At 40.8% G+C, this 144,179-nt stretch overlaps 6 protein-coding genes across 10 annotated transcripts in view; 5 read left to right on the plus strand and 1 right to left on the minus strand.

Moving 5' to 3' along the window:
• Positions 1–434: 434 nt before the first annotated feature.
• Positions 435–31,266, minus strand: etv6 (ETS variant transcription factor 6). 2 transcript variants are annotated; one of them, XM_014407310.3, is made up of 8 exons: positions 30,861–31,266; positions 27,024–27,150; positions 9,291–9,455; positions 6,190–6,324; positions 2,979–3,602; positions 2,699–2,841; positions 1,179–1,279; positions 435–1,052 (listed from the first exon to the last, which is right to left on the minus strand). In XM_014407310.3, exons 1-8 carry the CDS (start codon positions 30,888–30,890, stop codon positions 950–952), a joined length of 1,428 nt encoding a protein of 475 aa, XP_014262796.1. In that variant the 5' UTR covers positions 30,891–31,266; the 3' UTR covers positions 435–949. The 2 variants fall into 2 exon arrangements, with proteins under 2 accessions (XP_014262796.1, XP_004553927.1); XM_004553870.5 differs by having other exon boundaries at positions 27,024–27,153.
• A 3,699-nt stretch (positions 31,267–34,965) lies between these two features.
• Positions 34,966–50,926, plus strand: si:ch73-252i11.1 (protein mono-ADP-ribosyltransferase PARP12). The gene is made up of 12 exons (XM_012919803.3): positions 34,966–35,404; positions 36,273–36,408; positions 36,919–37,402; positions 37,487–37,537; positions 37,625–37,751; positions 38,455–38,614; positions 43,964–44,084; positions 44,182–44,278; positions 44,702–44,777; positions 46,804–46,934; positions 48,846–48,997; positions 49,256–50,926. The coding sequence occupies exons 1-12, from the start codon at positions 35,130–35,132 to the stop codon at positions 49,594–49,596; spliced, it is 2,151 nt and encodes a 716-aa protein (XP_012775257.3). The 5' UTR covers positions 34,966–35,129; the 3' UTR covers positions 49,597–50,926.
• Positions 50,927–56,965: 6,039 nt separating this feature from the next.
• On the plus strand, positions 56,966–69,646 carry LOC101480887 (protein mono-ADP-ribosyltransferase PARP12). Of its 3 annotated transcripts, none has more exons than XM_014407325.4 (13): positions 56,966–57,061; positions 57,186–57,661; positions 58,918–59,053; positions 61,803–62,397; positions 62,487–62,537; positions 62,625–62,751; positions 63,145–63,310; positions 64,077–64,197; positions 64,305–64,401; positions 66,022–66,097; positions 66,313–66,443; positions 68,029–68,180; positions 68,325–69,646. In XM_014407325.4, exons 2-13 carry the CDS (start codon positions 57,384–57,386, stop codon positions 68,921–68,923), a joined length of 2,529 nt encoding a protein of 842 aa, XP_014262811.3. In that variant the 5' UTR covers positions 56,966–57,061; positions 57,186–57,383; the 3' UTR covers positions 68,924–69,646. The 3 variants fall into 3 exon arrangements, with proteins under 3 accessions (XP_014262811.3, XP_076732044.1, XP_076732043.1); XM_076875929.1 differs by having other exon boundaries at positions 63,148–63,310; XM_076875928.1 differs by having other exon boundaries at positions 57,018–57,661.
• Positions 69,647–70,693: 1,047 nt separating this feature from the next.
• On the plus strand, positions 70,694–87,667 carry LOC106674480 (protein mono-ADP-ribosyltransferase PARP12). The gene is made up of 12 exons (XM_014407326.4): positions 70,694–71,112; positions 71,446–71,581; positions 73,091–73,793; positions 73,883–73,933; positions 74,021–74,147; positions 76,707–76,872; positions 79,871–79,991; positions 80,107–80,203; positions 80,912–80,987; positions 81,611–81,741; positions 82,677–82,819; positions 83,056–87,667. Exons 1-12 carry the CDS (start codon positions 70,835–70,837, stop codon positions 83,307–83,309), a joined length of 2,283 nt encoding a protein of 760 aa, XP_014262812.3. The 5' UTR covers positions 70,694–70,834; the 3' UTR covers positions 83,310–87,667.
• A 572-nt stretch (positions 87,668–88,239) lies between these two features.
• LOC101482325 (protein mono-ADP-ribosyltransferase PARP12) lies at positions 88,240–103,310 on the plus strand. Its single transcript, XM_014407327.4, has 12 exons — positions 88,240–89,290; positions 89,993–90,128; positions 90,896–91,577; positions 91,667–91,717; positions 91,805–91,931; positions 93,985–94,150; positions 95,450–95,570; positions 95,671–95,767; positions 97,685–97,760; positions 100,194–100,324; positions 100,563–100,714; positions 100,901–103,310. The coding sequence occupies exons 1-12, from the start codon at positions 89,013–89,015 to the stop codon at positions 101,551–101,553; spliced, it is 2,670 nt and encodes an 889-aa protein (XP_014262813.3). The 5' UTR covers positions 88,240–89,012; the 3' UTR covers positions 101,554–103,310.
• A 7,676-nt stretch (positions 103,311–110,986) lies between these two features.
• The window catches only part of syn3 (synapsin III), a 136,755-nt gene continuing 103,562 nt past the window's right edge, over positions 110,987–144,179 (plus strand). Inside the window, exons 1-3 of one of the 2 annotated variants that reach the window (XM_076875720.1) lie at positions 110,987–111,129; positions 130,041–130,510; positions 143,459–143,516. In XM_076875720.1, coding sequence (XP_076731835.1) covers positions 130,098–130,510; positions 143,459–143,516 — 471 coding nt within the window. In that variant the 5' untranslated portion in view covers positions 110,987–111,129; positions 130,041–130,097. The remainder of the gene's footprint in view (positions 111,130–130,040; positions 130,511–143,458; positions 143,517–144,179) is intronic. The other variant, XM_024805808.2, reaches the window with a different exon arrangement.

A 144,179-nucleotide genomic window follows, 5' to 3' on the forward strand; every position in this document is an offset into this window, starting at 1 on the left:
GTGTTTCATAATTCATAAAGGCGAGGCTCAAAGCTGCTGCAATTATATGTTAGGAGACAGAAAGCGAGAAGAATGTGAGAGTGTGATCCAAAAGTAGTTCAAGGAGTGAAGCAGAAACTATAAATGATGACTAATCAGGGATTGGTTGCTTTCGTTACTACACACCCGGGCCAGGTCATCAATAACGCCAATGAAAAGCTAGAGATTCTCAGGCACGTGCCACCTGTCCGTCCCCTATTTAACCTTGTGCACTTAAAAACACAGAAAACAGCCTTCGGGCGTCTGTTCCACTCACTGAAGTGTTGATCTGCTGCAGACATCCATCCACATGCCGAGGCTTCCGCCAGCAAAAGTTGTCCACTACTGCCATCATGTGGATATGTGATGCACTCCACTTACAAACACACCCCGAGAGAAATCACATAGAGCACATCTCTGATCAAAAAGTTGTTTATTCCATGGTGAAAACATTCCGGTCACACACACACACACACACACACTCACACACAAATTTCTTTCTTTCATTCTTTTTTTTCTTTTTGTTTTTTAGAAACAGCAAAATTCCTTTGTATAATGCATGTGAGGAGACAAAAACGATCAAACAGTGACATAAGCACAAAGTGATTGGCTTTTGCAGCTCGGAAAGAGAAGGAAACACTTAAAAGAGAGACCTTTCAGTTCAGTCCGTCCGAAAGATCCGAAAACACCCGATGCTGTTTTTTTTTTTTTTCTTTTTTCCCCAGGTTAATATCATCCTAAGGCCATGTCAGGAAAGACTGCATTTCATGCCTCTCCCTGTAGGAATGACACCACTGAACACCTGTGCACGCTTTAATTTCAATGTTGATTTTTCGAGCTGCTTCTGAAAGGCATCAGCGGCTGTAGTAGTAGTAATAGTAGAAGTAGTAGTAGTAGTAAGCAGTTTATGGACTCGCTTTCCCAGAGTTCCTCAGCATTCCTCCTTGATGTAGATTTGTTCGTCTGTGTCGGACTCCAGGTGCTCCAGCCTGTCCGTCTGTCCGTTCATTATCTCGTCAGGGGTTTTCATGAATCTGTGGCACAGACGAGGCAAGTTCAGCAAATTATTCAAAATCCTGTTTTCTTTTGTTTTATTGATGACTCAAAAAGTAAATAACGGTTTGGAGCAGCGAGACAAGTTTGAAAAGAAGATGATGTACCTGAACAGAAGCCTTTGGCCAGGCTCTTTCCTGATAATGTTCAGTTTGTAGTAGTGTCTCAGTGCTCGCGACATCTTCTCGTACGTCATATTGGTCCTGTTCTGTAAGAGTTAAAACAGCAGGAGCGTCATGAGCAACGCTGTCAGTGTGACAGTGAGGGGACCTGACCTTAATTTAAGAGCAACATTTATTTTGGCCACTTGGTGTCAGTAAAAGTCCACAAAAGCTGAAAAGACCTATACAGCAAGATCCTGTTTGCTGTATAGCGTGCTTAATGTTTCAGCAAATAATTATTAATTTACACAACCAGCAGGCAGGAGGAGGTAGGAGATACACAACCAAACAAGAGGCCAAACAAACAACATACACCTGAGGGGCACTGGAATCCCCATCATCCAGAAAATCAAGCCATCAAAAGGTCTTTTTTGTATGCACAAAACCTTTGACGCTTCACGTAGTTGTGGTTTCAGTGTCAGAGCTCAAAATGTTTTTGGAACATTTTCAGTCACCATGTTTGTCTTTGTGCGACGGCACCTGCTCTTTGGAGCTAACATTTAGACACGTGTTGCTAACCGGTCTTCCATTAGCTAAAAGCTTGTCCTGCACTGCAGAGCTGGGGCGCTCTACAGCAGGATCACATCTGCTAAAGCACAAATTCATCTTAATTGTTGGCCAAAATTAACAAAACTAAAGTAGTGTTTTATCACAAATACTGGTGTTATTCTTCTAATGTTGTGTTTTCACTCAGCACATAAAAGCACAAGCTGCACGACTCTAGCGCTGCGTCTGCATCACTTACTGTGGTGAAGAGACAGTTGAGCGTGAAAGGGAAGTTGTTGAGTTACAGGTTGAGCTACATTACTGCCACTCTGACTGGAAGAAGATCACAGAGGAAATGATCTTTCTCGGACTAGTTCCTCTACTCCTCCCCTTCGAAGGGAGCCAGCTGAGGTGGTTCCTGAACACTTCCAGGTGGGGTGTTTAAGACATGTCCTACTAGGAGGACACCATAGATGAGATCCAGGACACCGTGGAGAGATTGGCTCTCTCGGCATAACTCGACCGAATCACTGACACTGACATCACCGATTTAATTCATCACAAAGCCTGGCTAACACACAGGTAGTGTCCTTACAGCTAAGACAGATGAAACACTAAATCCATCAGTGTGTCTGTGTTTACACTGAGCTGCTGTATTTCACTCAACTTTACATCCTATCAGCATTTCTACCAGAGTGATGAAAAGAAGCATCTGTTGTGCCAGGAAACATTTGTTAGGACTATAAAACTGAAACAAGTCGACAAAATTGTCGGAAAAAACCCCAAAAAACAAAAGTTCACTATTCAGTGATTAAGGTGCTTAGTTAATCAAGTCTCTGTCCTGATGTTTTATAAGAATAAATGAGTTAGTGCAGCTTTATGGTTGTAGGAATGACGATAAAAAGTCCCTTCTGTTGTGCTGCTCTTTTATATGCACTGCACATAACCACTGAACACCTAGAGCCCGTGTGTGTATGTACCTTGTGATTCCCCCAGAGCCTGGCCAGGCCGTTGGGGTCCATGATGCGGAAGACTTTGCTCTCCGGATCCTCCCAGCGGATGTAGTTCTCGTACCTGCTGTCTGAAAGGAGCTGGTAGACGTAGTCCCACAGCAGCCTGCAGTCTGCCAGAACCCAACAGGGAAAAGACAGAGTGAGCCGCTATCAGCAGATTCTCTGAAAAAGTTCCCATGCAAGGTTTCTGCCACAGATGCCGCCTCACGCAGCTTTGATGCTCGGCTCCGTCGCCGCTAAATCTTACCTGCTATCCGCCCGATGGGCATCTGCTGCTCCTCTGGAGGAGACACAGGCATGATGACGTGGTTCCTGTAGAGCGCCTCCTCCTGCTGCTGCTGTAGTAACTGCTGCTGTTGTTGCTGCTGATGCTGCTGTTGGTGCTGCTGGGCTAGCTGATGATGGTGTCCGTGGACTTTCCCCTCACGGCCGTTCTCCAGCGTCACCTGAGACAGGGGTCCCCCGCGGTTGTGCCTGAAGTCCATGCCAGCAGCCCCGCCACTCCTGCTTGGACTGAGGAGCAAAGGGTTCATGATGGCGCTGGGCATGAGTTGGATAACGCGAGGAGGGCCTGCCTCCTGGCCCCCAGGGCTGCCTGGACAGGGGGCTTCTCTGGGTGTAGCGCAGCGCCCGTTGGGTGCAGCCGGGGACACCGACAACGGGTACATTTCCTCCGGCAGGTGGTGATTGCTGTCGGGCAGCTGGGAGAAGGTTTGCAGGGAGTCCTCATTGGCGGGGCGAGGGTGGTTCGGCTCGGTGGGTGATCGTCGCGGGGCCGGGTGGTGCGGCGAGCGGGAGCGGTGCCGCAGTTCGATGGTTGGTGGATGCTGGGGGATGGGTTCTGTACCACGTGGTCCCCGTCGTACCGTTTCTGAGAGCACAGTTTACAGAGTGTAATAAATGTGTAAACCCAGAACAGTCTCCTAGAACGTAAGCTGGAAATTGATCAGCATACGGCAGGAAATTCTATTTTGGATATTCTACATGTTGCTCGATTAATTTACACAAAGAAGAACAATCAAGAATCTGAATCTCAACACCAAATCTTTCATTTCCCTAGAGCCAGCAGGTTTATATGACTCCCAGTGTTTACCTTACAGGTGTGCCAGCACCAAACTAAACACTGCTCTTTATTTGAGGCCAGCAGTCACTGAGCAGAGACATACAACACAGAAGGTGACACTTGGACTAAATCTGGTCTCAAAGACGACAGCATCCCTCTCAGAGTCTCAACTCACTATCAATATTAAAATCTTTCATAACTTGTACTGACTTAAGGGCCGTGATGTTGGCTTATATTAAAATGTGAATGTTCTGATGCTACTGTTCGTGTGCATGCCCAGCTTGGCTTTCACCGGAAACAAACAGCAGTATGAAGAGAACGTTTAGATTGCAAAGCACGAAATTCTTTTCATATTTTTATAGTCATGTAACTTGTTTCCTGCTGCTGTGATTTATCACCACAGCGAGCCAGCTACAAGGTGCTGATCACGAGCGTCACACAAGTCCGAAAACAAAAACACTAGGTGTCACTAATATTCTACTTTTTGGATGAGCATGCCTAGTGTTTTTATTTTTGAGGCATTTTGGGCAAAAAATTGCCACAACTCATACTCCTGTTGTTCTTTGAATTTTGCTCTGATTTTCAAATGTCTGCGGTGGAACCTGAGACAAGGAAGGCAGCTGCAGAAAGCAGTCTGCCTGTAGCGTTCGGTGTGCTTTATTGTTTAAATAAAGCTGCATTTCCTTGTAGAGCAGGTTTTACTGTCAACATTTGAAGTTACGGCTCCATCTCATTGTTGGTGTGTCACATTTCCTCAGATCAGAGCCAGAAAACAGTCTCAGGTATCCACTCGAACATGATTATTACTTCCTTGTTTTCAACAAAGCAGGGTGTCGAGTAAAAGCGCCGGTGCGTCATAGAGGACAACGGCAGACGTAATCTGTAGCAGAATAATTCTAAGATATTTTCATTCAGATTCAGTCTTGTTTTGTTCGGTTTCACAGTGTTGCCTTTTTAAGGAAAAAACTTTTTGCAATAATTGTGTTATTGGTCTAATGACGTGGGTTTATGTAGCCTGATACACAGAAATATGATTTATTATGGAGACAAAGATGCATTACTTATAATAATGTCAGCGCTGTTTCCAACAAACTGTTACTATTTTAAGATAATATGCACTTTATTTCTTAAAAAGTCAAACAATGGCACAACGATCTTTGTTTGACTCTCATGAGCAGCTTCATTCGAAACTTCGAAAGTGGTTGTTGCTGTTAAAGAAGGTCTTATCTCAGTTACTTGGTTTAAGAGTTCATCTGCTCTATCCAGCCCACACGGAGTGATTACTCAGTGTCAACGAAGATGTGAAAAGTACAACTGTTAGTTCAGTTTATGTTTGATTCGTTATCACAGCAAAACAAATGAGTTACAATCACAGTTTCATTGTAACTATTCGTTCTTATTGTGGCAGCTAAGTCTACGAAGCCACCTTTTCCTAAATTAGTGTAAAGACAATTTTATATTAACATATATTATTTCAGCCTTTATCGGGATAAACATCATTTAAAAATCTCAGCTTGTAGTTGTGTTAAGAGTTTGTTAAGATGCTGTTGTGACAAATTGGGCTCGCATTAACTACAGTGGTAATGTAGCTGCTGTGGATCGCAACGTTTTTGTGTTATTACCCAAACATGAAACAAAGTGTCTGACAGGGGACAGAAATTTTTGGGAACAGTTTAAACATTAGTTGTCATATTTATTGTACGGTGTAATTGTTAATAGTATCGGCACTATTTTAAGCTTTAAAGAGCAAATGAATGAGTATATTTATGTTTCTCTCTGGGTATTAGACATGCATGTTAGAGTGACTGTGATTCTAAACTTTTCACAGGTGTGAATGTGAGCATGAATATTCTCTCTGCGTTAGACCTGCTACAGACTGGCAAGAGCGCACACCAGCGCTCAGACAAGCAGGATAGTCCAGCCGCACCACAACTCTGAATTGGATAAGAGTTTATACTTCTACTCGTGACACTGACAATGACTGTAAGGGTGCTCGGAAATCATTTATTTATATAAAACATGTACATAAATTGTACATGCATGAATTGTTTTAAGTTAATTGGACATTTCAGCAGCTAGTTATTTATGCATTCCATCATATTTTCTAATTTTTCATATCACATGACCGTTTGGGCACAAGCATCACCATCTATCATGACATCTGACATCTTTATACAATAAAACTCTGAAAATGCAGCACACCAGCTCCGTATTGGAATTATGTTATTTAAGCGCACTCTAAATAAATTTGCTTACTATTAGCAAAAAAAAAAAAAAAGGTAATGCAGACAAGCTGCTGTAATGAGAATGCATTATTGTTTTGGTTTTTTTTAACTTTTCAAATGCATGTGATGTATGCATGAACAGGGGGCGGGGGAGTGTTTACTGGACTGACCTTCGAGCTTCAGGTGCTGCACAGCGCTTTCAGGCAGCGAATGGAAGGAGTTCCCAGGGAAGTAAGCAGACGGATAAAACACATGAGACTTCCTCTGCTTCAGGATATGTTGCAGCAGCTCGTACAGGACATCCCCTGCAGAGATGCAAAGGTCAGAGGTTACCATGCGTCTCCTGGTAGCCGTTTTACCCCTGCATAATAGGCCAAATTAGCATTGGCATCACAGACTCAAGTTCCACTTCTTCTTCTCCTCTCTGCTTTCCAGGGAGTGTGGAACTTGAGCAATAATGGAATAAATTTAGAGAGGTGCTTCTACGATACAGCAGCCTAGCACTTTGTTTGTTCCTAGAAAAAGTTTTCCTCGATATTCAACACCGTACCCCGATGACCCAGAGGGTATAGAATTGTAAGTTCCCTATCGGGTGACCCTACCCAGTCAGTTTCCTCTTACAGAAGTATTTTTTCTTCCACAGTGCAGATAAAACATTACAATGCAGTTATTAGCTTAGTCAAATGAGAAGCACATTTAGTTTCACAAGAGAAACTCTCTGGGAGCAGTTTGGATTTGTTAAACAAGAAAATGCGCTCGACAAATCCAAATACCTACAGTGCTTAAAGCGTCAGGACATCTAGGAGATAACGACAACTACCGTATGTGTTGACAAAAGTAAATGAGCCATGAGTCTATATGACCCCGGTGTCCTCCTTTAAGTGGTTATATTGCAGTGGCGACACCAGGCACAAAGCTCGAGCAGGAAGTTCACTGAATGATTTACAGCTGTTTTTCTTGTCCGAACACCGACGGCAACAGCTCCGCTCCCAAAATATTTACACTGTTAACAAATGAGCACAGGTACAGTGGATGTGATTCTAGCAGAGGACTGCCTCCACACACACACACTATCTCAAAGGCTTTGAGAACGAGGAAATGATTCTCATAAAGGAAGTGATGGCAAACACACATGCACAAACAAACACACACACACACCCCTTTCAGTTCTCACTTTCTGGTTCTGTGGCACCGACTTACACCGTGGGGAAAATTCCTGCTTCCTGGTGTTTGCTTTGATTCTGTATTTAATATGCTGCTTTAAAACCACAGCTTTGGATTCTGTCTGAAAACTACAAACTGTACACGATGAATGACAAATACCAGCAAACTAAAGAAACTGCAAAAAGTGTTAGGGGTACGTGATGACATTTGGTACCATTACAACTGGTGATTGCACATATTTCTGCAGAGATGTGCGAGGAAATCGCCTATTTGTGGTTTAAACTGCATAAAAGGCAGTTCATTAAACCATTAAAATAACAAAATCATCCCAAAAAGCCAACTAGAAATTGCCCAACTGTCTTGCCATCTTACATTGGAATCCTGGAGAACTATCTTTACTGTTTCAGGTTTCCCAATAGGTGTTTTCAAGTCCAAACATGTCACTGCAATCGTAACAGGTTCTAACATTCCAGGAAAAAAAACTCAGGCTATTATTTTAATGTTCTATTCTTAGAGCGTCTACAAAAGAGAAATACGCAGAGAGCAGGGACTGATGGGAACAGCACCCTTATAGTCACGCGAAGGAGGAAATGGATACTTCACTAGCCAAAAAATGTGCTCTGTTCCCTAAACTGACGTTTACAGTGAGAGCACGACTGAACAACCACTTGTACAGAAATATGATCAGTCTTATCGCTGTGTGTGTGTGTGTGTGTAGCTCCTGAAACCATCCGACACCACAATCACAGCGTCACATAAGAAAAGGAAGAAAAAAAATGCAAAACCTGTAATGATGATGAATCTTATTTTCCACGTATTTCCCAGACCTCGATTTCTCGACAGGATGTGAACATTTTGCATAGTGCTGAAACATCCTGATACGAGCCCGACAGCACCTGTCAGCTGGTTCTCATCCCTCTATAACCAGAGCCACTGACAACATTCAGTATCCTTTAAAAGGAAAAGGGGGATGTATATATTCTGAACAGAGCAACTGTTACTTAAACCAGCTTATTTAGACGTGACTCAGCTGATCAATATATAATTTATACAGAGTGGACCAAACCCACTGATATACAGATCCCCAAAAAACCCAAGGGAAAGAAAAAATGTAGAAAAAGAACAAACTAAATTAAAATTAATAAATGAATCTTTTATATTTGTCCACATAAATTACCTAATTAAGTATTTATTAATGTAACGAATGAATTACTTTAAATATTATCCACAATATCTTTTGCATTGCAAGCCTGCTCATCATCCTGACCCAAATCACACATCCCGTACTTCATCCTTGAGCGATTGAGTAAAATCTCCAACTCTGTCAGGGGAAAACACTTACTGTTGTTTTATTTTTATGCGCCTGGCCGCTGGCGTTGCCGGGGTGACAGTTGAGGTTGCCTTGTACTTCCTGATCAACCGTCTCCTACTTCCTCCCCCTTCAGCAGCTTTGCTGTAACAGCTGCCTCCCTCCACTGTCACCTCGCCCTGCTACCATTCATCCCCTGCTCCAGCTGACTTTATTCCTCTGCCAACACGAGAGCTTTGTTTGTCTGCGTGTTTGTCGCCAGGATTACGCAAAAACTAGCAGGCTGAATTTCGTGAACCCTGGAGGAGATGTGGAACAACCCTCTTCTACTTCCCTGTGTGAAATAGGGCATCGACCTTGGCAGAGGACGTGCTCTCAAAGCGTCCTCTTAGGTGATTTTCTTAAAAGGATGTAATGATCTATGCAGTAGCATCACTTTTCATATACAATTATCTTTACTGCCGGTTTGAATGGCAAACCAGGGTCAGTCGAGCCAAACACTGCAAAACTACACTTCAGCATGTTCATTGACTGCTTGTTTGTAGTCATTTTTCCTATTTTGTGTCAGTATTTTTGTCTAACGAAAGAATAGTCTCATGTTTTTCGTCTAAGATCGCTCTTTCTTCCCAATCCCTGTTTCCAGAGTGAGTCCTGCTCTAGTTGGAGCACACAAATATCTAATGGAATCCATCTAAGTGACTCATTTGTTAAACATTTCACTGATGTTTCCAGTTTTCCGAGCTTAGACTGCACCTCAAAACGGAAAAAAGAAATAAAAGCGTGTAGAAAGAGAGGTACCAGAGGGAGGGGATCGGTAGCGGAAGTCCTCCTTGGTAAGCAGCAGCAGGGCTTTGCCATTCATCTGGAAAGAACCGCTGGTGATCGGGCGCAGGGCAAACTCCTTCTCAGCCCATCGTAGCCACTGGGCCACGTCGTCCCTGCTCCAAAAGACTGGCTGCAGACCTGGAGGTGGAAAGAAAAAGAAAGGATTAGGTAAAGAAGAAATAAAATGGACGGAAGAAAACAAAGATGAGTTCAGTGAAGAAGCAGCATAAGGATGTGGGTGGTGATGGTGCTGGTGGTGGTGAGGGTGGGGGGAAGAAAGTAGGAAAGGCAGGAAGGAAAGGAGGGGGGAAGGGGAGACAGGGTTAGGGAGGAAAGGAGGAGGGGAAGGAGGGGGATAGGAAGGAAGGAGGCAGAGGCACTAAAAAGGATATTGAGGAAGTGGAGATAAAAGCCAAAAGGAGGGAGTGATTACGGGAACGGCAGTAGAGATAAAGAAAAAAAGATGAAGGAGGAGACCATCAGAAAGGGAGAGGAGGTTAGAATAAAAGATTAGAAGATGATAGGTTAAGGGGGAGAATACAGAATGACTCAGGGATGGGAAAAAAGGTAGGAAGGGAAGAGCAGAAAGACTGTCAGACTTATTTTATTTGATCTGTTCTGATCTGTCCTGCTCTTTGCTCTCCGAACTCCAGACAGGCGCATCAGAGGACAGACAGTTTATTAGTTTGTGTATAAAAGGACAAGGGCACATGGAGGGAAAAGAGCAGGCGAAACAGGAACGGCAGTATCTGTTTTTCTTCCTCCTCGCTTGCAAATGTTTCTTTCACTGCTGGGGGAAGAGGAGGAAAACATCTGCATCTTTACCGATGAAGAAAGATGAGAGAAGACTGCAAAAATGTAAAATATCTGACCGAAAGCTCGGCCTCACTTGAAAGCCGTACAGAGTTATTTGATTTTTAACATCATAGCTGCTGCAGAGGTAGCGCTAACTTTACTGGAGCTAAACATCTGCTGGGAGCTTTTCTTGTGGTTGAAACTTAGCCTTTAGATCGCTAAACAAAGAATCCCGATGAAAATAAAGGTGAGACTATACAGAAAGGATGAATATTTCTGTAGTTTGTGATGTTGTAGGACTTACTTCGCTTACCTAGAATGCAATACAGATGTATGCTTCCAGCTACAAGCAGAAACTACCATTGCTAAATTCAAAGCTAAGGATGATACATTAACTCAAAGCATAGCGATCTTCAAAAAGCTCAAGAAGAGACTGAATTAAAAAGCAAACCGCCTCTTGCTCAAATGTTTTCATTAAGTCTGAATTTTACTGTAAGAATTAAATTATATGGAAATTTGCTTTTTTTAAACCACCTAAGTAAGGATAATACGCTGGCTAGCGAAATGATAAAACAAATATATACTGAAATTGAACTATTTCATGTTATAGGTTACTTAATGCTTTTACAAATGTTTGTCAGTACTGCTAACTTCCACCGCTAAGCCTCATAAATTCTCTCGCTGCCCATTCCTTCCTTGTTTGCTTCAAGGGCATTTGGACCCAGAAATGGCTCATGACATCACCCTTAAGAAGCGGATCAGTTTAACTTAAACGACTACCAACCACTGCAGCTGAAGCATGAGAAACTATTTTAGAAGCTGTTCCTCTAACAGTCTTAGGAAAATCCAGACTCGAGATATTAGAAATATTTCTAGAAAATACACCGATTGACCAAATTCCCATAAATATAATCTACATAGGCAAACAACACACAGGTTTTGTAGCTTATGCCAATACGCTTTGCTGTGTTATTGAGATTCGATCAAGTGTTATCACAGTAAATTAACACCAGTTTCTGAGTACTGAGGCTGATTTAGCCTCTGTGATTATTTTTAAGACACATAACAGGACGCACACAAACTGACCCATATTTATTTCAGTGGACACAGATCCTGCCACCTCATATCATTTTCTACTGTTGGTGTAACCCAATGAGTTACTGTATGACTCAGGCTCGCCTCTTCTCTTTCACAAGGATAGAAACACATAAACACAGACTTTCAACACTGTCCGATCAGAACATCCACGACACCCACACAGAGCAGAACTACTCATTTCTTACATCACACTTATCACCCAGCCTCAAACACTTCCTCTGGGAGTTGGACAGCTGTTATCTTGGGCCGCCAATGTCATTGTCACACAAGTAATAGGAACCTAGTGCTCACTTTCAGCCAGCCACCCCCACCCCACTTTAGCTCCCCCCCCGCCTGTCAAACAAAGGAAGTTTTCACAGAGAGCAATCAATATAAAATGAAACCCTGTCTAGATTGTCAGCTTCCTATTTCTTGCCTTCCCTTCTAGACCTCTGTATTCAGATAAGGCCCGGGAAGCCCTAGGTTATCTGAAGCACTGCACACAGCCTGTCAAGCTCTGACCCTCAGCTTGTCAACGGGCATCCCACAAAAGTGTCAGGGAATGTGATACAGGTGTTTCACCAACACAGGAGCTAGTGGTGGGCAGATAAGAAACTGTATTTCTTATGCTTGCTTACTTGGTCTCTGCGTTTTTCATAGGAGCTGCTTCTTGGCTCACAGCAGAAATCTTAGCGAGGCTACATTTCCTGTTGCCTGAAGTATGTGTGACAATGAATATGTCACTTTCGTCCTTTGAAGCTGATGTAAAATGCTATCATATCTTCCCACTGTAAATTATTGTTAGTAATGGATAACATAGCAGAGATGGAGCTAGAATCCACTAAAATACTATGTCATGGACTTCGTATCAATAATGAAGCAGACTGCCATCCGCATTGCATACACCAGCTGTAAGTTTGTCCCTCGTGGCTGGCTTGTGAGAGGAGTGAAGCTGAGGCGGGCAGCAGTGCAGCCAAGGTCACGAGGTCATGGCTGTGGTATGCTCTCTCCAGGGCCGGAGAGAGGTGCTGCTCTGCCAAAACCCCTCCGAGATCCGGTCTGCCGGCCTCAGCCATCTGCACAGAGCCCAAAGGAGGAAGCAGCAAAGGGAGCAGAAGGGAGGAGAAGACGGAAGAAGGGGGCCCAAATACACGCATCCCACAACGCACTTTGCCAGGAAGCAATCCAGCGTGGGCTCTGTTTCAGCACAGGAAACTTCCTGCGGTAAGGTTAGAGAGCAATGCCGGGAGGCTTATTAACAGACAGCAGCAGCATGGAGAAAAAAAAGGGAGAGTGGAAACAGAAAGCAAAGAGCAGAGAGAACAGCAGTGGATTGTGTGTGAAAAGGTGACGAGGAAAAAAAAAAAACATAAGGCAGATAAAACTACAAAAACAAGAGGACTAAACAAAGACATAAGAGAAGAAGGCCAAGCAAACAGGAAACAGATACGATGCAGTTAATGAGAAGGAGCTCCCAGAGCCGGACATCATAGTCAGTCCTAAAGTCATATGCATGCTCTGCGTTGCTCTGTACTGATCTCTGAGGATGTACGGTCATGGTGAGACTAAAAAGGTCCTTACAACAAGTCGGTGACAAGCTTTAAACTGTGTAACATGGTGCTCCATCCTGCTGTAAAATGCACAAAGCAAAAGCAATCAGCAAGTAGCTCAGAGATGATCCAACTAACATTTGGGTACACGGCCAGGAAGCTCCCCGAGATCCAAATTGGACTAACGATCTATAACCAATCCCTAAAGAGCAAAGGATGAGCAGAAGCCTACAAACTGATCAGCTTACAACACAAAAAAAGCAAAAATCCAGAATGCCACAGAGTTTGAGAAGCTATGAAGAAGGAGTCTCCACACCATATATACTGGATACATAGGTTTATTTGCCAATAAAGGTCTTTGACACCAATCAACCTATATCATAAAAATGTATAAGAAATAATACAAACTAAAGCAGCAAAGTGTATGAAACACCAAATATGTGCCACCAAAATGAAGTAAATCAAACAAGCTACAGCCAGTCTGTGTCAAACAGCATTCCCTCACTGCAACATACATCTAAAGCTGCAACGCCATCTCTTCAGCAAGCTGACTGTGAAAGGTTCTCCACCCTTTGGGGATGAAGCCAAAGCCTAGATGTCAAGTACTACTGGTTCCACATTTACATATTATTTCTGAGGTCATCACTTCCTATTTAGATGCCCATTAGGTTTTATGGGGGATATTATCCATGTCATAGAGTCAGGATTTCATTCAACACAAGTTATTTGATTCTGATGGATTACACAAATGGGACCAGGTAACTAATGAAAGCTGTTGTTAATTCACAGTAAGACTTATGTATATCAAAGAGAAGGCAAGAAGTATCATAGCAGTATTAAACAGAGCAGTACAGGCTGAGCCAAAATGACTTTATAAGAAAATTGGGACATGAATGAAAGGTGGTCCTGCCAAATTAATGCTCACATAACCAAAGCAGGGATTTTATATGAGCCAAACAATTCATTAATCGAGTCTTACTGGAGATGTTTTTAACTGTACCAGTTTCTGGTTTAGTTTTCCAAAGCTTCTCCGAGCTGCAGATCATTCACAGTCATCATTGTCTCTCATGTTTCTGTCTTCTATGCTTATTGAATTGACAAAAGAACACTTTGATGTTTTTTCAACATGGATAATTTCTGAGTCACATTCAAGTTTCATTTTCAGGATCTTGTTGTGCATCTCATATCCGTGTAATGTAGACAGGAACTGATTCTAAACAGGACAGGAAACGCTAAGACACAAGCATCCTTCGCTTACTTAGAGGTGGAAAGGAAAATGGATGGCAATGGAGAGAGCTGCTTTGAACCTGAAATTCTGTTCCTTCGATACTTTCACGCGCTATCTGGAGACGATAAATTTGTCCTTTTTGGTTGTTTTCTGTCAGAGAATCTTTAACAGATTTGTTGCGGGAAGAAAATCAATTCCAGCCCCCCTTGTCGCTGGCCTGCCTTTGCCGACTGCATCTCAGGTTAACAGTCTTCATGAGAGCGTATGCTTGCGTTTACACTGAGTAAAACCCTCAAGCACGACAGCAGCAGGATCTCAAACCCTCGACTAAACCGTGGGCTCCTAATCCTCTCTGATGACACATAATTTTCACTCAGTGGTTTCTCAGGCCCCCGCTAATGTTCACTACGCACACATACACACACGGAGCTCACAAGTTGCCAAGGCAACTCACGAGCGCTTGGGATGAATGAAGGGAAGAGGAGGATGAGATCACTGGTATCTTGTTTCGTTGTTGCGGTACAGAAGCCCTCAGCTTCCCCTCTCAGCCAGACGAGTTAATGAGGTCCGTCCTGCTGCGAAGCTAAAAGGTCCCGTCCAGAATCACAGATCAGCTGTGTGCGTCTCACCATCGCTCACATTTCTGCCTCTCCTGCTTATGGATTTCTCACCTGGCTAAAAACTTTGACAACAGTCTCTTTTTTTCTTCTTGACTAGCTAAAAAGAAAAAGCTTCAGATTGTTACCCCTGTCCCACAGCTGTGCCACTTAAGCTGTCTTTTAAAGGATTATCATTTTGTCATTAATGGCTGTTGTTTTGTTAGCAAGCTTTCTCAAGCACCATGACTTCAACATAACTACTATTTACTTATAGTGTAAAACCTCTGAATAGTAGCGTACCACTATTAACTTTCTGCGACTGACTGTAAATACAACCGTGCTGTTGCCCGGAGTTAAGGGTGTTGCCACTGTGAAGAGTTCTACTTAAAATTTGAATTTAACTTTGTCAAACTTAATGCTACAGCTTTATAGTACTGGCCCAAAGCCTACTGAGGAGAAGTACTGTGTTAGAGCACCAGATCAGCGAGAGCTAGCTTTACTTTGTTTCAATCTACCACTGCAAGAGAAATTAATGAGCTTATTGCAATTTTTTTTGTAACATTGTAAAACATTACAATGTTACAACTTATGCCAAATAGGACACAAATTCCAATACCATTCACACACAAACATGCTGTAGTTAAATTCATGGTATGACTGTATAGAACAGAACAACAACACATTTACGAAAATCCATTGCATAAGTTTAGCATTTTCAAGCACTTTCTGTTATTATATTTGGACAATTAAATTCAATTTGGAGCATTATTGTGTTACATTTTGTGTTCCCCGTTTCTAGTTTGGTTGCTAGATACAAGTCTCTGTATGAGAATGCCAGAATCAGTTTCACTTAAAATTTCCATTAGAGGAAAAATAAAAGAGAATAGAAAAGAAAAAAAAAACTGTTGCTATTTATTGATCCAAGGTTTTCTAAAAAGTTTTATGCATTCATTCCAAACAATTAACAAACAGCTGCTGACTGAATGTGTTTAGTCATGTTCGAGCGTCATCACATTTTGGAGGGACCTGTTTCCTTTCTCTTCATTTGTAAAACTGGAACCAAATTGCTTACATGCTATATTTTGAGTCATAGTAGGATCTGAAAGTCAGGTCAGATATTATTTTCTGTCAGAAACTCCAGACTTTCAACAGTCTAGATATATACAAAAATACACACCTGATACACACACTTCTCAGACTGAGAATTTCAGCTTGGCCTGACCTGGATGAACTATAACTAAATAAACAACAAAAGAACGTACAACCGCATCAGTAAGGCTGGGACTTTGCTCTTAAACTCAGAGCTCCTTAGTCACTCAGTTCTTCAGTAAATGTTTGTCTTTTCTCTCAAAGCAGAAGTAGGCGGATATTGGTTTTGCTATCTCAATGGAGGAAAGGTTTTCTTTCTCCAGACAGTGGAGGAGGAGGAAGGAGGAAGGAGGAGGCGGGTTAGTTGTGACCTCCTGACACCCTGACTCAGGGACATGTGGATAGAAGTGACACGTTTTCTCAGTTACTCCTCTCTCTCTCTCACACACACACACACACACACACACTGCATCACCCCCTCACTTTCTGCACCGTACATCAATTCCCTGTCAGGTGGGTGCGGCAGGGAAAAATCCACCTCCAAACGAACACACACACACACACACACACACACACACACACACACACACACACACACTTTTACTTTTCAGCCAGGAGAACCAACCCCCACCACCTCTCATATTCATCCTCTGCTTCCTCCTCCGGCATGCACAAGCCTGTCCCCGTCCAGCAAAACTGGACTTCATCCAGTCAAAACAAACATAAAACAGATCATCAATCACACTTAAACTTTTTATGGCCAGGAAGTAGCACGGCCTGTTTTTGATAGTTTGTTGTTAAGCACAGGAGCAAGCCGGCTCTTGTAGGCTAGTTCCTGAATTCAGCGTCAACTGCCACTCTTCCTTTTGTTCAGAAGCCAATTTTTTCCCTCCCCTCTCCCTTCTTTTCTTTTCTTTTTTTTTTGAAAATGCAGGAGCTTCAAAGACGTTTGTTAACTAAATCAAAAGGCTCATGCTTGTCTGAAACACATACACACCCTGTAAGCACACTACTCCTGTTCTTCTTTGCATGTGGAGAATGGGAGGGCAGGATTTATCCGTGTCATCATATCTAATGCAAAGTGCATACCTTCTTCTTTTAAAATGAGACAGTGTCTATTTGTGAAACCTCAGAGTCGTTTGCATCAAGCCTGTCGCTCCTGAAAGCAGTTTCAGTAATGACAGAGGGTTAAAGCTCAAACTACACAGGGCCAGTCACAGATTACATTTTGTGTGACCGTTAATGTTGACTGATTTAATCTGGAGCAATTTGTCTTTTTCCACACTGCAAAGCTTAATGAGTTTTAGTGACAGTTGAAGTCTGTCGAATCATTAGGGTTTATTGCTGCTTCCATCCTCCGCTGTGGTTTTTTTTTTTTGTAAGTACTGGTAAAACACAAAAAGCAGGAAACCTGTGCCAACACTACACAAAGGTGGGGGAAAGCGTTTATTGTCCTCAAGCAAGGTGCATATATGTCCACGCGGGTGTTCCCTGGTAGGTGTGTGCATGCTTTTCTTCTTTGTGACAAACATAACCGAGCAACGGCTGCCTTTCCAAGTAGGCTCTCATTCCACTGATGAACTCACTGCATAGTCTTAGAGACTCACCAACAGTAGTCCTTGCTACCTAGGTGAGTTTCTAGGAGCCTGGTTATGTTTATAGGGGCCAACTCACTACATGAGGGGCCATTATAAGACTCAATACTGTAGCCTTGGAGTCTGCTCAACCCCAGGGACAAGGTCCTCTCTGAAGTGTTAAGAGCTAGAAAAGAAGGCCAATGGAAGTTTTTTGGAGACAGCTCACCTCTTAGCCTTTTTGCTGAGACATGAAATGTCAACTCCAAAAAAAGTGTATTAAGACTACCATGATAACTGAGAACCTATACAGACATATGCCCTCTCTGAACAAGCATGTGAATCAGGGATCGCAAACCTGCGTCTCTTTTGCACAACTTTGCTGCATCTCCGCTGGATCCCTGCGGCTTCGACCAAACAGCAACGAGATGACGGAGTTATTTTCAATAAAAGTTGCAAGAAGTCTTTGCAGACCCATCATGTGTAGGTGTATAATCACGCCTCAAAATCACATTTTGAGCCAAGAAAACCCTGGAATTGTTCCAGGAATTGTTTGGTTTATTTTTTTTAATCGACAGTTTCCATTACTTTTGTTCCAAAATTTAATAATTCCAAAGTTTAAGTACAAAATTCTTATAAACACCTTGCCCCAGTCTAGTCACATGTGGTAAAAGATTTTAACTATTTTCACCTATTAGTAATACTTAGATGCTAATAATACAAGGGTCGAATACATTTTGGGTCAAAAATGACTCCAAAATTGTTCTTCTGACAGTAAGAAACCTGCTCCTTGAACTTAATGGTATCAAAAACCAGCATTGCTCAGCAAGCCAGCTGTTAGGGAAGAGCTGACGGGATGAAATGCCACTAAGGTGCAGTATAATAAAATTGGGATCCAGGTGAATAAAGGAAATAAGCTAAACTAGTCTGTATTCGAAAAAATTCTTCTTTTTTTTTTTTAAATATCAACTCTGCAAAGTTTCCTTTTAAAAATCATAAGTCATCAAGGTCAATAGGTCATGGCCATGCTCAACATTTCAAAAGAGCCCAATCACGTCCTGTTTGGCAGGAAGTATCTCCCAAACACAGCGTTAATAAAAGCACATGGAAGGAATTTCATTAACTGGACATTTATCCAGAGGAAATGCATTCGAGTCACGTGGGCTATTTGCAGCTGAGATTAACACACAATCGGTGTGTAAAACGTGTGTGTTCGTGATGTTTCGAGTAAAGAAAGCCCACCACCACCATTGCCTTGTTAGAAACGCCATGTGGAGTGTGTCGCAGACAGGAAGAGCAGGGGGCTGCGCTCAGCTCACTCGCTGGCATGTGAAAACAGTTTCCCTTTCAGAAAAGAAAAGAGAGGAGTTAAAACACGCACATAGACACACACACACACACACACACCATCAACAACAACATTTATTCAGGAAGCGCCGTCTGCCCACTCAGGAAATTCCTGAGGACAAGAGCTGCTTCCAGGGGCAGGAAATTTCCCCTCAGAAAGACCAAACACACATGCACACACACGCAGACACACACACACACACACACACACACACACACACACTTTGTGACACCAATTTCCCCACAGCAGTAAAATGGGTAATATACCACAAAGTGAGAGAGAGACCAAAGGAAGCTTGTGGGGGATTGCAGTCATGCATGGTAACACACACAAACACATACACTTAGTCATACACACACGTCCCCCCTCACACACACACAGTATACACCTACACTACCTCTGGCAAGCTTTGCACAAAGACACAAGATTCACTCACACTCATCCACCCACTCTTCAAGCACGCATAGTGCAAACCCAGCTGTGAGCACGAACACACACACACACACACACACACACACACACACACACACCAAGGAAACCAGCCAGTCTTGTTTCCATGGACATAGAGGGTTTTTTTAATCATCGGGGAAGATATTTCTACTGTCGCAGCCAGAGTTCTTTTGTATTTAGTGTTTGTTGTAAAAAATAAAATAAATAAATAAAAATAATCGGCGTGTGTCACAGACCTTTAAATAATTCACTGTTATCTCAGTGACTAGACCTTCATTTGCGTCATTCTCAGAGTATGTAGGCGCCATGTTGGCCAATACTGCCTGGGTTGCGATTGAATTAAAAACCAAACAAATTTAGTTCATCAGTTAGCATCTGCATGGATTCATTATGTGTGTGTGTGTGTGTGTGTGTGTGTGTGTGTGTGTGTGTGTGTGTGTGTGTGTGTGTGCGTGCGCGCTCTTTTACAACTTGTCTTGCCTTTCACACAAACTAAAGAAAACAAAAGGACATGGATGGTTGACGGCACTCCTCCGCTAGCTGTTTAAAGCTGCACATTTGTCTACTGACAGACTAATACTGCTGCATTATTCCTTTAATGGCTTGTTTTAAAGCCAAAAAAGAATCGAGTCAATTTATGTCTTCTCAAAGCAAAGTCCAAGCATTTAATTGACACATGCTCCAACAAAGCATGTCTCTTTCAACCATTTACTGAAAAACTGTAGCAGGGTTTCAACCAACGCAAACGTGTTTCCGTGCAGTACTGAGCGTTGTTCAGTGATGTTATGCACTGGTCAAATGCTGATTGGACGACAATTTGGAATAGACATAGGGAGCAACGGCAAAGATCACCAGGAATGGAAGAATTATGAAAAATACATCAAAGACCAGGAAGTACAACTCAAAAAGCATAGAACTTTGTGTTCGTATGTTATAACTTCACTGTTAATTATTCAAGCTTTAGCTGGGCTTTTGATAAACAAATTCACCCAGTTTTTTCCATAAAAGCAAAGACTAGAGATAAGATTTGAAATGTACACAATATAACTTTTTTCCTTATAACTAATGCCACTATATAGGATATGCGATATGGGTAAAAGTATTGGGTCACACCTCATAATCTTTAAAATCCAGATGTTTTAGTCCCTTGTCCACAGGTGTACAAAATCAAGCACCTAGCGAATCAATCTGCCTTTACTAATATTAGTGAAAGGGTGCGTCATGAATTTCAGCATGGCATTGTAATAAGATACCCCGCTGTAACAAGTCAGTTCATGAAACTTCTCCCCTCCTAGATATTCCAGGAGCAGGTGAAAGTGGTACTGCAGCGTTATAGTGGATTTAGCAACCACAGCAATAAGGTACCAGACCAAAGTTATACACCTGGGTCACTGGATACTGAAGCACATGGTGCATAAAAGTTGTCAATGCTTTGCTAATTAAATAACTACAGAGCTCCAAACTTCCTCTGAAATGAACATCAGCACAAACAATGTGCACTGGGAGCTTCATGGCATGGGTTTCAAAATCTAAGCAGCTCCTGTAGGCGTAATGTGTTGTTGTATGTAAAGTCTTCAAAAATAAAATAAAAAACTCACAAACACCACAAAAGGAATATTGTAACGGTTTTATGGTTTGAGAATCACACACTTTGTACTGGTATAATTCTCATGTCCGTGTGGCATTTTCAAAGCTAAAGGTAGAAGATTATCTTAACATAGCATAAAAACTCGAAATATGGGGGAAACAGCTAGCTTAATTTTGTCCGTGGCAACAAAAACACCTACCAGCTCAGTCACATCCTTGTTCGCAAAAACACAGGTTGGAGTTTTATTGGCAGCTAGGTGGGTATAATAACTTCCAGAAATCATGTTGCCAACAAGTGGTTACCAGGCAACCTTTGCATAAATCAGGAAGCTACTACCACAAACAAGATGGAGCGTGTTGATTAGCGAGGTTTAGAGTTGCTGATAGATTTTGTTAACTTTGAGATCTAAACAAACTACTTTTCCTGTGTTTACAGCGTTAAGTTAAGCTAATTAGCTCCTAGCTAAAGTTGTATATTGAAAAGATGGACATGAGAGGTCTGATTTTCCCATCTAATTATCAGCAAGAAAACCAATGAAAAGCACCTTTAAGCTTGGTCAAAGACTATGTGTGTGTATCACTAAGGCTCTGTTGTCTCAATGGCAGTTATTCTAAAGGTCACTTGAGACTGGCTTCAAATAAGAGTCAGTGTTTGTACAGCACCAATTGAAATACACAAAATTAAGAGAGTAAATAATTCAATAATAATAATGTCTATGGCTTAATATAAAAAATTTAGGGGTTTTTTTGTCTCCATGAGTAATCTTCTTTCACTTCTTTTAAATGAAATATATGATATCACACAGCTTGCTGTGCAATACCAGCAGCCGGTCCAAAAACTTTGTGTTTTAGTTTTAATGAGTGGATTTATTTATTGGAGTGACTTTTAGCATTAATTAGCCTATGACTTGCTAATTAAGCTTACTAGCATTAGATAATAGCAGTACTGCAGGCTTTTATCTATATATGGTCACTCAAGGGTGCAAAAAAGACTATTTAAGTTTCAAAGTAGTGGTTCAAATAACAAGGAATGACATCATGATAGCCACATCTATCTTTTATATACAAGCTATGATTAGGTCAAACCTGCCAACTGAAGGAAGCTTCAAAGTGTTTTGACTTTAAATATTTTCAAATATTTTATTTTCATAGTTTTTATTTTCTACATTTAAATTCTGCTTATTCACATATTTTATCACATCAAACCTGTTAGCATTTCAAAACTAAACCTGACTGCTTTGTATGATGTCACAAAACATGTCATTAAACATGTTGTGCAGACTTTAAAATCCAAACATGAGTGCATCTTCAGTAAATATTAATTGCTTTTTTTTTTTTAAATCCCTTTATTTAGTTCGTTTTACTCCAGATGTGTGTTGTGTCTTTACATAAATTTCTTTTTATATTATGCCAGCATATAGTTACAACTTGACGTTTTTTGGCCCAAAAATGTCTTCATAATGAATAAAATTCATTCACTGACATAGACGATGTTTTAACATACTGCATTTGGTAACGATTTAAACACACTGTGTTAGAGTTTACAGTGTACTGCAGTGATGTCTGACAGAAAGGGTTAAAAATTGAGCCTAGTAGCATTCTTTAGTGTGAGGAGCAGGCTGCAACTCTCCCCGATCTAATCCACTTCCTCCCCAGGAAATGGAGAAGGCGGATTTCTGCCCACACTGCAATTTCCTCCCTCATTCTTTTTCTTTCTGTCTTTTTTTCCCCTCTCCTCCTCCGCTCTCTCCTCCTCCTCCTCCTCCTTCTTCTTCTTCTCGCTCTTCCTTCCCTCTTCACCCCTCCTCCCCCCACCGTCAGAATAAATCTCCCTCTGAGTGCGGGGGTTAATGGATGACTTGTTTTCCAGCACGTGTGTTTATATAGCAAGGAAGAGAAAGGACGAGCAGAGGTGTTTTAGACCTTGTGAGCCGTGACAAAGACGTGTGGCTGGCTGTCTGAGAGAGGAGAGTGGATCCCCTTTAGCAGCAGACATAAACTAAACACTGCAGAAGAAAAAAATGAAAGACGACCTGCAGATGTCTGAGTCTGCGTGAGCAACTGTGCTTGACATCTGATTAAAACAGAGTTCGACTTCCACATGTCTGCGGATGTGAAGTGACCCATCAGTTTACTCGACAGGAAACCCAATGCGGACCTGTTGAGCGTTCTTCCTTTTTCTGCAACAATACAAAAGAGGAAGTGGGCTGAGGGAATTTCCTGTGCATCTCATCCAGCTTCAGCCTGACACCCAGCCTAACGCCCCGCCAAGAGTCCTGAACTTCACACCGGCTAGAGAAAAACTAACTGGTTAAATATTGACATGTGCACCAATGAAGCAATTCAGGGTTAGTCTTTGAACTGTTAGCCTATCTCTTGGCACAGCTCCAACCCCGCCCCCTCTATGATTGGGTAAGCAATGAATGAGCAGATGCAACCAAACTCTAGTCCAGTAAAACTGTGAATGTCACCCAGTTGCTTCACCAAGTTGTTCCCAAATATATTTCATCAGACTTTCTCCTTTGCTGGTTCAACTAAAGCCGGCTAGTCACTTTCACCTTGCCCTTCACGTCACGGCTCTGGAAAGACTAGGCTGCGTCAATGCTGACCATGAAAGGTAGATGGAAGCTCTTCAACTGGTTTCAACTGATACGAACAGAGAAGGAAAGACACCCAAATGATTTTTTAAAAATTAATGCTTCCACAAAAAAGCCACCTGACTCATATCTCACAAATGTGTTCACATTCAGTCTACTTTACATTTAAAGCATCACAATAAATGCAAAGTCTTACAATCAGAAAAAAACTGAAGAGAAAAACTTTTTTTCAAATAACAGAATCCTGCTTTTCCTGTTTTGAATTGTGACTGAGTCATCCACGATACTGCACGACATGTCCATGTCAAAATGTTCTGATATCCGTTTTCTATTTGTGTCAAAATAACCTTTCCTCACCATTCAGTGATACAGTGATACAGTGGGGCAAAAAAGTATTTAGTCAGCCACCGATTGTGCAAGTTCCCCCACTTAAAATGATGACAGAGGTCAGTAATTTGCACCAGAGGTACACTTCAACTGTGAGAGACAGAATGTGAAAAAAAAATCCATGAATCCACATGGTAGGATTTGTAAAGAATTTATTCGTAAATCAGGGTGGAAAATAAGTATTTGGTCACCTCAAACAAGGAAAATCTCTGGCTCTCACAGACCTGTAACGTCTTCTGTAAGAAGCTTTTCTGTCCCCCACTCGTTACCTGTATGAATGGCACCTGTTTGAACCCATCATCTGTATAAAAGACACCTGTCCACAGCCTCAGACAGTCAGACTCCAAACTCCGCCATGGCCAAGACCAAAGAGCTTTCGAAGGACACCAGGAAAAGTATTGTAGACCTGCACCAGACTGGGAAGAGTGAATCTACAATAGGCAAGCAGCTTGGTGTGAAAAAAATCAACTGTGGGAGCAATCATCAGAAAATGGAAGACATACAAGACCACTGATAATCTCCCTCGATCTGGGGCTCCACGCAAGATCTCATCCCGTGGGGTCAAAATGATCATGAGAACGGTGAGCAAAGATCCCAGAACCACACGGGGGGACCTGGTGAAAGACCTGCAGAGAGCTGGGACCAAAGTAACAAAGGTCACCATCAGTAACACACTACAACGGCAGGGAATCAAATCCCGCAGTGCCAGACGTGTTCCGCTGCTGAAGCCAGTGCATGTCCAGGCCCGTCTGAAGTTTGCCAGAGAGCACATGGATGATACAGCAGAGGATTGGGAGAATGTCATGTGGTCAGATGAAACCAAAGTAGAACTTTTTGGTATAAACTCAACTCGTCGTGTTTGGAGGAAGAAGAATACTGAGTTGCATCCCAAGAACACCATACCTACTGTGAAGCATGGGGGTGGAAACATCATGCTATGGGGCTGTTTTTCTGCCAAGGGGACAGGACGACTGATCCGTGTTAAGGACAGAATGAATGGGGCCATGTATCGTGAGATTTTGAGCCAAAACCTCCTTCCATCAGTGAGAACTTTGAAGATGAAACAAGGCTGGGTCTTCCAACATGACAATGATCCAAAACACACCGCCTGGGCAACAAAGGAGTGGCTCCGTAAGAAGCATTTGAAAGTCCTGGAGTGGCCTAGCCAGTCTCCAGACCTCAACCCCATAGAAAATCTGTGGCGGGAGTTGAAAGTCCGTGTTGCTCGGCGACAGCCCCAAAACATCACTGCTCTCGAGAAGATCTGCATGGAGGAATGGGCCAAAATACCAGCTACTGTGTGTGCAAACCTGGTAAAGACCTATAGTAAACGTTTGACCTCTGTAACATAACCTTTGTTGGCAATAACAAAGTATTGAGTTGTATTTTTGTTATTGACCAAATACTTATTTTCCACCCTGATTTACCAATAAATTCTTTACAAATCCTACCATGTGGATTCATGGATTTTTTTTTCACATTCTGTCTCTCACAGTTGAAGTGTACCTCTGGTGCAAATTACTGACCTCTGTCATCATTTTAAGTGGGGGAACTTGCACAATCGGTGGCTGACTAAATACTTTTTTGCCCCACTGTAAATGCTGATAAAGGGTGTCCAGAGACCACGAGAGCCATCTGCAGTGGCTGTCAGCATGTTAGTACTGTGGCTCAAACCGGACCCACCGTCACCTCAGAAACACACCTTTAGAGTTTCAGGACTGTATCCTGCATACTTGCAGTCTGGAAGCTTAATTGCTACAACCGAATGATGTAGTCCAAGTTATTCTTTTTAGATTAGTTCCCAGTCTGCTCTGAAGGACACGTGTTTAACAGTGACCCCGGGCTACAGCCAGTGTTTCAGGGCTTACTGTTTAACTCATATTCAGACTAAGACTTACAATTTTGTGACAAGAAACTGTTTATATTCTACGATGAGATAAATGATGATCAGATTAAAGAAACTGTTTTTTTAGATTAGCATTTCTGCCTTTGCAGCCAAAGCACACTCTGATACGGCTGATCAATACTGCTGGATACAAACAGAAGCAGAAACAGAATGTTCTGGTACCAAAAACCTTCTATGCTGCCTATTTTGATTAGCAATAATCAAAATTATAAGAAATGCAAGTTTGCCAACATTACACACAACAAGTTTCAGGGTATAGAAACATAACATAACCATAGAGCTAGCAAAGTTAAGTTACAGAAGTTTTCTTTCAACAACCTCATTTTAAGTTATTGAATGACACCTTTTGCACACGTGCTCATACACTGCGGGAGAACTAGCATCGGCCAAATCAATAATGATAACATCATTATTAATAACTGAACATTGTGTATCTTGTACAACTCAGAGATCGGCTAAGTATTGGCATAAATGCAACAAAGCTAACTTGAACGTGAAAGACTAGCTGGCTAACTGCCCCCTGTGATATAATGTTAGCTAGTGTTACTTATCTTACTTGCTAACACAGGAAAACTTCCTGATATCCAGCATACCATCTATAAAGCTAGCTAACCAAAGGTTTGTAATCCCTTTATAGAGATGTCTTATATGTCTAATCTCCTCATTTTAAAGTAGTAGATTGGCCACCTGTAAGCGTGCACAGTTTTTTAAGATAATTAAATAACTAAATGTTTTCATATTAGTAAACACTTTATCCTTAAGCCACTTGGTGACCAAGGACTTATTTGGATGTTGCGTTTAAAGATGTTTAAGAAATCATCTAATTGAATGATCGGGGAACATGTAAAGTAAGGATCTTGTGTATTGAACAGACTTAATTTAAACATGGTTCCTTGTATTGTATGTTCTCTGGTCCATATTGTCTGTAGCTGTTATTGCAGTGCAGAAGGTCAGTCAGCTGTGCTCCAGTGGAAGCATGTGTTATTAAAAGCCTGACCCCAGATCTGCTTCAACGCCTCCCAGCTAAGAGACACAGCATGACCAGCTCAGCACTCATGCAGTGATAATAGCGAGTGTGCTGCCCTGACTGGATGTGATGAGTTTTAACTATTTTTATTTATTCATGTCCTCACTTTGATAGTCCATTACTTCTGCTTGCTGACCTAAACTCTCCGATGCCATCACCTCCAGAAGTTAAAACTGTGTCAGCAGGAGAGAGAGAGAGAAAAAAGCTCACCTTGACAAGGGATTTTTGAACAAATTATGAGGACAACTTCAGATCTGGTTTCCCAGATCATCACTTAGGACCAAGCGGAAACATTTCCAGAGCAAGATACCAAAAACACTGACAAAAATCAATCTGTCCTGTTCAAATGACCGGCTGATCGATGCATGTGGGAGTGACTGGTCATCCTTTTGTGTGTGTGTGTGTGTGTGTGTGTGTGTGTGTGTGTGTGTGTGTGTGTGTGTGTGTGTGTGTGTGTGTGTGTGTGTGTGTAAGCAAGAGAGTGTGACTCACGCAGGTGCGCAGGCAGCCTGGCAGGCTCGTCCTCCATTCGGCTGGCTGGCCTCGCGGCGGGAGCATGGACGGGGGAGGAAGTAGAGTTTGGCAGCGGGTTCGCGGAAGGACTGAAAGAGCTCCTCTCCTGCTATGAATAGACACAGAGACACAAAGCATGGCTCACAAAGCTCTGCGATGCACCGGCCCTGAACCCAAACAGCACCACGCCGACTCGCCTCACCTCGCCGTGCACCCACACTAACGGCTAGCCTCGGTACACAGAGGAGACTGTGCGCCTGATAAACTGATGCTCTGGCCAGTTGAGCTGTGAAGTCACTTTCTGGACATCCAAATACCCAGAATGCCATGCATGCTTTAGGACATGTGTTGCACTGGACTGAGTTATGGTCCTAAACTAAGCAATACACTGACGGACAAGATGTTGACCACAGACTCTCCTGCTCTTGGTTGTCAACGACCACAGTGGATTTACATCAGAAATCATGTTTTCTGTTTAAAGACAAACTGACTAATCTATGTGGTTTTTCATGGATTAAAGATTCAGAAACAGTTAAAAATGGCACATATTTGAACAATGACAGCTTTTTGGATTTTAAAAGCATCATCTTGAAATTGTCCAGTATAAACAGCATTTCTGGTTTTCATTTTTACTTCATGAGTCAAAATGCGAGCATTACTTTCATTGCTGGACTAATCTAGAAAAGAATGAATCATATCAACACGGTAGAGCAATAAAGTTATGTTGAAATGCATGACTTTAACATCATGCATTTGGAGTTTTCGCTGTTTGCAAGGAAACAATCCTTTTCAGTGATTTCTGGGAATTTAGACACTCTACACATAAATATCTTTAGATAATAATCAGGACATAATTAACACAATTGTTAGTCAGCGTCCTTGTATGGACGTGCAAGCAAATTCTGTGTATTTGCTTTGTTTTCTTTCAGATGGTTCACTGTGGTTTGCAAAAGCTTTAAAATGACATAATAACAAAATGATGTCTTATTTCCTTTCAACACAAAAATCCTTTTCATGGTTAGTCAGTACATGGGTGAGACTTTCAAAGATCTGAATAACATGAACTATCGCCTAAGAATTTCTCAGTCAATAGTCAGGCAACAATGGGAGTTTTTCACTGGTTTCTGCTGCTTGAATGTAAAGATTTTGTGCATTTTTATGAGAAATCTACAAGGTTTGAACTCTGTAAATCACACTGCTTTGATTGTATTAATACCACTGTGCAACATTAAACGGTTAAAGCAGCTGTATTCTCCACGATGCTCTGACGTTTTAAGACACTCAGCCCTGCTACTGTTTATGGCGTGCATCGAACGCAGGCTAAAAGTATGAGGTTTTCCAGTTAACTGTAATTTTCTGTTGACTGGTTTCCTTTCCTGCAAAGCATGATTCCACCTTGGTTTCTTGAGGAAATGAAGCTCAGGGTTTTTTTTTTAGTTAGTTTTTTTTTTGTTTTTGTTTTTCTTGCCGTTTCACCTTCCAACCTGTTGTCACCACCCAGCTACTTCGAGACCTGCACAACAACTACATGTACCAGGAATTTCCTGTGGAACCCCAGCAATAATCTTCCAGTCTTCTATTTCCTCGTCTCAGAGGCAGAAGGCCTTTCTCTTGACATTCAACTGTCTAAAAATTCAGCTGCCTGCGTCTTCACACAGCTTTGCCTGGGTCTGTGAAAACGCGACCTCTGGGACCAACGGAAAGTGATTTGCGACAGAGCCGAAGGTGAGGGGGAGTCGTCCTCTCTCGCTCTGACGGTAAAAGTTCTCAGAGGGAAGTTCTGATCATTCCTCAGCAATCGTGCCCTGACATCAGACTCAGTAATGAGCAGACATCCCTCACAAACAAAACATTGTTTTTCGTTTTCAGTTACTGGACAGTGCGCATTGCTTTGAGCTATTTCAGTCTGACCTTGGCACCTCAAATAATATTTCTATTATTACATGTCCCAGTTACAGTGATAGACTTGGATTTTTGACTAATGTCCAAAAATAAAAGCACAAAGCCAGTTTTAGTGTGACAAAAACAATAATCGGATCAAAAAATTGTTGCAGGTTAATCAGCTATTTTTAGCATTCAGTCTCTGCTGATCAATATTGTCTCCTTGTCTTCATGCTGCAACCGTGTATCATCTTCATTAATGATTAATCGATGGATCACACAGATCACAACATGCTCTTGGAAAGCACAAAGTGGGTTTAAGCTGTTTACACCTAGTATGACCACCGGCTACAAAAGCCAAAATATTAGAGACGCACTGATATATCAGCTGATATTGGCCGCATTCACCAAAACTGATGGCAGTCAATGATATTTACTTTTATTATCAGTTTTACATTATTATGCTGTCGTCAGACATTTAGCCAAAGTCTTTATAGTTCCCTTATTTCTTTTGAATCAATAGCGATATTTGGCGATTTAAAGATTTTTAAAAATGCAGTGTGCCCTCTAGAGGTCACACTACGAAATGTCAACACTCACAACACGTTTCTCATCTTTAAGCTGTGTACAAGCTGTGGGTATTCAAAGTGCAGAATGAATATAAGCTCAACTTTTAGGCGACCAGTAAAAGTAACCATCAGTGAGAACACAGAATACCACGAGTGACTTATAACCTGGTAGTGAATGCATTAAACGCTTACCTAGAAAACTGGAGCCTGGAATGTCCACAAGTAACCAAACGCCAGCTTTAAAGCTATGCGCAATAAGCAAATCACTTCCAGTGCGGACACAACTTCAATTTTTCTTTTAAATCAGCTGCTTTTAATGCGAATTCCAATAGACCAGCAAATAGCTAACTTAGCCCAGTATAGGCCAACAGATAATTCGGTTGGTATCTAATTTTTTCAGACAATAATTTTATTCCTTTAATTTTATATCCTTTTAAAAAGGATAAATAAAAACAACACAAAACACACAAACAAAAACAGAGTAAACACTGGCCTAGCATCAGTATCGGTTTGTTGTTTGCAGTTAGCTAGCTGTGTGTTTGTCGATAAAATAACTGTTCCAAATTTGTGCGAAGGCCTTTAAGACATATAAGTCGCTTTTTATAAATATGTCTCTTCTTATCCCAGGGAATAAAAAACACCTTTTCAATAAATATATAAAATATCGGTATTGGTATCTGTATCTGTCTAAAATGTCACAACTGGTGCACTTTATTAAATGCCTGCATTTGCCTGCAAACAGTTGCTATCAGAAAAAACATTTATTTGCATTGAATCATGTTGCATAATGATGCATGCACCTCTAATGCAGCCTTTGCCTTTTTTATGTATCTGTTTTTGATTAATTCCTCGTCGTTGAAAAAGGGAGGAAAAATCAACCATTCCCCCTCCACCGTACACTGTCTTTAGATGAATAGTTCAGTTCAGCTCTAGAACAAGCGTTTGCTTATCCATTAAATCCTGCTTCAGATGCAGTCCTAACACCCACCTTCAGCTCATATAGTTAAAGGGGGGAAAGCTTTTTTTTTTACTGATGCTACAGATACATGCAGGTTGCAACTCGTTCGCCCCCCGATCTCTGCTTACTTTTTTTTTGGGGGGGGGGGTCGTCGGTAAGTCACACAGTCACACAGTCACGACTTCTTCCAATCATGAGCAGAGTGGAGGCGAACTCAGAGCGTGGAGCCGCGAGCAACAGATGACTAGCAAAACAAACTGAATGGCGCTGTACAGCAGTCTGCGGGAGGTGATACAACCCTGGCGGCTCTATCACACGCAGCGGAGACTCAAACCAAACAGTTGAAATTGTCTCCTGAAGACAAACGAGGGAGCGCGTTAAAAGGGGAGGGTGAGCGGACGGTGTTACCTTGTTCGCAGCGGAGGAGGATTCAGACATTATCTCCAGTCAACTTCTCTCCACTTTTCCGTCGCGCGCTGTTCTTTATCTTCTTTCCTTTCTTATAGAAACCCGCACAGCTGCAGCGCGAGCGGCAGCCCGACTGCTCGGCTTGTGTTTGTGGGAGAAGTTGTTTTTTTCATGTAGCCCGCTTCTTTTCCTTTTTTTTCTTCCTCCTCCTTCCTTTATTTGCTGGCCGGGTCCATAGCGTGGTCGTCGGCGTGAAAACTTCTTTTGTCTGCGTGTGTTTTCCCTTCACATGTCGGCAGCGCGCTGGTTAATAATCCCTTCCTGGAAGAGCGAGACCGAAGAGAGAGAGAGCTCGGCGGACACCACTCTCTCTCTCTCTCGCTTTCTCTCACTCTCTCTCTCTCATTGATCTGGACGTGTGTAAAACGGCGAAATGACGTGAATTCCCAGCATTGAGCCTTGCCCCCTTTTAAAGGGAAACCCAAAGCAGGAAATCGCAGGCAGGTCGCGTTGCTACACACACAACTGCAGGCGAAGAGGCTAAAAAGACAGACTTCTTTTTTTTTAATTTGCCTTTTCTTTTAAATCAAAGCTTAAGGCAAATGCGGTTACACAAAATGCTAAAGCCTCACGCTTTAATTAGGCAGACGCAAAAATGCGAGTGAGCGTAGAAGGAATACATGGATTTAATATGAGATGAATTAGTTCACATTTACTGTAAAATCACTTCTGCTTAACTCATACTTTTTAAATCCCTTGTACGAAAGGTGTTACTGTAGTAATACTATAAGAAACAAACATAAGACTAAAAAGAATTTTAAAGTATTTGTTGTCAAGTGATTCAAAGAACTAGGCCACACCTCACTGGGCTGTTTTGGGGTTTTTTTACGTTTGCTTTTTTAGCTTTATGAGAAAAAGCATATAGACTGTATGTTGAACACAGACTGTATGTTGAAAATGGACACAGCTACCTCAGAGCTCTGTGTTTGGAAAAAGAGATGAAAAACAGGATTTGTTTGGTTCTAAGCCAAAACAGCATTCTGCCTCTTTTATTTTTGCCTAAAATCATCCCTGCATTCAGTGAGTCACAAATACACAACATTGGTAGCACAGATTAAAAGATTTACGGTTTCGCTACCATTTAAGCTCAGTGCTAACTCAGGTTAACTGGAGATTGCTGGTGCTACTCTGACTTGAGGGGGGCTTTCCATATTGAACTCAGAATTTCTAATGTTTTCGGACTACACCATGACCTTAGAACTGAAGAAGCTTCTCGGATGAGAGGTGAAACGTCTTCAAGCAACTTAAAGAAGTCCAGACGCATTTCTTTGCAAGCTCCTTTGACTACGATGACCTGGATGACTGAGAATCTTCACAGACACACCATGATATGTTACGTGGACCGTGTGTTCTACTTGCATTCTTTCCAATGGCCAGCAGGGGGCTACTCCTCTGAACGGATATTTAGAGATTTAAAAATCTAATATGGGTTATGACAATGCAGTTTGAAAACAATCTTGTTTTAGTGTCGTAACTTATTGTGGCTTACTCTTTTACACTCTACTCCCTTGGTTGCAAATTCATACCATTTAGCTCTGAAATCAGATATTGGAGGGGGTGTGATGTAACACTGAGTTAAGAGCAGTAATAAAGTCAAAAAAGCAAGGAAATGTGTGGCTTATTTAGCAAGTCACAAATGCCTAAGATTAGTGGTGCACTCTTCAAGTATTCCAGCGTTATTAAAGCTTACGTGCACTCCTGTGATCTTCTTTTATTAAGTAGGCATTGATGCTGCTTTAACTTTCCTAGATGGAAGTCCGGCTTGAGTGAGCATTCCAGCTGAATGATTCTGTTTTTCAAATGGGACGCACCAACAGAGATCCCCTGCACCGTGACGTCAGTAAACACATTTTTCTGATGCCTTTATGACATTCATTCTGTAAACTATAGTCATTGTTAGAGTCATTAGAGATTCATAGATTTACATTGAAAGGAAGCATAAGTCTAAATCAGTTATCAGGCAGTATCTCTTGCCATTTTCTACACATCTTCCTGCTGAACCCCTATTGGTATAACCGGTTTGTGAGTTTTTTCTACAAATTCTTGGCTGTTGCTCAGTGAAATCTGATGGCGACAAAGAAGTCAAAAAGTGAGTATTGAACCAAACACCTCCATGTGATCGTGAGTCGATTGACTTGGCACCCACTCGCCAACTAGCTGAGTGGTAGTAAAGCTTGAAAAATGCAACACAAACTGGAAACAGAGGATGTGTGCATTCAAAATGTGCAACTTTTACTTAGATGGCAAATGGTCTCCATTTCTGGTTTGTCTTGCACTTTTCAGTTTCACCACCAACGAAAGATTTGACTAGAGCCAGACTGATAGAGGATTTTTAAGACCAATACTGATATTTAGCGCTTTAAAAATCTGACATATCACTCACTGTTTTTTCTTTGACAAAGACACACATATAGTTTCCTAACATTCGTTATGTCTTGTTGTTTATGAGTTTTTACAAATATAGAGTGACAGTGAAAAATAATCTTCTTTTATTTATTTATTATTATTTATTTTAATATCGGCCAATTAACATCCACGATTGATATAGCCTCCCCTACCAATATATCGGTAGGGGAGGCTATATATGTTCTACTGGCAAGTGTTTGCTTATAAGTTGGTGTCTTCCATTCAAACTGTGGGTTCCAACATTTTCCTAGCAAACAAAACAAGACCAAAAAGGGTTTTCGCCTGCTGGTCGGGTAATACACTTCCATTCAAAATGGAAGGCAAGAGTGGTTACCGATCATATCACTGGTGGTCAAACCTCAGGGCACAAACTGGGTATGTGTAATGTGAAGTAATGACAAATACACTGGTAATTAACACCACTCTGCAGTTCTCCTCAGCCACATAAAATGCTCAGCCTCTTTTTTAGCCAAGTCAAGTGTTTTGATTTCATTTGGTTCTTGAATATTTGGGTTAGCAGTCCAAAATACTAGATTGAACTACTGGATTTACTACAGTTGGTCATTGTTATTAGTCATCTGTAAGCACTAATAGCTTGTTTTTCTGCCCCCCGATAATCAAAATTCAGTTGATATTGAAGAAGGAAACCGATCGATTATATAGGATATAGTTACTGTAAAATAAGTTCTTTGAACCAGGTAATGTCCTCCGAAATAATTTGATTTAAACATCTTAATCAAGTAAGGTGCTATGCATCTTAGACTGTTGACCAAATGACTATATAGTAGGCTACTTAACCTGGTCATTGTGATCCTCTTGGTCAGATTTGTCTGTATTCCTTTATGATACTAAAGAAAATGTTGCTTTTTCAGAGTAACAAGCATAATAGTTTCTGGTGGCAGCAGATGGTGGAAGAAGTGACAGGCAATAAAAAAGGAGGGGGGGGGGGGGGGGGGAGGAATGGAAAAATCACTTCCAACATGTTTATACTCCTCGGAGTAAGGGAGGGGAACAGGAAGCAATGAAGCTGGTGGGGAATGTGCTGCACGTTAACAAGAAAATGCAGATGAGTGATGCCAGGGAACTTTAAATGTTCCTCCTGCAGCTGGAGGCGAAGACCTGGTGAGCTGGTTTCCAGTGCTAATGAAACATATCCGTTATAATGTGCTGGAAGTTCATCTAAATGAGAAAATCAATTTAAAAGTCGACAGTAAATTTTTACATGAATTTCCGGTTAAAATACAGCACATATTGATTATAATAGGCAATAAGCCCAATCCTTCTTTTTGCATGTTTGAGGTGGAAACAAACTGCAGGCAGCAGCCGTTCTGCTGCATGTTTCAAGCTGGTGGGACTAACAGATGGCAATAATGGGATTACAATAATCGGATTTTTAAAAGTGGCATATGTAATCTTAAACACCTACTGTAAAAACACAGTAATCTGATTAGAGACTCTTTGAAGAGAAGAATGCAGAAAGCATTTAGATAAAATTAATGAGACTTGATTTTGTTATAGCATTACTGGAAATCTCTTCACTCTGTTCAGCTGTGAAGCGGAAGAAAGCCTTCTTTCTTCCCCTGTTCAGTCGAGGTGTGGGATGCATTAGGAGATCATACAGCGCGGTGACGCCCCCAAGTGGACATCAGCAGCATTACAGCATCAGTTCAAGATAAAAAATAGTTCAGTTTCGCTTTCCAATCATCAGAAATGATACCGAAGTTTTCCTCCTCACATGAAGCTGTAGTCAGGCTGCGCTTTGGTCTCACAGGTGGAAGTTAACGCAGGCAGAGCTCGGAAACGATGGAGACGGAAATACTGAGAATGATCTGCGCCGGCCAAGGAGCAGTCAACACGGAGGATTTAGTGTATAATCTGTTTTCCGGCGATCCCACGAAGGTGTCGGAGATCATTTCTAACCGAGAGAAATTTGCTCGGTGTTGTCCAAACGGACAGGAGAAGGTGGTGGCCAGGACCCGCCTGAGACTTTGCAGAGGCAAAGACTGCCCGGGGACGTGCAGGGGTCTGCACCTGTGCAAAAACTTCCTCTTCGGATTCTGTGAGTTCAGCCAGCTCAGGTAAATATACTGGACTTAAAGTAAATTATAGAGTTTATTGCATTGGAGTATTATTATTTCTGCACACTGTATCTGTATACAGAAAGCTGCATCTGACAGCTCAGGTGGAGGCAGGATTTCAAACTCTTTTATCGTGTAAACCTGATATCTGCATCGGTTGCTACTGACAACAAACAAGGTTTTGACACAATGGACTGAACCATGTTGTAATTGGGAGGAACACTATGCAATATTTGCCTTGGACATTGCCATACACCTGCCACATATATTGTAATAACTCAAATAACAGGAATAGAAATGAAGACACAAACAGATAAACAAGAGGAGCCTACAGAGAATTTATAGAGCTGTTCTTGAAAAAGCAAAACCAAAATCCCTTAGACATATTTTCTCTGATGTTTTTTTTTTATGTGCAGCTACAACATCAGCTTAGCTTAGCAGTTAGAAAAAAGAGTGGAAGTGAAAGGAAAATGGCTTTACAGTGTGTTTGGTTGAATTTTTTGTCTCAATTTTAAATGTTAAAGGGATTCTAGTTCTACCCAGCTATATATAAAAAGCTGGTATTGGACTAATCCCATTAAAACGTATGTCCCAAAACCTAAGTTTGACATTTATGTAATATTACTACCATGATTTATTAGGCTGTCATTTGATATAACCCTTTGGTTTTAAGCACTAACAGCCTCAAAAACAGCTGACTTTGTTCCAGACAGATAAGCTTTCATAATCATCCCACAGTGAGAGACATCAGCTCATTTAAATGTATTACACTGTTTTTATTTTTGGTTTGGGTTTTTTCTTCTTAACTGAGCAAATGGATGCTAGCACTCACAGTCATAAATCAGCTGTGTGGATTCTGTTATAACAGGAGGGGCTGCAGCTTCTCCCATGAGCTGACGTCTGAGCATAACCAAAGACTTCTGAGGGAGCATGAGCTGGAGAGCCTGAGCCGAGAGGAGCTGTGCACCCTGCTGCTGCAGAGTGACCACACACTCCTTCCTGCTGTGAGTCTTACTACCGAGCACTCTTAAGTTGAATTTCAATCAATACTGGATCTGCTGATCAAGCAGCCTTTCTTTAGACACATTTTCTTGTCATGCTGATATCCAGCTCAACCTTCCCACCAACTTCACAAAATACAACAATATTAAAAAGCTTGAGAGAGTTTTTCTGTTGCAAACAAGTTAATAAGAAAATGATCCCACATTGACCGATGACCTCAGTAAAAATATTCCCAATACGTCTAGGATCTTGGGCACCAGTTTCACATTTTATTTATTTAGATAGCATTTTGCTAACTTTAATTTATCGAGCTTTTATTGCTGTGATAAAGCAAAGTATGGTTTTGGGTTATACCTACTTACATGTGGGTGCTACATGTCCTCAGTTGCTCAGTCAGATCCGCCTCTTGCTTATAGCTAGTTAACATAAATAATGGATATAACATTGGCCATATCCATCTTTTATATACAGGCTATGATTGTAACCATCTTTTCTTTTCTTCTCTCCATCAGATATGCTACAACTACAACAATGGTGATGGAGAGTTCAGCAGGTGTCGGGATGGTCATGGTTGCAGGAGGCTCCACATCTGTGAGAACTACATCAGCCGTGAATGCAGCTGCTGGAAGAACCACGATTTTAATGCTCCACAGCCATTCAAAGCTTTGAAAGTTAGAAGGGTACCTGACACACTCTTTCAGTCCTTGAAGGCTGCTTATGCAAATAAACAGGCTTTGAGACTGGCTGGAACCAACAGGGAAGATAGAGTCCACAGAGGAAACTGCTCCAGTGGTGAAGTCTCTGCTAATGACAACAACACTGATGAAAACAGTCTTTTTGGTAAGAGCAAAAAGCGGCCACGCCATTGGGATAGAGGGAAACACGGTAACCCGGTCAACCGAGAAAACGCCCGTTTCTCAAGTGACATTCATGCAGCTGACGATGAAGCTGCAAAAGCCAACAAAGGGCACAACAAGAGACAGAGGACCATTAGAGGTAAATCTGGAAACACTTCTATGGGGAGATGAACTAAAACTGCTGTCTAAACAAGGTGTGTGAAATATCTCCTGTTTCTTTCAGATAAAACAGGGATCTGCATGTACTTCATTAAAGGTCACTGCAAACATGATGGTGAGAAAGTCATGGTTAGTAAGTGTTTGAGGCGTTAATGTAGTTCTTTCTTGACTTTGACCAGCTGTCTTTCTTCTTTCTCCTTAGATCGATGTTATAAAGCTCATGACAAGATGCCGTACCGATGGCAGGTCCAAGATGGAGTCCAGTGGACTGATTTGCCCGACAATGAGACAATTGAGAGAGACTACTGTGACCCCAGTAACTCATACAGGTACTCACACAATTGAACTTCTTCAGAGATTTATTTTACACAATCTGTTACGGTTTGGAGGAGGACTCAAGCGCAGGACTCCGGGCTCAGATGCACAGAAGAAAGATTTATTTACAATTCACCAGGTGTGTATACAAGAAGGTGCGGGGGGGGTCCAGGGGAAAAGCACGCATTCTTAAATACAACGCACAAAGGAAACACACTTAACCCGACTTGCAGTAGCTTGGCTTCACTAATGCGTGGTAGACAACGATCCAGCGAGGAGCAGCAGTCACCTCCTGGCTTAAATGCTGATCATCTTCATGAGACCCAGGTGTCTCATCTCCCGAGGGCGTGAACCCACGGTGAGTCCGCCCCGGCGAGAGAGAAGAGGAGAGAGAGAGGAAGAGAGACAGTGCAGCTGATCCGCCTGGCCGTGACACAATCATCTCAATGTTTTTAGATAAAGTGGAACTATTAAGCTTTTCCATATTTTCTTTCATATATACACTGATAAAATAACAGATGCTCATTTTAAACTTTGACAAAGTTTAAAAAAATAATAATAATAATTTGAAACTTTAACATAATTGTAAAACAAAGAGAAAATATGAGGTGAGACAAGATTTTCTGTTGCTACAGGAAAATCCTTTCATTGAGTGTTTCAATGCACAAAGGTTTTGGTAGAACTGATGTTAATACTTTCTTGATTGTTTTTTTGCAGTAGTACCAGCCCGGCCGTGCACTTTGACACGATGACGTTTGGACAGAACAAAGTGCGTCGACTCTCGACAGAAAACTCGGTGATCGAGCCGACCTTCATCCACACCACCGAGTGGCTTTGGTACTGGCAGGATGGGAGTTGGAACATGTTTGCATCCGCTGTGAGTAACTACAGAGTGTTGACAGAAATTTTGGCAGATTGCTAAAAATTAACCCATAAGGACCCACAACATTTTTTTTTTCAGGACAATTATGAGTGATGTCAATCATACAAAATGGACCACCTTTAACACACTTCTGAAGCTTTTTAAATAATAGCTCCAGAAAACTGTTTCTGGTTGTTAGTGATGATGTATGAACCCTGCTTTTGGGTCCAAACTTCTACTGTGTTCATTACATGTTTTAATGCTTCTCATCTTGTTCTGTTTAATCTGAACAAGCCCTTAAAAATACTCAGTGATCACTGTCGACCTCTCTGCATTTTTATTAGCACTGTTCATATGCAGCATGTTTTAAACGTGTGTGTATGTGAGAATGCGTGTGTCATGGGGGTGCATTTGTGTGACCTCCTGCTCACCAAAATGATCATAAAGCTGGAAGCTTACAACACAAGAAACAGATCTTTCATATAGGATGTATCTACAATAAAACCTCTCCCAGCACAGAGTGGCTGGAGAGGTGGTGAGACAAAGGAATGTCTTTGATCACACAGTTTGAATCAATGTAGAGATGGGAAGCATAAAAATGACAACATTTAACAATTCACTTTAACATTTCCCTCCTGTTTTGTTATTTTTATGCTCCAGATTATTCCTGTGTAGTATTTTCTCACTCCTTGTTTTTGACAGTGTCAGTGTAGATTTAGATGTCACACAGCTCCTGCCGTCATTCACCTCCTATTGCAGCAAAGGTTCACCATTAATACATGTTCTAAACTACTATGTTCTTCCATCTCATACACAGTAAACTACATCCTGCAAGTAAACAAATGAATGTCAACAGTCAAACACGAAGAATCAACATTCTCAAATCATATGTCACTACAATCCAGCTGTATACAGGCATTCAAACACATCAGTTGATTTTACTGTTTGTCCATGTGGCTTTCAGCTAACTTCAAAGCTGTAGCCTGGTCAACACTCCTCTTTATGACCCCTATCAACCCCCCAAATCTTCTCACTGTAGGCACCCTGTGGGGGTTAGAGTCAACTGGTGAATCATCTGCACTTACAACTCTTCTCCTTTCCTGTTGTCACTGCAGAAAAAGATTTTGTAAAGGAAATTGGATCAAGTTGTTTATGATCTTCTCCCCCCTTTTTGAGTCATGTCCACCCATGGCTCAAAACTTCAACCAGCTCAGAGAAGTTGACACGATGTAAATGTAGACAAAAGGCTCCTCTGTTTACATCTCTCCCTCGCAGAAGGCTTCTCTGCAGAGCATCAAATCTGCATGGCAAAGTGACACCTTTAGATGATCTTCATCCTTGGGAAAAGTGGTGTCAACTATCTCCCAGTCTCCTAGCATCTGTGCTTCACACAGAACCACAATTCCATCGCTGGTCCCCCGCTGCGCTGTCACTTTTGGAGCTTGGCACGCTCCCTTCATCCCTCAGTTTCTGTTCCAACGCGCTGACGATTTAAGGCAGAGCACGTCGTACACCTTAGTTGTCTTCTTCAACGTCAACGTCGAAACTTTATTTAAGATTTTGCTGTGCGAAGTCTCCTCATGACGATCTTCTGGAAGCCCAGTGGTGCAACCCACTGTGGTTTTTCAGCTGTCCTGCAGATGGTCCCTGCTTCTCACTGGTCCTCTTGAAGCGTCTCTCCTGGCCTCAGCTTCCATCTTGTCGACGCTCTTCCTTACTCGCTTCTCCTCATGGTACCTGCAAATTTAAAATTGACACTCTTCTTGTGCCACACGGCTCTCGTCATGTGTCAACTCCACACAATGAGACATGCACAAGAATGCTGCACATTCTCTTCTAAAAAAAATTCTCCAGGGTTTCCCTCTTGGAGCAGCTCCACTCCAAACCTGTAACCCTGTCAATACATTAGTCAGAGGTTAAACATTAAGATTGTTTAACTCCCAGCTGCACCCGGAGCCTGTATCCTAGAAGACAAAGTCTTTAAGTTAAAACAAACTCACATTTGCAACCAACTGTAGCATAAGATTAATAAAGTATTCAGCATCACAGAGACAAGTATAATTGCAGGGTTACTCTAAACTCATTAAACCCCTGATTTTTCCATAATTTGCTCCAAATCATTGAACATCTGCACTTCATTCCACATTGTAATCAGAATCAGAATCAGAATACTTTATTGATCCCTGGGGGAAATTATTTTTTGTTACAGTGACTGGACAGTGACTTTTCTTAAGTTTGTCACTCACCATGAGCTCAATAGTGGTCAGATAATAAGCCCCATGTAACTATTGAGTAACCACTGCACATCTGTTCAATCGTCACTTGTCTGTCTGTGCTGAATCCTTTACAAGCAGCTTTAAAGGAAAAACAAACATTAGCCAAACACACGGATCATCCTGGAGGTCGGGCCTAAGTCAACAGGTTCCAGAGGTGCTGTAAAAGGTCATAAAGTTAACACTCGGCTGTAAAAAACAGAAGTAACACTGGTTTCAACACAGTATCACACTGTATTCACATCTTCCCCTGTAATTTTCAACATTTTCTCAACAACACAGTGTAATTTCATCACCAACACACAGCCTGTAACCACAGTTTTCTTGACACACAAAATCTCAGTAATCCTGTGGTAGAAAAACATTACTAAGTTGTGTGTCCTGCTGTAAATCACATGATCAAATCACATGATTAACCCTCTGCTGTAGAAAAGAAATGTAAATGTTAGTGCTGCGCAGGTGTATACACTCTTTCTCACAGTGATCTCTGTGAGCAACACAAGGTGATGAATAACACACCTTTGGTAAATTCAAAAACATCCAGAAAAATTACAACTAAAAAGGTTAAATTTGCAGAGTTCACATAGTCATGTGACCCAAGTTTCCTCCTGTGGTGTCCTCCTGCTCCTGCAACAAGAGGCACACACAGAGATACATCCACTCCTTTGTCATCTGAATGGGGTAACCTTGAATAGTGGTGTCAGTCAGTCTTGTCAGCTTTTACCAGTCAGTCAGTTCCCCATTTTTTTATTTTCACTCATTATTCATTCATCGATTGTTTCTTTTTTTCTTTGCTGATAGTGGAACCTATCGTCGCATTTTGTTTCCACCCTCAGCAAAACGACGACATTTAAAAAAGAAACAGAATTTAGACTGGATTACCTCGCTGAATCCTTTTAGAAAGGGACTCGCTTCCTAATTGTCCCAAACAAGTGGCTTTCACCTGAGCCCGTTCTAATTTTGGAGAAACTCACTTTGCAACCGTTCGCAACAACATGTTGTAGTTCTCCCTATTCAAACGTTCAGATCCTCTTAGATGAGAGAGAATATTAAACAAAACTTTCAGTGCACTATGAAAGTAACAAAATAAAAAGTAAGGGGGGGGATCATACCAAACCTAATTGGCAGGCTCAACCTTGCAACAAAAGACAAATCATCAGCTAGTTTGATCTCAAACATTCATCCAATCAGCCACACACAACACACAGCATAACCCTGTTGTCTCATCACATAATGAGTTTCTTCTCATGTAACCAAATGTGTGCCATGTTAAAACTTCTTCACACACCAGAAACTCAACAATCAGCTCACTCAGTCAAAACCTCTCATCAGCATTCTGTTTTCTCCCTATGATGCAATCATTTGTCCTCCTATAATATTCAGTCCACTAGTCTATGTATCACTTTTCATCTTACTAGTGACTTGGACAAGATGACAAACAGAATCTCATGCTTAAGATGCTTTCTGGTCTTCACGAGTGTCATTGTATGTGTATGTGGGGTTGGTATGGTTAATGCTGTTTGTGTGTGTGTTTTTTTGTGTACCTTTCTCATTTTGTAGTCCAGACTCCTTCTCAATTTTCCCACTTAAAGCAGTTTCCTTTTTTCCCAGGATTGCTTACCCAAATTTTGATTTCCCACACTAAACGACAGCCTTCCTCTGTGTGCTCACCTGCTCCTCTCACTCTGTTCTCCTCTCCCACGTTGCAGTCCAATGGCAGACAGTTCTCTTCAGCTTTGTCCTGTGTTTTCCCACTGTCTCATCTTGCCATTTTACTCCAAACGTGGCAAATGTCACTCAGACAGTCTCCTCAAAAGTCATCTTCACACACAGTGAAGTTGCAGCTTGCTGGAAACGCATCTCCATCCATCCATGCTGATGCTGTTTGCACACACTGCAGCTGGACCTCTCTGCTCAGGACTCTGTTGTTGTAAAAATTACAACATTTAACAATTCACTTTAACTATTTCCTTTGCCTTGTTTGGTCTCATCCTTTTCAGCACAACCTCACGTGTCTGAATTTACAGTTATGTTTTCATTTTGACATACTGTATTAACACAATTGATCTAAAATCAGACAAAAAACATAAAATCCGAGTAGAAAAATTTATATTTTTTACTGTAACAACCAAAAACATGTTTATCGAATCATATTTCATAACTTTAAAAACAAATATAAATTGTCAGTTTTAAAATCATATGCACAAGTTTTGCAAACAAAGTTATTTGCAGCCTTTACCCTTTTTTAAATAACCATTTCAAACTATTTACAGAACAATCAGGTGTTCTCATTCAATAAGATGCCACACAAAATATTTCTGTCCACTATAAAGGAAACATCACAGCCTGATACCTGCAGGTCTGACATAAGGTCATAACCAGAGAGGTCTCGCTGCGCTGTCCTTAGACAGTAAACGTGACGAAACTATTCGGGAAAAACGCCGCGTATATATAGTTTGTCATGACTCTGGTTTTACGTGGCCTAGCAACACAATTTAAAAACTGGTATATATCACCTTGTTGCTTTGTCATCTTAAAGTGGTAATATGTCTGCATTTATAAATTAGATAGAAGCTATCTGCAAACCTTAGCCAATCTCTCTGTGAGTGATTAGAGTCAGTCCAAGTCTGACTGCAACTGGTTTCAGTAAGTTTGCCTCCTGTCAGACAACCTTGCGCTCAAACGTGGTCACAAGTGTGCAACATCCTCAAGCTCTGGGCAAAAATGTATTCACTACAAGTTGTAGTTGGTCACAGAATATGAATAAATAAATCAATAAATCACCAGGCAGCCACCAATTTTTACTCCAGTCTTATTTTTACTTGCGTGATAAGCCACGCTGTCAAGCTAAGTGTGTCCAGTGTTGGATGATCGTCAGTTGAATGTAAACACGAGGGTCCATGAAACCAGCTCTCTTGTTCATAGTATTTCCAGAATATATTACCATGCTAAATATTACGATACTATGGTGTATCAATTTTTCCCTCCCTATGGTTGGCAGTTGTCCTTTTCTTATGAACTGTTCATTGTTCATATGCCGATGCAGGTTTCCTTCAAGGTTAAAAACACCTTTACTGTTCTCACTTTGCAGATTGGTGGACACGAAGCAGCAGACATCAACAGTGCAAAGCTGGAGGAGAAGTTTCTGGCCAATGATAAAGACGTGGTGGAGTTCACTGCTGGTTCACAGTCATATTCACTCAGTTTCCAAGGTAAACAAAGAATAGGGAACCATGCATACTTCTGCATGTTAAAATATAAAATCTGCTTTATAATTGTTGTGCAAGTTTAAACTTTTTTGCCCCTCAGACATGATGCAGACAAACAAGCGTTACGGCACCAAAAGGCCTGTTTGTAGACGGCCACGGTTTGTCTCTGCTGCAGATGCCCTAAAAAAGAAAGTCAGGTATGTCATCCCCAAAACAGCTCCACCAGACTTCCTTACTTTTTTCTAAATTCATTAGATACTTGAACTTTCTTGTCATCTTTATTCCAGTTGGAGATGGGATTTGATTTTTACACCAAGATCTCTAGAGACCAGCATATTGTCTTGAATCTAACGTAATTTCTATTCAATACTGATAGGTAACCATGCCAAAGTACTGATATTGCCTTGGTCTTTAGAGTCAAACAAAGCTCACTAACCAAAAGCAAACAAGTAAAAAACAATATTGTTGTTGTACCGTACAGCTTCATAAAGCTTGACAAGAGCTGATGCTGGATCCAGGAAAGTTGTAAACTTAATTTTAAACAAAAATAAAATTGGCCTTGTTTTTTCAACTTCTATAAAAATGACATCATTAAAGTAAATTTGAATTTCTCTCTGCAGAAGGTCTTCAGTTCAAAGCTCCACTTCAATACCAAAAACCTGGGACAACACACAGATCCCTCAAACAGGATGCTCGGTATTGTAAAAAACATAAAATATAACTATTCTGTTGTAAGTCACACTCTTAAATTGAGATGTTTTCGAAATTAATTGTATTCTAATAATATTAATAACAGAAGTGAGCAAGTAAATTTACTGACAAATAGACATGAGGACAAAATGCTGTTGGCGTTGAAGATGCGAAGCTTTTCATTGGACGGGATGAATTCATTTATTAGAAGGACAGCTCATAAAAACGAGTTAGAAGCAGAAAAAGACAGTTTCATACGAGGTTTTCTGCTTCTTCATGTTCGTTCACTTGAAGGTTTTATTCCTGTTTTTTATGGGGTCTTTTTTTCTTGTGACAAATTCTTAAATAATTTGAAAATGAATGAAGTGCAGCCGTCTGGCTAATCTGCCGTGAGAACAGAGTTTCTGTTGCAAATGGTGTAGGAGAAGAAAAAAACCAGTTTTTAAAAAACATTAAGTAGCAATTTATTCAAAGTAAACAAGCTAAAACATACAATTTAGCATTGCTAGGCATTTATTTCTTTTTTGTAAACAAAAGTACTTTAGTATTTTTGAATAGGCTAAAAAAGTATATTACATTAGGGCAGCCTAATTATTATTTCATTATTATTAAGAAACACATTAGCTGATTGCTGTTAAGCATTGGGATGGCAATTTGTCCCTATTCGATTCAATTTAATTTAGTTTTATTTTATTTATATAGCACAAAAAAGTCACCTTAAGGCATTTTATATATTAAGTTAAAACCTTCCAATAACACAGAGAAAACCTCAACAATCAGACAACCCCCTAAGAGCAGTGTTGGGGAGTAATGGAATACATGTACCGCCGTTACGTATTTAAAATACAAAATATGAGTAACTGTATTACTGTTTATAAAGGTGGTATTCAGAATACAGTTACTTTGCTAAAATAAATGGATTACACAGCCGTCTTTTCCTGTTTCATATGTTAGGCTGTCCCCTCTCTATTTTTGGTAATTCCACACCGGTGGAAACCCAAACAAAACCCGCATTAAGAGGCTCAAACGTCTCATTCTCGCGTCTCATAGTCACGTGAAGAAATATTTTTTTAAATGATTTAATATGAAGGCAACAGGCAGAGTGTTGCAGGCATCGCCCTAAAGAATGTAGCTTCATGGGCAGTGTAGTCCGTGCTACAGGGAGAATGGACTGTCATACCCGTTATGTGTCTGTGAGCGAGGAGGGAGAAAAAGGAAAAGTACGAGCTGTCATCGAGCAGAAACAGGAGCTGGAAGCATGTAAATATAATAATAACCACTGAAGCCAAAAAGAGAGCCTGACGAGCCCAGCTGTAAGTAAGCTGTTAAGACTCGACTGTGTTCGTGTTTTCCTCCGAAACAATAAGTTCGGTTGGAGCAGCCTTCCAACGCCTCTCTCTGTCTTTCGCTAGCAAAGTTGACCCAGACAACAAAGTAAAGCTAGTTTTCATCTACGAGCCCGACACGTACCCGACGTATTAGCCAGAGGTCCCTTTACTACGGTTCGGAGCCGCTGACCTGTTTTATATACGCGAGGAATAGTTTTCTATATGAGATCGCTGCAAAAAGTGCAGCCTTACCTAATGTCCACCTACTGTTACTCATTTATATTAAGATTTAAACATCTAGTTGGTGTTGGTATGGCGAGTAACCTTCAGTAATAAATCACACAGCAATAGTACATTCATGTAGTTGTAAAAAAGCATGATAATATATTAAGTAATCCAAAGTATTCAGAATACATTACTCTCATTGAGTAACGTAATGGAATACGTTACAAGATACAATATGTAATCTGTAATCTGTAGTGGAATACATTTTAAAAGTAACCTTCCCAACACTGCCTATGAGCGAGCACTTGGCAACAGTGGGAAGGAAAAAAACTCAGTTTTAACTGCGGGCTCAGAGAGGGGCGGGGCCATCTGCCATGAGCAATTGGGGGTGAGAGGAAAAGCAGAGAGCAGAGCACTTGTTATTTTTCGTTGTCATTGTGAATAAAAATATTTAATGTGCCTGTTTTTTTTTCATACAGCGAATCTCACTCCAGCTCAGCTCAGAAGAATTTAAGGAGGCTGAAGCTCTTTTCTATAAAACCATGAAAGACTGTGACATCATCAACATTGAGAGGATTCAGAACAAAGCTCTATGGGAAGCCTTTCAGTTGTACGTATTTCATTTAATGTGCACCCATCTTTCACTGTGAGTATAAAGTTACTGTACCACTGCTGCCAGCTAAAGTGAGGTTATGGTTGTGTAACTGATATGACTGAGCTTTTTATTAAAGTGTATATAGTATTACCAGCTGTCAGTTCGCTGAGGTTTGCAGGCATTCATTTATGCACCGCTCTGTTAAAGCCCTGCATTTCATTCAGGATTCATTCAGAGATGGCCTCACATTTGAACAGTGATGGGAATAACAATGTTCTAAGTAACGGCGTTACTTTTTTCAGTAACGAGTAATATAACTAATTACTGCTACCTATCATTACAACGCCGTTACTAAAATGCGGTGTTACTATTTTTCAACAAACAGACGGTTGAAGCTGTGTTCAGGTTACCGCACCTTATATCAGTTGCACGGAAGTAGCTGTAAGTAATCTGGACGCTACAGCTTTGAGCAGCTGTGCGCGCTCAGATTACTTACTTTTTGGCAAAACACCTGGAGCTAAGGGGGCAAAACAATCGCATGAGTGCTGCTGCTTGACTGAGGAAGAATGAAGTAGTTGTAGTAAGCCAATCACACGACTACTTCAAGATGACAAAGCAATAAGGTGATATATACCAGTTTTTAAATTGTGGTGATAGGCCACGTAAAACCAGAGTCATGATAAACAAGATATACGCGGCATTTTTTCCTCAATAGTTTCGTCACGTTTACTGTCTAAGGACAGCGCAGCGAGACCTCTCTGGTTATGACCTTATGTCAGACCTGCAGGTATCAGGTGTGATGTTCTTCTTTATAGTGGATAGAAATATTTGGAGTGGCACAAATAGTTTGTGTGGCATCTTATTGAATGGAGAACACCTGATTGTTATGTAAATAGCTTGAAATGGTTATTTAAAAAAGGGTAAAAGGTAAATGGCTGCAAACTGCAACAACAATTTTGTTGTTTGCAAAACTTGTGCGTATGATTTTAAAATTTACAATTTATACTTGCATTCAAAGTTATGAAATATGATTCATTAAACATGTTTGTGGTTGTTACAGTAAAAAAGATAACTTTTTCTACTCAGAGTTAATGTTTTTATCTGATTTTAGATCAATTGTGTTAATAAAGTATGTCAAAATGAAAACGTAACTGTAAATTCCAACATGTGAGGTTGTGCTGAAAAGGATGAGACCAAACAAGGCAAAGGAAAGAGTTTTTCAAGGTGAAATGTAGAGGGAGAATTGAAAGTAGTCAAAAACAGCCAATAATGCTCTAAAATTAAACATTTTTTTTAAAGTAACGCAATAGTTACTTTTCCTAGTAATTAATTACTTTTAGAATCTTGTAACTCAGTTACTTTTTTGAAGAAGTAATTAGTAACTATAATTAATTACTTTTTCAAAGTAACTTGCCCAACACTGCATTAGACTGTAGAATACTTTGGTATACAGAGTTCATGGTTGACTCAGTGACTCCAAGGTGCTCAGGTCCTGTTGTGTAAAAGACCAAACAAACCCAAATCGCCGCGCCTCCACCACCGAGCTTGAAAGCTGGTATGAGGTGTTTGTGCAGAGACTCTGTTTGATGTGCACTGTGGCCAGACATCTCCGCTTTGGTGTCATCTTTCTGAAGGACATTATTCCAGAAATCTTGTGGTTTGTTCAGATGCAATTTTGCAAACCTGAGCTGAACATTTAAGCTATATTTTCAGAAACAGAAGCTGCGTCTGTTGTTTATACAGCATTTAGCTGCATTTAGCATTCAATGTTATCCTGCTTTCCACTTGTGGCTACAGAGACTGCTGCTGCAGATGTATATAGTATGTATACTGTAGATGTCTATAGTATATTTATTCACTTTATATTCCCGCACTTACTGTACATGTACCAGTTAGAGTTAGTTTTTTCCTGCCTCCTATTTCAAGGCAGAAAAATCAAATGAAGAGCAAAAACAGAGATGGAAAGGTGATGGAGAAAAAGCTTTTTCATGGCACTGACTCCAAAGATGTAGACGCCATCTGCCACAACAACTTTGACTGGAGAATCTGTGGAACTCATGGAACGGCTTATGGGAAAGGTGAGTTAAAACGGTTATTGAATATTCAAATTATGTTTTCAGAAAAAATACGTTTAAAATCAAAAATTCCAAACATTCTCATTTCAATCTTGCAGTCTTTTCTGTGACACCCTTGGGTGCTGGGAAGTGATACTTTAAAAAAAATAAACCAAAGGCTTTGTTTGTCTCTGTTTATCACTGAAGAAAATAATGCGTAGCCCTTTGTCTTTTCCCACAAATAAAGTTTTGATAATTGTATCTTTTGGTGTCTAAACACAGGTAGTTACTTTGCCCGTGATGCCAGTTACTCCCACAACTACACCGGAGACACTGATGAGAGAGCCATGTTCATCTCACGGGTGCTGGTGGGAGACTTCACCATAGGGTCCTCTGATTATCGCCGACCTCCTTCCAAGGATGGAGGGGGCATAAACTTCTATGACAGCTGTGTAGACGATGTAATGGACCCCTCCATATATGTGGTGTTTGAGAAGCACCAGATCTACCCCGAGTACCTGATACAGTACAAGACCACAAACCTACTTAATGTGCACAATGGCAATGCAGCAACTATAGCAGGATTTAATCAAAGTACTAATAATTCTTGTGTCATTGCTTAACAAAAGTGGTGTAAAAGGGGGTAGGCAGTGTCTTGAAATGGAAATTTTATTTTGAAGGAGCTTAATAGAGTTTGTGCTGAATAATTTAATCATATGCAAACACATACCTGAAAGCAAAAAAGCACAAAAAAATCTTATGTAGAGATAAATATAAAAAAAGAAGCAGTAGATATTAATGACAGATATGTTCACAATAGAAAAGAACTCTTACTTACTTCCAGACGATTAGAAAATGTGAATTGTGAGCTGGTCTGTAGTTAATGTAGATTAACAGTTTATGATTAATTAGCTTCTCAGTCAGATGATATTAAAACATTTTAGGTTAAATTCAAATGATGGGGAAACCTTGATGAAATTGCTGAATGATGAATGATTTATATTTTTACATTTTCCTGTTGCACTTTATTATTTCTATTTCTGTTTTTGTTGTTTTGATGCTGAAGTTTTTCCACCTTGACCAAATGTAAAATGATTTTCTACAAATTGCCAGCATTTCCTCTCACTTTGTATTTATGAGCATATTGAAGATGAAGAAAAAGGTTGGCACGATCCCATTTGCTGAGGTGTTGTTTATAGAAAATAGACCAGCCTTTATACAGAATAATTAAAAAACAGCAGGACTGAGTTAACCTTATCAGAAGAAAAAACCAAGTGCTTTCCTCATGATTATCTTCGGAGGTTTTATATGTCTGCCACATTTAGTGTTAATTATGCAAACAAATCATAAAATGTCAATTAATGATAAAGGACGCTGTCAGATTAGACCATTAGAGTCAGAAATTCTTATAATGACTTGTCCGAGACACATGATGGATTATGTGTTGGTGCCTGATGGTAGCAACAAGAAGCAGGGACCAACTTTTGAGAACATGAATAGAAACAAACAGCAGCTCTGTGTTTGGAAAAACCTAAAAAAAAAAGAGAAAAATATTAAAAGGGAAGCTCAAAGACGATGCTGTGGTGGCTCTTAATCTCTTTAAGATCGTCCCATTGTGCACTACAGAGCGCACACCACTGCTCTTGGAGTCACGAAAACATAAAGGTTGCGTTAAAACTTGATAACTGATATAGCATTACACTTCTTTCAACTCAGACAAAGTCCATTGCACTACTTTCAAGCACTTTGCAACCTGTCCTCTAATTTGGTCATTTCTTCTGGATGCATTTCTCTTGCTTGTATATATTTATTTTGTCGTATGTACTCCTTTTGTCTGTTTTTTATTCTTGCCGTCCTACTGTTTCTATTTTTATTTCATGCACAGTTGATGTGGAGAACCCACAATTTGTTTTGTACATGCACAAAGAAAATAAAAGGCTATTCTATTCTAAAAAGGAGGCATGCCTAACTGGCATCATTTAGTTATCAACTATGATGGTAACGTCAAATGAATTCAGCTATGTTGCAACTGCAAGCAACAAAGTTGCAAAACACACAACAGTCCTGGGAACTGTTGGCTAACACATGGAGGTCTGTGCCACTTTTTAAGAATCATCAGTGACCCACTGCCAAAGTGATCACGCTGGATGATGTTTGCTGCAATGGCTCCAGACTCTAAGTCGTGTGCTCAGTGTGAGAAAGTGGTGACAGCAGCAGCAGATTTGTCAAATGCTAGAAAGGCGATAATGCATAATGTATATTGAATCATGCTGAGTATGCACAGGTGGCGATGCCTGATTATTAATGTCACCAATGTTGGGTCCTTACTTAAATAATGTCTTTCACATTACTCCTTACTTTTCCTAAAATGATGCAGTACCTCACTTAATTACTTTACTGGAGAAAGTAATTGGTTAGCCATTTCACGCTCCTGCACTGTCTGTCACGATCCTGGGTCTTTTGACCCAGCGTTTTGAGTTTCAGTTTATTTTGATGTTTATGGTTAAGTTCATTAGGTTATCTAAGTTCATTTGCTTATTAGTTTCCCCTTGTGTTTTCAACCCCTGTTAAGTCTCCCTTGCCCTTCATATGTTTCATGTCTGTGTGTGTAATGTGTGTATGTGTTAGTCACCATAGGGAAATAGTTCCTCTGCATTTAACCCATTCACCCAGTGAAGCAGTGGGCAGCCACCAATGCATCATTATCATCATTATGTTCATGTGTGTCAGCTGTTTTCCCCATGTGTTCCGACTTCCCTCATTAGCCTCCTGTGTGTATTTAGTCAGTGTGTTTTCAGTCGTTCCTTGTCTGCTCGTCTGCGTCATGTCTTCAGGTATCCATGTCAGTTCACCATGTTTAAGGTTTTTTTTTTTTCCCCCATGTTTTAGTTTTAGTTCACCCAGTTTAGGTTATTGTTTAATTTCATGCATGCCCTTTGATTGCATTTATTTTGCCAGCCTTAATGTGGTTGAAATTATAAATATTTAAACTGCTGGGAAGACTGAAGAAGCATTTAAAACCGTTGCAAAGATTATATTATAGGAAGGCCCAACTACAGAGCTCCGGGTATAACTCAGGCTTAGATGAGAGTACTTTACACTCTCATGTCACACTTGTAGTTGGAAGCAACTATGAGGCTAGAACACTGGGCTCAATGGTCAAGAAAGCGCTGAGCTTGACCTGGGAGGCCACAGATGCACCAAACGCTTGGAAGGCAGTGGAAGTAGACATGTGGTATGTTGCGTTTTCCTCAGAGGAGTAAAACAAACCTGAAGAGGATTCACCCATGGAAGAAAGAGGACAGATCATACCGACACACAAAGACTCTGGTAGCCCCAATCCTGGGTTTCAGCACCACTGATGCACGACAGACCCGACCACATGTTTGCACTTTTCAGTACACTTCTTTATTGTGGCTGTCAACTTACACACGCTGCTGCAGCTTTGCAGCGGATCCACATATTTCAAGATTTTCAAGAGCTTGGCTTCCCAAGTCCCTGATTTGGGAGTTGAAAACAGAGTGAGAGGTTTCAGCTACTTGCTGGTGGCGGTGGACTGCTTCACAAGCTAGGTGGAAGCAATCCCATTCAAAAATGAATGAGTGCAGACTATGGTGTCCCAAGGAGCATATGCTCTGACAATGATTCACATTTGTCCAATAAAGAACTGGCAGAGGTAGAAAAGGCTCTAGGTATAACACACCGATTTGTTTACCACCCTGCCTCACAAGGGGTGGTGAAAGGGCAAATCAGACTTTGAAGAGAAAAATTGTGGCATATATTAGGACAGTAAACTGAGATGGGTGGACACTCTCCCCATTTTTCTTATGTCAATGAGAACCTCTCCGGGTGCGCATACACACCTGATGCCACATGAGTCGCTGAGAGGCAGGCCAATGCCTGGTCCAACCCTGAGAGGGAGGTCGTATGACCTCTCTGGATGTTTGGCAGGTGAACTGTGATGAATATATGACAGCGTAGACTAAGCGAGTTTTTAAGTTTTGTTTAAGCAGGTGCAGCTGGCTGAGCCTGAGGAAACTACAACTACAGCAATAAAGGCTGGTGACTAGGTGCGGGTGAAAGTTCACAATGGAAAGTGGCTTGAACCCTGGTGGACTGGACCCTATGAGGTGATTAAATGCACATCCAGTCTAGTGCTGTCCAGATAAAAGGTAAAGCTGGAGCTAATTATCACCACATGACACATTGTATACCTGCACAATCACCTTTGTAAACTCTGGCTGAGGGTTAGGCCTAATCAGAAACCGGTGAAGGCGCCAAACAAATAGACTGATCTGACTCAAAAATTGACCATTGCATGTCCTTGTTAGTATAAATGGCATGTTTCCTAGCTACTATAGAGTGCTGCGGTTGTTGTTGTATTCTGTGTGGTAGAAGCTTATTGAATAGACTGATAATAGCCGCTTTGTCCAAGGAGAAAGGCCTACCACCCTATCAGTTGCTGTTGTTTGGACAACAGGAGGCGTTAGAGAATGATGAGGAGGTGCAGAACAGTAAAAGCAGGGAGCCAAGGCTCTGAGGGCAATAGCTGGTGTGGGGTTGAAGGTTTGAAGCTTGTAGCTATTTGTTGTTAATGAACCATCAGACAGGATGGAGTACTGGCAGACATGAAGGGAACCAGTGGATTGAAAATCATCCTTAAATAGGAAAAGATCATACCACTAGGGCTGTTCGATATAACGATATATATCGGATGACGATACAAAAACGTCTATCGTTTCATTTTACGCTATCGTTTGTTTCGTGGTGTCGCAAAATAAACTGTTTACGGCAATGTTTTTTTTTCGTCATTTTGATGGTTACTGTAGTGGCTATATTAATTTCTTAAAGTTCTCTCTTTCTCTTATATTTAATACCAGAGGTGGGACCAAGTCATTGTTTTGCAAGTCTCAAGTAAGTCTCAAGTCTTTATCCTCAAGTCTCAAGTCAAGTCTCAAGTAATGTCAGGCAAGTCAGAGTCGAGTCTCAAGTCACTGGTGTAAAAGTCCGAGTCAAGTCACAAGTCTGAAACTTTGAATTTCAAGTCCTTTCGAGTCTTTAAAAAAAAAAAAAGAAAAAATAATGTTGCAGTTATGCTAAATGTAAATATTAGACCATGTAATTTTAAAATCTGTGTTTTTCTCAACACATACAAAATAGTGAACTTAGAAAATATACACAAATTGTGAAATTGCACCTCTTTAAAATGCAGCTCAATTAAACCTAGCTCCAAGAATAATTTTCACCGACAGTTCTGAGATAAGCTGCATGTTATTCTTGGATGCGGTTGTAGGACCAGCTTTAAAATCGCATGACAAAAATATCATACACATTAAAAAAAACTGTATCACCAACGTAGCCTGGAAAACATTTGCTAGTTAGATGAAGTCAGCTATCTCATCGTAGCATATTTATATGCATATTTATAATCATACGGTTCTTGGAGTGAGTGCATACACTCATGAAGTTTAGTAACTTCAGGTCACTGCAACAAGCCCAGGTACAGTTTACCGCCGGATGGGTGCAGGACCTTGAAATGCACCGTGTAGAACGAAAGACCATCGTACGTATCATAAGTTTACCAGTCTCACAAATCGTCTTCATAAATACACATTCCTTAACCGTTTATTAATAGGACCTTTGAGCTCAACGGTAATTAATTAGTAGTGGAAATAATTTCTGGTAGCATCACAGAAATGTAGCAGTGACAATAATATTGTATGCTGTAATCGTACTGGACAATTAGTGATACAAAAAACCTGTTTTATCCTGTGAATAAAAGTATGTTTTTGTCAATGTACCATAATAACAGAAGCGAAACGCAATATTGTGTCAGGACAATTCACTATTTATGCACAATAAATAAAGGAGCATAGCGCGACAATTTCTGTTCAGCGCCAGACTTGCTTGTAACCTATATCACCAATTATGTTATGAAAATGACGTATTAACTACTAAAAAACACTGACCTTCGTGTAAATGCTTGGAGCAGACTAACCTGTGAGCTGGAGGGTTCTGGGACGTTATATTTGGTCTTTGAATGGCTGCAATCCAGGCCATCCGTCGCGTCTTTGTTACTTCGGAAACACGGCTCGAACAATTTCTCTTCAACGACATAATCCGATAACAACCGATCTCTTTACCCGTCGGCTTCTCGTGGCTGTCATGCGACCGGCTATTGCAGTTAATAATACAACAGCTTCTTGACATTTTTGTGTTTCTTTTTATCGCTGTATAACTGATTTCAATTGAAAGCCTGCGTGCGCTAGTACCGCTTGCCACGAGTTCCCAGAATCCTTTGCGGTTCTACCCGTGAATGACGTCACATTTTCAATCTCTATATAATATGCATGTTAAATTTTATATTTGGGGTAAAATATCAAGTCTTTTCAAGTAAACCGGTTCAAGTCCAATTCAAGTCCCAGGTCATTGGTGTAAAAGTCCAAGTCAAGTCACAAGACTTAGAACATTTTTTCAAGTCAAGTCTAAAGTCATAAAATTAATGACTCGAGTCTGACTCGAGTCCAAGTCATGTGACTCGAGTCCACACCTCTGTTTAATACAACCACACTACACACGGACAAGCGCCTGTTTTATGCACTGTCTTTAGCAACAAGGACGGCAACACCATCGCGTGTCCGCTTGTTTATGTTCCGCATAAACCTTTCACAATAAAGCTCAAGATCCTGTTGAGACTTTTCAAAATAAACTGAATCACGTGAAAGAGCAGATTATTTACGGATGAGAATTAAAAAAAGATCCGCCAGATGCTAAAAAATAAACCTTAGACTCAAACGTTAGAACAGGCTTTTCCCCGCAGCACGCTGTGTAATAAATACTCACAAAGAAAATGGTGGCTGTTAAAACTTATGTCTAAAAATGTATAGTTTAATGCATCTGTTAAAACACTGGACTCCAGCTACATGACGCGCAGCTGGAAACACTTCCCGCAAGTCGAGCTGCCCGAGATTCACAGAATTTACAGAAAATGTTACATTTTTGTGATTTATATCGTTATCGGGACGATAGAATTCTTACATCGGGATATGAGATTTGTACAAATGTACAAACTAAGTACAATAATCAAACAAAATGACATATGTATGCATAATATTATCCCTCTCACACGCACACACACAGAGGTATAGCATTTTGACCCACTCATCTTTGCAGAGTTGTTGTAATTCAGTCACATATAGTTGTATACATAAGGATGGGTTTAGGGAGGTGCACCTACTTCAGTCGTCTCAGGAAGTGCAGTCACTGCTGGGCCCTTTTTGTCACTGATTTGGTGTTGCTGGTCCAGGACAGGTCCTCTGTGATGTGAACACTGAGGAATTTGGTGCTCTTCACTCTCTCTACTGTGACACCAGCAATGCTGAGCAGGAGATGGACAGCCTCGGCCTTCTTAAAGTCAACGATCAGCTCTTTTGTTTTGTCAACATTAAGAGATTATGGCATTGCACCAAAGTGCCAGCCACTGCACCTTCTCTCTGTATGCATCATCGTCCCTAGCTAGTTATCAAGGCAGCCAGACTGTGTCTCTGTAACCAGTTGGAGAGCTCCTTACATCGCACGGCATGATGAACTTGCATTGCTTTTTCCAAATGTTAAATGGAATAGCTAATCTGACATTTAATCTGATAGCTAATCCAAGTGCTAATCCCTTAATTAATCCCAAAGCTAATACATTTGGTAATTTTAAACTATTAAGGATAGAAAAGGTCAAAATAAATCTTTGGGTTGTTTTTTTTTTATCCATTTCCCTTTAATTCTGTTTACTCGTTTCTCTTTTTTAAATTGTACTTTAAAAAGATTTTGAATCTTTTTTCCCTTTGGAATTCTAAAATGTGTTTTTTATTGAGAGTTATTTTTTATGTTTTAGAAATTGATTTGAATATTTATTAATGTAATAATCATTTATTTTACAATATTGACGCACACTTTATTTATGTCTAAATAAATAAAAGAATTACAAAATTAATTTGACTGTTCTGGTCCCCCATATAACCCTCGCTGCAAGCTGCAAACAGCAGACAGCCTGCATTTAGAATTTAGCAGCTAAAAATCCAAATGTTCACCTCAAAGGTTTGATGGAAAGTCTGGCATAACATTTGTTTTTCAATAAATTCTAAATGTTTTTGTTGCGAATTTTCTGTATTATATAGATCCTGTATCTTCATGGCATGTTTCATTACTGGAAATGTTTCAGCTGTGAAGTAGAAGAAAGCCGAGGTGTGGGATGTATGGAGGTCATACAGCGCGGCGACGACTCAGAGTGGAAAACAGCAGCATTACAGCATCCGTCCAGGTTAAAGGTTGTTGAGTTTCGCTTTCCAGTCGTCAGAAATGAGGCTTTCGTCAGTTTAATGTCACAGGTGGAAGGAAACGCAGGCAGAGCTCGGACACGATGGAGACGGAAATACTGAGAATGATCTGCGCCGGCCAAGGAGCAGTCAACACGGAGGATTTAGTGTATAATCTGTTTTCCGGAGATCCCACGAAGTTGTCGGAGATCATTTGTAACCGAGAGAAATTTGTTTCCTGTTGTCCAAACGGACAGCCGAAGGTGGTGGCCAGGACCCGCCTGAGACTTTGCAGAGTGAAAGACTGTCTGGGGATATGCAGGGGTCTGCACCTGTGCAAAAACATCCTCTTCAGCGGATTCTGTCAGTTCACTCAGCTCAGGTAAATATACTGGACTTAAAAGTAAGTAACAGAGCTTATTTAGGGAGTGTTATTTATGTCATGTAGTTATATCACATATGGTTGTAAAATCAACAGGTTTAAAGTCCAGGACACTGATGGTGCCTTTAGGTATTGTTAGGAAAATCCGACAATTTACAGCAGTTTGACACATTTATTCAAAAAGCTAACCTAAACAAGTAACAAAATGTGGCTTTGAGGGCCAGTAGGAAAAGTTGCTCTCTGGTTGTCTTTTAGACTGAAGCTTAGCTTTGAAATGAGTAAAAAGAGTGACAGTGAAAAGAACATGGCTACGTTCATCCACAGAACAGAAAGATTTTCCAACATCAGCAAAGTTTACTATGAAAAATAAAAACTAAAGCGGCTGCTGCGTCTACCCAGCCACATCAGAATCAGAATCAGAATCAGAATACTTTATTGATCCCTGGGGGAAATTATTTTTTGTTACAGTGCTCCATTTTAAACCAACATTAAGACAAGACAGACAATACGCTAACTAAGAATAGTACAATATATACATATATATATATACATACATACATACATAAGTCACTTATAAATAAATATTTGGAAAAGAAACATGTGTAGTTGTAGCAGCAAACAGTGTGTTAAGTGGATGCGTTGTACAGGGAGATGGCCACAGGCAGGAATGATTTCCTGTGTCGTTCAGTGGTGCTTTTCGGTAATCTCAGTCTCTCACTGAACGTGCTCCTGTGACTGACCAACATGTCATGGAGTGGGTGGGAGGTGTTATCCAACATTGTCTTTATCTTGGACAGCATCCGCCTCTCCGACACCACCTTGAGGGAGTCCAGCTCCATCCCCACAACATTGCTGGCCTTACGGATCAGTTTATTAAGTCTGTTGGCATCTGCGACCCTCAGCCTGCTCCCCCAGCATGCAACAGCATAGAGGATCGCACTGGCCACCACAGACTCATAGAAAACATAGACATAGAAAACAATCTAGTACTGGGCTAATCCTGTTTCCCAAGCATGTTTCCCTAAACTTCAAACTTAGTTTTCACATTGATGTCGTACTGTTTCTAAGAGTTATCAGGGTGGCTGTTTGTCCTGAACCTAACCGCTGACTTTGTACCATGCAGATAAGCCTTATTAATCATTACACAAAGACAGCTGTCTCATATGACGCTGTTTTTGGTTTTTTTATTCTTAACTGAGCAAATAAATGCTAGCACGCCCAGTCATGACTCAGCTGTGTGGATTCTGTTATAACAGGAGGGGCTGCAGCTTCTCCCATGAGCTGACCTCTGAGCATAACCAAAGACTTCTGAGGGAGCATGAGCTGGAGAGCCTGAGCCGAGAGGAGCTGTGCACCCTGCTGCTGCAGAGTGACCACACAGTTCTTCCTGATGTAAGTCTAACAACACACAGCATGAACCGGACAAGTTAGTTTGCATTAAAATGAACTGTCACCTTTTCTGATATTTGGCATCTTCCAGCTGATTTTACTCCCAGCTTTCAATTATTTAATTTTCTTTTTTTTTTCTTGTTCTGTAACTGATTGTCCTCCACGTTTATGCTCTGACCAGGTGTCTGAATAGACGACAATATCATCTAAATACACTTCACAATGGAGAACGCTTCCCAGCACGATATTCATGAGCGTTGGAATGTGGCGTAACAGTAACAAACTTCGCAGAACCGACCATATTGACACAATCTTCCATTCTGGGAAGAGGATAGGAGTCAGGTTTGGTCACGCTGTTCACCTTCCGAAAACTCATACTAAACCGCGGGGTTTTATCTGCTTTAGGCACTAGGAGACACGGGGGGACTCCACGCACTAGAGCTAGGAACAGCAAGATGATTTTCCAACGGATGAGAAACTTCTGTCTGGAAAATGGCACGTTTAGTGGGATTCACCCGGTAGGCATGCTGTTTGATTGGAGGGTGGTCCCCCACATCGATATCATGCTCCAGCACAGTGGTACAGGAAGGAGTGTCAGAGAAAAGATTAGGATGATTCTCAATCAACCGACACACGTCACTTTGAACAGCATCCTTTAAATGTGTCCTTAGATCACTTAGGATTTCAGAGTTTCTAAGTCGTGCGCAGCCCTCAGCACAACCGAAAACCAAATCATCACTTACCAGGTCATACAGGTTTTGGAAACTGGCACCCCCACAGTCGCAACTGTTGATACACCACTAGCAAAGTAAGGCTTCATCATATTGATATGACACACACAACACTGTTTCCTTCGCTCAGTCCGCCTGCACTGTATACGGACCACTGAAGGAGTAGAAGTATTAAAACTTTGTCAGCAACCTCAAATTTCCTTTGCACAGCTTTCTTATCAAACTTCCTTTTCATCTTTCCCTGCGCTGCAACAAGAGCGTGCGATTGCGCATGCTTTATGCAAACACTTTCTAAAAGAACTCTCATAATCCAACACATTTTCCTTAGGAGCATCTATGTCAGACAGAAAATTCTCCTTGAGTAGTTGCATCATAGATTTCAATGTCTGGTGAAAACGCTCGAGTGCACCTTGCGACTCCGGATGATATGCACTAGACTTGTGATGTTTAATACCAAGTGATCGCAAAACTTGAGCAAAAATCCGAGACATGAAATTAGAGCCTTGGTCCGTTTGGACAGATTTCGGCAACCCAAAAGTAGAAAAGAAGTTCATCAGCGCCTTAACAATGGATTCAAAGTCAGAAGATACTGGTGTCCCGATTTTGTTTTAGGAAGTGGACCAACACAGTCAATGAGTATGTCCTCAAAAGGTTCCCCTAAAACTGGAATAGGGTGTAATTAGGGCTGCCACGATTAGTCGACTAGTCACGATTACGTCGACTATCAAAATCGTCGACGATTTTGATAGTCGACGCGTCATTTGAAGCTTTGTAAGACCACAAAAGACACAGGAATGAGTAGTAGGATTTAAGAGTGTAATAACGGACTGAAACAGAAGATGGCAGCACTGCATGTACAAGGATGCCAGCTGCCGTTAAACCCCGAAGAAGAAGAAGCTGTATCCCAGAATTCATAGCGCGGCCCAGCTCAGTTTATAACAATGGCGGCAGCTAGTTAGTTTTAATATTACTCTTATTATTCTTTCTGGGTCACAAAATAAACGTTTAACACATTTTCAGGCGAGAATGTAGCTGTGTAAACCTCAAATATCTGCTCAGTTTATCAGGACACCGCATATTTTCAAAAGCGCTCCGACGTTTTCGGAGACGTCTGTTACCCACTAGCTCGATAGCTAGCCGGGGGCTAGGCTCACTAGCGCCGTGAGAACACCGGACTCCCGGCAAATCATTTTCATCTTTCGCTACTCAGGTTAAACATGATATATAAGTCACTTAGATAAGTTAAAAATGTTATTGTTTGGCTTTTTTCAGTATTTTATTTGTTCCTGAGTAAATCGGTTTGGCTGAGATTAAAGTTATAGTTTTTACACAGCTGAATAAACATCAAGCAGACAGCTGATTATCAGAAGTGTGAGATGCTCCAGAATTTACTCCGGTGTCCTGTTATATTTTAGATAGCAAGGAGTTTATTAAACTTCACCGAAACAATCTGCAAATTTCATTACAATTTAATAAACTATCATCTTGTCTTTATTTTTAGTTAGCACAGACCTTACACACTTAAAGCTGTAAGCTAATGATAGTTATATAAGAGCAGATGCTGCTGGTGCAATAAGCTGTACGTTTTACGTCCAATGGATGATGATCTGATTAGTTGACTATCAAAGTAATCGTTTGTGGCAGCCCTAGGTGTAATGGAGCGGGTGGAATGGTATGTAGATACTTGAAAGTGTGTGTGAGTATGTACATAGATGTAGGTGTATATATAAACGAGCAAGATACACTGTATATCTCCAAGTGGAAAAATTACATTTTAGTAACTTCACATTGCCTTGGGTGAATCCCCACCCCCCCCCTTTCTATTTTTTAAAATTTTGTTGTTTGCTTTTCTTTTTTTCCTTTTTTCCCTTGTTGTGTCTGTGTAAATGTTAATGTTCCTGTTGAATAAAAATAAAGTTGGAAAAAATACAAATAAAGAAGTTGGACATCACGATGGCTATATTCATCTTTTATATACAGTATACTATTGTAACTCCCCTTTTTCCCCCTTTCTCCATCAGATATGCTACGACTACAACAATGGTGATGGAGAGTTCGGCCGGTGTCAGGATGGTGATGGTTGCAGGAGGCTCCACATCTGTGAGAACTACATCAGCCGTGAATGCAGCTGCTGGAAGAACCACGATTTTAATGCTCCACAGCCATTCAAAGCTTTGAAAGTTAGAGGCGTACCTGACACACTCTTTCAGTCCTTGAAGGCTGCTTATGCAAATAAACAGGCTTTGAAGCTGGCTGGAGTCAGTGACCATGGTCAACGAAGTCAGAGAGGCAGAGGGAGAGGTGGCCATCAGCTCAGCAGAGGCTTTAGAGGAAACAGAGGAAGCCACAGCAGCCGCCCAGATCTGCATCGAGCCCGTTCACTTAGTAACATTGCTGCAAACATTGATGGCTTTGACCTGTGGTCCAGCGATAGACTGAATGAAAGTGACGATGACAACTCTCCCACCAGTGACATCACTGTCGCCGCTACCAGGAACAGGGGCAACCATCAGCGTTTTCAAAATGCTCGTTCCTTAAGTGACATTAACGCTGCTGTCAATGATGAAGCTGCTAAAGGTGGAGAATGGCAGAATAATAGACAGAGGCCTGTCAGAGGTAAACAACAGCTGAAAATACTTCTGTGGGGAGATGAACTAAAACTGCTGTCTGAATGAAGCCTGTGAAATATCTCCTGTTTCTTTCAGATAAAACAGGGATCTGCATGTACTTTATCAAAGGTCACTGCAAACATCAAGGTGAGAAAGTCATGGTTAGTAAGTGTTTGAGGCGTTAATGTAGTTCTTTCTTGACTTTGACCAGCTGTCTTTCTTCTTTCTTCTTAGATCGATGTTATAAAGCTCATGACAAGATGCCGTACCGATGGCAGGTCCAAGAGGGACACCAGTGGACTGATTTGCCCGATAATGAGACAATTGAGAGAGACTACTGTGACCCCAGTAACTCATACAGGTACTTACATTTATTCTGCAACTCAGACATCTCAGGGTTTTTTAAGATCTAGTGGAACTATTAAGCATTTCCACTTTTTTTCAAATATGCGTTGATAAAATAACAGATGCTCCTTTTAAACTAAAATCAAGCTCAGTGTATGTGATAGTAATTTTTATGAGGGTAAAAAGTTTTGATGTTGGCTCTGTATGATGTCAGTGCAAGATAATGTTCTTAAAATGGTCATTTCAGGCACGCAGCGTTTGTTTCACGTACCACATTATTCACCAAAATTATTATAGTGAAATTTAGTTTAAATCACCACAAAATACTGAACAAAGAATCATAAAAATCATCAAAGTTTTTGCATAACTGACCATCTTCATGTTAATACTTTGATTGTTTTTTTTGCAGTAGCACCAGCCCGGCCGTGCACTTTGACACGATGACCTGTGGATGGAACAAAGTGCGTCGACTCTCGACAGAAAACTCGGTGATTGAGCCGACCTTCATCCACACCACCGAGTGGCTTTGGTACTGGCAGGATGAGTTTGGGAGTTGGAACATGTTTGCATCCGCTGTGAGTAACTACAGAGTGTTTGCAGAAATTTTGGCAGATTGCTAAGACATTAAGGCACGACTTTAACAGTCCACTGTGTATCCACATTCAAAAAATGTAACTAATTGTGAGTCTGATTTAATAGTTTTATTGAAAAACACAAATAAACTATTTGTAATGTGAAAAATCCCTCATAGTTTGAGCCTGCAGTGCTTTGTTTCCCCTACAGGAGAACTCTACTGTGCATTTCAGTGCTTTTCAATTTGTGTTTCATGTTGTTGTTCTATCCTCCAACAATATCATCCTGATCTGGCATCAGCAGTGATTCCATTACACTCAGGGAGAAATTTTAAATGAAAAAAATATATGAAAAAACTTTTCCAGTCAGGAATCATATTCGGCTGCTAGATAGCAAAAGTTGCGGAGTAGCTTCCAAAAACTAGCTTGTAGTTCATGGATTGTCACTTCTCTGGTGTGGAAGGAGCCTGAGCTAGTACCTAGGTTTCAATGTTATTTCAATGTGCAAAAAAAAACCATACCAAAACCCATTTTTGTACCAGCCCGTAAGCGTATTCAGTTCTGCTGTAAATTTGGGTCAGCTTTTTAAGGCTGTTTTTTGGTACTTAAGTGCTTGATGCAGTCAGGTCTCCTTAAAGACAAAGTGTCTCTAAAAGAATTATAATGATGCTGATTTACGATTAGCTCAGGTATTATAATCAACTGTTCTTTATTAATATCCCAGTGCAGGTTTGAGGTCAAAAACTCGCTCAGTTTTCTTGCTTTGCAGACTAGTGGACATAAAACAGCAGACATCAACAGCACAAAGCTGGAGGAGAAGTTCCTGGCCAATGATAAAGACGTGTTGGAGTTCACTGCTGGTTCACACTCATATTCACTCAGTTTCCAGGGTAAACAAAGAATATGGAAACTGTCTCTGTTTGCTGACTTCAGAAATGCTAATATGTACAGCTGGCTTTATAATTATTATGTAAGTTTAAACTTTTTTACCCGTCAGACATGATGCAGACAAACAAGCATTATGGCACCAAAAGGCTTGTGTGCAGACGACCACGGTTTGTCTCTGCTGCAGATGTCCTAACAAAGAGAGTCAGGTACGTCATCCCAAAAACAGCCCCGCAAGAAAGTTTTCAAACCCCTTTACCTTTTTTTTTCTCAATCATGAGATCTTTGAATGCTGCTGCAGCTTCATTCTGACAGATACTCCACTCGAATTCCAGTTGGAGACGGGATTTGATTTAGAGATATTGGCTTAAACCTAACACATTTCTGTTCAGTACTGATGGGTAACCATGCCAACATTCGGGTTTTCTCTTGGTCATAGAAGTCTAAAAGAAACAAATCTTAAAAAAAAAAAAAAAAATATATATATATATATATATATATATATATATATATATATATATATATATATATATATATATATATATATATATATATATATATATATATATAAAATAATGTGATGTAGAGTACAGCTACATAAAACTTGACAACAGCTGATGACACAAAATGTTTGTCCCTATGAAACATTTGCCTGATTCAAATTTCTGAATTCAGGAAGTTCTGCATGTAATTTTAAATGAAAATAAAATTGGCTTCATCTTTGTGTTTATAGAAATATTGGCAAAATTTGTTGAAAAACTCAAAAACTGGTGTTGATACATTTTAGAAGCTCCTTTTTCAGCAGCACAGCCTTGAGTCTGACCACATCTCTACAGGCTCCACACTCGTGAATTTGGTTTTTTCCTGGTCTTGCTGGCAGATCCTATGAAGCTTTGTCAAATTGCATGGAAGACAACTGTCATTTTCACGGCACCCCGTAGTCGTGGGTGATAAAATTTGCTATAGAGACAAAAACCATTATTTTGTACCAGGCTGTAAACATTATCCACAAAAGTGGGTCAACTTTTTAAGCTAACTTCAAGTGGCCATTTAAGGAATTGCAGTTGTTTTGGGGGGTTTCAATGCTGATTTAATTTTTGACACAGCCAAGAAGACGAAACGTGACTATTTACTCATGGAGATGTAAATAAGTAGCTAGCCATATCAGTAACTGGTCATATTAGCTTTTTAGTCAACAAAGATTTCACAAAACATGATGTCTACAGGTTTCTTAGAGACACTGTTGAGCTACTTAGTAACTTAATAAGACTCAAAGACTGTAGGAACAACCCTGATTGTTCTTAAATTCTTCTGTTTCACTTATTAGCTGTGTTCATTTGGCTCGCTTGTATGGGATCAAATCCTTATTTCACTCAATGACATGCAGATCAAAGAACTCGGTAATGGGGGGTTTTGTTTCTGAATTTTTGGTTGATCTCTCCATTAAAATGAAACGACCATCAAAATGAGAGACTTTATATTTTAATTTCTTTGTAAAGTGAGCAAACCTACAAATTCAGCAGGGTATCAAACAGTTATTTCCCCGTCTGTGTGGAGCCTCAGCATGAGTCACAATTCTTTAGTTTGGGGTTGTTTTTTTTTCTTTCGTTGGTTTGTTTTTCAAGGAATTTGCAAGAAATTAAAAATATGATGTTTTTCATTGTCGCTTATAACGGAAAAATATTTTATTCATTTAAAATTAAAACTTAAAGTTTGAATAAAGAAAAGAAGTCTGCTTACCGCAGTGATCATTAATTACATTTATCTGATGTGTGTTTTCAACCTTTAAAAACAATAATTAAAGTCATTCTAACCCTTTCTCTCTGCAGAAGGCCTTTGGTTCAAACTTCCACTCCAATACCAGAAACCTGGGACAAGACACAGATCCCTCAAACAGGATACTCGGTATTGTAAAAAAAACCATTTTTTATTTATATATATATAAAAACTGAAAATAAATTCAGATATTTCACACTATCTGCTGAAAAAACCTGCTTTACAGGTTTTCATATCAGATTTTGTGTGTTAGCGTTGTGATTATGTTATTTGTCTCCACTCCATTCTACTTTTCCTTTATAATTGTGACTGAAAATGTTTAATGTTCCTGTTTTTTCTTATAGCGAATCTCACTCCAGCCCAGCTCGGAAGAATTTAGAGAAGTTGTAGCTCTTTTCTCTGAAACCATGAAAAGCTGTGATATCATCAACATTGAGAGGATTCAGAACAAAGCTCTTTGGGAAGCCTTTCAGCTGTACGTATTTCATTTAATGTAGTAATGAAATATGTTTGGCTTGTGTTGTAAAAATGCTTCTTGGAATAAATCTCAATCTGGGAAGCCTGTTCATTTTCCCTTAATTGGTGGAAAATGCAGCTGCAGGTTGAGCAGCAGAGTTGAGTATGTGGGCTGACATCATATCCTTCAACCAGCATTTGTCGCATGTCCCTTCTGTTCTGTCTTCTCCACTCCCAAATTCTGGAAGTAGTCTGTGGGGGTGAGCGTTGACATCTTGGAGGATAGAGCGGAGCTCCACACCATCACACTGCCAAACACAAACGTTAATCTTCCCTGTTTGATAAGAATTTTTTTTTTTAACTTTTAGGGTCGTGTTGCTTAAGTTCATCGAGTTTGGTGGACATTTGTTTATGCACAGCTCTCTTAAGGTCCCACTACAACATTTCATTCATGAATGAGTCTGGGCCATTCATTGGGCATCATATTGATTTGTTTCTTTTTCAGCCATTCTGTTGTGTATTTGCGGTTGTGCTTGGGATCATTGTCCTGATGCATGACCAAAGGCTTTGCTGTCAGACAGATGGCGTCCCATGAACAAATTGTAGTTCATGGTTGACTTCATGAGTGCAAGGTAGATTTTCAGAACCAGAAGCTTGATCTAAGATCAACATGTATATTATCTGACTTTTTTCTGCTTTGTCCAGTGTAAGTAGCATTTTAGTATACCGCCCCAAAAAGTTAAATGGACTGATTCTTATATATCGCTTTTCTACTCTCCCGGAGTATTCAAAGCACTGTATACAACATGCCTAATTCACACATTTATACATGCACTTCTAAACTCAAGTACAAACTAACAACATTCACACACCGATGTAAAACCAGATTCTGTTCATCTGGACGTTTTCAGTGGGAGAAACGTTTCGTCACTCATCCAAGTGACGTCTTCAGTCTCAGCTGTCCGCAGGCTTCCAACCTTATAAATAGTACATTTACACAGTGACTGAAACCAGCACCAATGAATGAGCAATGGGCTGTGAGGTCAGCTCCTTGATCATTAATATGCAAAGTGTCATGATCATTGCTTTCATGCTCTGGGGGACCTGTAGATGCCTGGGGCCTGGATCTCCTCCATGCCTGCTTCATGTCCTGGGGGGCAGGGCTATGTCTCAGCAAACCTATTATTGGACACTTACATGAACAAACCTTATGCGTGTACACACAAGTGTTCACACAGGTGTACAAGCAGGTACTCACAGACACACACTATCGTGGTTGGCTGCTGCCTGTAAACATATCGTGCATTACTAGTCGTGTATGCTGCTCAGTAACATTCTATATGTATTATTTACTGTTACTTATGCTTATGTTGGTTGTTACCGTGGTTTCCTACTGTTTTCTTTGGGTTTTTTTTTCCTACATCAGGTCATTATGCAGATTTTCAGTATCCCTCTGTTGCCAACTTCTCTTTTCTTCTTTCTCTTTCTTTCTTGTCCCCCGGGTTCTGGTTGCCTCACATCTACATAGATTGAGTGACTTTACATTCACACACTTACTGTACATGTACCCCTTTGAGTTCATTTTTTCTGTCTCCTACTTGAAGGCAGAAGAATCAGATGAAGACCAAAAACAAAGGAGGAAATGTGAGGGAAGAAAAGCTTTTTCATGGCACTGACTCCAAATTTGCAGACACCATCTGTCACCACAACTTTGACTGGAGAATCTGCGGAACTCACGGAACGTCTTATGGCAAAGGTGATTGGAAGAAATGTTGAATAGCATCCATTTAAAACATTTTCATTTCAGTCTTGCAGATGATTTTGTGACACTAGGGTTCCTGCTGTCTTTCCCCACAAATGCATTTTTTTCACAGTCGTCTTTTTTGGTGTCTAAACACAGGTAGTTACTTTGCCCGTGATGCCAGATACTCCCACAACTACACCGGTGACACTGATGTGAGAGCCATGTTCATCTCACGGGTGCTGGTGGGAGACTTCACCATAGGGTCCTCTGATTATCGCCGACCTCCCTCCAAGGATGGAGGGGGCATAAACTTCTATGACAGCTGTGTGAATGATGTAATGAACCCCTCCATATATGTGGTGTTTGAGAAGCAGCAGATTTACCCCGAGTACCTGATCCAGTACAAGACCACAAACATGTTTATTGATGGCACAGTACCAAAGCGAGTATCAGGGTCGAGACTAGCACAGCAATCTGTGGTGGTACCAAGACACGTGGCAGTAGGGAAACCACTGGTATTACCCACCGCAGCAGTAGTACAGACACCATCGGTAGTACACAAACTAAATACCATCTTAAGTCAAACCACTGCACGGCACCTTCCCAGCACAGCTTCTTCCATGGACTCAACCAGTGGAACAGTCAACAAACCCACACCATCAACTCCATTTCCCACACTATCTCCAAGGGAATTGTTAGACTTTTCTGAAAATGTAGCTGAGTTAGTAAAAAGATTTTCCAGAAGTGGTACCTGAAAATGTGAGTTATGATTTGTGAACTGTGCTCCAGAAAAAGAGTTGGTAGCACCAGCTTCCCAGTTAGATTCTATTAAAGTATTTTAGGTTTAATATGAATGATGAAGAAACTTTGACAGACATGCTGAACATGTAGATTAGAGGTGATGCAGGTTTCTAAAGAAAGCTTCAGAAATGTTAAATGTTTCATACTTTCTCTTTCCAGTTTCAAATTTCTCGTTTGTTTTTTCTCTTTGTTGTTTTGATGCTCAAACCTTTCCACCTAAATCACATGTACTGTAAAATTATTTAAGGTGAATTTCTAAAACTTGACAGCTTTTCCACTCATTATGTTTAAATTAAACTTTGAAATAACTTTTATACAGAATAACTCAGAAATAGCAGCACAACGCTAATATCACATAAGCACGCTGAGCTAGAAGAAACACCTGATTGCTTTTCACGTAATTATCTCAGGTAGTTAGTGGTTGTCATATTAGCGTGTCCTACTGTATTAAGACACTGTCAGATTGGCTGAGACACATGACGGCCTGTGTGTTGATAACTTTGCTGTTTAGACAACCTTTGTGATGTCAACAGGAAGCTGGGACCAACTTCTTGGAGCACAGATAGAAACAAAGGGCTGCGATGTGTGTGACACTCACTTCTCTGTGTTTGGAAAAACATGTAAAAAAAAAAAGAGAAAGAAAGAAAGAAAACAATAAACGCTGAGCACAAAGACGATACTGTGGTAGTTGTTCATCTTTCACACTTCGCCCTGTTGTGCACTGATGAGCGCACGCTGCTGCTGTTGGAGTCAAACACATGGAAGTTTCCTTAAAACTCGATATGAGGGCAAAATATTAGCCTGTCAGTTTGTTAGAAGCTATATTAATAACCTACAGGTGACCAGGGATGAGCAGTAACGCGTTGCAAGTAACTACTGTAATCTGATTACTTTTTTCCAATTTTTAAGTGAAGTACAATATTACTATTGCAAAAGAGAAATTAGATTACTGCTACTTTCCTGTAAGCGCTACTGCGTTACTGAACCGTGATTTTATTTGTGAGAGTGACATACGAGCGCGCGACGTCTGTGGCAGCAGCAGACGTGTGTAGATCAACGGATACTATGGAGCTCGGGAGAGAGTGCGACCATGCAGCGTTGGAAGTACTCACATTACTTTGATTCTGTAAAAACATTGTCATCCGCTGTACACTCTGCATGATTAAAACTAATACTAAGTTTTAAAAGATACTTTTTCATTTGATTCAATTTTAAGTGATGGATTATGCAGAAAAAATAGACTTTGGCTGATACCTGAATACGTTATAAAGCAATAGTACTTTATAATGTATTCAGGTTGCATATGTTTTTTAAACGTAACTAAGTAATAAAGTAACTAATTACTTTTGAAAATTAGTAATCAGTAAAGTAAAGTGATTTCTTTTTTTGGAGAAGTAATTAGTAACTTAATTAATTAAGTAATTAATTAAAAATACAGTTAATCCAGTTCCTTCGCAATGGCCCATCCATACGAGCTGTCATAAGAGTTTGCTCTATAGCCCAGCACAGTCTGTGCAGTAGTATACAGGAGATGGGCTGTTGCGCAACGACACATCCACAGAGCCATAGACGCATTGTGACGCCATGTGTTTTCATTACTGGACATGTTTCAGCTGTGAAGCAAAAGTAAGCCCTTCTTTTCATTTTCAGTCGAGGTCTATGGAGGTCATACAGCGCGGTGACGCCCCCAAGTGGACATCAGCAGCATTACAGCATCAGTCCAAGATAAAAATAGTTCAGTTTCGCTTTCCAATCGTCAGAAATGATACCGAAGATTTCCTCCTCCCATGAAACCAGCGGCCGCTGTCGTCAAGCTGCGGTTTGGTCTCACAGGTGGAAGTTAACGCAGGCAGAGCTCGGACACGATGGAGACGGAAATACTGAAAATGATCTGCGCCGGCCAAGGAGCAGTCAACACGGAGGATTTAGTGTATAATCTGTTTTCCGGAGATCCCACGAAGGTGTCGGAGATCATTTCTAACCGAGAGAAATTTGCTCGGTGTTGTCCAAACGGACAGCCGAAGGTGGTGGCCAGGACCCGCCTGAGACTTTGCAGAGCCAAAGACTGCCCGGGGACGTGCAGGGGTCTGCACCTGTGTAAAAACATCCTCTTCAGCGGATTCTGTCAGTTCACTCAGCTCAGGTAAACATGCTGGACTTAAAGTAAATAAACAGCTTATTGTCTGAGTCTTCGAAGTTAAACGGATGCTGGCTCTACCCAGCTGTACATCAAACCTATTATTGGGCGAATCCTGCTAAAACATTTTTCCCAAAACGCTGAACTTGACTTTCATATAATTCTGTCCATGAGTTATCGCGCCGTCTTTTGACTTGCAAACGGACTTTCTACCAGAAAGATAACCCATGACGTACATGACAGCTTTTTTGTTGTTGTCATTATTGTTTTGGGGTTTTTTCTTTTCTTTTACTGAGTACTTACCGTCATGACTCAGCTGTGTGGATTCTGTTACAACAGGAGGGGCTGCAGCTTCTCCCATGAGCTGACGTCTGAGCATAACCAAAGACTTCTGAGGGAGCATGAGCTGGAGAGCCTGAGCCGAGAGGAGCTGTGCACCCTGCTGCTGCAGAGTGACCACACAGTTCTTCCTGATGTAAGTCTAACAACACACAGCATGAACCGGACGAGTCAGTCTAGTTTGCATTCCTACGACACAATGCCACACCCGCTGTTTCCACTAACATGTTACTTTTGTTTTTAAATGAATTGAAAGTGTTTTTCTTTAAAAATGTTTTTTTTTTTTGAAAAATATAGCTATTGAGAAAAAATGTAAAATAATTACACCATTGACGTCTCTGCCTTTCTAAACGGAGGGACAGCAACTGTGTGTGTAAATGTAAGCGTGTAAAAACTGCAGATAGTCATATTAACAGTATTTTGTCTCTATCCGCCATTGTAGAGATTGATCTAATGTAAACGATGGCTGTATCCCAATTCAGGGTCTGCAGCCTTAAAGGCCGCATTTCAAGGCCGATTACGTCACCGCGATGCGACGAAGGCTGTCCCAATTCAAAGGCTGCTCGAAATGCGGCCCTGAAATGCGTCCTTCATTTCCCTGAATTTTAAGGCTGTGGCGGTGTAGACTTCGTGGCCCAATTATCCCAGAATGCATAGCGCGGCGGTGGGTGTGGATAATTTTGCAAAAAAAAAAACGGTGGGTGAAGGGCGCCTGAAGAGTAAACTTTAAGTAAGTAATGAATATTATGTCACTTATTTATGTGCAAATGTTTAATAACGAAGAACATTAAAACATTACTGTTGGTCACATGTCGGCAAAGTTATGTGACATTAGTGACGTTTGTGCTAACTTGGTTTTAAAGCCTTTACTTTAAAATATACGCCGTTCAATAGCTGAGCTTAATCTTACAGAGAATGATCAAAGCTTATGTAGAAACAAACAAATGAACAAAATATTTTCTCCTTCATTTCTGTCAAACACAGCTGTATGACACGTTTCCAGCTGTTAGTATCATGGTTGCTAGGCAACCTGGGCAGCGCAACGGAGGCTAGACCGTCCCATTTCACAAGCCTCGCACTTCCGGCCTTAGCGGTCTTTGAGTACGCGGCCCTTGAGGATCGTTGAGGCTGCGTACTTTAAGGCTGCAGACACTGAATTGGGATACAGCCATTAACGTGGCGCACGGCGTGACGTGACAAAAGGCACATACGTTTGACGTTGCGTGACGAATTTCGTTTTCTTGTAAGACAAAGGGGAGGGGCTAGCAAAAAAAAGTTTGGGAACCACTGTGTTAAATGAAAGTTCTTTAAATGCCTGCATTTTGTTTAATGCCCAGCAGGGGGAGATTCAAATGGTTGCATCTCTCCTTGAATTTACCTGTTTTTTAGAAGTTTATGACAAAATGACCTAAACTGATTCAAATCAAGCTTATGCTCTCAGTCTTTCCTGTCTTACTTATTTATACAGCTTACATGTACAGTGCCTTTTTAAAGTCAAAACAAAACAAACAACAACAAATCAAACAGGAATGTCAGACAGTTCTATCTATCGTTTATGTAGAATATATGATTATAATCCAGGTTTGATTTACAGTCTGTGATTATAACCTTCACTTTTCATCTTTTCCTCTCTCCATATCTCCAGATATGCCACGACTACAACAACGGTGTTGGACTGTTTGGCAGGTGTCAGGATGGTGATGGTTGCAAGAGGCTCCACATCTGTGAGACCTACATCAGCCGTGAATGCAGCTGCTGGAAGAACCACGATTTTAATGCTCCACAGCCATTCAGAGCTTTGCAAGCTAGAGGCGTACCTGACACACTCTTTCAATCCTTGAAGGCTACTTATGCAAATAAACAAGCTTTGAAGGTGGCTCGAGTCAGTGACCATGGTCAACAAAGTCAGAGAGGCAGAGGTGGCCATCAGCTCAGCAGAGGTTGGAGAGATACTTGGGGCAACAGTGGCTTTAGGGGGAACAGAGGAAGCCACAGCAGCCGCCCGGTGCAGGATCAGGCCTGTTCACTTAGTGACATTGCTGCAAACATTGACGCCTTTGACCTGTACTCCAGCGATGGACTGAATGAAAGCGACGATGAAAACTCTCCCACTAGTGACATCTCTGCCGCCACTAGCGACAACGATGCGAGCAGCGAAAATGATGTAAGCCAAAACCGGACATGGCGTCCAAAAAAAGCTGCTGTGCCTTTTAGAGGGAGAGGCGGCAACAGGGGCAACCATCGGCTTTTTCAAAATACTCGTTCCTTAAGTGACATTCGTGCTGCTGTCAGTGATGTAGCTGCTAGAGGCGGCGGATGGCAGAACAATAGACAGAGCCCTGTCAGAGGTAAACAACGGCTGAAAACACTTCTGTGGGGAGATGAACTAAAACTGCTGTCTGAATGAAGCCTGTGAAATATCTCCTGTTTCTTTCAGATAAAACAGGGATCTGCATGTACTTTATCAAAGGTCACTGCAAACATCAAGGTGAGAAAGTCATGGTTAGTAAGTGTTTGAGGCGTTAATGTAGTTCTTTCTTGACTTTGACCAGCTGTCTTTCTTCTTTCTTCTTAGATCGATGTTTTAAAGCTCATGACAAGATGCCGTACCGATGGCAGGTCCAAGAGGGACACCAGTGGACTGATTTGCCCGATAATGAGACAATTGAGAGAGACTACTGTGACCCCAGTAACTCATACAGGTACTTACATTTATTCTGCAACTCAGACATCTCAATTTTAGATAAAAGGTTTGGGCGTTTCCAGATTTTTTGAAGGTAAAATGCTTCAGAAAGCTTTGGTTTTAGGAAGCGCTGGCTCTCTGTGATGTTAGTATGTAACAAACTGGATTGCAAGTTAATCTGATCGTTGTGTCATCAGCGTTATTGTGTTCAGATTTGTCACACAGCTATGATGGACTTGCTCCACACGTGCAATGATGTGATTTACTGAGTGTCCTTGAAGGTGTAATAATCTAGAGGCTGTTAAGCCTGTCGATCATATCAAACACCTGTGACAGAGAGTCTGTAGGAGAACATGCTTGTGGTTGGCTGAGAGTGTATGTATGGGGGTGGGAGTTATGGAGCGTGTGTGTGTGTGTGTGTGTGTGTGTGTGTGTGTGTGTGTGTGTGTGTGTGGGGGGTGGGGAAATGTAGCACAAGTTCAAGAGGAGACAGAGGGATTGTTTTTGTTCTTCAGGGAGCGCTCTCTTTGTTTTGGCGTTGTCTACAGCCCACAGCCGACTGTGTTACTGTTCCTAATGAACAGCTGGTACACGGAATCCTGACCGTCTCTGTCTCCTGTTGGAGGGACGCTACAATACGGCGGTTTCAGGCGCAACGCTTTGGATAAATATTAAAATAAAATATTTGATTCTTTGCTGAATTTGTAAGTTTGCTCACTTAAAGTGAAATGAACACAATTTTATGGTAGTTTTATGTTAGTTACTTATTTTGATGGAAGCAGATAGAATATCAACATATCACAGAAAAGTTCTTTGACCTGCATGTCGCTGAGTGAAATAAGGATTTGATCTCTGACATGCAGACAGAACTCTGTCTCCCCCAGTGTCACGGGAAGCTGTGTGGAGTGTGGTGGTTGCGGTTTGGTGACCAGGTTTTTATGTTTTTATGTTCAGTGTTAAGCACATTGAGTTGACATGAATTTCCAACAAATTACCATTATCATTACTCCTGATCTCAACTGCGTTTAAAGCAGAATAGATAGAAATCTTGCTGCAACCTTAAGGTCCACCTGCTCAAGTGAACATCTTCATGATTGAGAGAAGGCTTGGGAGAAAGTGTTGTGGTCAGTCAGTCGATCTCTTTGGCCACCATGTTTGGCAGAAGAGAAATGCTGAATATGAGCTAAAGAACACTTTTACCACAGTCAAGCGCTGTTTTCTGCTAAGCGTTCAGAATGAGTTCCCCAGAATGAGGTTCTAATGGACAGTAGGTTTGAGAATCAGGATCCAGTTCTTGTAGAGAACCAGTTCCCTGTTGTCCAAATCAGCTGATTTCAGTTTGTTGGAGGAGGAAAATAGTGGCACAGTCTATAGCCTGGATATGGACTGTCCTTTTATTCTTATTGCACAAAAAAACAGACAAGAGTGTGATGGTAAAGTGGAAACTGCATCTAGGACAGAAACAGCTGCACTATGGTGGTAACACAACTTTGGCTCTTTGCACAGAGAGCATGCTAATACTAAGCCAGCCAAGAACCCAAAGTAATGTTAAAGCCGCAGCCCATCAGCCAGAGCCTGAACTTCAACAAGTAACAAACTGATGAGCAGTCAGGCTGCAGACTCTCTTTCTACCTGTTCATGTTTCTAAAGTAGAATCACCATGGCGATCGCTCTTTGTGCTGGTTTTCATCTTTGCTCTGTGTTGGCAGCTTTTTGTTGACACCTAAATACTATGACTAGGATCATATGTGTGTCCTCGTGTCGTCATGATTTGTGTTGGTGTGCTGGACTGTAGCCTAAGGTTTGTACTATTATACTATTAACTGGTTATTATGACAGTGTGTTTTAGTATTTTAGGTAATGTAAAGAGTAATGTAACAAGTAGTTACAGTATGTACTGCATTATTTAAAAAAAAAGGGTTTTGTGTAATTTGTGTAATACATTTTTACATTTTTCAGTAATGACCACAAAACACAAGAAGGATGGGAAATCCCTCCAACATGCACAAACATTTGACCACACAGCATGTAATTAACTTCCATGAATGTAATGTCTTTGCTATGCTGCTTAGAGATGGTGGCGACTCAAAGCAGAGCCAGTGAAAGCCATGAAGAATTGATAATTGATATCAATCATTTAATCGGAATCGCTAAATTCTTATCAATTCCCATCCTAAATGGACAGGGCCATGCACCGTACAATCTTGAAGAGAACTTCCCTCCCGCAGCGTGACCACTGAGTGGACAGATTTTCCAGCATGGCAGTGACCCAAAACATACCAAGTCAACAAAGAAGTGGCTAAAGAAGAGCAAAGGTCATGGAGTGGCCCAGACAGTCTCCAGACCTGTCCTATAGAAAATCTGTGGAGGGAGCTGAAGCTTTGAGTTGTTCAGTGGAACCCAAGAACCTGAAGGGTTTAAAGAGTTTCTGTAAAAAGGAGTGGTCTAAGATCCCTCGCTGATGTGTGCAAACCTGATGACCAACTACAAGAAATGTCTTAATGCTGTGTTTTCAAATGACACACACGCAGTACACAGCTAGCAGTGGATTCATTTTGTTTTAATTGTGTGTCTGCAGTAGCACCAGCCCAGCCGTGCACTTTGACACGATGACCTGCGGACTGAAGCAGGTACGTCGGCTCTCGACAGAAAACTCGGTGACTGAGCCGACCTTCATCCACACCACCGAGTGGCTTTGGTACTGGCAGGATGAGTTTGGGAGGTGGAACATGTTTGCATCTGCTGTGAGTAACAACATTATTGTTATCGTATTTTAAATTTTTATGTTGTTAAGAAAAAGACAATATTAGGACATAACTCTAACAGACCGCTGTACAAACATATAAAATGTGTAACTGACTGTTTACTAAAAAGGTTGTTTGCACTCTTTGATAAACAGTGAAGACAGTCGTCTTTGCGTCACCCATTAGTTTGTCGATTGCATTTCAAAGCCTCATTTTCACCGTTGTTGTGTTTTTGTTTTACTTTTTAAAACTGAACACGACCACATTTGGAGAACAGAGCTACATTAATTTTGTCAAGAAACTTTAAACAAGACTCCAAATGCATGCTAGTTTTGTGGACATGCAAATAAAAAACTCTGACACATTTAACATATCAGCAAGAGTTTGTTGCTAAATCCAAAAGCTCATACTGTCACATTTATTACGTAAGAGCATTTGCTGTTTTTCATTCTCTGCTGAAGGGAGCGAGTAAGTGATGGGTTCTGTTTGTTCGTCTGTTTGCTAGCAGCCCAGTGTCCACAGCTTCAACTTTTTGTGTGATGGTAGAGCGGTATAACACACTTTATTTTGTCAATACGATGCACAACATCACAATGACAACAAAACAGACTGACATCATCTTGTAGTATAAACATCATTACTCACTTAAATTTTAGTATAGCTCTGTTGTTTTATGGAAACTGTATTAACCTCCTAGGACCTGGCGTCCACATATGTGGACATCACATTTTGGGTTAGTTAGATCAAAATACTCAATTTTGCTCTACAAGGGCCTGAGATCCACTTACGAGGACATTATACTGCTTCTGTTCTATCGAAATTTTTAAATGAATATCCTCATATGTGGCTCTTATTTTTCTTAGAAACAAAAATTAGGTAAAAACAAAAAAATCTGGTAATTCTTTGTTTTTACATTTATCAGGACCCAATCAGCCCAAATATCAAAGAGAAAATAAAAATGCTGCTGTGGAAGAGTTCAGGTCTTAGAAGGTTAAAGTAAATAATTTTCCACTACCATTTAAGTTTGACGTTGCAGCCATTCAGAGCTTACACTTTCTGATCTTTTTAATTCAATTCAATTTTATTTATATAGTCCAAATCACACAAAAAGTCGCCTCAAGGCGCTTCATAGATACAGAGAAAAACCCAACAATCATATGACCCCCTATGACCAAGCACTTTGGCGACAGTGGGAAGGAAAAACTCCCTTTTAACAGGAAGAAACCTCCGGAAGAACCAGGCTCAGGGAGGGGCGGGGCCATCTGCTGCGACCGGTTGGGGTGAGAGAAGGAAGACAGGATAAAGACATGCTGTGGAAGAGAGACAGAGGTTAATAACAGATATGATTCAATGCAGAGAGGTCTGTTAACACATAGTGAGTGAGAAAGGTGACTGGAAAGGAAAAACTCAATGCATCATGGGAATCCCCCGGCAGCCTACACCTATTGCAGCATAACTAAGGGAGGATTCAGGGTCACCTGGTCCAGCCCTAACTATATGCTTTAGCAAAAAGGAAAGTTTGAAGCCTAATCTTGAAAGTAGAGATAGTGTCTGTCTCCTGAATCCAAACTGGAAGCTGGTTCCACAGAAGAGGGGCCTGAAAACTGAAGGCTCTGCCTCCCATTCTACTTTTAAATACTCTAGGAACAACAAGTAGGCCTGCAGAGCGAGAGCGAAGTGCTCTAATAGGGTGATATGGTACTACAAGGTCATTAAGATGAGATGGGGCCTGATTATTTAAGACCTTGTATGTGAGGAGCAGGATTTTGAATTCAATTCTGGACTTAACAGGAAGCCAATGAAGGGAAGCCAAAACAGGAGAAATCTGCTCTCTCTTTCTAGTCCCTGTCAGGACTCTTGCTGCAGCATTTTGGATTAGCTGAAGGCTTTTCAGCGAGTTTTTTGGACATCCTGATAATAATGAATTACAGTAGTCTGTTTGTTAAACATCGTTTAACAAACCAAAGGTTAAAGTCTTTGCCATGAATAACTCCACGTCTTAGGAGGGGTGTACGGGTGAAGTAGTTCCTGACTGATATGTTTGTGAAACAGTGAACAAACATGGAAAAATAGCTGCAGCAGGTCAGAGTTTTATATCCGGCGTGCCTCAGCATGAAGAGCAGGTGGAGCTGATCTGTGCCACTGTACATCTGTCTCAGTCACATTATCAATGGCACCTACTGCTGCAGTTAATACTACATGTAAACTGCAATAAATGATGCACACAAAGGAGAAAGAAGTGAAGCTGGCAGAGATTTACTCTTAAACTAAATTAAGATCATGATATTTCTCAGCAGTTTGAGTTACACTGGCTGTGGCCCAGCGTGCTTTTTTAGTTTTTTTTATTTTGGCCTTCTTTATATCCTGATTTATTTGTTTCATGGTTAATGTTTTACTTGCTCTATTCTCTTATTTACAGCTCATCTCCTAATCTTTTTCTTTTACCTACCAAATGTATTCCTCTCATATCTCATCTCATATTCTGAATTGTTGAGATTTTTAATACTAAAATAAGCAGTCACTTACCTTTTGATTTATAGGAAAGAGGAAGAATTACATGCTACCAACCAAATGAATGCACCATGCTTTGCTTTTCTTCCATTTTCATATAAAATGTCTGCAACCTAAGATCAAATTTTAAAAATCTTAAGGCTCCAGCTGTGGTCGTTAACACATATACCTAACATGCAAAAGATCCCTAGTTTGATACCAAAACACAAATCTGGTGTCAGGGGTTCAAAAGTTCAAAGCCATGCCACATGAGCGCCACATAAATGAGCTCGGTGAGGAAGGACGTCCAGCATGACGACTCTGCCAAACCAAATGTTACTGTTTTCATAATTGTGGCTATGCTAACTTGGGAATTTCTACCTTGAGACCTTTATAATATTACAAGCTCTTTAGACAATATTCTTTTGCTTCCCAACGATTTATTGTTCATATGGCAATTCCTGTTTGTTATGCGTTTAAAGACCTGCTCGCCTTTCTTACTTTGCAGATTGGTGGACATGAAGCAGCAGACATCAACAGCACAAAGCTGGAGAAGTTGTTCCTGGGCAATAATAAAGACGTTGTGGAGTTTACTGCTGGTTCACACTCGTATTCACTCAGTTTCGATGGTAAACAAAGAATATGGAAACTGTATCTGATCGCTGATTTCTGTGTTTTAAAAGTGGTGTCATAATCATTGCACAAGTTTAAACTTTTATTTATGTTTTTTTTCTTACCCGTCAGACATGATGCAGACAAACAACCTTAATGGCACGAAGACGCTCGTGTGCAGACGGCCACGGTTTGTCTCTGCTGTAGACGTCCGAACAAAGAAAGTCAGGTACGTCATCCCAAGAGCAGCTTATTCTCTGCGGTGTTCTTACATCTGAGAAGTTCATTCTAATTGGGGAGGAGAATTCATGTTCTTGTTCGGTTTACTCTTCTCATTGAGACAATCAAAGCTCTAGATATGGTTTTATATACTTTCCTTTTCCTGTATCTAGACCTTACCACAGTATTACCTTGGAGATCTACAAAGACTTTATTTGGAACAATCTCGGGCCAAAAATCACTAGTTGATGAGATCTTTGAGCACTCAAGTGGCACTGCATTAAAAATAGGAATGTTGAGCATCTCTCTCTCGCAACTGGTCTCAGTTCACAGACATTTGTGGACTGTTGTTAGAAAAGGGGATGCTACACATGAACGTTTTTGTTATGATGGTGCAGTTTTTCCAGTTTAAACATTCCACATGTTCTCTGTGCTCTAATGTGAAACAAATCATTGCAATCCAAAAATTGCAGCCTCAGACATAAATCTGAATTGTTAAGTTTTTGTTGGTAGTTTTATTGATGAATTTGCAATAATAATAATAATAATAATCTTTTTAAAAATCCAGTAAAAAATCGTACTATTGTTATTACGGCTTTTAATAGGGAAAATGACGATTTTAATTTTAATTAATTTCAGTACTGATATAACTATAAATGTGTTTTGGGGTTTTAAAACGAACAATAATGAAAGCTTTCCTTATCATTTCTGTTTGCAGAAGGCCTGTGGTTCAAAATGTTGGCCCAGTACCGGACAACTGGGACAAGACACAGATCCCTGAAACAGGATATTCGGTACTGTGAAAACCAACAAATGTAAAAAATATAATTTTCCTCTGTTGGTTTAGCTCACAGTCATTTCTAAATGTAAACATCATTGAGTAATTGTAATCTATTATTTCTTATTGTTTGCAGTGTAATTTTTAACAAAATGGGATAATTAGTACCAGATAGCTGAGGTTGTTTTTCACATGTTTGCAGATTTTAGGAGTCAACTTTCTTTAGTACGGCTGCTGAAAACTCGATGCCTCAGTTTATTCTGATATAAGACTTTGTATTTTTAATTTTCAAAAAAAAGACAGTCAATGATTTCAGTATTGCTAGATATCTGCTGTTTCTTTTTTCATTTCATTGTTTTGTTGTTTTACATCAGCACAGCCTGATTATCTGTTTCTTCAGCCAGCAAAGATGCTATGTTAGCTAAATGGAACATAATAAAGTATTCAGCAAAAAAACCAAATATTTCCTTCAGCAAGTGTTGAAAAAAAGTGTTGTTTAGAAGCCAAAGTAAAAAAAAAAGTTAATAATTCTTTCTGTTTCTGTGTTTGATGATGGTGTTTTAAAATTGTGATTACAGCTTGTTTTTGTTCAATGTTATTGTGACTGAACATTTTCTATGTTTCTCTGTTTTCTTACAGCAAATCTCCCTCCAGAGCAGCTCAAGAGAATTTAAGGAGGTTGAAGCTCTTTTCTGTAAAACCATGAGAGGCTTTGATATCATCAACATTGAGAGAATTCAGAACCAAAGTCTTTGGGCGGCCTTTCAGTTGTACGTACCGACATCCAGTTAATATCCATGCATCAGCCGCTTGTTAAATTTGGCTGACAGCTTGTGTCTACGATAGATTCTAACCAGGTTATTGTATCTGTGCAAGTAGCCACCCCTGTCTGATAAAGTAACAGCATCATTTACGAAACTCATGTTGTATTAAAGTAGACTTTAAACTATTAATGGAGAAAATCAACCCAATAGGAAAATATTTAAAGAAGTCATAAACGTACTAAGAAGATCTTTTTTCATGCATTTCAATAAACTGACCACTTTTTCAGTTTTTTGCCCCCTGCTGCCCCCTGAATATAGAGATTTAAGCTGCCCACAGTGGTGTTGCTTTTCAGAGCCACAGGCTTGGTCCATCTTTTATTCAATGTCTACTATTAGCATGCACACTTTCTGACCTTTTCTCTACTTTTTCTTTATATCCTTGCCTGGATCTAGACCGTTACCCAGTGTTACCTTGGAGATCTACAAAGACTTCCCAAAATTTCATGGCTTGTTTTCTTCCAGATATAATGTGACCTATGGGGATATTATATGTAGTAAAATATACTGTGGAGGAGAACACAACCATGAGAACAAAGGGAGACTCAGACCACAAAGACACAGACTAAGACATGTGAACTTGACACAGTGACGGGAACATGGAGACGTGACTGACTGGGGAGACGGGACAGGGTCATAAAAGATGATGACTAAAGATTACATAACCTAATGACGAACACAGAAGCAATGTGAAACAATAATATATTGAAAGGAGTGAATACAGAGCTAGAACATAAACTGCGTCTCAACATCCAAAAGAACAAATCATGAGCTCACAGAAAACTCAAAGCATAAAAAAACTTAAAACACAGGCTCAAAGACACAAGACCATGATTCACACTCTTACAGCTTGCTTTAATTTGTTTCCTGTCTCCTTTTTCAAGGCAGAAGAATCAGATGAGGACCAAAAACCGAGGGAGAGATGTGCCTGAACTAAGGCTTTTTCATGGCATCGACTCCAAATCTGTAAACACCATCTGCCACAACAACTTCGACTGCAGAACTCATGGAATGGCTTATGGCAAAGGTGAGTGGAAGAAATGTTCGTGCTGAAATAGTTATTGGTTATTCAGCACATGTTCAGCATAGATTTAAAAAGCAAAGACTCCAGCCACGCTCATCTTTGTGACACCGTGAGTCCTGTGGAGTTATTCTTATGGAAAACATTGATTTTTCACCGTGTAATCACCTCTGCATGTTTACCAGTTTCCTTCCCCACAAATACATTTTTTCACAATTGTACCTTTTGGTGTCTAAACACAGGCAGTTACTTTGCCCGCGATGCCAAATACTCCCACGACTTCACCGGTGACGCTGACGTCCGAGCCATGTTCATCTCACGGGTGCTGGTGGGAGACTACACCAAAGGGTCCTCCGATTATTGCCAACCTCCTTCAAAAGACGGAGGGGGCATAAACCTCTATGACAGCTGTGTAGACGATGAAATGGACCCCACCATATTTGTGGTGTTTGAGAAGCACCAGATCTACCCCGAGTACCTGATACAGTACAATTAGACAGTGTACTGGTGAAAGAAACCAGCTACCCTATCAGCTTACCAACCCAGCACAGTTTCTTTCATGTGCTGATAGTGAGACAAATGTAACTTTGAGTACTCAGAGTAGAAAAGAGATATGAGAACCACATGTTTACCATTAAGCATTTAGCAATGTTGGTAAAAATGTGTGAATTGTCCTGGGAAATACTTGGTAAAACTAGCTTCCCAGTCAGTTGCTATTTTAGGTTTAATTAGGTTTAATGATGAAAATGCTGAATAAGCAAGTTTCTTTTGTTTGTTTCGATGCTCAATCTTTTTCAACTCGACCAAATGCAAAGTGATTTTTAAAAGAAGACAAATTTCCACAAATCACAAACATTTCCAGTCAGTCTGTCTTCATGTTGCACATGAAGACATATGTGCATCTTTTGCATCTTTTATGTGCAAAAGATGCACATAAAACCAGGCTGGCACAATCCCATTTGCTGAGGTGTTTTTTATAGAAATGACACTAACTTTTATACAAAATGTAATAATGACATTTTGTATCGCTAATGATCTTAGCATATATCTGTATGTATCTCCTTAATGGTGGGCCAATCTAAAGAAAAGTTTTTTAATAACATTGCAGTTATTAACATCTATTTTAAGCCATGTCTTTAAGTTTTCATATTTATCACCCTGACAATGCGATGATGTCTCCATTTGTTGTTGTTGTGACCAGAGGTGTGGACTCGAGTCACATGACTTGGACTCGAGTCAGACTCGAGTCATTAATTTTATGACTTTAGACTTGACTTGAAAAAATGTTCTAAGACTTGTGACTTGACTTGGACTTTTACACCAATGACTTGGGACTTGAATTGGACTTGAACCGGTTTACTTGAAAAGACTTGATATTTTACCCCAAATATAAAATTTAACATGCATATTATATAGAGATTGAAAATGTGACGTCATTCACGGGTAGAACCGCAAAGGATTCTGGGAACTCGTGGCAAGCGGTACTAGCGCACGCAGGCTTTCAATTAAAATCAGTTATACAGCGATAAAAAGAAACACAAAAATGTCAAGAAGCTGTTGTATTATTAACTGCAATAGCCGGTCGCATGACAGCCACGGGAAGCCGACGGGTAAAGAGATCGGTTGTTATCGGATTACGTCGTTGAAGAGAAATTGTTCGAGCCATGTTTCCGAAGTAACAAAGACGCGACGGATGGCCTGGATTGCAGCCATTCAAAGATCAAATATAACGTCCCAGAACACTCCAGCTCACAGGTTAGTCTGCTCCAAGCATTTACACGAAGGTCAGTCTGCTGTTGTAGTTAATGCGTCATTTTCATAACATAATTGGTGATATAGGTTACAAGCAAGTCTGGCGCTGAACAGAAATTGTCGCGCTATGCTCCTTTATTTATTGTGCATAAATAGTGAATTGTCCTGACACAACATTGCGTTTCGCTTCTGTTATTATGGTACATTGACAAAAACATATACTTTTATTCACAGGATAAAACAGGTTTTTTGTATCACTAATTGCCCAGTACGATTACAGCATACAATATTGTTGTCACTGCTACATTTCTGTGATGCTACCAGAAATTATTTCCACTACTAATTAATTACCGTTGAGCTCAAAGGTCCTATTAATAAACGGTTAACGAATGTGTATTTATGACGAGGATTTGTGAGACTGGTAAACTTATGATACGTACGATGGTCTTTCGTTCTACACGGTGCATTTCAAGGTCCTGCACCCATCTGTCGGTAAACTGTACCTGGGCTTGTTGCAGTGACCTGAAGTTACTAAACTTCATGAGTGTATGCACTCACTCCAAGAACCGTATGATTATAAATATGCATATAAATATGCTACGATGAGATAGCTGACTTCATCTAACTAGCAAATGTTGTCCAGGCTACGTTGGTGATGCAGTTTTTTTTAATGTGTATGATATTTTTGTCATGCGATTTTAAAGCCAGTCCTACAACCGCATCCAAGAATAACATGCAGCTTATCTCAGAACTGTCGGTGAAAATTATTCTTGGAGCTAGGTTTAATTGAGCTGCATTTTAAAGAGGTGCAATTTCACAATTTGTGTATATTTTCTAAGTTCACTATTTTGTCATGTGTTGAGAAAAACACAGATTTTAAAATTACATGGTCTAATATTTACATTTAGCATATAACTGCAACATGCTTTTTTTCGTTTGTTTTTTTTTTAAAGACTCGAAAGGACTTGAAATTCAAAGTTTAAGACTTGTGACTTGACTCGGACTTTTACACCAGTGACTTGAGACTCAACTCTGACTTGCCTGACATTACTTGAGACTTGACTTGAGACTTGAGGATAAAGACTTGAGACTTACTTGAGACTTGCAAAACAATGACTTGGTCCCACCTCTGGTTGTGACATTCAACATACGCGAAGGAATTTAGTTATACTCAACATAAATACAGAATGAAGAATTCGACAAAGCATACAGGCTTAGCAAAAACCGCCCATAGGACAGGTTTATGCGAGTAATATAGATATGCTGCAGCGTGCTAACCATATCAGAAGAAAAGCCTGAGTGCTTTCCTCGTGATTATCTCGGGAAGTTTTATACGTCATCCACGTTTAGTGGTTATCATGCGAAAGCGTCGTACCTAAAACATATCAAATAATAAAAAGGGATAATGTTGGAGGCGTTTAGAGCCTCAGATTCTCGTAAGGATTTGTCCAAGACACGACGGACTGCGTGTTGGTGCCTGATGATAGCTTTGCTGTTTTAGATGACCTTTGCAATGTCAGCAGCAAGCAGGGACCAACGTCTGGGAACACGTATAGAAACAAACAGCAGCAGTGTGCGATACTCACTGTGCTCGGAAAAGCTTGAGAAGAAGGAAAGCGAAAAACATGGACCTTCTAGTCCAGCGGTCCCCAACCTTTTTTGCGCCACGGACCGGTTTAATGTCAGACAATATTTTCACAGACCGGTGTTCCGGGAATCCATCCTACCTGACAAACCATCCTACCTGTTGTTTGTACACATGCGCACAACACGAAATTAAGTGGCGAACCGTCCTACCTTTGTGAATATGAGCGAGAAGAATACTCCGATGGGCAAAGTTAAGTGGCAAACCGTCATGCCTACTTACATTTGTGCTGGAATTAGGAAGTAGGATGGTTTGTCAGAACACCGGCTTTTAAGGTGTCGCGGATAAATACAAGAGAATAAAATGATACGACCAAGACAAATATAATAATAAACGTGACTTCACTGTGTAATTGTGTAACTTTATTAGCAGCGTCCTCCTGAAATGCGCCAACAACACTTGACAGTAACATCCTCCTCTCTGCCCCTTAATGCTCTCTGGTCGCTATGGTAACGCGTAAATATTTATTTCAAAATAAGACACACAAGACCCAGGGAAACAGAGTTAACGATAAAAACCATGAAAAACATAAATTTCACAACCGAGCCTCAACTCTCGCGGCCCCGTACCCAGCGACTCATGTGCCAGTACCGGTCCATGGCCCGGGGGTTGGGGACCGCTGCTCTAGTGCAGCACAAAGGTGATGCTGTGGTGGTTGTTAAACGTTCACTTCGCCCTGTTGTGCACAGTGCACCTCGTTCCATTTGCCAGTCTTTCTAGTTCATAGTCTGACTGTAAATGCAGAAAACAGTTGATAAAAAAAATTAATTTCTGTTTGAAGATGGTTTAAATGTTACATTGTGTGTATTTCCTTTCTCTTTAGCTCTTTTGCAGTCATAGCCCGCTTGGTCAGTAGTACTTGGATTAGCTGTTATATATTTATAATGATTAGAAACAGATATAACAAAATACAAATACCCCATGCTACTAGTTTTGCTTTTTGTTATTGTTCTTGACACTGTATGAGAGGGTACTTACAGCCAGGCAGGCTGTGCATGAGGAAACCCTGAAAGGGCCATAGAAGGGCATCAACCCAGCAGCAGGATCACTATCTGTTGCTTTATGCAGAAAGTAATAGAAAGATCACTGCCAAAGCCTTACAGAATGGCATATTTATGTGCATGTTCCCGATGAAACTGTTAGGAACAGACTCCATGAGCATAGCTTGAGGTCCTGATGCCTTAAACAGCAGTCATGAGAGCTGCTGACTAACACGTGGAAGTCTGCGTTACCTTCCAAGGATATGCCTCCAAAGGCTCACCCTCTCCCAAAAAAGTCATACAGGATGTTTCAGGCTTCATAAAGTTTGCCGATGGCGCCTCCAGATTCTTTACATGTGCTCACTGTAAACCTGTTCTACTATTAAAGCTATTATTCTTCTGAAATGTTCTATCAAAACAGATTTTTGTGTGTGTGCATGTTGGCAATCATTCAAATAAATAATTATTTAAGAGTTATCGAGACTGTTCACGGGTGTGGTTCTTGATTATGGCCCACTGTGGTTTACGTGGCCTAAATTATGGTCTGCATCAGGACATATGATGATCTGCACTTCCTTTTGGAGTCACAGTCGCAGGATAAAAAACTGCAAAACAAAAAAACCCTCTTTATTTGTTAAAGAGCAAAACGATGAAGGCGAACAAGCTTCAGCAATAAGCTGTGGGTTTACAAACCTTCTTTTTGCCCTCAAAAACCCTGAAAAAGAACAAATAAAGATTACAATAATATTTACAATAACAACATTCATATTTTCCCTCTGCTCAGGCGTTCCAACACCTTCAGTTAATGAGGAATACTTACTTCTAACTTAATCATCATCAGTTTGCAAATTCTGGACGCATTTTAATGATCACTAAATTGCTGTGATTTTTACTTTCCAACAATAATGAGTTAACACAACAAAACACAGCTAACTGCTGTTCTTGCATTTTAAAAAGTGAGCTTGTTGGCGAGCTGGATTGTAAAGGCACCTGTCTCTAAAGTATTTTGGGTCAACTTCTGCTTTTTAAATGTGCTGTGGGCTATAAATAAAATAGACGTGACAGTCAACACGGTGCATGTATGAGGCATATTTTTTCATTTCCAAAAATAAATAAATAACACAGTTCAGTCGGTTACATATTGAACTTGAAGAAGATAAAACAAGATATCGATCCTCCTGTGCTCGTATCAATCCGTTGCCAGTATTAGTGTTGGTATGATACTCTTGATATTCACATTGTTCTGTCGTTCAGGTGTGCCACTGGAGAATCACCTCAGTTTTTCACTGTGTTCTGTGTAGCAGCTATGCAAACAAGAAGAGCAAAGATATTTTTGGACTTGTGATTGTTGTTAGTGCACAGCTGTGCAGCACATGTATTTAGGTTCACCCTCCCCACCCCAGGCAGACATGCATGAGCTATTTAACCTGCAAACACACAGCCTGGCAGCTGATGGACAGTTAAGCAGCTAAAGACCCGAAAATTCACCCCAAAGGTTTAAAGGAGAGCAAAGCTACAACAGGAGGTAATAGCTATGACTTCCTTTAGTCAGACTTTGAGCTTTCTGCTAATCAGCTCTACTGTGTTAATGTTACACTGTGTGCCCAGTACAAATGTCTTCCCTATATTCTTTCGTGGACGCCCCCAAGTGGACATCAGCAGCATTACAGCATCAGTCCAAGATAAAAATAGCTCAGTTTCGCTTTCCAATCGTCAGAAATGATACCGAAGTTTTCCTCCTCCCATGAAACCAGCGGCCGCTGTCGTCAAGCTGCGGTTTGGTTTCCCAGGTGGAAGTTAACGCAGGCAGAGCTCGGACACGATGGAGACGGAAATACTGAAAATGATCTGCGCCGGCCAAGGAGCAGTCAACACGGAGGATTTAGTGTATAATCTGTTTTCCGGAGATCCCACGAAGTTGTCGGAGATCATTTGTAACCAAGAGAAATTTGTTTCCTGTTGTCCAAACGGACAGCCGAAGGTGGTGGCCAGGACCCGCCTGAGACTTTGCAGAGTGAAAGACTGCCCGGGGACGTGCAGGGGTCTGCACCTGTGCAAAAACTTCCTCTTCAGCGGATTCTGTCAGTTCACTCAGCTCAGGTAAATATACTGGACTTAAAGTAAGAAAGGTGAGTCATGGCCCGAGTGAAACAGCCACCGTCTCTGTTCATCCAGGCCTTTTCTAGTAATGCTGAAAGTGGCTGCAAAATATTCCAGGGTTAAAGGCCCTGACTAGTGTCTCTGTTTACAGTCAGTGAATATGACACTGACGGTGCGTTCAGGTATTGTTGGGAAAATTCGACATTTTCAGCAGTTTGACGCAGATTTGTTAGGAAAGCTAACCTGAACAAATATCATCATGTGACTCGAAAGGCTAATAGGAAAAGTTCCTCTCTGTGCTTCCTTGTACCGACTTCTGAGTCTCAATAAAAACTTTCTTTTTATTGTCGTATTTGTGTACAACCAAGTTACGGACCATTAAAGAGGCTAAAATGTCAAATAATTCGTAGTGCTTATTATTATTAGTAGTGTTTATTATTGTCGTCATATTAACTGGTTTTGAAGCCAGCTACAATGACAAATTCTCGGGTTTGGAAAAATATAAGAACACATATGTTGACAGACACTCAGTCAAAATGAATTTTTTATTGGTATCGGGCTGAATTTGGAAACGGATACACAGCATGTGTACGTGTAATGATGAATTAATCCACGTTTGGCAGCACTTATCATGTTTGTGTGTGGCCCTAATCCTTCTCATGTCACAGTCATGACTCAGCTGTGTGGATTCTGTTACAACAGGAGGGGCTGCAGCTTCTCCCATGAGCTGACCTCTGATCATAACCAAAGACTTCTGAGGGAGCATGAGCTGGAGAGCCTGAGCCGAGAGGAGCTGTGCACCCTGCTGCTGCAGAGTGACCACACACTCCTTCCTGCTGTGAGTCTTAACCTAACACACGATAAAAGCACCCTGACGAAATACTTTAGGTTGAACTCATCATCATTGTCATAACATCTTTTCACATCTGATTCTGATATGTTCATTTAAATTGTAACAGCTTGTTGATACTGTAGCAATAACAAACAGTACAGCTGACACCCACACAGTGTAATATAATATGTAATTCTTCACAAATTGGCAGTCATTGAGGTGTTCTTAAAACTTAGAGGTAAAGTTGTTTGCCAGATGTGTATTGTTCTCCAATTTTAAAACACATTTTCTGTCACGTTGGTGGCAAATCAGCTTTTTTATACATGTCAAAAAGTATATTAAAAGTTTTAAAACGCATGCAATGTAATTGGTAAATAATCATTTCCTTTCGTTTGTTTGTTTGTTTGCAGTACCGTCCACAGTTTTCACGATATCTTTTTCAGATTTTGTGTGATGATAACAGCTGATTTAATTTAGATGAAAATTGGGTCGCGGTCAAAGTCTCATCTAAAAAATCAGTCAAAACTTTATATTACCCACAATTTTTTATGGATCGTCTTTAAACTTGACAAAGATATACTAGACCTAAGAAAACGTTTTGAACAATTTATTGTGGCATTTAGAGTAAAATCAATTTAAACTGGTTAAAAAAAGCAGGATGTTGCAATGTTTATATCCATCATTTACATACAGTCAGTGATTGTATTCCATCTTTTACTTACAGTCCGTGTATATAACCACGCTTTCCTTTCATTTTGTTCTGTCTCCATCAGATATGCTACGACTACAACAACGGTGATGGAGAGTTCGGCCGGTGTCAGGATGGTGATGGTTGCAGGAGGCTCCACATCTGCCAGAAGTACATCAGCCGTGAATGCAGCTGCTCGAGGAATCACAATTTTACTGCTCCACAGCCCATAAAAAATGTCCAAGAAAGAGGCGTACCTGGTGCCCTTCTGCCATCCTTGAAGGCTGTGTATGCAAATAAAGAGGCTTTGAGGCTGGCTGAGAATGGTCAACAACAGCGGAGAGGCAGAGGGAGAGGTGGTAGGGGTGCGACAGGCAGCAGGGGCAATAGGGGAAACAGAGGAAACCAGAGCAGCCGACCAGTGCAGGATCGAGCCTCCTCACTTACTGAGATGCTTGCTGGCACTCACATCTTCGATCTGTACACCAGTAATGGACTGAATGAAAGCGACGATGAAAACTCTTCCACCAGTGACATCTCCGCAGCCACCAGTGACAACGATGCGAGCAGTGAAAACGGTGAGACTCGAAGACGGAGACGCCGTCATGGAAGAAGTCAAGCAGCTGTCAGAGGGAGAGGCGGCAACAGGGGCACCAATAAGCAACCACTACCAAAAACTCGTTCATCAAGCAACATTAACGCTGCTGTCAGTGATGAAGCTGCTAAAGGTGGAGAATGGCAGAACAATAGACAGAGGCCTGTCAGAGGTAAACACCAGCTGAAAACACTTCTGTTTTCAGATGAACTAAAACTGCTGTCTGAATGAAGCCTGTGAAATATCTCCTGTTTCTTTCAGATAAAACAGGGATCTGCATGTACTTCATTAAAGGTCACTGCAAACATGATGGTGAGAAAGTCATGGTTAGTAAGTGTTTGAGGCTTTAATGTAGTTCTTTCTTGACTTTGACCAGCTGTCTTTCTTCTTTCTTCTTAGATCGATGTTTTAAAGCTCATGACAAGATGCCGTACCGATGGCAGGTCCAAGATGGAGTCCAGTGGACTGATTTGCCCGATAATGAGACAATTGAGAGAGACTACTGTGACCCCAGTAACTCATACAGGTACTTACCAAGTTCTCACAGGACTCTCTGCAGTCCTGCAAAAGACAACGTGATAATCTGATAATCAAATACACTTTTGACTTTGTGATCATCACAGACTGTTTAAAAGCAGAACTTTTGGCAGTTTACTGGTTCGGAGCATTCAGTTAGGTGTAGGGATGGGAATCGAGAACAGTTCCCAGTAGTGGCATTCCTTGGAATTGTTAGTCTGCTTGCCTATTGATTCTAATATTGGTTCCACCTGCACTTGAATCAGCTGATTTCAGCTCATGTGTCTGAGGATGAAAGTAGTGGAGTGGTCCACAGCATGAGCACGGACATTACTTTTATTTTTATTCCGCAAAAGAACAAGAGTGTGATGGTAAAGTGGGAACTGCATCCAGGATGGAAACAACTGCATTATCCCGCTAACACAACTTCAGCTCTTTGCAAGCACCAAGATAACAACGTTAGCCTTTTCTGCAGCTATGGGGCATATATGGTATCACTCTTGGCTGGAAGCAGTGCTTAAACAATGGAAAAAACACCAACTTTGTCCAAAAACCTCTCATGTTCAGCTGTTTTCCACTTTTTCTTTGGTCATTTTAGCCTTTTTGTCCAGGGTGAAGGGAGTATCTGCCATCAAACAAGAAGACAGCCGCATGTAGCTATGATGATGTTTGCTAGTTCACCTTACCTGCATTAATGTAATAACGTGGTTAGCCTACTCAACGTAAATTACACACGAACAACATTAAGCTACTCACGCAGAGAAGAACGGCTGCTGCTGCCATCATCATCCGTCATCATTTCTGCTACACTGGCAGGGCTAGGGGCCAGGACTCTCCTCTTCGGGTTCTTGGGGGATGTTGCTAACTCCGGGTCCGATAACAGGCACCACACCCGCAGTAGATGTGCTCGGTGTGAGGTCTCGCAGCAAGCTATCAAATACGGTGCATTTCTTGCCTTTAAAAAAACACTGTACGTCGCCAGGTGTTTCATCGGATTTGAGGAGTTACCTCCTTTGACAGTATCACAGTATCAGCTTAAAGCACTTGTTGCTGCTGAGTTTGCATCTTTTGCTGTGAAGTACAGCCAGACTTTGACCGCTTCGCCTTGGACATTTGTAATCTGTAGCTCTGCTCTAAAAGAACGTACGTACCTGGACCCGCCTACTATCCTCGGAAACGTAAAATGATTGGCTAGAATCTGAAGTGTGTGACATCTAAGGAAAAAAAGCACCGAAATGTGCGCTGCTTTTAGGTCTGGTTACTACCGTTTATGTCAGAACCGGTGCCATCATGGCACCTGATATCGGTATCCTTCCCTACTGAGGAGCAGTCAGGCTGCCAGCTCAGTTTCTGCCTGTATATGTTTCCAAAGTAGAATCATTGTGGTGATCGCTTTAACGTCTCTTTGTGCTGGTTTTCATCTTTGCTTTGTGTTCATACATAAATACTATGACAAAGATCATACGTGTGTCCTCTTTAGAATAGGGATTTGTGTTGGTGTGTGGGCCTGTAGAATAAGGTTTACATTGGTAACGGGTAATTCACTAGCTGGGCCCACGTCCTCATTTATATTTGACAGCATTTTCGTAGATAAAGGTGAATGGCTTTGACATGAATTGAGCTGCGGTTTGAGGAAGGCCTCGAAAGGGACTGACGGCGGCTCCAGGACCTGGCACATCCCGTACTAAACGTACTAAATACAAGTCAAGAAGTTAAAGAATTGAAAAGGGGATGGAGGGTGGGTCATGTAAACGAGAATGAACAGCTTGTAGGACTGGGGGAACCTATATGGATGAGAACTGGAAGGAGTGTGTTTGCAGGTGTGGTCCCACTCCTGAAGTTCTGATACTTAATCTCCAATTATGAGACAAATTCATCCTAAAGTGAGACCCAACACAAACACAAGGACCTGGTTGTGGAAAGGAGACGATTTAGGTGATGATTCCACAGCCACAGGACACAATTCTTTATTTCTATTACTGTTTCCTTAATATCAACTTCTTTCAAACTCCACACACTTGTTAAAATGTTAACATTATGCCTTCTGTTTTGGGTGTCTGCAGTAGCACCAGTCCAGCCGTGCACTTTGACACGATGACCTGTGGATCGAACAAAGTACGTCGACTCTCGACAGAAAACTCCGTGATTGAGCCGACTTTCATCCACACCACCGAGTGGCTTTGGTACTGGCAGGATGAGTTTGGGAGGTGGAACACTTATTCCGCAGATGTGAGTAGCATCAGAATCCACTGTTCATCCACAGTGTTTTCAAAAGGTTGTTAGCACGTGAGTCAGTACTTTTGTTGTAAACATGATTAAAAAAAACATTTGTAATGTGGAAAAAAGTCCCTCGAACTATGACCCTACCGGGTGTTTTTCCCCCTCCAGGTGATCTCCACAAAGCATTTCAGTGCTTTTCAGCTTGTGTTTGTTTTAGCTTTAGCTCTCGTCAGGAGAGCTAAACATCTCGACAGCATTTTCAATGATAAAAAATTCTTAAAAACCAATTCTATAATACCTGCTCAGAACCATATCTAGGTGCTAGACTGCAAAAATAATGGAGCACTGAGCATGTAGGACCTTTACATAAAAGGTGCACACAAGCACCTTAGTGTCATCCACTGGGGTTTTTGACTATGTAAATGTGTAACTGTTTGCTAACACGTTCAATATATCAGCTTCGAAGTCAGTTCTCTGTTGTCACTCTCTGTTAAAATATCTTTAAAGTCATACTGCCTCAATAGATTTATTACATCAGAGGCTGTTATTAAAGCGTAAACTATCTGATTTTCTAATCAAAGGTTAAAGTCTTTGCTCTGGGTAATGCCACGTCATAGGACTGGTATAATTGTGAAACACTTCTCAACAGATTGGGAGGTAGAAAACAGTGAACAAACATGGAAAAAATAGCTGCTCCAGAGTTTTATTGAAGATATCCACACTGACAGCATGCCTCAGCAAGAAAAGCTAGCGGAGCTGATCTGAGCTACAAATAGTCACTGAACCTCTATTTCACTGACCATTTTGGAGGTCACTGCATTGCTTCTGCTGCAATCACAACTATATTTTTCATATTTTTTTTATCCTCTCTGTATTCTGTTGTTTAAGCTGCTGGAATTACAGCTCATGATTAAAGTTTTAATCTCATCTATTATGGCTGTAAATCGAGGCTGCCACAGTCTGTGCATACAGCTCTGGTATCTCTGAGGAGAAATTAGCAGCTGAAGTAAACGGCTACATGTACCAGCTGTGCTCAGTTGATCATGTGAACTGAGCATGCTCATACTGGACTGTTGAGTTTAAAAAATAAATAAGTAAAGTTAAAGTCTGTTAGGGTAACTCTACTGGAAAGAACGTCAGACTTTCAAACGGCCTCAATGGTTTTCAGCCAAGCTAATTTGACAGTCGCTATCTTGGGATATTTATTAAATATTATAAATTAATTTCTCTTACCAATCGTTCATTGCTCTTATGCTGATGCAGGTTTGTTTTCAGGTTAAAAACACAGTCACCTTTCTTGCTTTGCAGACTAGTGGACATAAAGCAGCAGACATCAACAGCACAAAGCTGGAGGAGAAGTTTCTGGCCAATGACAAAGACGTGGTGGACTTCACTGCTGGCTCCCAGTCGTATTCACTCAGTTTCCAGGGTAAACAAAGAATATAGAAACTCTGTGTTGACTCATTTCTGCATGTTAAAATGTAAAACTGAGTTTCTCATTATCATTTAACTTTAAACTTCCTCCTCAGACATGATACAGACAAATAAACGCTATGGCACCAAAAGGTGTGTGTGCAGACGGCCACTGTTTGTCTCTGCTGCAGATGTCCTAACAAAGAAAGTCAGGTACGTCATCCCAAAAACAGCCCCAAGAAAGTTTTAAGACACCTTCACTTTGGTTTACATGTAGTGTTTTAAATGAGTCTGATAGACTTGTTAACTCCTTGATCGTTACCAACCAGTCTGTAGAGACCAGTGTGTCTGCCAGAATCTAACATGATTCCTGTTCAACACTTGATTGAGACGTTTAATTGTCATTAGCAATGTTACACGTACATGCAGTGAAACAGGACGCCTTCTGATTGTACATACAGAGAGATAGATGATGCAATACATGAGGGAAGAGGAGGGAAAAAAAGAACTCCGCCCAGATGGGAGAGCAGTTTGAGAACAGAAAGAAGAAAAAAACCCTCAGCACAATGAAGCACATGAATCCTCACAACTTACAACATAAAAAACACATGATTTGCGACAGGGATCGGGGGGTGGGGGGTGGTATGGGGTAATGGAGAGAGCCAATGTAGACAACGGTCATCTGGTCCTGCAGCTGAAACCTGGCGCTGGACAGAGACCTGCCTGACCGCATCAGGTGTAAGCGTCGAAGGCGTTTGGAGGGCGAGGTGTGTGTGTGTGTGTGTGTGTGTGTGTGTGTGTGTGTGTGTGTGTGTGTGTGTGTGTGTGTGTGTGTGTCTGAGTACATGTGTGCGTGTGTGTTTCCTGTATCCAAAGAGAGAGAGAGTGCGCTTTCACCTAGTTTTAAGCAAAAGTCAACAATCCCCAAGTCACTGCAGGCGACCTTGAGGAAGAATTCGGGAGAATTTGATGTTCCAGCTTTGGCCTTCGAGCTTCCAGCTGAGGGAAGGCCGCATGAAGACAGTGCTCGTTTGGGTTTGGTTTACCATACGTGCCAACATACTAGTGTTGCCAGGGCCTTAAGATTAGAGTGAAGCAAATTCACCATGTTTGTCCATTCAGTAGCAAGAATGTCAAAAAACAGGCAAGCACTAGACATTAAAAATGCTCCAGTCAGAGCTTGCTAAACGTAAGTTGCTTTTTTTTTTTTTTCAAATTTCCACAAATTTCATTAAAAAAATCCCAAACCGATTTTGTAGTAGTACAGCTGTGAGTCTGGCTTCTACACTCTTGGATTTGTTTGGTTTATTCTGGTCTTCATGGCAGGTCCTGTCAGACTTGGTTGTTTCAGGTCTGTTGATGCACATTATACTGTATTGGAGTTTAACTCTGGACCACTGAAGGACAGACTTTCTGTAACCAGCAGCAACGCCTATGATGCAGCTCATTGCTGTGCAGAAATGTGAACCTTTATTTTGATCTAACTCAGCCCTGCCCGTCTCTGCTGCCTGAAGCAGCACAGAGCATGATGCTACCAACACCGTGACATCACGTCGTGTTGTGAGAGCTGTGTGCCGAGGGAGCTATCTGGTGCCCTTTACTCAAAGTGGCTTCTTTCAAGCATCTTTCTACCATAAAGACATAATTGATAAAACAGTGACACAGAGATATGATTCTAGACCCGTTCCCTGATCTAGACCTGGTGAGGCCTGTCGCCCTGGATGTTAAGAAAGAGTTCCTAAGATTTCATAGTTGGTTTGTTTGTTTTTTCTGATATTAGTATGAACTGTGGGGGTTATTACATGCTCAGGTGTGCGTCTTTCTTAACCGTATCCAGATCATCTCAGCAGTGGGTCCTATTTGTTCTTTTTTTTTATTTAGCAATTATAAAAAAAATTGAAAAACAAACAAAAACACTCCTAAAAATGACAAACATGAGCTCTTGCCATTATGGCATGTGATGGGAAAAATGTTTTGTTGATTTAAAATGAAATCTTAAAACATATGTAAAAAGTGAAGGTGTCTGTATATCAAAGAAACTTTTAATGGCATTTGTGTTACTTATGTTTTCAGACGTATTACACCCAAACCTTGTGTATTTAAAGTCATCCTAACCCTCTGTCTCTGCAGACGGCCCGTGGTTAAAGCATCTGCTCCAATACCAGACAACTGGGACAAGACACAGATCCCCGAAACAGGATATTCGGTATTGTGAAACCATAAAATATTAGTTTTATGTCTCTGCTGTTTGAGCTCACACTCAAGTTTAGACTTATATATATATACACACACACACACACACACACACACACACACACACACACACACACACACACACACACACACACACACACACACGCGCGCGCAGTGTTGGGAAGGTTACTTTTAAAATGTATTCCATTACAGAATACAGAATACATGCCCCAAAATGTATTCTGTAACGTATTCCGTTATGTTACTCAATGAGAGTAACGTATTCTGAATACTTTGGATTACTTAATATATTATCGTGCTTTTTACAACAACGTGAATGTACTATTGCTGTGTGATTTATTACTGTTACTGAAGGTCCGCGACTCCGAACCGTAGTAAAGGGACCTCTGGCTAATACGGCGCGGTCCCTGTCGGCTCGTAGCCAAAAAATAGCTTTACTTTGTTGTGTGGGTCAACTTTTCTTGCGACAGACAGAGAGAGGCATTGAAAGACTGCTCCAACGGAACTTATTGTTTTCGGAGGAAAACACGAACACGGTGTACAGTCGAGTCTTAATAGCTTACTTACAACTGGGCTCGTCAGGCACTCTTCTTGGCTGCAGTGGTTATTATTATATTTACATGCTTCCAGCTCCCGGTTTTCCTCGACGACAACTCGTACCTTTCACTCTCCTTTTTCTCCCTCCTCGCGCTCACAGACACATAACGTGTATGGCAGTCCATTCTCCCTGCAGCACGGACTACACTTCCCATGATGCTACATTCTTTAGAGCTATGCTTGTAGCATTCTGCCTGTTAGCTTAGCACAACAACAACAACAACAACGAAAAGGCGCTCTCTCACCCAGGAAACACACAGTCACAGAGAGAGAGAGAGAGCGTCGCCCTGTAACCATGGCAACCGTAACGCTGCCGCCTGGAACAACAGAACGTAGCTGTCAAACAAAACCCAAACAGTCCTGACCCGCGACAACATGAAACAGGAAAGTACCGCAGTGTAATCCATTTATTTCAACAAAGTAACTGTATTCTGAATACCACCTTTTTAAACGGTAACTGTAACGGAATAGTTACTCATATTTTGTATTCCGTTACTCCCCAACACTGTACATATGTTAACATATTCCAAACATAGTAATGTAGATGTACAACTCAATGTTATGCAGTGTAATTTTCTAGTAAAAGGTGAAAGCAATCAGTTTTTTTTTAAATACAACATTATATTAAACAATATAACACGCATACAAAATAACAAAAAAAAGAGAGAAAAAGGATTAAATAAGACAACCGAACGACATAAAATAAAAACAGACAAGCCTTTATCTTAAAAACGTATTTTTAAGATCATATCTGATCTGTTATCCTTCCTCAGATAGAAACTTGATTCTGGCCTCATAGTATTTTTCAGTGTGGGCTCTTATGTTACACCATCCTGAATACTGGAAGTTCCAGTTATCCATTAAACCCTGGGAGTTTACATTCTCACAGACTTTATTGGGCGATCGTAGCTCAAGAGTTGGTAGTTCGTCAGTTCGAAGGTTGCCGGTTCGAGCCCCGGCTCCGACAGTCTCGGTCGTTGTGTCTTTGGGCGAGACACTTCACCCGTTGCCTACTGGTGGTGGTCAGAGGGCCCGGTGGCGCCAGTGTCCGGCAGCCTCGCCTCTGTCAGTGCGCCCCAGGGTGGCTGTGGCAACAATGTAGCTTGTCAGTGTGTGAATGTGTGTGTGAAGCGCTTTGGGGTCCATAGGGACTAAGTAAAGCACTATACAAATACAGGCCATTTACCATTAATTACTGTAGTCCTCTCCGTGTGGGCTTTCACTGTCTAAGAACTTTCCTCGGTACAGTTCCTGAATACTGAGCTCTCTATGTATTCTGAAACTGGTCACCCTCTAATGTATTTACCACCCTGTCATATATCAGTAAACATTAGCCTTCCTTCTCATTTACGTTCTCATTGGCTGTTTCAGAGATTTGGAGAGTTTAACTTGGGACCCGGCTGTATTCACCGGGTCTTGTATTGTATTGTTGATTTAAGATAAAAACCATTTACTTTATTCAGTCACTGGTTCCCACATTGCTTCCTGTGCAGATGACACTTCAAGTGGAATTTCTACAGTAAGCAAAAGATTTTCCCAAATAATTTTTTTCTAAGAACATATTTGGGGAAAAAAAGTAAAAAAACAAAAAGACAAAAAAAAGCTAAGCTTAGAAATATATTTCCTATCGTTGAATTCAGAGTTTCCATTTCTGTGTTGTTCTTAGGAGTAAAATGCCTTTTTTAACACTGTTGCTGGCCTTGTTTAAAAATAACATTATAGAATTTATATTTGTACTCAGACATAAAGCTAAAGAATTCATACTAACTAAATGGTGAAGGGAAATGCTCGTGTTGAAAGATTGCAATATTTTTTTGTTTTCTTACAGCGAATCTCCATCCAGCGCGCTTCAGATGAATTTAAGACGGTGGAAACTCATTTCTGTAAAACCATGAAAGGCTTTGATATTGTCAAAATTGAGAGGATTCAGAACAAAGCTCTTTGGGAAGTCTTTCAATGGTACGTATTGTCTTCTGCGGTCCACAGACTTCAGTAAACTCTGACTTCTTTTATCCATTTTCTGCCCCCTGCTGGTGATTTGAAAGAATACAGATTTAAATTCCTGCACTGGTGTCACTCCTCAGAGCCAGAGGCTGTGTTAATGTTTGTGTACACAGTCCAGGGTCAGCGTGCACACTTTCACGACATACAGACAAACCAGACTGACGTAAGATATTTGTATGTCTTCTATTTCAAGGCAAAAGAATCAGATGAAGACCAAAAACAAAGGGGGAAATGTGACTGAGAAAAAGCTTTTTCATGGCACTCACTCCAAATTTGTTGACACCATCTGCCACCACAACTTTGACTGGAGAATCTGCGGACTTAATGGAACGGCTTTTGGCAAAGGTGATTGGAAGAAATGTTCAAGCTGAAACAGTTATTGATAAAAAGCATGTTTTCATAAACCATACATTTAAAAAACAGAAGCTCCAAACTCACCAAACAGACATTTTTGTCAGCTGTGGTTGTGAGGAACGATGCTTATTTTTTTGCCCGATAATCACAATGGTCTCTTTTGGTGTCTAAACACAGGTAGTTACTTTGCCCGTGATGCCAGATACTCCCACAACTACACCGGTGACACTGACGTCAGAGACATGTTCATCTCACGGGTGCTGGTGGGAGACTTCACCAAAGGGTCCTCCGATTATCCCCGACCTCCTTCGAAGGACGGAGGGGACATAAACTTCTATGACAGCTGTGTTGACGATGTAATGGACCCCTCCATATATGTGGTGTTTGAGAAGCACCAGATCTACCCCGAGTACCTGATAAAGTACAAGACCACACACCCACTAGTTAGTACATTGATGTACAGTGGTGGTGCATCAGCACCAGCACCAAAGCCAGTGGCAGCACCAAAGCCAGCTACCATATCGGCTTACCAACCTAGCACGATCTCCTCTGGATATAAAGCCAGTACCTCCGCTTCTTTTTACTCACCTAACACAACCTCTTCGCCCCACCCATCTAGCTCGGCGTCTTCTGGGTACCCATCTAGCTCGGCGTCTTCTGGGTACCCATCTAGCTCGGCGTCTTCTGGGTACCCATCTAGCTCGGCGTCTTCTGGGTACCAATACAGTACCTCGTACTCAAACATCAGAACAGTTAACCAGCCCACACATGTCCCTCCATCTCCCTCAGCACCCCCAAAGAAAACATCCGATTCTTGTGTCATTGCTTAACATCAGTGGTGTAAAGGGGGTTGGTGGTGTTTTGCAATAATAATAATAGTAATAATAATAGTAATAATAATAATAATTAATAATAGCATAAAAACAGACAGCAATGGTGGATCTTGAGCACTAAAAGTGTTAATTTGAGTAACTGAGAAGAAAACAAATGAAGCCACAGATATTAATGAATTCCAGAAGATTAGAATATGTGATTTATTAGCTGCTGTTTATAATGAACAGATAACCAGTTTAGGATTAACTCACTTCTCAGTCAACTGCTATTAAAGCAGCTTCACATGACTTTGAATGATGAGACTTTGGTTTGCTGAATAGGTAAGCGAGAGGCAGTGCAGAAGAAAGCTTCAGAACTGTTACATTTTCCCGTTACACTTCATAATTTCTTTTTGTTGTTGTTGTTTTGATGCTTGAATTTTTCCACCTCGAACAAATGTAAAATGATTTTCTACCAATTGCCAGCATTTCCACGCACTTTGTTTTTATGTGCAAATTGAAGATGCACGTAAACATGTGGCATTTTGGCACAATCACAATTGTTGAGGTGTTGTTTAAAGAAACTACACTAACTTTTTTACAGAAAATAAAAAATAAACGGCAGCGGTGTGCGAGCCGTATCAGAAGAAACACCTGAGTGCTTTCCTCGTGATTATCTCAGGAAGTTTTATACGTCATCCACATTTAGTGGTTACCATACGAACGCATCGTACTGTATCACGTAATGATGAAAAACACTGTGTCAGATTAGGCCATTAGTGTCACGAATTCTCGTAACAACTTAGTCAAGACACATGACGGACTGCGCGTTGGTGCCTAATGATAGCTTTGCTGCTTTAGACGACCTTTGTGATGTCAGCAGGAAGCTGGGCCCAACTTCTGGGAACACGGAAACAAACAGCGGCGCCGTGTGATAGTCACTGCTCCGTGTTTGGAAAAACCTGAAAGAAAATGTTTAATGTTGTTTACAACTACGAGTGACAAACTCAGGAGTACAAAGCTACCTTGAGTCACTTTAAATATTGCTCTAGTGACTGGATGCCAGTATATCTCAGTGCTCACAGAGCAGGTGATCCATATAACATAAGGCTGTTGCAGAGGGCCGGGCTCAAATCTGACCCCACACCATTTGCACGCCTTCTCCCTCCTTTACTGTCCTATCATAAACAAACGCCCCCCATAAATGTTGTTCACTTACTGGATTTGCGTCTTTCAGTGAACATTTAAAAAAAATATAACTGGTTGAGAATCAACCCCAGCCACTGCAACCTCACTGTTTCCGAGTGATAGCGAGTGTTTTGGGGCGATATCCAAGCGTGGCCTGCTCGTTCCATTTGTCTATAAGGTCTTTTTTTTTTTTTTTTTTTTTTTTTTTTTAAATAAATCTTCCCGTAAGAAGATTAACGATTGTTTGGATATTGCATTTTGGCGATATCTCTGTAGGGTCCTGCTCAAAGCCTGCTTAACCGTGATTGGTTAATGCTCCTTGGGATTTCTCTTTAATCTTTCAAGTGATTTGAAAATAATTTATGATTAAAATGAAAAAAAATGTGACTTAAGCTTTTACCTACCACTAGAAGGTAAAAAAAAAAAAAACAGGCTATATTGATTATTTTATTGATAAAATGTAAATGAAAGGCTTGTAATGTGCATGGTGGGTGATTTGTTTAGGGTGTGATTATTGATCATTTCACCTGCTCAACATGAATAATCACTGTTTTCACAATTATTAAAGTAAAGCATGTTGCAGCACATTAGAGTGTGTTTGTTTGTTTGTCGCTGTCAGAGCTGCAGTTCGTTCTGTCTTTTTTTTCTGCGTGTCTCATAACTGACATAAAAAATGCCACCAGCAGTCATGTTGGGGCTCTTAGTGAAATGAGGCAGGGCATGAAAAATGATCAATATGGCTGCCGGTGCTTCATCTGACACAAAACATTAGGCCTGTAAAGTAACCCCGCTGTAGCACCCCCTCCTATCAGCGTACATGCACCAGCAACTGCCTTCTGTTATGTTTCCTATAAACTGCAGTGTGAATATGGGCATGTTTGGATGTTTCCACTGTAGCAACGAATGGTGGAAACAGACTTTTTGCACAATTACAAAGCTATTAAATCCAGGTCTTCTGTGATCTTAATGAAAAAAAAAAGAAAAAAGTAATCGGCCTTGGTTAAAGATCGAAAACGGTGTCACACTGATTCTGATTAGGCCTGACTCCTGGGAATTAGCTTTGTGGAAGTGGAATTCACAACAAGGCAGATGTGATTTTGAAATGCAGAGATAAATATGCTCACTTGCTAATGAGCCGTTGGGCAGACAATTGTCGACAGAAACCCCCCAAAAAAGCATCAGGAAAGGGGGTTACTGAGCTGAGAGAGCAAGGCATTTAAGTGCAGTTTCCTCTTTAAACTTCTAAACAGCAGAATGATTGTTTTCAAGTTTAAGTGTCGCCCTCTGGTGGCCATTAGGAAGACTGATTCTATTACATGTCATATCCATCTCACAGCTGACACATCCACATCATGGTGACATTTAAAACTTTCCTCTCTGTGCTTCCAAGTTGCAAAGCATAATGCTGACAAATGGCATTATGCTGTCCATCTTACATATACAGTCTATGCTTTATCTTCATATCTTAGATTTTCTGCCCACTTCTTTTTTCCTTTAGCCCGCCCCTTTTAGCATAAGTACCTGTTGAGGAGGCGGGGTTAAAATAGGGAGGCAGGTACACAAACAAACTGATAAAGCCACCAAGGCGTTATCAAACCAAATGCATTGTTTCCATATATATTTATTTTTAATGTATGTGGTCCTGTTTCATTTCCAAATAAATCTACATTATTTCAGCCTGTTTGCATTAATGATATCAAGTCCCCCATCAACCACCACAGGTGGGGGACAAAGAAAAAGACAAAGAGCTCAGCCTCCACATTAGATTACAAAGACCCAATTCCCAGGGCGAAAATAAATTTGGCTGCCACTTCTGCTGCATCCATTTATCCACCACCCGTGCTTCATTATGCCTCTGCTGCCCATTAAGATAGAGCTGTCCTATGGGAAATGCAGCTGTGTCCTGCAGGATGCAGAAAGCTCACCCAGCGACAGTAAATATCCACTGACATTAACCAGCTTGAGTGGGGCCCCTTCCTGTCTGACGTGTGCTTCATGGCGGCTGCAGTCCTGGCCCTGGCTGTCATTTCCTGGACCTCCAGAGTCAGCTGCCAGGACCTTCCAGGCTTCGGCGTATCAGACAATCTGGTCTTTCCTGCAATGCACTGGCTTATGAATTAAATATGACTCCTTTCTGCTTTGTTTTCACGCGGCCCTCCCGGCGTGTGAGATGTTTATGTTTCTGCTGAGTCACAGTGGTTTAGCTCCAGCTGATGGAAGAATGCTATGGCAAAAACCGCAGGGGGGGGGCTATGAAAGCGAGTCAGATCTTTATTTCTGGCTGATGGCAGAAGTTTTTGTGGAGTATCTGAAATAGCTGCTTAAACTTAAATTGAAGGTGCAGGCAGCAGATCCATGCATGAGCAGCCTCAGTAGATGAATAAGGCACCTGTGGATCAGCTGACTGGTAATGGTGTCGATATACAGATATATTTAAAGTTACATAGTATATTTCTATGTTGTTAAAGATGCTTTATGTAGCAAGACTTCAGACATCTTTGTGGTGCAACAGTGTAATGTAAGTAAGTAATGTAAGGGGTTCAAAAGTCGTCTAGGGAATTTATGTTTGAGATTTTAGAAAGCATCTTTTTATAGATTTTTTTAAAAGAACTCTTTGATTTATTAACAAATATCTAAAAAATAATGACAATTCCCCCTCAGCTCAGCTCTACTTGGTGGTCAGTGCTAATTAGGAAATGATTATCATGCTCTCATGCAAAATTAATATAGCTAGCCATCGGTAGTGAATGCAAGGTAATACTGGCATTAAGGTCAAAGCACTTAGATCCCTCAAAGCTTTTCTGGCTTCATTTAGGTGCGATAATTAATAAAAAACAAAACAAAAACAAAAAAAACAACGTATCTACTTATCCCACAAGACCCCTGATGATGTACCTGATGATGTCATTCTGCCCTTTAGGGTGAAGCACAAGAAGCAACTGAGCAGTGGGAAATGTGGTCTTCCTACAATTCTGCATAATTCTCACATGGTGGCAATACTCAGGTCTGCAGTTATTTTTTCACTTTCTGTGATGTTGTCATTTCCTAAAGAAAACCAATAAGGATGCTGTAGAGAAGATGTGTTGCATTACTATTTTGGTGCTCAGCGGATTTAAACAACACATCTACAACTGTTTCCTCTACAAATGGTGCTTAAGAGAAAGGCACACATTCGAGAACAACTTGAAACGTGCTTGGAAGTCGTGCTGAGGACTTGGTCTGAGAATAGAGTCCATATGTGAGTGGCCTGAGGGTTGATGGTCTGGAGGTGTGGGACCTGATTGACCCGAGACGCTACCAGTGGGCAGCGAGTCAAACGGGTGGTGGGTGGGGGTCACCTGTGATGGCCCTTGTTCTCCTCAGACAGGAGGATCTGGCGATGGCCTCCAGGGGTCACAGAGGGCAGCCAGTTATTTTTTGGCCAGTGTTAATTACCCTCTGCGCAGCCTTCCTGTTCTCATTGTGGCCCCTGCGTACCAAACATCCAGGCAGTAGGAGAGTCTCTACTGTGGAGTGATACAAGGCCAGCAGCAGCTTCCTGGCCTCCTGCATCAATTATAGATTTCTTTTCTTAGAAAAAGAGTGAGAGCCACATTTTACATTGTAGCTCTAAAAAATAATCTGCTTTGCTTTTCATTTGGAGCGTAAAGGCCTTTACATACCTGAGGTGTAAAATGCAAATATTTCAAACGTTTAAAATATTTTTGGGACTCACCTATTCATAATGCAGCCGTTCATAGTGACCGCGTAATTTCACTTGACAAATTTGGTGCAAAAAGTAGCCGTGATACAGCTTTACAGCTACACCTTCCTTGGATCAAACCATGAAATTTGTCTCTCTGCATGCCTTCTTGTGAGAAATGGATGAACCTAGAATTTCTGTTTCTTCCATTTCTCTGAACATGAGGACCAGCTCATGATCGCTGTCAACTTCCTGTTTTTTATCATAGTGCATTTGTTGAGGGTGAATTTTTCAAAAAAAAAAAAAAGGCAACATGTTTGGCGTGTATATAGGTTACACAGTAAGTTTGGATCCGTGAAATCCAGAAATTCATTGCAATTTTTCAAAATGCATTAAGTGTGTAAAATATTTCCTAAAGATGTCTTTGCAGATGGAATTCTTTTTGTAATAGAAGTCACTATAAGTCACCCCCTCCTGGCTATTAGAGAGAATGCAGGTTCAAGGCATTTCTTTAAAAAAAATGTTATAGCCATCTTTTATATACAGTCTATACAAAACCCCTGTAGACATCCTTGTTAATTAATTTATTGCAGTAAATGCATATCATTTGAAAGCCTTATCGCAGTTTCCACGAAAAGAAATAAAACTTAAAGAAAGTGAGTCTGAGGATTGAAAACAATGAACGCAGTGCTTCTCAGGTGTACTTCTTCGCCCTTTCCTGTTTAAGCCATCTTTTATACCAATCAGCATTCAGTCTTTGCATAGTTCAGTAGTTGTTCCTCTACAGCAGGGGTGACCAACTCCAGGCCTCGAGCGCCGGTGTCCTGCAGGTTTTAGATCTCACCCTGGGTCAACACACCAGAATCAAATGATTAGTTCATCACCAGGCCTCTGGAGAACTTCAAGACATGTTGAGGAGGTCATTTAGCCACTTAAATCAGCTGTGTTGGATCAAGGACACATCTAAAACCTGCAGGACTCCGGCCCTCGAGGCCTGGACTTCCCCCAGGTTGACTTTATATCTAAAACAACACCAGTGAACGACGTCACAGCAGCTACATCCATGATTTATATACAGTCTGTGGTTCCACTATATGCACATTTTACTCATTTGCACGTCTGCTGGAGGTCTCTTAACCCCAAAATGTGATTGTAACTGTATTAAACAACTCACTTGGTCATTTTCCAGAATCCACAGTTTCATTATACATCTAATCTGAACCCCCAAGCCCCCCCCCCCCCCCCCAACAAGAACAACCCAAAGCAGCAAAAACTGCACTAACAGTGCCGCTGCTGTGAGACAGAGACTTCAATCTTCTGATGCTGCGCCGTCATGTCAGTTTGTATTTGTGTTCAGCTGCTGTACAGATGTGTCCTGCTGTGAGCTGATGACAGCATTTGCACTGCACTTTGGGGATGCAGCCTCCTTCTCTTTTCTTGTCTGCAACAGCTGTTTCACTGATGGAAAACTGAGCCAGGGCAGCAATGGATTTATGGCCAAGAGCAGGCTGGATCATAAACTGTCACTGATACTACTAATGGATAAAAAAAAAAGTCAAACAGGCTTAAAATCGAAACAAAGCAGCATAAAATATACATACAAAAGCTGATTCATGTGTACATCTGTAAACAACCATCAACAGCTCGTGCTGAGAGCTTTACTGCAGTGCAACATAAAAAAGTGGCGTTAATTAGATCCCATTGCAACGTTTGTGACTGCGTTTGCATCCGGAGGGCTGGGAGATGGACCACTGCTTTTAATTAGAGTGTAATTAGCTCCAAAACAATTCTGGGATTTGTACATTCATTCACACTCTTACCCCTGAATTCATTAAAAGTTTTCTTAATCCAGCTCTGTGCCCGTGATGCTGCTGGCGTGCTCATTGAAGAGAGCGCAGAGTCATTATGAGGCAAGCATGCTGCATAACAAACTGATGAAACCTACTCTTATTGCATCAGCTTTTTCTGTTTTGACCCCAGTGAAACAAACTGGGCATCGTGTCTGCAGACAGGCGGCTAATAAAAATCATCAGTGACGTTATTACTGTCTGTTACATCAGTGAAAGCCAGGCGGTCCGCTTTTAATCCCTCTTTTTTTTTTTTGCTGTCATCAAATATTTACTACTGCTGATATCAGCATCACCAATATCTTCCCACTGGTTTCTTCATTTATATTTTGTTGTGATGATGGTAAGTGGTGGTATGTTGGGAGGCTACCTATCATCGAAGCATTAGTAGATGTTTTATTGGTCACTTGTGGGAAGAGTACATACCTGTAGACCAGAGGTGTCCAACTCCAGGCCTCGAGGGCCGGTGTCCTGCAGGTTTTAGAATAGAATAGAATAGAATAGCCTTTATTGTCATTGTACAGAGTACAACGAAATTGGAGTGCCACTCCCTTGGTGCAAGTTTCAATAATAAATATAAATGTAAAATATAAAAAGTACAAAAAAAACAATCGTAAGTACTCAAACAATAGTATGTACAATATATACAGGATAGCAGCATTAATATAATGACAGTATGAATAGCAGCATAATATAATGACAGTGACGGTATGGAATAGGTTCAGTTGTTTTTGTGCTTATTTACTACGGTGATAGCTCTGGGAAAGAAGCTATCCCTGAATCTGTTTGTCCTGGTTTTATGTGACCTGTACCGTCGGCCTGACGGTAATAGTTCAAACAGTTGGTTGCTGGGGTGAGAGTGGTCCTTGATGATATTGCCAGCTCTGCTGAGGTACCGAGAGTTTGCAGTGACTTCCAGGCTGGGCAGAGAGCAGCCAGTGATCTTCTGGGCTGTGTTGATGACCCTCTGCAGTACTTTCCTGTCTGCAGCTGAGCACCCTGCATACCATGTTGTTATGCCGTACGTTAGGATGCTCTCTATGGTGGCTCTGTAAAATGTCACCAGCAGCCTCTCCTCCAGGTTGTTCCTCCTGAGCACTCTCAGAAAGTGGAGACGCTGCTGGGCCTTTTTAACCACCGCTGTAGTATTTGCAGTCCAGGAGAGGTCATCAGATATCTGCACGCCCAGAAACCTCATGGAGTGTACCCTCTCCACACAGCTCCCGTGAATGTAAAGTGGGTCTGCTCTGCCCTTCCTGAAGTCCAAGATAAGTTCTTTAGTTTTCGTGGTGTTCAGTTGGAGGTTGTTAACTGAACACCACTCAGTCAGTCTGTTGACCTCATCTCTGTAGTCCGACTCATCCCCCCTTGAGATGAGTCCAACCACTGTGGTGTCATCCACAGTGGTTAGATCTCACCCTGGGTCAACACACCTGAATCACATGATTAGTTCATTGCCAGGCCTCTGGAGAGCTTCAGGACATGTTGAGGAGGTCATGTAGCCATTTAAATCAGCTGTGTTGGATCAAGGGCACATCTTAAACATGCAGGACACCGACCCTCGAAGCCTGGAGTTGGACACCTGTGCTGTAGACTTTGGTTGTGGCATGTTGAGCGCCTTAATTCTTTGTGTGCAGATTCAGTGAGGTGCTGGAATCATTCCTCAGAGATTTTAGTCCATGTTTACATGACAGCCCACAGTTGCAGCAGATTTGTCAGCTCGGCATCTGTAATTTGAATCTACTGTTCCACCACATCTCAATGGTGCTCAATTGGATTTAGATCTGGTGACTGAGGAGGCAATCTCAGTGCAGTGAACTTACTGTCATAAGTGCCTCTCTTGGATTAATACCACCGCAGTAAGATCAGTACTTTGTTTCTGTCTTCCAAGTTCAGTTTGTAGCCCACTGAACATAGTCTGAACCTTTTAGTGCTGACTTTCATGTCTATTATATTTATAGCATAAGTCCTTTAAGTCCTTTAAAGACGGGCGCATTTAGATTGCAGGTCTCAGAAAAACCCAGTTTCAAAATTATTGTGGAAAGTAAAAAAGATGTAAAAGTGATTTAGTGTTCATTCAAATGTGTTCAGAATTTATGATTCATACACACTGCTCTCCCCTAGATAAGATGCCTTTTATAGGGTAAAATTATCAGTACTGGTATCAGTATCAGAAATACTGAATTTACTTGGCATCTGATCGATATCAAAATCTGCAGTGTCATAGCGCTACGTTACATTTCGGGGGCAAATGTTGCACTTTGTGTCTGTGTGTGTGTGTCTCTCTGTGTGTGTTGTATTATTTCACACAAGTTTAGCAATGAAATATTAGACAATTTAAGATTTTTGCAGACTGTCACCGTAACCATGGTGATTCTCTTTGTCAGTGTCCCTTTGCACATTCTCTATATGCGCTGACATCCTTTGTTATAACAAGCTTCAAGAGATCAACAAATACAGCAAACTAAATACATGGATCAGCAGGTTCATATTTTCTACATTAAATAAGCATTTCATGATTAATTTTTAAAAAATCAAAAAAAATATTTAAAGGGATATTTGAATTAAACACACGAGAAAATTTTTTTAAATATAATTTTCTTTAATTTATTTTTCCATTTCATTTTAAGAAATAATTATCCGACCAATGAGCTTACAGGACCGACTGCGGTAATGAATACGCTACACCCCTCACGTTCCCAGCATGCATTGTGGAGAGAGAGTGAGAGAAAGAGAGTGAGGGGGACTTGGCTGGGAGGCTGAGGAGGACCGCGGACCTGAGCGCAAAAGAAGAAGAGGCAGCAGCATCAGTAGAAGAAGACGAAGGGTCATCGCCCGACACTTGCTGATAACTGACAATTGCCGCTCAGGTAAATTGTGCGTGTTTGCGCTTTCTGGTTCTCAGCATCATGCCCACGTTTCTGTTCCCAGCCTTTGTCGGGGTGTTTGTGCTTCCTGCTGCGGGTTCATTCTGTTAGGAGAGAACAGCTGCTGCTTCACACAATGAAGCTTTTTTTTTCCTGGGCATTAATCATGTTTTATTGATTATTATCGCTCCGATGGAAAAATGTGTTTTGGCTACACGAGCGCAGCGTTTTGCTGTGTCAGACTCATTTGAATTGGCAGCTCGTGTGATATGGATCTGTGCAGGGATTCCCTCAGCCGTGTCTCTGCAGCCTGCAGTCCAGTCACTCCGCTGTAAGGGAGGGGAGGTGGGGCTATCCATGTCATGACTGTGACCAGGGGGTGGCCAGTCTAGTGCTGTGTTAAGGCAGATGTCAGGCTACATTAACTCGTGTGTGTGTGTGGTTCCCATTCAGAGACATGAAACTGATGGAGAAGAGCCTGTTTTAGTCCTAATTGAGCTCCTACTTGTCACTAATCTGGTTTAAAGTAAAAAGCTAACTTTTAGATTTTACTTTTTTAAGGTATTTTAATTATTTTAGGTAATATCTTGATATATTAAAAATCATATATATGCTTTTAACCCAATTTAAACCTGCAGTAACTATTTCGGCAGCAGACACAAGCGCAGCACAGAAAATTGACATTTTTATTTTGACTTCTTAGCATACAAATCAGAGCTGACCATGTGTGTGTATGATGACAGTACAGAATGTCACTGGCTATATGAAAGCTTAATAAATTTAAATACATTTAAGAACATTAAAAAAAGATAAAGAGTTGCTGATTCGGAATCAAGTAAATATTGGCAATTGGTTGAAAAAGCTGATATTGGTCAGAAAAATAATTTAACATCATTTGTTTCTGGCCTTCTGGTCCAAGATTTACTCTATTTCTGTGTCTGTTAATTTAAACTAGGTGTAGTTTTTTAGCTGCTAAATGCTAGCCAGTTGCTAGCACAGGGGTGCTTGCGACCACCATCTTGATTACTAGCCTGTTGCTAAGGCTGTTTCTTTTTTTTTTCTTTTTTCTTTTGAATACGCTTTATTGACAAAGCACAAAATACAGATATACAAATACAAAATAGCAAACACAATGTCAAGGGGTTCGTATAAAAAAAACAAAATAGACACAGTCTATTAAAGAATCACATGATATTGAACAGGGAACAAGTTTATGGTTTTGACAGCTTTTAGATTTTGAGAATGTTGTATGGTTTTAACATATTGTTTGGTTTCATTTAAAAAGCACTGAAAGGATGGTTTTGTGTTAGAAAATTTCAACTTATGTATATGAAATTTAGCCAATAATATCAATAAATTAATCAAATAAAATTCGTTTGCCCTGTGCATGGGGTACTTAAAGAAACCAAACAATATTTTCTCGTAACAAAGAGAGAACTCAGAAAAGATAAAGGAAACAACAAAAACACAAAATTCTTGCCAGAAAAGATTTGTGTATAAGCATGACCAAAATAAATGAGAAATATCTTCCTTCACTGTTGCTAAGGCTGTTGTCGCTACCTGATCCGTACCGGATGCGCAAATCTTACGTCACTCCCTCTCTTTGCCAACATCGCGGCATTCAATATATTTGAATGATGGTTAGCGCTCAGTTAGCTCCTAGCATTTCTCAACAGCTCTGCCTCCTTTTCGACTGCCCGGGACTTTAAACAATGGATAATCCGTATACAAACAAATTCCTGCTTTTCTCCTCAACAGAGAGCGTCCCCCGATTGAACAAAAACACCGTAAAAGAATAACAATGTTGTGTCACGTGAAGATTCATCAGCTAGATTAAGTGTTTACTGACAATTGATAGTGATAGCGGACATCATCATCACTATTCTAACAATCCTCTCCACACAGACAAGCATAAACACACTCGATTATCACTAAATCAAATTTAACACACATTTGTAATGATGCTAATTCAGTTTACAATAGGGTTCATTCGCTCGGTCAGCAGGTAGCGGTATCCTCGTACACTGGGGAGTAAACTGCCATTAAATGAAACAGAAGAAGAAAACATCTGCACATGCGCAGTACGGATCGGGTAGACCCGATTTGTACGTGTCACTACCTGATGCGTACCATTTTCATACCTGGCTTTATTCCAGTGGGATTCAAATTACCCCATTTACCTTAAATATGATAATGTTTGGAGTGTTTTTGAAAGAAAAGAAAGCTAATTATGGTGTTAATGTGTTATTAATCTTGTGTAAGTATTTTATACATAAATGTCGCTTTTTTAAGATTAAACCAACACTGGCTCACTGGAAAAACGACCTAAACCTGTTGGTTAAATCTTTGACTTTAGTTAAAAAGAAAAAGGCTGCTTTTTTTGTTTCCTTTGTAGAAGATTTTGATTTAGTGAGTTAATAATCTGTTAATTTATGTGACCCCATCTTTATATTTTATTTTCACTATATATGAAAGTTGCTAATATGTAAGAAATGTTTATTCTCTGAATCTGTAATATATGGTGCATTTTGTTTGTATGTTTATATTACTAATAAAAAAAACAAAAAAAACAAAAACAAAAAACCTGATGCGTACCGGAAACCCGATCGGTACCCCGCATGCGCGAAAGGTGTCTACTTCCGGTCAAAGCGTTTTACGATAGTTACGGGTCAGAGCATCTGTTAAGATGTTAAGAATAATAAGTACCTCTTAAAATGTTTCCGATAATGACTCCCAGGACTCCCCGATCCTTGCTGCGCATGTGCAAAGTCGGACCGTACAAATCGGGCCTACCCGATCCGTACTGCGTATGTGCAGGGGTTTTCTTCTTCTTCTGTTCGTTTAATGGCAGTTTACTCCCCAGTGTACGAGGATACCGCCACCTGCTGACCGAGCGAATGAACCCTGTTGTAAACTGAATTTGCGTCATTACAAATGTGTGTTAAATTTGATTTAGTGATAGTCGAGTGTGTTTATGCTTGTCTGTGTGGAGAGGATTGATTGGAATAGTGATGATGATGTCCGCTATCACTGTCAATTGTCAGTAAACACTTCATCTGGCTGCTGAATCTTCACGTGACATATTATAAAGTCTGTATTATTAAGTCTGTAATTAGGTGCCATTCTTCTTAATTTACGGCGCTGTTGTTCAATCGGGGAACGCTCTCTGTTGAGGAGAAAAGCAAAAATTTGTTGCGGATACGGATTATCCATTGTTTAAATGTCCCGGTAGTCGAAAAGGAGGCAGAGCTGTTGAGAAATGCTAGGAGCTAACTGGGCGCTAACCGTATCATTCAAATATATTGAATGTCGCAATGTTTGCAAAGAGAGGAAGTGACATAAGATTTGCGCATGCGGGGTACCGATCGGGTTTCCGGTATAGATCGGGTAGCGACAGTACGGTCCGACTTTGCACATGCGCAGCAAGGATCGGGGAGTCCTGATCCTTAACTATCTTTTTATTTTTCGTTTTTGTCTTTATTATATTGAAATGGTTCATTAATGCAAAAACTTTAAGAGGTACTTATTATTCTTAACATCTTAACAGATACTCTGACCCGTAACTATCGTAAAATGCTTCGACTGGAAGTAGACACCTTTCGCACATGCGGGGTACCGATTGGGTTTCCGGTATGGATCGGGTAGTGACAGCTGTATCCACACTGGAAGCGATTTGCTGGATGCTAAAGCTTTGACAGCTGGTCACTAGTGGACATTTCATGTTTTGTTTGTCTAGGTAGCTTTCAGATCCTTCTGTCCACCAATCAGAGTTTAGTAAAGATGTTTTGATTTAGATGAATGATGACTGTGCTGTTATTTTTTTTTTGTTGCCAGGTTACAGATCAGATTATACCACACCCAGTGTTGTTTCTTATTTACCCAGAGAGCTTAATTGTTGTGGAGCAAGAAAAAAAAAGCACTTAAAGAGTAAATAAAATTTTTTTTCCTGGTCTTTAAATGTTGCAAACAAACATGCATATTTATTGTAATGCACTTCTGTGCTGCACAATGGATGCAGTGTTACAACGTAGTTATTAATATTTATTACCAATGACGCCACACTACAAAATAAACGCAATGAAATAGTAATGAGGTCATCAGGAGGCAGATGCAAGCCTTCTGTCCATCAGCAGTTATCTGCTTCCCTTCCAGCAGATGCTCCTCAGCATGAAAGGCCGACTGCAGCTGCTAATGATTCACGTTTTCTGGCTAAAAGATGAATCGCAAGATAAGAATGACCTTTTTGTCCTTAATCAGCCGGCGTTACTGGACGAATGTCAAAGTTAATGCAGAAAATAGAGCAGTTTGAGAAATGACTGGGAGAAACAAGCTGTAGTAATGTGGAGGCTTGTTCTGAATGAATCAATATGCCACTGATGCTGCGATTATGGAAATGATTCACTGACAACCTGTTGGTCATAGCTCAGATATGAAGGGAATGGGTGGTGTATTGGATTACGTCGTGCTGGAGCTCTATACCAAACGCTGGAAGCCAGAATTGTGTTTACACTTGTATTTTTTTCCCTTTAACTGAAAGATGTTGTTTGAGACTGACTGAGTGATTGATGGATTGATGAACCTCTAATCTCTGCAGTGATTCAGTACATTTAGTCGGCCTCCTGCCTTTTTGTGTGGACGTGCACTAATGCGGTGTCTGCAGTGACGGCTTGGCTCGGTCACTACCGCGGTGACTTGGCGGTGACTCCTCGCCTCACCGGCTCCTCGCTGCTGCTGCTGCTGCAGACACTTATAGTGAATTGAGACTGTTGTGTCACTTGAACCATCGAGTTTCGCAGTTTGACGATGACTTTCCTGCTCCTCCTAGGTGTGCTCTAAGTGCAAAATTAGTGAGATTTTCAGTTTAGGTCCAACGCTTCGTGGTTTTTGAAATGGATTTTGTATTCCTAATCGGAATTATGTCCCCATTATCCAAATTGCGTCTTGGCACAATGTCTTGCTTGGAAGTAAGTTGGTAGAAAGGAGAGGCAGTGCACTGAAAGCATTTCGCAGCATGTTAGCATTTTGGTGCATTGAAATCAACACCCTAGAGGCTAATAGTGTCTTCACAAGCTGCCATTTTGCAAGTTTTGCGATGGCTGATCAACTAAGCAGCAGGCGTCCACGCACCCTCCCACAGCAACTCAACATACCATCTTTGCTGTAAACGTCTCGGCCGCCGCAGAGGCGAGAACGTACAGGGAGAGAAAGATACTGCAGATTAACAGTATGTTTTATAATGTTGTGCAGTATTTTTGGACTTGTGATATGTTGGGAGGTTCTTATGGATCCAAGTCTGGAAATATATGTGGCAAAACCTTTTGCTTGGTGTGGCCCAAATGCAAAGGATTCAGTTTTCTGCAAAGTTAATCAAATTTAAAGGTTTTGGTTTTAACAGTCGGATTGAAATCGTTTTGAGCCAGTGCTGTATAAAGATGGATATATGTATGTATGCATAAATAACAGTTTAGCTGATAGCAAATGCCACTGCTCATATTTTCATATTTAGGATTTAGAACACTTTCTGCTCTGAGCACATTCTGTATTGAGTATGAACACTATATGTATTTATTACCATTAATTAATCTACTTTTTTATGTAGCAATTTCAGTAATGGACTCCTTATGAGGTCACGTAATACAGCCCAATAAAGTCATGCCATCATAATCTAACCAGTTTAATATTGTGCATTAAACATATCAGACTGAGACAGAAGTAATTTATTTATTGCAGAGCTTTATGTTGATGTTGTTATTGTATGATAATGACTTGGCAGAGATGTTTTGTTTTTTTCCAGCTCCATAGCCTCCTAGTGCACTCCTAGTAGCAACATGAAAAAGGTGGCGGAGTGCTAGGCACACAAAGATGAGTCATGCAAACATCCCTGTTTCCTGAAAGGTTAGCGTGTCAGTTAGATGGACTTCTGCCCTGCTTGTAGCTGTACGTAAGCGTGGGTTACTAAGTGACTGAGAAGACAGTGCAGATTATGTGATGATGCTGTTGTTTTGTTATAGTCTGAACTCTGTTATTTGCAAAGTACAGCGTGCATATGGAACATCGAACGGTTAGTAGCATTTACAGCTAAGCAAACGTATGAAACGTGAGCAGTGACGATCAGTGAAGATGAAAATGTATTTTTAGTTTCCCAAACGTTGCTGAAAGGCAGTAACAGTCTGACTGTGTTAGCTTGTGGAGCCATATAATAGGAAATACTGCTAGCTTTGCACTGGGTTAAAACAGCACTGCAATCTATAGGAAAGGCCAGAGTCGTCTCTGTTTTCTGAGGCGGCTGAGGTCCTTCAACATCGGACAATGCTCAGGATTTTCTATGAGTCTGTTGTGGCCAGTGCCATGTTCTATGTTGTTGCATGCTGGGGCAGCAGGTTGAGGGTCGCAGATGGCAGCAGCCTCAATAAACTGATCCGCAAGACCAGTAATGTTGTGGGGATGGAGCTGGACTCCTTTGGGGTGGTGTTGGAGAGACGGATGTTGTCCAAGATAAGGACAATGCTGGATAATACCTCCCACCCACTCCATGACATGCTGGCTAGTAGGGCTGCCACGATTAGTCGACTAGTCACGATTACGTCGACTATCAAAATCGTCGACGACTGATTTAATAGTCGGTGCGTCGTTTGAAGCTTTGTAAGATCACAAAAGACGCAGGAATAAGTAGTAGGATTTAAGAGTGTAATAACGGACTGAAACAGAAGATGGCAGCACTGCATGTACAAGGATGCCAGCTGCCGTTAAACCCCGAAGAAGAAGAAACTGTGTCCCAGAATCCATAGCGCAGCCCAGCGCAGTTTCCAACAATGGAGGCAGCTAGTTAGTTTTAATATTACTCTTATTATTCTTTCTGGGTCACAGAATAAACGTTTAACATATTTTCAGGCAAGAATGTAGCTGTGTAAACCTCAAATATCTGCTCAGTTTATCAGGACACCACATATTTTCAAAAGCACTCCGACGTTTTCGGAGACGTCTGTTACCCACTAGCTCGATAGCTAGCCGGGGGCTAGGCTCACTAGAGCCGTGAGAACACCGGACTCCCGGCAAATCGTTTTCAAACCCACCGCCGTCTTTCGCTACTCAGGTTAAACATGATATATGAGTCACTTAGATAACTTAAAAATGTTATTGTTTGGCTTTTTTCAGTATTTTATTTGTTCCTGAGTAAATCGGTTTGGCTGAGATTAAAGTTATAGTTTTTACACAGCTGAATAAACGTCAAGCAGACAGCTGATTATCAGAAGTGTGAGATGCTCGAGAATATACTCTGGTGTCCCGTTATTTTAGATAGCAAGGAGTTTATTAAACTTCACCGAAACAATCTGCAAATTTCATTAAAATTTAATAAACTATCATCTTGTCTTTATTTTTAGTTAGCACAGACCTTAAACACTTAAAGCTGTAAGCTAATGATAGTTATATAAGAGCAGATGCTGCTGGTGCAATCAGCTGTAGTTTTATGTCCAATGGATGATGATCTGATTAGTTGACTAATCGCAAAAATAATCGGTGACTAGTTGACTATCAAAATAATCGTTTGTGGCAGCCCTACTGGCTAGTCACAGGAGCATGTTCAGTGAGAGACTGAGATTACCAAAAAGCACCACTGAACGACACAGGAAATCATTCCTGCCTGTGGCCATCTCCCTGTACACCTCCTCCATCTAACACCAGAGGTGGGACCAAGTCATTGTTTTGCAAGTCTCAAGTAAGTCTCAAGTCTTTATCCTCAAGTCTCAAGTCAAGTCTCAAGTAATGTCAGGCAAGTCAGAGTCGAGTCTCAAGTCACTGGTGTAAAAGTCCGAGTCAAGTCACAAGTCTGAAACTTTGAATTTCAAGTCCTTTCGAGTCTTTAAAAAAAAAAAAAAACGAAAAAATAATGTTGCAGTTATGCTAAATGTAAATATTAAACCATGTAATTTTAAAATCTGTGTTTTTCTCAACACATGACAAAATAGTGAACTTAGAAAATATACACAAATTGTGAAATTGCACCTCTATAAAATGCAGCTCAATTAAACCTAGCTCCAAGAATAATTTTCACCGACAGTTCTGAGATAAGCTGCATGTTATTCTTGGATGCGGTTGTAGGACCAGCTTTAAAATCGCATGACAAAAATATCATACACATTAAAAAAAACTGTATCACCAACGTAGCCTGGACAACATTTGCTAGTTGGATGAAGTCAGCTATCTCATCGTAGCATATTTATATGCATATTTATAATCATACGGTTCTTGGAGTGAGTGCATACACTCATGAAGTTTAGTAACTTCAGGTCACTGCAACAAGCCCAGGTACAGTTTACCGACGGATGGGTGCAGGACCTTGAAATGCACCGTGTAGAAAGTAAAGACCATCGTACGTATCATAAGTTTACCAGTCTCACAAATCGTCGTCATAAATACACATTCCTTAACCGTTTATTAATAGGACCTTTGAGCTCAACGGTAATTAATTAGTAGTGGAAATAATTTCTGGTACCCATCACAGAAATGTAGCAGTGACAATAATACTGTATGCTGTAATCGTACTGGACAATTGGTGATACAAAAAACCTGTTTTACCCTGTGAATAAAAGCAGGGGCGGAGCGGGGGGGTGGCTTACGGGGCTTAAGCCCGGGTTGTTTTGTCAGAAGCCCGGGGTATTTTGGAGTGTAATTTTTTCATAGTTAGATGCCTGGCTGACAACTGTATAAAACAAAAAGTACACACAATATTCGAAGCACATAGTGCACACTGTGGGAATTTACGACTGTGCGTGAATCCCCCCCTGATATTGGTATGATCCGAGCTCAGGCACTAAGCGACTGAGCGAGGGGGCGGGGCAGCTGCTGCCTGTGAGTGCGCTGTTGGAGAGACGGAGCCAGCCATACTAAGGAGAGCTTAAGTTTGACCAGGTACCAAAGCAAATCATTCGTACCGTACAAATAATGTAAATATGACGGTGCATCACGAAAGATTGATATGAAACTGATCACTTGACCAATATTACGTTACTTGCTCTTCAAGTGAATCAACAAATGGCGAAATGAAAAGCCGAACAAATGCTTTTTTTTTTAGAGAGTCTTAGCTTACGTGTGTTTATTTCATATTTTCAGTTCTTACCCTCCCCGACTAAATCGGTTTCAGTTATGTACTGAAACATAAGAATGGACATTAGAGGGTTCTTTCAAAGAAAAAACTCAGGTAAATGTTATTTTATATATTATGCTTTGTATGTTGTTCAGTATATTTCTATGCAAAACAAGAGGGGTTTCAGTACACAGCAGGATATTCACATTTGTAACCAGATATTTACATACACTTTAGGGAGAAAACATAAAACATTTTTACTGTACAACATCAATTTAGAGTAAATTTTTGTTTTAGATAAATATTGAAATATATTTTGAATTAGTTAAATTTCAGAATAAAGAGAGACAGCTATTTTTATCACTTTCATCAAATTTAGGAGTACATGTACACTAAATTTATTGTTAATTAATAAGAAAACTCCAGACGATTCCATTCTGAGCTGAAGAAGCTTCTGATTGGTTAGTAGAGTCCATGTGAGTAAAGTGGTGGCACACCTGTGGATGCATATAAGGCAAAACACAGAGCCTGTTTCTTTGACATGGGAAAATCAAGAGATATCAACCAAAACACCAGGAAAAGAACTGTGGAGCTCCATAAATGTGGCTCAAGTTTGAATACAATTTGGTGCCATTTGCAATTAAGAAATACAGATAGTTTCTCTCTTTACTCTTAAAGTTAACAAATATGTTTTTATATTTATCTAAAAAAATAAACATTTAGTCTGATTTGATGTTACAATTAAAAAAGTGTTTTTATCTGAAGAGTAAATATCTGGTTTCAACTGTATATTTGATGATTGTCAGCACAAAGAGGGAGAGAGAGGAGAACGAGGACAGAACAGATGAACAAGAGCAGGTGAGACACACATGTTAGTCAAATGGTTGTTTACCAAAAGTATCACCGTATCACAGGTCCTCATGTATCTCGTACCTAGTGTTTCTTTTTAGGTTTGTTATTTTTCAAATTCTGTATTTATTAAGTTCTGCAGGCTTGTTTGCACAACAAGGCTAAATAATTATATAAACTTTTCTCAATCTAAATAGTGGACTTTGGTAGAATTAAAAAATAAGTGTAGTGCAGGTCTATGATGATTTTTAGTGCTATCATCTAGCTCTGATTCTGGTTCTGTCTTGGTTAAGTCCTCAGTAGTCCTGATTTTGAACTGTTGTAGTCCTGTTTTAATTCTGGATCAGTTCTGGGTCTGGTTGAATTGGGGTTTAGTCCTCGTGTCTTGATACAGCCCTGACCTTGTTCTGCCTTGCTGCTTAATTAAAAAACTAGTTTAAGGTGTCCTGCACATGTGATATATATTTTTCCCTATATGAAGTCATTCTTTTTTGAACAGAGCCTATTAATCTTTCAGTCATTTCTACACCCCCCCCCAAAAAAAAAAAAAAAAAAATCCCACATGCATACTACTCTTTGGGCTAAGCCCCGGGTGTTTCAAATGTCTGGCTCCGCCTCTGAATAAAAGTATATGTTTTTATCAGTGTACCATAATAACAGAAGCGAAACACAATATTGTGTCAGGACAATTCACTATTTATGCACAATAAACAAAGAAGCATAGCGCGACAATTTCTGTTCAGCGCCAGACTTGCTTGTAACCTATATCACCAATTATGTTATGAAAAATGACGTATTAACTACTAAAAAACACTGACCTTCGTGTAAATGCTTGGAGCAGACTAACCTGTGAGCTGGAGTGTTCTGGGACGTTATATTTGGTCTTTGAATGGCTGCAATCCAGTCGCGTCTTTGTTACTTCGGAAACATGGCTCGAACAATTTCTCTTCAACGACGTAATCCGATAACAACCGATCTCTTTACCCGTCGGCTTCCCGTGGCTGTCATGCGACCGGCTATTGCAGTTAATAATACAACAGCTTCTTGACATTTTTGTGTTTCTTTTTATCGCTGTATAACTGATTTTAATTGAAAGCCTGCGTGCGCTAGTACCGCTTGCCACGAGTTCCCAGAATCCTTTGCGGTTCTACCCGTGAATGACGTCACATTTTCAATCTCTATATAATATGCATGTTAAATTTTATATTTGGGGTAAAATATCAAGTCTTTTCAAGTAAACCGGTTCAAGTCCAATTCAAGTCCCAAGTCATTGGTGTAAAAGTCCAAGTCAAGTCACAAGTCTTAGAACATTTTTTCAAGTCAAGTCTAAAGTCATAAAATTAATGACTCGAGTCTGACTCGAGTCCAAGTCATGTGACTCGAGTCCACACCTCTGTCTAACACACTGTAAACACTGCAGTAGTTACAGCCTTTTTGCACACGCTCTACAGCAGCGGTCCCCAACGTTTTTTGTGCCACAGTCCGGTTTAATGTCAGACAGTATTTTCAATACAATATTTTCACAGACCAGCCCTTAAGGTGATAAATACAACAAAATAAAATGATATGACCAAGACAGAAATTGTGGTATTTTTCTAAATATAATAATAAACGCAAATTCACTGTGTAATTATGTAACTTTTATTAGCAGCATCTGAAATGCGGCATCAACATTGAGAGTAACTCCTCTCTGCCCCTTAATGCTCTCTGGTCGCTATGGTAATGCGCAAATATTTCTTCCAAAATAAGACACACAACTACAACACAGGAAAAGACCCAGGGAAACCGAATTAACCATAAAAACCTCGAAAACCATAAATTTCACACCTGAGCCTCAACTCTCGCAGCCCGGTACCAAACGACTCACGGACCGGTACCGGTCCATGGCCCGGGGGTTGGGGACCGCTGCTTTACAGTAAAATAGCAAATGACAAAGTTCACAGGTCAGAGTTAAGTGTCAATCATATATATTTCACCTCTGTAATATTCTTGATATTTATAATTGTGTGATTTGTATATATTAGTGCTATTTGTAAACTTTGTAACATTTTGTATTATTAATTAGTTTAGTCTGTTACTGTTGCTGTCTTGGAGCAACTGTAACCAACATAATTTCCCTAGGGATTATTAAAGTAGTCAGATTCTAATGATTGTGAGGCCATATTTAGCAGGAGGCAGCCATTGCTTCTGAATAAGCTAGTTAAGCTAGCAAGGCCCCAAAAGCCTTCAAAAGTGAGTCAAACCCCAGAAAGACAAAGAAAAACGTGTCATACTGGATGAAAACACGAGTTTCTTTTTTTACAAGCAATGAGATTCGCACCTTGTATCTAACTTTGGTACAATATAAATAAAAAGGAACTGAATAGACCCCAAAGGTGGACTGACTGACAGATGACTAGATCAGCTGCTACTAGCTTACAGCTAGCGCAGACACAGAAAAGTATCAAAAGATTACAATAAAAGATGTCCGTGACATGTCCATTATATATGAAAAATAAAATTACAGACAGGCTGTTTTGGTTTTTCCAAAGCAGAAATAACAAAGTCAAAAATCTAAATTGGGTTAAATGTTAATAGGAGAAGTTAGGTAATCTAATACAGTGTAAAGAAGTATTATAGTTAAATTAAAAAAAACCAAACAGATGTGGTAACGAACCCTGGGACTTGACTTTGGAAAAACAAAAACATATGTATTTAATTTGCTTTTTTGCTTGAGATGGGTGAGAGCATTGGTCTGAAGCAACAAAACAGCAGTGATCTAATTAGATTTTGAGGCTTGAGACAGGATGGCTCTACAGAAGAGGTCAGGGTAATTTGAAAGGATCTGATAAACCTTAGTGGGCCCGGCATGTTTCATGGCTGTCTGCCTTGTAGATTAAGATGCTCGCTGTTGAGAAGTTTGACCGATTTGTTTCCAAAAACAGTAGAGGAAACAACAACACATGTGTACAGGCAGACAGAGAGATTGACTGACTGATGATGATCGATGAATATTAATATGATCTATGGTAACCATGACAACAGGGCCTGCCACCAAGGAATTTTTACTGTATGGCCTCAGGATAGTAACATCATGAGCATCAACGCGGCACCGATTCCCGCACGGTTATTAATAATCCCCCAGAATGCCTCGGGGCAGGTTCCAGCCAGCTCGTTCTCCCAGCGTTTTGTCTCTCTGCTCTCTTTAATTTCAGACTCGAGTCCAAGCAGCTATGCTTTGCTCTCTCGTTACAACCCCCAGCCACTCACCTCAGACTGTCATGAATAATTAAAACCTTGTTCGACTGCTCGTGGTGACACGCTGCACACTGGGGAGATGAGCACTGATCCCTGTAAGCTCGTTCCAGTTTAGCAGACAATATCTGTCCGTGTGTTCATGTTTGGCTTTGGGGTGTGAGGGGCGCTGTACGCTCCCGTAAGAGCCTTAAGAAGGAAGTTAAGAGCAGTTAGGGTCTTAGATAACACACAGTTTAGGTTTCCACACTTTGTCATTTAGGAGAGGCAGGCACTTGAAAACCTTAGCGGGGAGCAAGTAGTCTTTATGGCACGGTGTGAATATATGGCACGTGCTCTTAACTTCCTGTAGGCCTGTGGAGTGGTCAAAGAAGACGACGTGGCACTGCTGCATGTCTTCCACCACTCAGTCAACACTTCTATCAGGCTTTGGTGTGTAAATTCACAGAAGAGGCGTTCAGATTATGTGCTAGATGTAACAGATTCACAGACTGGATGTGAAGGAGGAAAGAACAGGAAGGAAGGCTGCTGGGTCTGCCGCACTCTCTCCTCGTCAATTTCGAGATTTTTAAATATAGAAAAACGCACGCTGTACATCAGCGGGGGTCCAGAGTATGGTGTGGCATTATCGTCCTCCTTCCCCTTCATTAGCAGCTAAGCCTGTGATTATTGCTGAGCTGATTTTTGCTGCTATCGTCTATTTCAACTGAGGATTATTCAAGCTTTTGAATGTTTGGATATTTCAGTATAAACTCAGGCTTTGCCGCAGTAACCAGCGATTGACCCTGTTTCTGCTACTTCCTGCTAGAGTCCCATGAGCAGTGTTGCCACCTGTTCAGGGGTAACAGTGTGCGGGTATACTGCTGAGAGAACGATGAGGAAAAAGCTTTAAGGCTTTTAAAACTTGAGGCACAGAGGAAACTTTGCTGAGGGGGTGGTTGAAAAAGTAGAAATGTGCCACAAGTGTAAAGATAGTAATTTTCGTCTTTTCAATGAGATCAAGTCGTCACAAAGAGGACAGAGCTGCCAGTCAGTAAATCTATGCCTGTAATTGCTACAGTTTGCTGTTCTCTTTATTCTGTCGATTTTCTAGCTCCTGCTTTTGCTGTTTCTTTTTACTGTAATGTCTTATTTGCATTGTATAAACTTTGCAGTGGTTGACATATTAGCATAATTCCATGGGGGGATGCTCATCACTCGGTGGTAGGATACACTGTTAAGCTTAACTGCTGCAAAGCTTATTACAGCTCCTGTTTTGCTGTTCCTACTGACAACTGGGATCCTAATCCAGAATAAACTCCTGGGCAACAACCCCTAAATTCAAGTAATAAAGTCTTAATCTCATAATATTCAGTATTTTTATGACTGTCATAAAGAAAGCACACTGTTGACCATGATTCCATCCTAGATATAACATCATGCTGCTGTATATTGATAGAGAGTAAATGTGTATCAGTCTCAAGCCGCAGACTTTGATGCTGAAAACAAAGCCAGTGTGCATGCGCCACTTCCCCACTTTCTTCCTTTTAAAAGGAAGTTTTTCACTCCCACTGTCAAAGCCTAAAGTTCTGCACGATTAAGGGTGTAGTTGTTGAGGGTACTATCAGCTAGGCATCATAAGGTGGAAATCCTGAACTGATTAGCAGAATGCTAATGTTTTATTCAGGACAAGTCCTTCCAGTGGCTCCAAATTCAATCAGTTGTTATATTAAATGCTATTTATGGCCTTTGACTTGAATATTTCCAGCCTCACACAAGAAGTCATTGAGCTAGTGTGTTGGTGCTTGTGTGTATTTCTGTCTTTTTAGTTATACTACTATCCTTCCCCAAACCCTGTACTTTAGTTATCTATGTTGCTAGAGAGACTTTTATATGTTAGCAATGCATAGCATATATTTGTGTCTCTACAATTCACATTGCTAGCCAAGGTAGCTAGCATTAGGTACCTTGGCTAGCGATGCTTTAAATCTAGAAATGTTAGAAATGTCCCATTACTTACTTCTTCACCCTCTCGTCCTAATGCAATCAAAAATATTTCAAAATACCAAGATGGCATCAGGTAAAAAAAGAAAAAACACATTCAAGGCTTTAAAAATGTCCATATTTTATAAAAACCCATTTCCCAAAAAGTTGAAGGCGTCGTAAAATGTAATCGAAAACCGAAAGCATTGATTTTGCAAATGTCATAAAGCCATATTTTATTCATAACAGAACACAGAAAATATATAAAATGTTTAAACTGAGAAAATATACCATTAACTCATGTTATTTTGATGTCAGCAACACATCTTCAAAAAGTCTGTAAACTTCTGGGAACTGAGGAGGTCTTAAGTTTTGGTTCATGATACTCTAAATGATTTCAGTTGGTTATCAGTGTGGACTGCAGACAGGCTAGTTCAGTTAGCATCGTCTTGGTGAAATATACAAGGCCTTCTCTGAGAAAGCTGTCAACTGGCTGCAGCCGAGAATGCGGGTCGATCACCACACAGACCAACCAAAACACAGGGCTTAAATACACAGAGGGAGCAATCAGGGCATGGGAGACAGGAGGGAAACACAGCTGGAACAAATCAGGGCTAACGAGACAAGGGAAGCAAAATCAGATACATTAATATGAGACGCAGACTTTCAAAGTAAAACAGGAAACATAACACAGAGACACGGACAAGAGGATACAGCCAACAGGGGAGACAGCAACTCTGGAACACAGACAGAAACCAGAAGACTAAAACTCTAACATAAACACACAGAGAACCTAAACTTAGAACAGTCCTGTAACGCATTAGACAAAGAAAGCTAGAATATAATCAAATAAACAAAATGAAAGAAGCAAACACACAAAACACTGGGTCGAGGCCCAGGCACCCTAACACCTGTAGATGATGAGCTATTCAAAGTCTTCTCAGTTTTATGTTGAGGAACGTTCTGAAATTGTTCCACAATTTGTAGATGAAGGGTTTTTTTTGCAAATTGATAAACCTCAGCTCGTCTTTATTTCTGGGAAAACTTCCCTGTTGCCATTTAACCAAATTAGTTGCAAAGCATTCTTCTCAGTTTAAACACTTGATATGTTTTCTATGTTCTACTGTGAATGAAAGATTGATAGATTTATGATTTTGTTTTTATTTATATTTTATTCAGTATTCCAGTATTTTGTAGGAAATGGGGTTCCTTCAGTACCATATGTTTAAAAACTGCTTTACAGTGAGACACTTTTTAAATGTCTATGGAAAAAAAAAATCAATATTTTTACACTAACAATCTTTCAGTTTTGTGTAATATGAAAAAAGTCAAATATATTTTACAGCTTCACACACTTTTGTGGAGAACTTCTGAAACTTTTATAGCTAATTTTAGTTTTCGACCTTCATTGTCACTGTTCTCACTCTCAGCAGCTTCTCTAGCAGGGAGCCATGATAACATCACTGTATGCCATTTGCCCAGCAGCAAACAGCAATAAGGTGAAAGTTAGTCACTAGCGGGGGAGCATAATTAGCAGATTAAGGGCCCGATCTTTTTCTCGGGACCTAGTGAAGACTGAATTAGAGCTAAGTGGATGGTGAATGCTGTAGTTTAATTTGCCGGATGGCCAGATGATGCAATGAACGTTTTGAGTTAAGAGTGCAACTCTTACCTTAGGATGAAAACGATCAGGTCGTTGTGGACACTATGCTGTATTTAGATTTTGTAATAATTCATGTAACCTGAGTGATATTAATAGGGCCTTACTCGTCACTGAGCTCAGTGTTCTGTCAGGAGAGATCCAGTGGCGCTTTATCACACTGCTAACAGCTGTAACTGTGCTGCTGCTAAGCAGAATAGTACGGTTCAGCTTCTGTGCAGCTCAGGTCTCACTTCAGTTTCTTGCCTCGCAATATCAGGCAACAGCTGCAAGTTTCACAGAAAGCTTCCTCTTGGCGATAACCTGACTACAGTAACTTGTCAAGATGTAACATTTGCTCCACATCCTTCTCTTATGTCTGCAGGCTTGTCAGGTTCTCCTCCTCTGCAAAAACACAGCCACAAACACTGGGCGCATCCGCCTGAGACAAGACGCCACAATAAGAAATGCACTTTTATCTAATCTAAGCTCCATTTATAGTGGGAGCAGCCTAGTTTTAATCAGGTTTAGGGGTTTCTTTTCCTCTCCGCTTGCGTGCGTGCTTCACTGCAGTTTGATGGCTAATCTGCCTGAATGTCTCTCCTCTGCCTCGCTGGGTTCCATGTGTTATATAACTGTTTTTTTCCAACTGACTTGTCTGCTTTACAAAGAAATGAGCTATGAATCTCCTCCAACTTTGCATCATCACGGCTGCGTCGCTGAATTATTTGCCAGCGGTTTCTGTCCCACCCGGCATGGGTAACTCGATCTTATGCAAATCGGGTTTAACAGATTCGTAGCTGTTATAAGAAAAAAGAAAATCACAGTGGAACAACTTTGAAGTGTCACAGTAATAACAGCTCTAGTTTTTCATCCTCATCGATGTGACACTGCTTTCCATCCGTGGTTCATTTTGCCTGAGGTCTGACGCTGATTAGTGTGAACATGGAAAAGTAGAAAAGCATCATATTGTTAAATATTGGATCAGATTCATCTGTGCCCTCAGCATCTAATCCTGATGCTTACATGCCATATACTGTAGTCTGCTCAGTGAACTAACTCAAACTCTCCATAGATACTGCTGATAATCTTTTACTCACTTTAGGCTGTGTTAAACAATTCATAGCCTGACAGCTTTTTCAGTGTCTTATCATCTGGATTACTGTAAACACACTACTGATATATTATCAGAACTAATCTCGAGAAAGCATTTCCTGTTTTTTTTTTTTTTTTTTTTTTTTTTTTTTTTTTTTTTTTAATCTTTATACCAAAGCTTCAGGACGCTCACGAGATAGTCCGCTATTGATAGATACGTATAAAGCTAAATGACTAGAATAATTAAATACATGGTAAATGGACTGGTACTTACATAGTGCTTTTCCACTCTAATAGATTGCCCAAAGCACTTTCTACTACAAATCTCACTCACCCTTTCATCAATTCTATCTGTGAAGCACCAAACTGTCACCTCATGGTGCTTTATATTGGAAGTTAAAGACAGAGAAATACGATTAGACGAGGAAGGGAAAGAAAAGTTATATTCCTGGTTAAAATTGTGCATTTTAACATAAGAGTCTGTTGAGTTTGACTTCATTTAGGAGCAAACCTCAAGTTGCCATTGGAGGAGCTGCAGTCAAGTTTGCATCCTTCTGTTAATGTGCTCTCATTTTGAGAGAGGGGGTTTGAACCTATGTTGTTCTGTTGTGACCCTGTTTGCTCAGTGTGGGGAAGCACCAAACAGTTCTCTGTGCCATGACTATCATTGTCACTGTGGTTTAGTACATCCTCCATCATGATCATCATCTAGTTGCTAATTGTGTGATAAACTCATTTTGTACATTTTTATCAGAGCTGTTTTTGCTTGATTAGCTGCCTGCTGGAGCAGGAAACATGGCTGATTAGAGCAGTTAGTCTGAATCAAAACATTAATTTTGCTGGCTGCAAGCAATTACCCAGAAGAAGTTAAAATGCTTCTGTAGCACTGGGGGATTTTCTGTGAATACGTCAATTCAGAATGCGACCAAAGAGACAACCACCCCATCAGAGATTGGTGTAGCTTGTATGTTGGACTAGCACAACATCAGCCATAGACAGCACTAAAAAGTGAGCCTGAGCTCGCTTCTTGTGTTTTGAATCTTCTCTTCTTTTTCAGGACTACAGGCGTTCTTCCCTCTCACCTCTGGCCTGACTGACCCACCAGCCCATCACCATGAACTACCTTCGCCGGCGCCTGTCAGACAGCAGCTTTGTGGCCAACCTCCCCAACGGCTACATGATGGATCTGCAGAGGCCGACCCCGCCAGGCTCATCAACTTCTTCTCCTGCCTCCCCAGCCACAGAGAGGCGGCAGCCCCCGAGCGTCCCAAGCCAGCCTCAAGCCTCGGGCGTATCCTCTGGCTCAGCCTCTGGTCCGGCCTCAGGCTCAGGGAGCTTCCTCAGCTCCTTCTCCAGCGTGGTGAAGAGTGCACAGATGGCCCAGAATGTGGCGGCTGCCGCGCATGCTAAGTCAGCAGCGGCAGCGGCGGCTGCTGAAGGCGCCTCTGCAGGAGGTGTTCAGCCGGCCAAGCCTGTGATACGCAAGCCTAAGATCCTGCTGGTGATTGATGATCAGCACACAGACTGGTGAGCAGAAGCCTTTTAATGTAGTAGCACAAGTGTGGGTTTATATTTGAGCAGAAAACATTTCACATCACAGTGCTTGCTCTCTGAAGTCTGAAATGACTCATCTGAGATCACTTCAAGTTCCAGCAAATAATGAACTGAAGTGTGACTGATTTGTTTGTCAGAGTACTAGAACTCTTCCATGTCATTTACAGTCGTGCTTCCCTTAAAATTTCCACAGCGGATCACAAAAACCAATGAGCAGTTAAGTGGAAGTAACCTTCTTACTGCTGTATAAAGTGTAGTAGTATAAGTGGGACATGGCAAATTAAACTTAAGAGTGAACTTCTTTGATACATCACCAGACCTTCTAAAAGCAAGTCTACACCTTGAAGACATAAAATGTTCAGTGAGTTTACCCTGATATAAGGCTTCTTTACATTGACTGTTTGATTATTAAACTATAAATTAGCATGTTTTTAAAATGTATATAATTACAGAAAAGGTGTACATACTTTGTAAAACAGGACTGCTGTCATGGATGTAAGAGTGAAGCTGGACTAAGTTGGCATTAGAGTAAAATGAAGATAAGAAACAGCTAGCATAGCATTGCAAACTGACAAAATATAGTTTTTATTCATAAAGAAATACATAAATATAAATATATAAGTAAAATATAAAGTGACAATTTCTTGCCGTGTATTGTTTTTGTTGCTGTAGTTCATATAATTCAAGTAATTCTGAAAAGTGCTAGGCTAACTGTTTCTAATGTTTATGCTAAGTTAGGCTATCTACTTCTAGCTCCGGTTCCATACTTTTAATGCTATGATGTTAACAGTAGTACTAATCCGACACTCTTGTCTGGAAGCACGTAGGTGTATTTAGAAAAACATCTGTATTCCTTTAAGATGCTACTTTCAAAACATCTCATTGTCAGTAAGCTAATTAGCCACCAAAATCTTTAGCATCTAAAAAGAAGATATTGCTAAGATTAAAAAAAGGTCAACTTTGATAGCTTGTATTTCTCCTTCTACTCTCCTGCCAAATGGAAAACATTCTTGTGCTTCAGTTTGAATGAAGTGAGATGTGTTATTGTTTATGATAGATTTGTACGTCCTTGGTCTTAGCCGGCGTTTGCATTAGCGTTCTTTGCTGGAATTAAAATTGTCATGGTAACAAGGAAAAGGAACGATGGAATGTGACAGGAAAAAAAAGTGATTTAATCAGAAGAAATGAGCTCTTCTTTCGCTGACAGCCCATACATGAATTTTTGAAGCCGACTTCAGCTGCCTTTTACTCCCAACGCCGGAGGAATTGATTTCCTGAGCTGCAGTGAAGACACGCAGCAGCCAGTTTATCGTGTTTGTCTTACGGAATCAATAAACCACTCATCCATTTCATGAATTGTTATTCTGTTGCCTGACATTTGCTGGTAGACCGACCTCAGCTGGGCTGTTATTAGCCATTTCCAGCCGCTCAAGCTGCACCCACAGAATTAGTAGGGATCATTATGTGCGGAGGCATCCTCTACTAGGAGATCAGGCAGGAGTCTAAAAATGATCCCTAAATTAAAGCGCCCCACTGACAGCCGTGTCAAAAGCACCAAGATTGCTCTCAATTTCCCGCAAAGCCGGGTGGCCTCTTTTCCTTAAGCTGCAATCCCAAGAGGACCCATTTCTTTTCACACCCTGGTGTTTTTGAAATGAGTCGTCAGGGGATCATCCACCCTCTGAGGCACAAAAGCTCACTCAGCCACTCAGATGGAGCATCCTCACTCTTTGAGAGAACAGCGGCTTTTTTTTTTTTTTTAAATCACCAACTCTGTTAGTTAAATAAAGAGAGAAGAATGGAAGTTTTTTTTTTAAAGTGCGGTTGATTTATTGATTTTTTTTTTGTGAGCTTTTGCAGCAACAGGAACATCTGAGCAATATAAAGCAATCCAGGGTAACGAAACCTTACCTTCAAACGAGATTTTAGTATTCAAACTTTGATCATATGAGTTAACTCTGTCAAAATAGCTTGCGGCACTGTTGTAGTGGGTTAGATTATGTGTGATGGATTGCAATTTTGAAGTCCAGGTGTCCATCTATGCTCCATAGTTTCGCTTTGCTTATTGTCATTTATTGGTTGCAGCTTTTATTCAAAGTTTGAGCTTTTTTCTGCACAGTTTGACACGACAGTGCTGAGTTTAGGGCCCACATTTTAAGCACAAGCAGGATTTCTGTGATGCCACAGCTTGCTTTGAAGCCTTAAGCAAAACAGCATAACACCTACACACGTGAGATGTAGAAACACATCATTTTTTTAATCATTTCTTACATCTTTTTAAACATTGCAACAGACTGGCGACCTGGCCAGGAGACCTCACATACCCAGCCACCCTCAATTTGATAAAAGGGATTTACTTAATCAGAATCAGAATACTTTATTGATCCCTGGGGGAAAGCTTCCAAGCAACATTTTAATAACACATTATTTTTTTAAATATTGGTAGGCACTGCTTTATTTTTGGCACATTTTCTGCAATAACTTTTCAGAATTGTGCAATTTAAGTGCTCTGAGAGGAAACTGCATTTCTGTCTACTCTAGGATGTCTTCAGAGGTAGGAGACAAAGAGACTGTTCCTGTTGGTTATCAATGCAAATGTCCATGGATGTCACTTCACAGGGCAAAGAGTCTCGTTCAGTGTGAGGAAATAGAGCAGGAAAACATGATATTGCTTTTAACTGCTGAATTTAAAGCGTGTCAAGCTGCTGTTAAACGCTGTTAAATGTAGAACTGTTCCTGAGTTAACCACTGGGTGGCACTGTAGCTTACTTAAAGCCTCATAGACGGCTGCTTATCATTTCCCTTGACGCTTCAATGTTTCTATGTAGGAGTGATGAGCTTTGACCAGCAGATGGAGTTATCTGATAGACTATAAATTTTATCTGAAGCACTTCCTCTTGCAGTCTTGTAGCGTTTGAGCCTACAGATGTTCTCAGAGTATTAGTCTTTACATCATCACTTATCACTTTGATTTCATTTCAAACCAGTGTTATCTCTAGAGATGAAGGTCATGTCTTTTCCATTTAGATAACAGACTGAAAGCAGTAATTAATTAATATCCAATTCAAGAAGTTTTTTTTTAGATTCACTTAACACTTTGGACTGTTATCACTGATGTCCATTGTTAGTGAATATACCTAAAATTGGCTCCAAAGCTGCCTGAACAACATCACATCCATGGAAACTGATACTGTTGTTGGACTAGTCGTGTCAAACATGAGGCCTGGGGGCCTGAATTGGCCAGGCAAAAACTCCAATTTGGGCCACTGGATGACTTTGGAAATGTGAAGGAAATTTTGGACTTTGGACCGACAGATCTTTCATTTACTGCAGCAGGATTTCTTCATTGTGTAGATGTACCTTTGAAATTGCATCTTTTTCTTATGATAAGATATCTCAGGGGTTAGTTAAACTTATTTACACTGAGAGAAAGGAGTTTCATCGATTAAGATCAAAGTGGGCTGCATGAGGCATGTAACATGAGCTTGACATCCCTGATTTGAAGCTTGAATTTGCTTGATGGATGTCCTGAGAGTAAAGACAACTGTTACAGGAGATTATAAATGTTCATCTCCAGCTCCTCTCTGGTATGTTTGCATGTTATCATTGACCAATGGCAGCTTTAAGAGTGTCAGTCATGGTGCTGCTGCTAACAATAAAACTGAACCAGCACTGAAGTGGTGACTGTGAATGTCCACAAGATCAGCTCAGGAGGTGGCTGTCGACTTGAGACTTGAGCCACTTCAGCCAGCAGTTGAACAGTTAACGCTCGACTCTCAGATGCAGATTGAGGGGGAAAAAATTTGGCTGCTCTTTTTGCAACATGTCTTCAACTAAACCTTGTCGCTGGATTTCATTTATAACCGTTGGGAAAGTGATGTATTGTGTGCTGCTTTGCTGTTGAAATCTTTAGGTTGCTCAAATGACAAAGTGAAGATAAGAGTTCCAATTGTGTTGGCGAGGTTTATGATTGGCTTTATGACCCTTTATTGACTCATGATGTACTCTTGATTTTTTTTAAGCCCCAGGAGTCCAATGGTCTTTCAACATCGCGTTCTAAATAGATGCAATGTGGTTTTCATGTATTTACATAGTAAAAATTGAGCTTATTCTATATATGGTCACAAGTTTAGACGCTAACGTAATGTTTTTTGCATGGAAGAAGTGCGATTGCTAAAAAAAACACAACTTTAGCTCTTTGACAGACATTCAGCAGGTATATGGCCATCCATCCACTTTCCTTTGCTTACTCCATTTTCCAATTTCTGATGGGGGATTGCAAAATGATCCCAGGACAGTTAAGATGTGTAATATCTCCAGTAGACTGGGCCTACTTTAAAGTTTCCCTTCAGCTTGTTGTGCCTAGAAAACACCCCAGAGGTTTCTCAGTGAGACGTTATAACCAATTCAGTTGGTTTGGTCCAGACGCCCTAGGACAGGGGTGTCCAACTCCAGGCCTCGAGGGCCAGTGTCCTGCAGGTTTTAGATCTCACCCTGGGTCAACACACCTGAATCAAATGATTAGTTCATTACCTGGCCTCTGGAGAACTTCAAGACATGTTGAGGAGGTCATTTAGCCATTTAAACCAGCTGTGTTGGATCAAGGACACATCTAATACCTGCAGGACACCGGCCCTCGGGGCCTGGAGTTGGACACTCCTGTCCCAGGGAGAAAAAGGCTTTGTGGCCTTTTGGATCTGATATCTCATACCGTCTATCATAACCCAAAGCTCCTGGCCTTAGCTACAGGTTGGTATTGGCTGGAAAAATTGAAAGATTACATGTTTACTGGTGAAAATCCAAATAATTTTGTACTTGAGTGAAAATAGCTTTGGCTAGAAACCCAACTAAACACAACCAGCGCAGATTGTCAGGCTGCATGAAAAACGATGAATTCACTTGCAGCTTTTCTTACTGAATTACTGCTGGACAGCGATGTGTTTATGTACAGTTGGGAAAAGGGGAACCGATTGCCCTGATCATCGGCCATCAATCTTTGAACCGAACTAAACAAAGTGACTGAGGCAGGCAAAGGAATATGTGATTTCCACAACAGCTGCTTTACTCTGCTGCCCGAACCTGATTGTTCTTGTTGGAAAACAAACAAACAAACAAAAAATTCATTCATGTCATTCATCCAGCCCGTTTGTATACAATCATGTGGTCCATAAATGAAATGAAACTGTAGTTTTCATTGGGTTGTGCAGGAACATAGTGAAGCTATCTCTGAGTGTAGTAGGAACACCAGAACTTGTGCTGTGATTTCAGACAGGTTGCTCAATAGCTTGTCCAGTCTTTCTGAGCAGCCCTGACTCGAGAGCGCTGTGAACATATCGGGTGTCCGTTGATCTATCCTTTCCCCCCCGGGGCTGAATTTCCTCCTGGGCATTCCAGCAGAGAGGCTGGGGTCTCTGGGGAAACCCTGCTCTGTCCTGACAGACTTGGCCTCCAGCAATGACTCATGCACAATAGCAGTACACAGCACTGAGAGCATCACCGCAACCACCAACAATCCTTCCTTTTCTGCCTCTCCCGCTGCCTCTCTTTCAGGGTGACTCGTAAGACGACGGGCCAAGTAGCTGTCAGTCTGTTTGCTTTGTGTTCTGAATGATATGAGCATCTGATTGCTCAATTCAGCCCCACGCTGGCATACTGCTTACTTCTTCTAGAGTAGCCCAGTACTATTGACATCCCCTGGTCATCTCGAACCACATGAAGAAGATTAAAATTTTCTGTTTTGTCTGCAGAAGAAGCACAGAGGCCACACACTGGCACAAAAAAAGCTAAACATCCTCTCGCTGCATTTGTTAATCTATGCTTTGTCTCACAAAGAGTTCAGAAAGTGCAAAATGAATTCATTAGAAGGCCACTGGGTTTATAAAGCACTCAAAGGGTAAAGACAGTAATTTACTTTTGGAACGTTTAGTGCTAAAAGGTCCAGATAAAAACGTCCCAGACAGTTTGATTCATTTTATTTGATCACGTTTAGATACAGATTTCTGGGGAAAAAACCCTTTAAAGTGCGCACCTTACAAAACAGGCACGTTTATTTTGGAGAATTCTCTAAAAATTAACAACATGAGAAAAGAAGCGTGAAGTCGCTCACCTGCTTTCAGTCTCTGAGATTAGTAATCAGAGGCAAAGCCTCGCAGTCACTCCTTTATAAAAAAGACAAATACATTTACATTTTTTTCTGCATACACGGCAAAATGTGACCATCAGAACGTTTCTACTTTCAGCATCAGCTCTGGTACATAAACCTCACAGTAAATGCAGATGGCACACTTTCTGTGTTTCAACTTACTGGAGGCCACGACGGCCACTCCACTCGATTCAGTCAGTCTATGTCCCACCCTCAGCTATCGCCACCAGCTCTGGGTAGTGACCAAAAGAATGAGACGGCAGGTACAAGTGACAGAAATGACCTTCCTCCAAAGGATGTCTGGCTTCACCCTTAGAGAGAGGGTGATGGGGGCGATTATATGGGAGGGATTGCTGCCCCATCCACATCAAAAGTAGTCAGGTGAGATGCTTCCTCAGCCTCCTGGACGTCTACTAAGTGAAGTGTTTTGGGCATGAGGAAGCCCCGGGGCAGACCCATGACAATACTTGCAGGGTTGCATCTCTGTGCTGGTTTAAGCTGCGTACATACTGGCAGCGATCGTTTTGCAGCTGCCAGCTGGTTGCTTGCAGACATTCCAGGCTCTGGTTGCCTAGGCGACCTTCTACTGTATTTACTAGCAGGTCAATTCAAGTTATTTATATACCGCCCAATCACAACAGTCACCTCAAGGTGCTTTATATTGTAAGATAGAGAGCCTTAGGGCTGCTCGATTATGGCAAAAATGATAATCACGATTATTTTCACTGAAATTGCGATCTCGATTATTTGACGATATTTATTTAACAATAACAATGTGTTGAATAATGACTTTAAAGATTGTCAAAAAATAATATAAAATAGTGTGCAAATACTGATAACAGTGCAAATGTTTGCAATATAAAAAATAAATGAAAAATGTAAACATCTATGTTTAGTGAACTTTGCAGTGTTGCTCTGTGGTGCAGCTATGACACTGTTGCAAAGTTTACACACTGTGTCTACTTGATCCACGTCTGACTCCGCGAACCCATAATGTTTCCACACCACTGAAGTTTGTTTTACCTCTCTTTTCAACCAACAGCAGTCACTCTCCTCTCCAAATAACTTCTGCTTAGCTTTCCGAGCTTCCCTCGGGTCCTCTTAATTGTTGTGACCCGTGTTCGAAATGCAGAGAGGTGCGCTTGATTTGCCACACGGAGCAGCGTGAGAGTAAAGCACGAGGGAGGGGCTAATAATCGGCTCAGTCATTTTTAATGATCGTTGAAAGCCCAGATCGTAATCGAGATTAAAATTCAATTAATTGAGCAGCCCTAGAGAGCCTACAATACAATATTGTAAAGGCTTACAGTAATATAGAGAAAATTCCAAAATTCAGTTGATCCTCTATGAGCAAGCACTTTGGCAACAGTGGGACAAAAAAACTCCATTTTAACAGGAAGAAACCTAGAGGGGAGCGAGGGAGGACAAAAGAGCCAGAGAGTAATGATAATAAATGATTAAATGCAGGTCATATGCCAATCAACAGTATTTTTCACTCTCATTGGTATCCTCAGTTGCTTGCCTATAAAGTTTGTTGCAGATCCCGCCCACTTTGCGTTGCCATCATTTATTTTTTATGAATGCCTTGGAAAAGCTGGAGAAGGTGTCCAGGGAGGGTCTTAGACTGTTGCTGCCACAACCTGCAGCCCAGTGGAGCTACAGTTACACTTCTATTACAGATTAAAAATGAGTGGTGAAGTGGAGTTGCGACTCACCAGTAATTGCCACAATCCAGCTGTTGATGACACATTAACAGGAGATTATGTGAGTTTGGTGCTTCAGTTATTTGTAGTGTTTTTTTCTGAGTTTATTACAAACCTGCTGCATAAAACAAAAACAGGATCCATCCATGATCTCAACATACAACAGAGCTGTATGTGTAGCTGTAACGTAAAATAATACCATCCATGCATCCATCTATCCACCCACCCATCCATCCACCCGCCCCCTTTGAGTCCAGGGGCCAGCACATTGAGAAGCCCAGACTTCCCTCACCAGTTCCACCTCTTCTAGCTTATCCCGGGGGACACAGAGTCAATTCCAGGCCAGCTGAGAGATATATTCTCTCCGGGGAGTCTGGGGCCTCCTCCCAGTAGGATATGTCCAAAATACCTCACCTAGGAAGCTTCCAGGAGGCGTACTAGTCAGATGCCCGAACCACCTGAACTGGCTCGTGGTGGAAGACCAGCGGCTCAGAGTCATTCTGGAATAACTGAGCTCGTCACCCTACCTCCAAGAGAGCCCAGCCATCCTTCGAAGGAAACTCATTTCCTCCAAGAATTACTTAGAATAAATTTCCCAGACACAGCAAAACAGTTGTATGAGGCGCTATCATCAAATGAAACCATGTACTTCACTTCAGAGAGGTCACAGTCTTTCAGCTGCAGTTTAATAAGTTTGTATGGGTGCATTTCCCACAAGGTGGCCTTTCAAATCATCAAAGTAACTTTCAAAAAATAGCCACAAAGAAAACTCATTCCCTCAACGTCTGAATGAACTGTGAAGAACACAAACATATATGTAACCTATGTCTGAATGAAGAATGCTACTTTAATTTAAAGCCATTGTTCCTAGACTGACATTTTTGTTGAAGCACACATGGCTGATCATCTGTGCCCACTAAGATGGGTGTGGCCTTTGCTCTCTGATCATTCACCTGTTTGATACTTGATAGTGCTGATCACAGCGGATGTTCTTTCTGTGTGCAGAGAGGCACAATCTGATCTTGGCAGGCTTTTTCTAATCCAGATAACTTTTTATAGTTCCATTTTTATTTTTACTTCTAAAAAAGTTCACATAGCTGCCTTGGACATAGTGTTACAGCAGATGTGACGCTACTGACATCTATATTCTGCTGTCTCCAAGTGGCTAAAGAAATCACTATTTGCAGGTTTAAAGCTTAAGCTATTGTGATGGTCTTGTTATGCATCCCTATTGCGCCTTTGTGGGAGTCCCTCCTACAGCGGATGTCTCCAGTGGCCCATGTTTGCCCTCGCCGCACACATGTGCACAATCGAATGGTGAAAACAACACCAGCTACAACCTTCTTTTTTTTTTTTTTTTTTTTTAAACGAGCTAAACCAGCACATTTTAAATTTTTATCTGCTTGTAAAAATATGAGGCCACTATAGAAAATCTCCTTTAAAAACAGAGCGGTATTAGCACATCATCAGCTCTGATGGAGTTCCTCCTAATAAAAGCAGCGATAACACATGCATGACTCATACGCCTTCTATGAGTGGTACACAAAAAGAAGTAACTTATTCTCATGGTTACAAAAATAAAAGAAGTCGTTAAGCCTCGTGGTGTTTATGTAGTGGGCGTATGCACGACCGAGGGATGGAAAGCCCAGGCCTCTGTGCAGTGCTTCTACATGTGATCACATCTAAAACACTCATTCAAACCCCAGAGCCCAGTGGTCTGTAAATGAAATTGATGTAAATTAAACCAGTGAATGAATATTGGAATTGTACAGCGCTTTGAGGGCCCTGAAAAGCGCTATATAAATGCAATCCATTAATATTATTATTATTATTATTATTATTAAATGTTTTGCAATACCTTAAACATATACCGGGCTTTTTTTGTTTTTGTTTGGGCCATTCAGCATGCCTCCCGCTCTGAGGCAGCGGTGGTCCTGACTGCCAGGGGGCATTGCCTGTCTAGTATGTAGGTCAGTCATGAAGAATCCCAGCTTCCACAATTACAGAGAATGAGACGGCTTGGGACCCAAAACTATCAAGCCCAACAGCTGGGAGATGTTAGGAAAAAAGATCCTCCTCAGTGACTGTAATGAACATTAATGAATGGAGCTAAAAGGACACATGTGGGCAGATGAAAAACAAAAGAAGGCGGACAGGCAGAAGAGGAAAGAGGCTTTCTGTTTGGTGGAAGAGAAAAAAAAATGTTGCAAAAAGGGAAATGTGTTTCAGTCTGAGGAGGTTGGAAAGCCCGTCCCAGTAACAGAAGGCCTGTAGCATGTAGCCCAGATCCTCAGCTCCTCAAGGGTCCAGCCCGGAGCCTTTGACAGATTGTTCACTGTCCCACATCTGAGAGTTCAGCAGCGTCACCTGCAGCTATAAAACAAAAACAATAACCAAAGATCTACGCTTAAGAAAGGAGAGCTGACTTATATCAGATAATGGTGCTCTTATTTTGAGTTGTGTATCGTTAAATACTTTAATAACTGTAAGGTTGTTGCAAATGATTGCGAGAAACCCTCTCTTCAGTTATATTCGCCATATATCATTACCCAACATGCACTGGGCAATTATATATGCAAGACAAACTGGACGTATTTTTATTCACATTAATGTAGTCATAGATAAGTTGATACTATGAAAGTCTCAGTATACAATAAAACTAGAGCATGATGTTGTTGACACTGTGGCAGGTGTTGGGTCAGTCCACCAAATGAATAGACTGAAACAGCCGGATGGATGGAAACATATTCCAATTACAGTTTTATAATTGACATGGACATAATGTGTAGACGCTTAGCTTTCATTTGCGGGTCTCCAGATTCAAATTGGATCAAAAGTTTGGGAGTTTCAGATCCTGAACATGTGCCACCCTCTTTTTAAAGGGACCAAATGTAATTGGATCAACTGACTCAAAGGCTATTTCATGGGTAGGTGTTCCTTTGTTATTATATGCCATTATCAATTAAACAGATAAAAGGTCTGGAGTTGATTTGAGGTGTGAAGATTTTTGTTGTGAAAAACATGCAGCTAAAGGAGCTCTCCACGCAGGTGAAATAAGTCGTCCTTAACCTGCAAAAAGAGAAAAAAAAAACATCCAAGAAATGGCTAGAATAGCTGGATTGGCAAAATCTACACTTTGGTAAATCCTGAGACTCAAGGGAAGCGCTGGTGAACTCGGTGCAAAAAGACCTGGATGTCCACAGAAGAAAACAGCAGCGGATGATCAAAGCAGATAAACCCCCTCAGAACAGCCAACCAAGTGAACAACACTCTCCAGGAGTCTGCGTATTGATATCCAAATCTACAATAAAGAGAAGACTGCATGAAAGTAAATACAGAGGGTTCACTGGAAGGCACTCATAAGCCTCAAGAACAGAAAAAAGCCAGCACAGTTCTGCAAAAGCATTCTTTGGACAGATGAAAGCAAGACCTCTGTCAGAATGATGGCAAGTAAAAGTTTGGAGAAGGCAGCTCATGATCCAAAGGATACCACATCATTTGTAAAACATACCAGAGGTAGTGTGATGGTTTGGGCGTGCATGGCTGCCAGTGGCACTGGGACACGAGTGTTTACTGATGATGTGACACAAGACAGAAGCAGCCGAATGAACTCTGAAGCGTTCGGAGACAGACTGTCTGCTCAAATCCAGCTAAATGCAGCAAATTGATTGAGGAGTGTCTCATAATACAGAAGGACAGTGATCCTAGACATACAGCCAAAGCAACCCAGGAGTTTATTAAAGCAAAGCAGTGGAATATTCCAAGAAAGTCACCTGATCTCGACCCAGCATGCATTTCACTTGTTGAAGTCTAAACTTCAGACAGAAAGGCAAACAAACAGCAACTGAACGCCGCTGCAGTCAAAGCCTGCTCGAGCATTAAAAAGAAGGAAAGCCAGCGTCTGGTGATGTCCATGAGTTCAAGACTTCAGGCTGTCATTGCGGGCAAAGAGTTTTCAACCAAGTATTAGAAACGAACATTTTATTTTCAGTTATTACTTTCGGGCCCTGAAATAAAGGGATTGTGTTGAAAAATGTTTTAGTTCCTCACATGTTTATCTTTTGTTTAACCCACTGGATTAAAGCTGGAAGTCAACGGCATCTTAGTTGTTTCATTTAAAATTCTTTGTGGTCATGTACAGAACGAAAATGAGAAAAAAGTTGTCTCTGTCCAAATGTATATGGGCCTAATTGTAGCTGCTCTGTGTCCTTTTTTTAGGCTTTTTTAAAACTGTTTTTTTTTTTTACCGGTTTAGCCGTGCATTGTACATTCAAATTAACCAAAGAGAAAAAGTTCACGTTTCACTTTTCTGTACACAAACATCTTGAAATAGCTCACAGAAGCCACGTGCCTCTTGGTAAATCTAAATTCTGCAAGTCTGACAGGACAAAGTCTGATGGGATGTAAGATAACTCTTCTGGTAACTGGAACTTAATTGTGTCAGACCTGAAGGAAACTGCTGCACATCAGGACAAGATGATTCCTGTTTTTTTCCCGTGTGACTGTCACGTGACTTCTAAACTTAGTTTAGTGAGTAAGTGCTCAATATGTAGCAACCGCAGTGCAGTTTCACCTGCTCTACAAACTGCTGCCACAAACACATGAGAAAAAGCAACACGCAGCTACTCATTCATTGTGCTGCCTTTATTAAAAGCACTTTTTTTCACCCTTAGCCAAGGGATTGTGTTTACTTGAAGCCCCGCAAGGTCAGATTCTGTAATCATGGAAAATGTGAGTCATTATTTTGCCTACTTTCAAGGTATTTTGGAAGGTCTGTTGAAATTTCAGCCCTCTTTCTATCAAATAAACAAAGATATTTTAAGGTTGTTTTCACTGTTAGGAGTGTTTAGAGCACGTACATTATTCTGCAGGAGAGGAATCAGTGCATATGACCTATAGTAACAAATCATTTTGTGTTGGAATAGTGATTTATACCCTCTGAGTATCGGCTGAAATCAGAATTCCACTGTAGAAATGCCAAATGTGCATAATGCAAACAAAAGAAATCATCTGATATGGATCAAAAGCAAATCTATTATCATTTCTTTTACAAATTCTCTCTTTTATTTCATCTAGGGCCAAGTATTTCCGAGGGAAAAAGCTGAACGGGGAGTACGAGATCCGTGTCGAGCAGGTACAGTGTATTTAATAACGCTATTCTGCCTATTCATTATTTTAAAGTCATCATTGATAGCTATTGTGTTATGTACTCATTGATCCTTTAAACATAAATATTTTGCCTCTTAACAGCTTCGTACTGATTGCGCAGCAACATGTCACTAAAATATTTGTAATAAATGATATGAAATGATTTACAAAATGTTTGGTTTTTTATCTGTTCAAAACCAAAACTGTATAATAATGAATAATGCACACCAAGGTTATTGTCCATTTAATAAGAATGTAATAAATGTTGACAGACTATGGCAGTCCTGACGAGCTACATGTCGTCTTCCATTTAAAGTTTTTGTAAATCATCAGTTTGGCACTTTGGGACATGTGTGCAGTGGTCCCTTGTTTATCGCAGGAGTTACGTTCCAAAAATAACCTGCAACAGACGAAATCCGCGAAGTAGTCAGCTTAATTATTTTACAGTTATTATAGATATTTTAAGGCTATAAAAAAAACATTACACACTTTATGCACTTTTCTCAGACAGACATGAACATTTTCACACGTTTCTCTCTTGTTTAAACACTCGCAAAGTTCAAACCTTCGTAGAAAAATAAGTCCAGTATTATAAAATGAAACCTTTATTGTATTTTTCTTTCGAACATGAGGGTTTGAGGTCTTACTT

The sequence above is a fragment of the Maylandia zebra genome, linkage group LG17 (assembly GCF_041146795.1).
Source record: "Maylandia zebra isolate NMK-2024a linkage group LG17, Mzebra_GT3a, whole genome shotgun sequence".
Classification (NCBI taxonomy): domain Eukaryota; kingdom Metazoa; phylum Chordata; class Actinopteri; order Cichliformes; family Cichlidae; genus Maylandia; species Maylandia zebra.

Coding starts and splice junctions, on each gene's coding strand:
- etv6 (XM_004553870.5), bottom strand. CDS start 30,890: ATGTCTGAATCCTCCTCCGCTGCGAACAAG. Junction 27,154..30,860: donor CCTCCTCCGCTGCGAACAAG/GTAACACCGTCC, acceptor GTCTATTCATAG/CAGGAGAGGAGCTCTTTCAG. Junction 1,053..1,178: donor GGCCAAAGGCTTCTGTTCAG/GTACATCATCTT, acceptor TCTGTGCCACAG/ATTCATGAAAACCCCTGACG.
- si:ch73-252i11.1 (XM_012919803.3), top strand. CDS start 35,130: ATGGAGACGGAAATACTGAGAATGATCTGCGCCGGCCAAGGAGCAGTC. Junction 37,538..37,624: donor AGGTCACTGCAAACATGATG/GTGAGAAAGTCA, acceptor CTTTCTCCTTAG/ATCGATGTTATAAAGCTCAT. Junction 44,085..44,181: donor ATATTCACTCAGTTTCCAAG/GTAAACAAAGAA, acceptor TTTGCCCCTCAG/ACATGATGCAGACAAACAAG.
- LOC101480887 (XM_014407325.4), top strand. CDS start 57,384: ATGGAGACGGAAATACTGAGAATGATCTGCGCCGGCCAAGGAGCAGTC. Junction 57,662..58,917: donor TGTCAGTTCACTCAGCTCAG/GTAAATATACTG, acceptor CTGTTATAACAG/GAGGGGCTGCAGCTTCTCCC. Junction 68,181..68,324: donor CGGAACGTCTTATGGCAAAG/GTGATTGGAAGA, acceptor GTCTAAACACAG/GTAGTTACTTTGCCCGTGAT.
- LOC106674480 (XM_014407326.4), top strand. CDS start 70,835: ATGGAGACGGAAATACTGAAAATGATCTGCGCCGGCCAAGGAGCAGTC. Junction 71,113..71,445: donor TGTCAGTTCACTCAGCTCAG/GTAAACATGCTG, acceptor CTGTTACAACAG/GAGGGGCTGCAGCTTCTCCC. Junction 82,820..83,055: donor TGGAATGGCTTATGGCAAAG/GTGAGTGGAAGA, acceptor GTCTAAACACAG/GCAGTTACTTTGCCCGCGAT.
- LOC101482325 (XM_014407327.4), top strand. CDS start 89,013: ATGGAGACGGAAATACTGAAAATGATCTGCGCCGGCCAAGGAGCAGTC. Junction 89,291..89,992: donor TGTCAGTTCACTCAGCTCAG/GTAAATATACTG, acceptor CTGTTACAACAG/GAGGGGCTGCAGCTTCTCCC. Junction 95,571..95,670: donor GTATTCACTCAGTTTCCAGG/GTAAACAAAGAA, acceptor CTTCCTCCTCAG/ACATGATACAGACAAATAAA.